The following is a 144,179-nucleotide window of genomic DNA, read 5'->3' as shown; positions in this document are numbered from 1 at the left end:
AAAACTTAATAGAAATAGAAAAAAAGAGACAGGTAACCAGGTACGAAGCTATGAGGAAGAGAAATTGCATAGCAGCTGAGAAGGTGCTGAGATTAGAGCAAGCATATTATTTAGTCACAATTGCTTTTAGTTTACAAAGTATCTACATTTTTACATTATGGTCTAAACTCTACCAATGAATTTTCCGATATTCACATTGAAATGCTCACACTAAGCTTGTATCTTTGACTTCAATAAAATTTGCCTTCCAAATGTCTATTCCATCAAATTTCCATTTAAAGACCGAGAACTAGCTTATTTTTCTACCCTCATCTGGAATTATTCAGGAGAGGGTTCAGACAGCATAGGGAGGTTTGCTGAAACTGGATCAGTTCAGTGACTAGCAAACGACTCTTTCTCAAAATAGCACCTTTCACCAGCATTTAATGAGCTGTAGCTTCACGAAGAATAATGGATCCCTTTTCACAAGTCTGTCCCCGCCGATGTATCTTCTGTCTACATGAACTGTACTATTTTTGATTATCATGCAGTGCTGGATTTGATGGGAAATGTGCTATTGTCTCCAACAACAGTAATGGCAGCCTCCAACTTTGGGAAGTCCAGACTCTGCTTTCAGTGATGTGAATCCTGTCACAGCTGACTTTAACCCTTTCTCCTCCTCCGTAAGTGAATCAAATGAGCTCAACATCATGTTGTTGATGCAACCACAAACCAAAGTTTCACAGCCATACCACCTGCCAGACATTTATACAGCTCTGGTTTAGGAACTCAATCCTATCTTAACAATGCCTCCCTGCAGCAAATTGCTGAAGACAGGTAGAAGATTTAAAAATTTGAAATAAGAGACTGATTAGAAACAAGATGGTCTGTGAGCAAAATGGCTATGAAAGAAATGTCCCATAGATGTATGCCTTGTGACTGGAGTCTCCCATGTCTAATGTGCAGGATTCAATACGAACTTTTCCTCTATAATTCATAATTGTACTGTCATATATGGATTCCCTGATGTGTAGTAATTTATTGATGCCAGTGCCATAGGCTGCAGCAGCTTTGAGCTCAGCAGGAATTCTCTCTTTACTCCAGCTACCTACTTGCACAAACATGTAGGAAGATACTATCTTTGAGACAAAAATCCCTCTGTCAAATTTGTTTTAAACCATCAAATAGGTTGAAATATTAGTAGGAGGGAACTGACAGACTGATAGATACAAAGCATGACTGTGTAAGTTTCATCTCCTCAGGTAAGCAACTAAAAGTCATTTCATGATTTTGGAGAACAAACTCAGACATTTTCATGCTTATTCATGATTTCTGAACTTCTGAAGACAGCAAAATTGCAAAAACAAGCTTAGCCAGCATGTCTAAACAATATGGCAGTAGAAGAGCTTCAAGCAGAGGATCCTGGTTTATTCCTTACAGATACCCCTGGTCATGCTGCTTTGGATCACACAGAGGGATGTTTCAGGTAGTTACCCCTTCCACTCAGCAACTTCAACGCAGTAGAACGTCACTGCCAATAAAAACAAGGCCAAAGGCAAGGGAGATACAGTATTTCTGTCCGCATTTCATTCCTTACTGGCATAAGTATATCCTCTACAAACAAGCAACCAGGTTAGGCCAGTCTGAGTCCTTGAGACATTCCCATTATCTTGCAAGAGAAAAGCCTGATTTGTGCCACCACCATGTCTGTTGCTCAGCAGCAGTGTCTGCAACTGTCAGCAACGCTGAGTGCCTCAGAGAGCCGGCAGATAAGTAAAGGGGAGAGCCTTCAGCTGATAAGGCTACAAATAATTCTATGAGATTAAAATAAAGGCCTCCTCTCTCTGGGCTTTGCTTTTAGAAACCAGCCCTTCAGTGATACTGCATGTAAGCCACTCAACACGAGAAAGATCTTGTGGTTATCCTAAATCTGGAGATTATTTCCTGAGTTTGTGCGCGCCTATGTCTATGCATGCACATTCGCGTTTCTGCTATTCAAGCTTTTACCTCAATTCTGGATCAAAAAAGCACTCTAGGTCCAATTTGGGCCTCTGTCTGTCATTTGTTACTTTTGTTTCATTATAAGTGTTACTGAAGCATCTAGAAAATTCTGTTGATACCAAAGCCCGAGCAGAGGCGGGTAGTCCAGTCCCAGTCTAAACAGCAGAGGAACAGAATATAGAAGCAGAGTAAACAATCTCATGATCTTCAAATGCCAGTTCAGTGGTGTGTGTTTCCTTTTTGCTTGTTTAGTTTTAGAGAAGGCTTTGTTGAGAGGAGCTAGAGCAGGGGAAAAAAGACAAAGCAAGGTGGACCCAAAGCAGAAGAGAAGAAACTAAGAACACAGAGCGCAGGGAGAGAACTGTCTCCACTGCATTCACCTTTCTGTATGATAAAGTTGTGCTGCAATGCTACCATTAAGGAGGGTATGAACTTTCATTATAAGCTTCTTTATCGTCACTGTTGTTCTCAACCAACTAAGCTGACATTCTGAAAACCTTATCTTTACCAAAAAGTGAATTTCCTTTTTTTGAAAATTAAAGCAAAACCTGCTGGTTTTGGGAACAAGAAGGTTGTATGTGTAGAAGAGAAAAAAGAGGAAATGCACTTTTCTGGTTCTCTTTTTTAGATGGTATTTTAGGAACCAATGTATTACCCAAGTGGTTAATAATAAAATGAGCTTTGGACTTCCTAATAAAATGATGTGCAAGTGCTGCACACTTGACAAAGATTAAATACCCAGTAAACCAGTAAGCCCAGAAGGGTGGAGGCAGAAGGTTCATTCTGTGATTTCTTATCTGTGCCTCTCTCTAGGTGCTCCTTGCCAGCCACATCTATTCAGACTATATGCCCTTGTACTAATTAGTATCTATCATGCAGGCATCTCCCTAGTTCTCAGGCATACAGACTAAGGACTAACTAAGTTTTTATCTTCCACAGTGGCACACAGGCTGGCCCCAATTAAACAATGTCAGATGCTCAGATGCTCCTGGAGCTGAGCTGCAAGGTTGTGTTTGGCTCTGCACAGGCAGGGAGTGACCAGCCCTGCCCCATGCTGCAGCAGTTCTAAAAGTCCACCCAGGGACTCCCCAATGATTAATTTTTGCAGCCTGTGCTTTCATTTGTTTTCAACACTCCACTGACCTTTGCGTAAGAGTTTAAACAAAGCTCTACAGACACTTGAGGCCATTGCCTTGATAGTATCAGTTCATCATTGTATAAATTTGTCTCAGTGGATGGTAGTCTTGTGTTTGTGCGTGTGTGTTTTTGGGAGGGGGAGGGATCCTGCTCACCTGGCTCTTCTGTGAATGCTGAAGTTTTTTTCAGTGAAATCAATGAGAAAACTTCACACTGCATCTAATGCTACTGCTCTGTGCTGTTTAATGCAAGGGCAGGACAATATACAGCAGTTCTAGATGCTGCTTGCTGGACTCTGTCTTCTTTTTAGACAATGCCCTTTCCCATGTGATTTGTAGAAACATTCCTGGGAGCAGGAGCAGAAGTCAGGCCTGCCTGTTTTTCCCCTAAACCATTAGCTGACAGAATCATATTCCTCCTGTGCTCTCCTACCGACTGATGGAATCTTAAATCTTCTGTTCAATGGAGCAACTTCACAAAGATGCTTCCTGTGGGACACTAGAGGAACAGGAAAGTGGCATTTGCTTCATCAGCTGCAATTTAGGAGAAAAGAGTGAGAACTGTTCTGGGTTTTTTGGGGCGGGAGCTTAAATCCTTATGATAGGGTTCTAGATGATGTGAAGGTAAATGCAGCCCCCCAGACGGCTGAACTGTGGTGAGACGATGGGGAGAAGCAATTTGTGGCTACTTGATTTTGTCAGCATTTCCCTCATGGCTAGGTTGCTTTCTGCTCAGCAGACAGGCTGGCCCATCGTCCCTGCAGAGCCACCAGGGCACAGGACAGAAAGGTTCAGTGTCCCACTCTGGCCTTGGGCCCCCAGGAGCTCCACACTGCAATTCACAACACCTTTGAGCACCTATATCCTTCACTGGGTCTGGCATAAAAAACTTCCCTGAGGTGACACAGGACACCATTTAGCTTCCCAGGTTATACATGTTACTAAGGCATCTAGCAGAAAGTTACTAGCAAAACCCATTTATTTCTGCTCGCTGCTTCTGTTTGCTACTGCCATAAAAACACTGCATACATACATACATATATATAAAAAGTAGCTTAGTAACGCAGACCTAGACACTGCAATCATTCTCTCCTACTATGCTCATAGAGGGCTGTCAGACTAAACAGCACTGTGAAGCTGGTGACATCTCAGTGCATACTCTACCCCAGAGGAAATACTTAAGGTTAAAGAACAACAACAACAAATACCACTTTCCCTCTTTTGAGCAACTTCATGTCATAGTGGGTGCTCGACAGGCTGCTGTTCAAAGTCTGCTTGAAGAAAAACAGTATATATTATTAGCCACTTCTGTGCATGTTACTTGTTTTTCACCATTCTGCAAAACCCTTCACAAATCCCTGTTTCAATGGAGCAACAGAATTCTACTTCCTTGGATTTGCAGGTTTCACTTAACAGGATTACGTGACAGGATTTATTTAGAAATGTGTGGTGATAAAAGTACTCAGTTCATGAGTAATGGGGGGAAAAGCTCACGATTTTGTTGTTCCTTTTTTAAATTCAAACTTCTCAGCAGGGGAAAAGTTTCAGATCAGGTGTTTGCCACCCACACTTTTCAGTACTAGAGAATGCTTAACTTTTTCTAGGAGGGAGAAGTCTGGAGTGGAATAAATAGAAAAGACTGAGTCTTGCTGTGAGATGTAAAGAATGTGAGATTCAAAATTACTTGATCTTCCCATCAAGCCCAGGGCTGACACAGAATTTGTTAAAACATCCTCCTGTGACTTTAAGTAGTCTAAAGACTTCCCTAGCTTACTTTGGGTTTTCACAAGAGGCAGATTTATTAGCCTAAGCTAGCTAGAACATGTAGCCCTCAACCATGCACTTACTGCCTGCTCTACAAGAGGGTGGTATCGGAGCTGCTTTGGTGATTCTATACTTCCCCTTTTCTTGGAAGGTCTCCCCAGTGCAGAGGACTCTCAAAAGGTGGCTAGACTGTACTCAGGACTGCCTTTGCTGCTTGTGGTAGAAGATGTTGGCACCAAATCTAAGCTGAAGATCCTGCTCAGTGGAAAAGAGCTGGAAAATGTACTTTAACAGAAAAGATCCTGGGAGCTCAATCTTTTTTACTCAAGCAAAAGTAAGTATAAGTAATTATTTGATAATAGTCTGTAAGTACGCATATGGAGAAGGGGAGACCTGAACACAGAGGAATCCTCACACCAGCAGACATAGTTGCAAAAGAGATGCTGCCCAGGAGCTACACACCTTTGGGTCAGAATTAAGTTAATGATTTTTAATGTTGAGGGCAACTAACCTCTAGATTAACATGGTGAAGTTTTCCGTAGATTCTCTGTCACAGGAAATTTTAAAAACAAGATTATATAGTTTTTATAAAAGATCTGCTTTAGCTCAATCCCAGATACCAGACTTGAATCTGCAATTAATTTGGGTTAGTCCTAGATCATGTCACACAGGAGGCTACAGTAAATGTTAACAATGTTCATTTCTACATTAAAATCTGGAAAACTGGAAAAGCAAATTATCAGTAATAGCATCTAGACTGCTCACACCCTTTTCTGGGTTGTTTATGAATATGCTGAACTGCCTATATCCCAGCACAAATCCCTAAAGAACTCTGTTGGCACTATTGTGAGGCTTGATCATTTACTTTTACCATCTGTTTCTTTTATTTACTCATCTACTTACTCATGGTAGGACCTTCCCTTATCCTCTTTGGCTGCTTAGTTTCCTCAAAAACTAGATTTGCCAAAGCCTTTTGAAAATTCAAATGGACAGTATAAATCAGATCACCCTTACTCCATTTATTGATGACTCTTCAAAGATGTCCAAGAGGTTTGTAAACTATTAGGACTCCCCTTTACAGAAGCCACGTTGACACTTCCCAAGTACACTGAACTAGATCATATTTATCCAAGTTCATGTCCTGTACAAGGTTTCTGGTCCTCCAAAGTTCCAAATTCTGGTTTTGATTATAGTGATCTATTTGATTATTAAAGATTTCCTTCTAAGCTGGGAAGAATAGCTAGCCATTCACAGATTTTGTTGTGCTGCACTTTTAACAGATTCACAGCCAAGTGTTGCATGTGTCCTTTATAACACCAGTATTATAAACCAGAAATGGATTGATCTTTCTTCCTAAGAGCTGCCAATACTATTGCCACAGTGCCCACCTGACAATGCACCTGTGTTGCAAAACTGACTCCACCTGACTTGCAATATCCCCATTCTGTCCCTGCCAGCATCTTCTGTAAACATCAACCAGTCCTCATACACATACTGCTCCATTACTTGGACTGGAAAATCTCTCTCCAGAGCAGAACTGCAGTAAGAATAGGGGTCTGAACATTCAGTTGTGTAAATCTAGTCTACACAGAAGGTGTATATCATGTAATTACTGTACTCAAAGGACGAGAATACTGAATTGTGTATTGCTTATTTGATCCAGCATAGAGACCAATGCTTACTTAATATCAAGTCTTATCCCACTTCATAGGTTTGTAAATCTGCCAAGATCTCTCTACACTCTTGTTACTGAAATCATACCATCCTCCTTACTCAGCTCTGTGTTTTGCTTACACTTCTGATAGTTCTCAGTGCCAGCTCTGGCATTCTGATTAAAATCAGCCCTGGAGGGAAATTGTCAGTCACATGTGCCTGAAGCTGAGATAATACCTTTCCTTCCTATTCCTTGATGGTACTCTTAATATGCCTACATGGAAGATGACAGTGTCATACAGCCTTTGGGTCATTATCCCCTGAGGGTTCACACACACTTCTCAGATGCTTGTGCCCACATGAAATGGGAGCACATACAGACTTTTTTTTTAATGGGCCGAGTATTGAGAGCTTCTACCAGGCTGGACCATGACAATTCCAGTTTCAATATGGACCTGCCTCAAAGGAAGACTCACAATGGGTTCTCAGGGGTCATCTCTTTGCTTCTTGCAGATATCTTGCTGGGAGCATGGCAGTGTGGCCTAATGGTGAATCCAAATTAAAACCCACAAATGGTAAACTTTGCTGGTGCATAATGTTTTCCTGTAGAAAACGAATGCAAAATAATGAGATTTCCCAGTCTGTGTAACTACTGCATGGGCTTCCAAGAGCAATGAAGTCAGCTTTAGCCTTTCATGTTTTATTAATGCCTTGTAGCTAAGTAAAATCACTAATAAATTGGCATTTTAAAGAACTGGATGGAGCCATTCTGAAGACTGAATAGTAACTAACCATTCATTTACTAAGTTCCCTCTAGCAGTTTTTCAGTATACAGAGAATGAAAATCATGGAGCTTCTGAAATAAGTTCACGCTACTTTGCACCAAAGGTGCTACTTACAGTAGGTGCACAAATTCACTTCAGCACCTTCTGTCTAGTTTCTGTGTAGGGAAAAGAAGGAAAAATTGTTACCTTGCCCAGATTACCACAACAAAGTCAATGCTGGACCCAGAATTAAAAACCTGTAACAGTCCTGATGTCACCTCCTAATCATTAGTCACCATTCTGCAGCATATTACAAAGGAAGAAAGTTAAAAAGCTAAAGATCCCCCCAAATCCAAATTAGTTTGAGGAGTTCTTTCTTTATAAATCCACTCTTTCATTCTAGTTCCTCTTTATAAAGGGACAAAAGAGAGAGCATTTCCTGAAATAGGGGAAAACTAGACCTAAACACTCTTAGATCTGTGTTTTCCCCCCGTGAGAACAGGAATTTCACACATATGAGAACTCCCATGTACACTGCTGGGACAATGCTGATAGCCACTATTTTCCTCTCTACTAAAAATTAAGAGGGAAACTATATACCCTGCTTAATTTTATAAGCAAAGCGCATTTGTACCGTATGAAACTGCTAGCCTTTGTGACTGTTTACTGAAGCAAGTTTTAATGCTACATGATATTAAATAAGTTCAGATGCTTACTACAGTGAATCTAACAGATTTCACCAAGGCCTCTCAGCAAAGCAGTGGCAGGCCAGGAACTAAAATACAGGATTACCTAATTCCTCATTCCATAATCAGTCCATTGGAACAAGCTGTTTCTCTCCACTTGTGCTTGTTCATCACTACCTCTTAAAACCCAAATCCAGCTGTTGTCTCTGAACTCCAAGCAGCTTTTGTTAAGCATTTCCCTGAATGCACTCCAAAACATGTTTGTTTTCACGAAACCTGATCTACCAGCTGCCATGACCATTGAAACTGGAACTACCTGCTTCAATCTCCATCTGATATGAATGTTCTATGTAGACATCTTTGACCAAAAAGAAATCCCGGGCTGGATCTCTATGACTAGATAGTCTCACATTTTTTTCTTTCAATGTATAAAAAAAGTGATAATAATGCCGCATACAAGAGATTGTACTGCATTATTCAGAAGGCCCGCGATTCCTGTGCTGCAGATATCATACAGTGGCAAGTATATGATTAGGAACTGGAAGTTTTCATGAGACAAATAGAGCAAGTGGAATTTTAAAAAAAAAAAAAAAAAGACAAGACTTGTAGTCAGAAAAGGTAGAAAGCACTGCTGTTTCAAGGTTGTTTTGCATTTCAGATCAGTAACAATGCACAATCTCCCACGTAAAGTCACCTAAGGTCTCTGAGCCTCCACCAACAGCCACCTGGTCTCTCTGCTCCTATCCAGCTGTATGCACCTTGGGCCACATCTGCAGATGAACATCACAGACTCTATTCTATGTAAGTTGATGTGAAAGCTGATGCGAAAACACAAAATCTGAGAGCCTTCCGAAGGTAATAAAATGGGGATCCTCAAAGCCTGTGTAGCCTGTGTAGCTGAACTGAAACGTACCACAGTCAATGGGAATCATTATGTTAGGAGACAGTTGTTATCTTTTTGCCCTTGACAGAGGTCAGTCTGGAAATGCTAGAGGTGAGCGTGTGTTTCCCAGAAGAAATGGCAGCACATGCATGACAAGGATTTATGCTTGCAATTCCAAGAATTCTGCCTTCTTGAATTCAGCCCTAATTGTAGTGTGCCTTGCTGATGATTTAGAGCATTTGATTTACAGATCTTATTTTACTCTTCCTGCAATTTCACCTCTTTGATCAGATCTTGCCAGCAGGTTTTCATTACCAAATAGCTGGTTTTTTTAAATAGCACAACTGCAAGTCATCATCACAAATATCAATCTTCATAACTCATCTGAGCACTCTGTGTTCTTGTAATGTTGTGTGTCAGGATTCTGCTGCGGAGATAAACCCCCATCTGTGTGGCTGCCAGCTTCTCATTCCTTTATGGATTCTCCCCTATTTGCTGTAATTGAGTTTTTATACTTACCTTGTTCTTCAGTATATAAATGCCTATCAGAGACAGGAAGAGAGAGACAGACCAGGGATTTCCACTTCTCATCACCTCTTAGCAGAAGAGGGTGCTGTGCAACACTGATTAAAATAGATACTTCAGCAACAGAGGCAGTTAAGCTGAGGATTGCCTATCCAGGTATCAAACCATGTACTACTCACATGTCAGCAGGTGAATGCAGGAAAAATCTTATATTCCTTATTTTGCACTGGATGGGGAAGGAAAAAGGAATAATCTGCAATTTTCCAGCACTGACCCATCTGTTCTGAATTGCCTGTGTTAAAGCAAGCCTTAAAGGAAACTTCCTGTTTATTTTATTATACAGGACTGTAGAGAGGCTCCAGTACACGTCACTGTTCCAAAATGTTTGCACGTTTAAAATCCAGATTCACCTTTAATTTAATACGGACTTAACTATATTTGTAGGTATGTGTTTGCAGGTATGTGTTTAAGGATTACATCCTTAGCTGACAGGCAGCCAATGAGCCTGTACCCTCCCTGCTATTACTACTTTTACTACATGACCCCAGTCTCAGGTGGAGTGATAGTTAACACAGATCACTCCATGCAGATCATGGTGGCTATGCCAGCATAAGGGATCACAGAGGATGTGCAATAGTGCTGATGTCCTCAGTGGACACTCGTGAGCCACAATAAATAAGGAGTTAGCCACCCCTGAGATAAGAGGCAGGGAGGTGGGTAAGGATTTGATTTCTAGTTTCGCCTCCAATTTTACTGGCTGATCCCTCAGTTTTCCAGTCTCTGAAAAGACAGTACGCACCTGCTTAGAGACCCTTGCCAGAAATCAGTTGGCTATGACTAGATACAGCACCCCTGCTCTTCCAAGGAGGAAGCTACATCTCCCTGACTTTCCATGAATTGCCAGGAGCAGCCTTCAAGATGCCCCTGGCAGACAGCTGATGACCATCTTCTGCAGCAGGCTGCCAGTTTCTTTCAGCATGCAGGGCGGCCTCACAAGCCACTGTTATTCCCTAATAAACCATGTCACAGGCGTGCTCAACTCCAGCATGAAACAGACTCTCTTGCTCACCAAGGTGCTGCTCTGCCTAATTCCAGCATGAAGTGGCAGCAAACTGGTGAGTGAGTCTGCTTACTGCTGCTGTCTACTGGCTGTAACCAAACTGAGTAACTGTGTGTTGCAGGCCATCTACTGCTAATGGCAGTGAGAAATTTTCATTCTGCAAAATCATTCCTGCAAGGACTCCTAGGAGAGCAAAAAGTTCTCACTTGAAAAGCTTCCAGAATTCAGCATAACGATTGCTCAGACACTCTTGGGTAACACTATACATATACTGGATTAAACTCTTTCTTGTCCTTTTTTGGTAGTTTAGATACTACCATTTTCCAAGTTATCAACTTGGAATTTGGCAGCCATTTTCAGGCCTGCACTGGAAGAACAAGGCATGGATGTATGAATTTGTTCTGAACAAGCAGAACATTTTTGGCTTTTTTGTGCTTCTACCACTAGAGAGCAGGAGAATGGTTCTCCCAGCTGACTCCCGCAGCTCCAGCAGGGATAGCTGCTGTGAGTCACTAAGGAAAATCACCGGGTTTCTGAGGCTGACACTCACAGTGAAGCTGAACATCCTTTCAATTCATTGATCAAACCCTCGCAGCTGCCATTTCCAGTCAGATGAAACCAGGCTAAGAATGAAGCAGAAGAGAACAGTCTGCATCCAGAATAACGTGTTGAAGTTCTAACAGCAATACAGACATACAGACAGTCACCACCCTGTTTTCACTGAGACAGCCTAGTTCTTTTTTTTTTTCTTTCAACATATGAGTCTAGCTTAGATTCCACCCAAGGAAAAGAATACTCACTATTAAGGGTTGAACTCTGCCAAAATATACCTAGAACTGGAATTAGAAGGGAAACTACATTCATGTACTCTGTGGTCTGTGATCATTACCCTCTAGATATTTTTGCATAATTAGGAGAGAGATCTCCTTGAACCATGAAATTTGATTCTAGGTTTTCAGTTTTTCCTAATGTTTAAGAAAATAATAGAATGAAACTACAGCTGTGGTTTCACACACGGATCTACCAGCTGGCAGATGCTGAAAGAGGAGAGGCTTTGTTCATCCTCCAGCTCTGCTCTCCCTTCCCCTTTCCTTGCACTCATGGGACCTTCACAAACAAACATTTGTATTCGCTAATCTAGAAAAAGTGTTATCTTTTTGTTTTACTTCTTTAGTTATCTGACACATTAGTAGCCTACATCAGTTTATTAAAGCACCTGATGAGAGGCAGAGGCAGTAAAAGCAGCAGAGCATAGGAAATAGCTGCAGAAGTAAAATTTCCCTCTTTCAGTAGCAGTAACTTTTTGATCAGGTTCACTCTGACACACAAAATAGCAAGGTAAGGTAGAGACATCAGGAAGGGATTCCTTACCAGGAAAGCTGCTGAGATGTTTTCAGAAAGAAGTGCTGGAAGCCCTGAAGAACATTCTGTACTGGGCTCTGACTGGGCAGTATCAGATAGTACCTTTGTAGGAGTCTCAGGACTCTAATTTCAGCAGCATACATAACTCCCTGTAAAAAAGGACAGAGCAACTGTGATTCACTTTCCAGGACAAGCCATCATGTGAGAAAGGATGAAGCAGCGAATGACAGACTGAAGGAAGACCTCAAACAGAAACAACTGATCCTGACTGTATTTTCCACTCCACATACTGTGTTAATTCTTCAAGTGCAAGCTCTATGTAAGATTGTCCTGCCTGCCAGTCAGCATTACCCTGCAAAACCTTCTGGAAAAAGATGCTGTAAACCCAGCTCTTACAAAAAAGTGTTGCCTGGGCCTTGAGGTTATGATTGGCTCTGACTGGACTTTGCATCCAGCAGTCCTGTCATACTGACTCAAGAGTGACACTGATACACTCAGGTAGAATTCCTGGGCTTGTTCTTCTGCTATATACTTTAGAGCAAATGCATTGGTAGGTGGGACAAAGGCAGGTAGATACCAACCGGAGTTTCTCAGCTACTCTAAAGTAGATTCAAATTCCTCTCTGCTTTGTTCCTTCACAAAAGTAGCTTTTTACACTGAAGTAATTTTCCCACCAGGCTGTATCAGCAGATTGTGCTGAAACCCAAGACACTGATTTTCTCACCTGCGATAACTAGCTAAGGTTCCACTTTACATATTGACTGACCTATTTAAGAAACAGGCAAGACCTAGGAAGCGTGCTGCGTAAATCAGATGTGGCAGGCAGGGGAGCAGAGGCTCAATTCCTACTGATAGTGAAGAATGTGCATTTGCTTATACACTTAAGTTGCAAACTTCCTTAAGTGGACTGATGCAATCAAGGAACAAATTATTGCCATTATGGCAACGTGCTCCAGACAAAAGTCCTGCCTGTGAAGCCACAGTTTCTCAGGTTTAGAATGGACAGGTCAAACTCTCTGATCTGAGCTTAGTTTATTTCACAAATTTGTTTTAGATTCTTGTTCAAGTTAACGGAATTAAATACATTGTAGAAATTAAAGCTAGAAAAGAACAGAGAAGGAATGAAGATCTGACATAGCTTTGAGAAAGGAAGATGTGGAATAGGAATCTGTCCCTAAACTTCATGACTTGCCCATGTTTTAATAACCTAATAAGCAAGCCCTATACCCTGTTACTAATGAACTTTAAAGAGGACATTATAGTTAGTACAAAAAGTCAGGTCTTTTGCCTCCAGCTTCTGTAGTGGGAAACTCTTCCAGAACATCCCTGGCTTGATGCTTAGAAAGCTCTTTTCCTATTTTTCAGACTAAATTTCACTTGCACTCAGCTTATGGCCATATATTCTTGTCCCAGTGTATCTTCATACTTGTTTTACATTACTTAAATTCCCTCTGCTGCCAGTCTTGTCCTCAGCAGATTCTGTGGGATTTAGCTGCATTGTTGTTCAAATAACTTAGTGAGGGGGTTATCACTCTGCTCTATTTCTGTAGTTTGCTCTATTGTGATGGGCTTCATTATGGTGAGTTATAGGAGAATCCTAGCTAAAACCAGGCCCTGCTGTGTTAGGCACTGAATAAAACATACCCTGACAGGCAGCTGTTGTTTCAGAGGGTTGACACTCTAGATAAAGAGTCAGAGCGCAAAGAGAGGATGAGGGTGGGAAGGTGATTTAATTATGCTCACATAGTCATTCAGTGGTGAAGGCAGGTCTAGTGCCAAGATCTCCTGAGTACCGACCCAGTTCAATGTACCAACCCAGTTCAATATACCAACAGTTTCTCTGTTATGACACTTTGATTCTTCAACTAATTTTCCATTTGCACAGTTTCACCTTGTCACTATCTATGTAATAGATAACACCTAAACAAGCTCCAATCTAAACACATCAGTTCACACAGTGCAGTCTAGAATGTGTATAACTGCTTTTGCGAATAAATTTTGCTTTCCCTCCAGGGGCTTGCAGACAACCAGCTCTGGTGTGCTTGGACACTAGATAAGCATAAATTTGTAACGGATTCTGTTTAGCTTGCCAGGGCAGTTAAAAGCAAGCAGTTTCAGATACAGGCCATTCCTCAGTCAGGAAGGTGCCTGTGTATCTGGGGTGTGAGGTCAAAGGCTGTGCAGAAAATGAGTAACCAGAGTTCCTGTCTCCTGATCTGAGCTCTGGCTATGACTCATTAGCTGAATTTAGTTCTATTTAAACCGGTATGCCTTGAGGGACTCCCATCACTGGCTCTCTATCCACCCTGATAAATAAGACCACCATCCTTCACAGACACAAAAAACAAGCAAAAGAAGCTGGATTGTTCTTACAAATAACTTAAGGCAAATAGCTTCCCCAAGTCCTACGTACTATGTGCAACCATGGGCAAGACCTGAGGCCTTAGAATAAACAGAAAATTGAAGGTAAGTTTTCATTAAAATATATCAGCAAAAAGGAATAGAAAACAAAGGAATTTTGAGGGAGAATCTGCAGCAGCATTGTATTATGAAACAAGGAAACAGTATAATGTCTTCTTTCCCACTGTGGTGAAATTGCATCTGTAACATGGTGTTTCTGTAATGGGGTCCTTATCATAAAGACACTGACAGATTTTGTAGGGAGTTCAGAAAAGAGCAACTTAAGTGAATAGGGAGCTGAAGGGATTGACTTGTGAAGGAAGATTAAATTAATAAATTTAAATATGTATAGCTTGGCTCAGCAATGACTGGGGGCCCATGATCGCCACCTACCAATAGCTGAAGGGTTTGAATAAAAGGAGGGAAGGAAATTTAGTTGTTATGAAGTGCTGTAATGAGAAGGAAGGGAAAGTGAATGGAGTAAAGGCAGCATAGGCTAAAGCCCCAAAGAGCTTCCTGACAGTAAGATGTTGCTGATACATGAACAGTGCAACTGATAAGAGAGAAATGTTCAAAACTTGTGGAAATGAAGGTCTTGAGCACAAATGCCTAAACGGCTCTGACATACAGAACTGGAGTGCACAAAGGGAAAGCACGGTTGCCCTGGAAAACACTCTGAAGTCACTGTAGAAGTACACTTCACCTACTTCAGGTTCCTGGACAACTCTTTTGAGTCCTTAGTTGCAAACAGGCAACAATGGGCTACGAAGAAAAAGGAAGCACCGGACTCTGTGTGCTTGGGCAGTGTAACATAACAAATGTGTTAGCATCAGCAGGAGGCTTGTTCATGCACTGAAAGACAGTATCTGTTATGTAAGATGATGTCAGTCATGGCGACAGTGATGATAAGGTATCTGTATGAAAAGGCACTTGAATGAGTCCCACTATTCTTAGTTTCCATGCACCTGTCCTTGAATGCAGCTGAGGAGCAGAGTCAAAACTGGGGGAGGCAACTTCTACACAAGTGTAGCCTTCAACCTCACGCCTCAGTTTTCTTCCACCCACATAAGTTAGGGCAAATTGAAATTGGCCCAACACTTGTTAATTGCCAGATATCCCCCCAGAGCTCTCACAAAAACAGAGACCAATCAGAGAACCTAGCAAGGCAGCACGTGTGTCTGTGCGTATGTGTGTGAAGCATAGCTACACCTGTTAAGTTCCTGCAGGCAGTCTTCACAACTCTGCTATAAAGCATAATGTTGCCCTAATTCAGGAAAGAATTTCACCTTATATCTGTAAAAGAGGGAGAATTACATCCCCCTACTTCCTCACAATATTACAAACCTGATAAAATATTTGTAAAAAAACTCAAGAGGTCTCTGGATGAAAGCACAAACAGTTCATGTTTGCAGAATTCAGAGAAGACTCTCTGACAGCTCTGCAGGGAGTTACCATTACGTTATGGACAAAGGCTAAAACTTTGCAGCTTTCTACAAATTATTCCACTGCCATTAACTGGTATCTCCCAGACCAAGAACAATCAATCTAGTTATTCCAAAATCCAGCTATTTGTTTACCCTTGGGTAGTAAAGATATATATCTAGTCATACTGTACAAGAGGCCTGTAGACACTCCAGGAGGTACAAGGGCCGAAGTGTCAGGGACAACTGTTTTTTCCAAAATCTCATTAGACAGTCCTTTTCAGCAGATGTTGATTTGCAATGCTGCTGCTCTGGCCCTGAGGAGATCAGCTCAGGATATCTTTAGAAATTACAAAGTATTGAGTGCACACCTTAGAGAAAAAGCAACACAGATAAAATCGGGATATCAGTTTCTGCTAAAACATTGGCATTGTGCTTCAAAGAAATAAAATGCCTTCAAATTACCAAGCTTATCTCTGGCCTTGTGTTTTTCCTGTGCCTTGAAGATGTCTGTGCTGAAAGCTTTTCCCTTTCTTTGAACAATAGGGGATGCAAAGGAGCCTTTTCAGTGTGTCAGGTCAATAGTCCAAAAACTGAGAAGGATTTATGCTATAGATAGTAACAGCATCAAAGAGGCCATTACTTCTTCAGCACCAGTAATCCCCATTTTAAAAACTCCATTATCTGACTGGTTCTTCATTTGCTTGTCACGTAATCCTTGTTGTTGTGGTAACTCAGAAACTAATACTGTAAGCTCAATGGAGACAATGACAGATTTGCCTGTCCCTGGATTCAGTCAGGACAGTTATGGGCAAGACAGAAAGAAATCACAGACTAATAAGGAATTTAAAGATGTTAACCAAACAACAAGAACAGAGTCTGCGAGGATGCTGCTGCAACTGAGAAATACTTACCAGACTGCTTGGGGATCGACTATTTTCTGATTTTCATGAATCATTCAAGATCAAATCCCTGACTCTCTAGTTTTTTAGAAAACCTTTCAGTGTAGGTCATAAATAGTGAACACATCTGTTCTCTGGGTCGGAGATTGCTGGATTTCTACAGAAATCAATGTCTGCTCCTGGGACGATGGAAAATGGGTTCCTTTATTAACCAGAACACCAATTATTTGTTAATATTTATATCCTCTTCTATGAAATTAGAGGTCTTGGTGGATCGAAAACATGCAGCACCTCTCTGCTCTTGGGCTACCAGGTGTAGTCTAGTTCAAACTGGTACAAGACTCAATGTATTGACCTACACAGGAATGTTTGGCTTCTTTTGGAGGATGTGAGCTGTAACTCAGGCAGCTGCCTTCTCTTTGATCAGTAAACTGAAGATAGAAGTGGGGCTCACTTCGCATCAAAAAGGAAAAGGGAGACCACTAGGCTTGTAAGTCAATCATAGCTTATCTGTGGAAGAATCCCTTGCTTTCAAAGACTCTTCTTAGTAGCCAAAAATAAGAGTCAAAAAGAAGAGGCTGACAATCAGAGTGATCATTCCTAGGAAGACCTCATCAGATGTAAGAAAGACCATGCTCCTGAGTGCATCTGTATCCCAAATCTGACCTCTACAGATCACAGCCCTTGGCAGCCTAGTAAAAATCAGGTTTCTGCAGGATTAGGCAGAGATTATCACAAAGCTCTCTTACTAAGAATGTGCTAAAATAGTGAACACAAAGATGACCAGTTATGGCACTAAATGTTGCCAGATCATCTTTAACTCTCAAGAATCTGATGCAAAGTATGTTTTAAAACAGCTTTTTTAGATGCAATGCCTCAGGCAGGCCCAAGGCACAGGGCTCATGACTAAACAGCACCTCACAACAGTGACACCAAATGAGAAAACATGGCTCCTACCTTAATGAGCAACTTCTGTAGTACTTCTCCTGTATGGGACTGAAAGGACTCATCACTCAGCTGTAGCATCTGGACTTTCTCTTTTGGGGAATAGCCTAATAATTTAGTCTTGAATTGGAGCAAAGTATCCTGTGGAGCAGAAGCCAAGGTGCAATGTCTAAAAGGACAGGTCAGCAGCAGCCCATGTTAAAGCCTGGAAGATATGATGACACTAGAGTGGTTAGGAGTAAGTCACCTATTTTGTTACCTCAAAAATAAATAGTTTGGAATTAAGGAAGAAAAGATAGCCCTGCCTCAAGCTGCTGTATGTATAAAGGAGGGTATAAAGGAGGGTAGAAACAAGTTATTCCCTTTAGAAAAAGTTCCCAGTTGTTGGTTAGTAAATCATATGTGGTAGGAATGGATGCAAATTCTGTACTCCTGCTTAGTGAGTGGCAGCTGGCATACATTATGGACTAAAGAGATATCTGAATTTTCACCACTAGAGTTAAGGGTGGGGGAAGGATCATTCTTCATTGACTTCACTGTCACCATAACAATGATGTGACATCTCTTTCTGTCTGTAGCGTTTTGGACACCAAGCAGCCTCAACAAGAGTAATTTATTACTATGTGCTCTTCATTTATTCTATCGTGTGAATTTGCAGGAAACAGCAGTTAAAGAAATGGGAAGATAAACCCAGATTTCAAATTGTCTTGTGATGACACTTTGGAAAACAACGGAATTGCTTTACCATAAATTGCTTGCAATGGTCAGGTGGCGACTGGCTTTAGTACCTTCATTTCACTCGAATGAAGGAAGCAGCGACTCTGCATTCACAATGCCATCCAGCACTGTGTGAGGAGACAGGAAAGCAAGCACTTACCTTTAAAGACAGATCACTATTCAACTTGTAGTGTCAGGGTCCTCAGTGGCACCAGTAGGCCTTAATTGCCCTACCAGCCCTACCCAAATAACGTCTGCTCTTTGCTCCACGAGCTCCATTCAAGCTCAGGCCTGGCACCCAGTCCTGGCCTGAGCTGTGTTGTAGGTGTACCTGTTTCCATGCTTGTTCCTGAGTTGTTATTTGGCTTTCCTGGACTGACCTTGGATCTCACTTGTTCTTTGCCTGAGGATGGCTGGACTGTTGATGGAACCTGTTACCATCACCAGCCCTGTCCTGCTTGCCCAGCTGAGGTACTGTGGGACTGTGCCCTGCTGGTGAGGATGCTGCCCCTGCCCGTGCTGTGGTCTCCCTCAGCTGCTGGCTTGCCTTTCCTTGTGGAACAGCCCTGCTCTTGCTGGTCCCTGAAACTTAGTAATTTCATCTACAACCTCTTCATGAGGGCAAGATGTGTATGGATGAGAGGGACAGGGATGCTTGTGGGTGGAATTAAAGAAGCAATTCTTCCACAATTACTTTCTCATTCATAGTTCGCTCCTTTTGCACACATTCATCATGTAATTCATTGCCAGTAACAAAATGAAATTACAGTCTCAGGACTAACTAGGATGGTGGATATGATAAAGAGTGTCTTATGAATTTGAGACATGGTTAGAAAGAAGACAGAGTGACTAGAGAATGGCACTGGTAACCAGAGCCTCAAGAGCAAATCTAGCTCAAATTGCTCACATCAGTAGAGAGCCAGAATCAATGTCTTCTCTTGATTACTGGACAGAGAGCATTAAAAGATTTCAGTTCTGTTCCCAGACAAAAACTGGCTCGCCTATTGGGAACTGGATGAGCCATGGAAAGCAAACTTTCTCCCTTTTTAAAGTGGCACAAGCAAGGACAGGACAAGTTTTTCTGCTTCAATTATTTGATAGATGTGTAAAAGTCCGGAGTTCTTCAGGGCTGCTAAATACTTACCATTATGAAAATCACACATATTCAATGGAAGTGTTGTAGCTTGAAAAAAGGGACAGGCTTTTGGGCAGGTGAGTAATCTGAAGGATCTGTGTGCCTCAATTTCCCATATTAAGCTTTTCACAATATAGGCATGAACTACTTCCAATGGGGTGTACCCCTGTCTGAAGATATTAAAAAGGATGAGTGTATGCACTGAAGTATGCTTCCATTCCATAGGTTGATATGCCTTCATGTTATATTGATTTTAAAGTAATAGAATTCTAAAATCTCAGTACAACAGAATGAAGAAAATACTGCTAATGCTGCAGAGCTCACAGCAAACTGTAATCATGTCTCACTGAAGCATGTGAATTGCAATGATGATCACTTTCCCAGCAGTCTTCCTCCTAGGAAACTTAATATACATCTTTTGCCTTTCTTCATGAAGAGGATTAATATCCCAGATGTGCACATAGGGTCATATGCAATGTCATGACTTCCCCATGGTTACACTATCTTAGTTTCCAGTCTAAACACTAGACAGTTACTAAGCAAAGTAAATACCAAGTGTAACTATCACATTGGAAAAGATGTCCAGAAACAAAACTGCCTTAAAGCCAGAGCAGATGTAACTCTGTAAGGATTATTTGTCACACATACTTATAAGCCATTTGCTTCCCTTGCTCTTAAGTTTACCTAGACAGAAGGAAGGTCAGGACTCGTGCACTGAACTCCAGTGACTTCCAGCTTCTAGAACTATTTGATGGACAATATAGACTAGACCAAACTTCATGCTGTTCAAACTCCCTCACACCTTGCCCCTAAAACATGGAGCCTTAAGACTGGCCAAAAGCCTTAGCAGATGTGTGTGGTACACAGATTGGGGCTTTTGGCCCTTAAAGTACTTAAATTCTTCACTGCAGTTAGAAATAAATGACACTTTTCCCTGCAGTTAAAAAAGGCACTATATGCATCTGTGCTTTTCAACAGAGTTCATCTTCCTTCCTGCTGTCAGTGACAGCAATATACAGCAGAGGGACCCAAAGTCTTCTGCAGCTGTGCTTGAGCATTGTGTTACACACAGCAGGAACATTGTGAGGACAGCCTCTCACAGCAGTGCAGGAACTGGGACAGAGACTGACAAGGAAAAAGTCTCTTGAGTTCAGTCACCTAACACACCAATTAAACAGGAGCAAGACACACTTATATTTCCAAAGGCTTTCTTTCCTGCCATAGTTACAGGGTTTTGAAAGGTAGATGGATGGATCAGACCAGTGAATAAGTGGGACAGTGAAAATGCTTCTAAAATAGCATCCCCTACCACTAATAGATCCTTTTCTCTGTACCTGAAGGGTAAGATGTTGGTATTCTTTGCCCTTCTTCTTCTTCTTGTTGCTACTACATATAGCTCTGAAAATAGATTTTTTTACAGTAAACAGCTCTGGGGGGAAAAGGTGTAATTGATGATGATGTCTTAGACAAAAAAGCACCCTGTTGATAATCAAACTGGGATAAAAAGCCATTTTCTACACCATATATTTTCACTTTTTTCTCCTCACTGAAGTGAAGGTTTTGGGGTTCTTCTGAGTTTGTTTGAGGTCTATATTATCCTTGAAGTATGTGCAATAACACTGTCCAGCTTTGATGTGCAATAATGATGTCCAGCTTTGACAATATTTTTGTACACCCCATCACAATCCAAACTGGGCTGCCCAGAGAGGATCATGGAGGTTCTGTGATTCCCTTGGGCTAAATTAAAGACAAAACAACACCAAACGATCGATTAAACACTTTATTGATGTCAAAACAGCAACCTGAACCAGGAAAGCACAACGATAGGCAACATGGGTTCTAACTGAAATACTTGTAAGAGGAAAGGAAAAAGAAGAAAAGAAAAGGGGGGCCGGGGGAGGGGGGTTGGAGAGAGAGGGAAATCACCACCCTTGGATCCTGCGATATCGATGGTAAACGTGGCGAACCTCTGGCACTGGGCACGCTGCTCTTGGAGCGCAGGACCTCTGGCTGTGCCGGCAGTGGGCAGGGGAGGCCAGTGCGGAGCAGCAGCGTGGGGTCCACCAGTGGTGGGGGCATGCACGTGGCTCCTCAGAGTTGTGTCTTTGATAGGCCTCGGCCCCCCTGAGGCTTGTTCCAGAATGTTCTCCATCTTCTGCGCAGGCGCCACTGTGGGGGGGGATGGTGACGAGGGGTCTTTTGGGTGGTCGTGAGCCCCTTCCTCAAACGAACTCCGCATAACCTTCGGCCATCAGCAGGCAGAACTGTGCATCCTCCCACTCGCCTCCGGGCTCTGCGCCAATTAGGTTCCCATCTGTGGCTCAGTGGTGCCATGCAGACCCTAATTTATCGATGTGGAGACCTTAACTTGTCTCTGTGCAGACCTTAACTTGGCCTGTCACAGTGTTTGAGACATTAATTCTTTCAGTCTCTCACAACCCCGCTGGTCTGAGTATCATAGACACTTCCTTTTGTGCTCCTTTACTAGCAAGTATTTGTTTTTCTAATGTGGTCTTTCAGCTCAAGCTGAACTTAAGAGTGGTGGTTCAGTATTTTATCTCAGGTCAAAACCAAGATGGGGCTACGGAAGCAGCATTCTCAAAGCAGTCCAAAGCATGATGTTCATTAAACAGCAAATGTATGAATGACATGAAACCTTCCCTTGCAGTTCAGGCACCTACTGACTTGGGATACAGTAAAGCAAGTCCCCTCACTAGTACTAACAATGAGCAATCTCAAGCTGCTGAACAACACATCTCACCCTAACTGCACTCTTAGACTGTGGGTCAGACATAATCCAAGAAGCAATACTGAACTACACAAATTCATGGAACAGATCCTCCTAGAAGCTACGCTAAAGCACATGGAGGACAGGGAGGTGATTCAAGAGAGCCAGCACAGATTCACCAAGGGCAAGTCCTGCCTGACCAACCTAGTGGCTTTCTACAGAGGAGTGACTGCATCAGTGGACAAGGGAAAAGCAATGGATGTCATCTATTTGGACTTCTGTAAAGCCTTCAACACAGTCCCCCACAACATCCTTCTCTCTAAATTGGGGAGATATGGATTTGATGGGTGGACTGTTCGGTGGATAAGGATTTGGTTGGATGGTTGCATCCAGAGGTTCATGGTCAACAGCTCAATGTCCACATGGAGACCGGTGACAAGCGGTGTCCCTCAGGGGTCCGTACTGGGACCAGTGCTGTTTAATATCTTCATCAATGACATAGACAGTGGGATTGAGTGCACCCTCAGCAAATTTGCGGACAACACCAAGCTGAGTGGTGCAACTGACACACCAGAAGGACGAGGTGTCATCCAGAGAGACCTGGACAAGCTGGAGAGATGGGCCTCTGTGAACCTCATGAGGTTCAACAAGGCCAAGTGCCACGTCCTGCACCTGGGGTAGGCAACCCCCGATATCAATACAGGCTGGGGGATGAAGGAATTGAGAGCAGCCCTGTGGAGAAGGACTTGGGGGTACTGGTGGATGAAAAGCAGGACATGAGCCGGCAATGTGCGCTTGCAGCCCAGAAAGCCAACCGTATCCTGGGCTGCATCAAAAGAAGCGTGGCCAGCAGGTTGAGGGAGGTGATTCTGCCCCTCTGCTCTGCTCTGGTGAGACCTCACCTGGAGTACTGCGTCCAGCTCTGGAAACCTCAGCACAAGAAGGACATGGACCTGTTGGAGCGGGTCCAGAAGAGGGCCACAAAAATTATCTGAGGGCTGGAGCACCTCTCTCCTATGAGACCAGGCTGAGAGAGTTGGGGTTGTTCAGCCTGGAGAAGAGAAGGCTGCGGGGAGACCTGATTGTGGCCTTTCAGTAAAGGGGGCCTACAGGAAAGATGGGGACAATCTTTTTAGCAAGGCCTGTTGTGACAGGACAAGGAGTAATTGTTTTAAACTAAAGGAGGGTAGATTTAGACTGGACATAAGAAAGAAATTTTTTACAATGAGGGTGGTGAAGCACTGGAACAGGTTGCCCAGAGAGGTAGTGGAGGCCCCATCCCTAGCAACATTCAAGGTCAGGTTGGATGGGGCTCTGAGCAACCTGATCCAGTTAAAGCTGTCCCTGCTCGCTGCAGGGGGGTTGGGCCAGATGACCTCTAAAGGTCCCTTCCCACTCAAAGCATTCTATGATTCTAAGAAATTGCAGCATTCAGAAAATAGAATGATCCATCTCTGGCAGTAATCTGAAGTCTCAGCCATACTATCTTCTAATCATATAGGCAGATTGGCAACCAAGGCACAAGCTCAAAACTGAGGTTTTATTTCCACAGTCTATACAGATATGCATGTATATGTGTACATTTACATAAATGTATATAGAATTATAGAATCATAGAATCGTTTAGGTTGGAAAAGACCTTTAAGATCATCCAGTCCAACCATTAGCCTAACATTACCAAGTCCACCACTAAACCAGTTAAGGGTATAGTAGCAATTTCATGTTTCCTGGCTTGGTGGCTGGATTATTTTTAATGAAAGTAAAAACTAGGAATCATTAAGATTGGAAAGGACCTCTAAGATCATCAGTCCAATCATCAACCCAACACCACCATGCCCACTAAACCATGTCCCACTGTGCCACATCTAACTGTTTTTTTGAACACTTCCAGGGATGGTGACTCCACCACCTCTCTGGGCAGCCCGTTCCAATGCTTGACTACTCTTTCTGTGAAGAAGTTTATCCTGATATCCAATGTAAACCTCCCTTGATGCAGCTTGAGCCCATTTCTTCTTGTCCTATCGCCAGCTACTTGGCAGAAGAGACCAACACCCACCTCACTACAACCTCCTTTCAGGTAGTTGTAGAGAGCAATAAGGTCCCCCCTCAGCCTCCTCTTCTCCAGACTAAACAACCCCAGTTCCCTTAGCCGCTCCTCATAGGACCTGTGCTCCAGACCCTTCACCAGCTTCGTTGCCCTTCTCTGGACATGCTCCAGCACCTCAATGTCTTTCTTGTAGTGAGGGGCCCAAAACTGGACACAGTATTCCAGGCGCGGCCTCACCAGTGCCGAGTACAGGGGGACAATCACCTCACTGCTCCTGCTGGCCACACTATTCCTGACACAAGCCAGGATGCTGTTGGCGTTCTTGGCCACCTGGGCACACTGCTGGCTCATGTTCAGGCGGCTGTCTACCAACACCCCCAGGTCCTTTTCTGCCAGGCAGCTTTCCAGCCACTCTTCCCCAAGCCTGTAGCGTTGCACGGGGTTGTTGTGACCCAAGTGCAGGACCCAGCACCTGGCCTTGTTGAACCTCATACAGTTGGCCTCGGCCCATCGGTCCAGCCTGTCCAGGTCCCTCTGCAGGGCCTTCCCACCCTCGAGCAGATCGACACTCCCACCCAACTTGGTGTCATCTGCAAACTTACTGAGGGCACACTCAATCTCCTCCTCCAGATCGTTGATAAAGATATTAAACAAGATTGGCCCCAAAACAGAGTCCTGGGGAACACCGCTCATGACCAGCCGCCAACTGGAGTTAACTCCATTCACCACAACTCTCTGGACTCGGCCACCCAGCCAGTTTTTTACCCAGCAAAGGGTATGCCCGTCCAAGCCATGAGTTGCCAGCTTCCCAAGGCTAGGCAATTAACAAAGTAATACACATCAGTGGCAGGGTTTCTTATCCAATATATGCCCAATCTGAATAGTGCACTTTTAAAAAAACCCTTCACTTAGATACTCATACACCACATCCACTGCTATTCAGATTAGACGGACAGGTGCAACAAAGCTGCATACAGCCTCCATGTACCCACTCCTTGGATCTAGAATACCAGGAATTTGCTTATTTTTGGAATCTGTAATAAGGATTTAGTCTTTCTACAGACTCCACAGCTATCATAAAAAATTACTTCTTGCAGCTACAGAAAGAAACCTTCTAAAGTGAAACTAGGAATTTCACAACACAGCAGAAATCTACCTGCTTCTTCCCCCAACCCATGTGGATCTAACATGTAGCATAAGACAAGTGATGCTGAGCAACGTGGACTAGAAATATGCTGGAGTCAGTACAAAATGAATAGTTTCGTTCCTTGACTGTCAATGGCATCTCAAAATCTTTAACTGTCCTACCTCGTTTTTCCAAAAGAAAGCAAGTTAATGTTATTAAGGAGTATCTTTCCTTCACCTGATCATCTTATTCTCTCTTCTCCTTCTATCACACTTCTCTACCACCTACTACATGTGTACAAGGATGCCCTCACAGCCTTGCTCAGGTTCAGATGGACTTTTGCACAATTCTTTTCTTTTCAGAAAGAAGTTCTACTTTAGCATTACCGCTTCAAGTGTTCTAAACCAGGCCCCACTTCGAGTGTTTTAAACTAGGCCTTCAAAATCAAGAGAACTATTTTACAATAATGACTGCCTAACAATTCACTTGATGTTTTTCTACATCTACAAATGTTATCTTCCACCACCACCCCAAAAAATAAATAACAACATGAATCTGTGATGTTTGCCTTGTATGTCTTAATTTGGAAGCTGCTGCATTTGAGAAGAACCAAATATTTTGAGACTCGGAAGAAAAAAAAAACAAGATCTAACTATATTGTTGAAGAAACTGTATTTAAACTGCTGCAGCTGACAAGCTCAGTCAGAGAGGCAAACTTAAAATGTATCAGATTTCTGCCAGTGGGCTGATCACTTACATTGGAAAAATGAGCCAACTGTCCTCTCCAGATAGTAAAGGCAATCTGAATTCCTTATGCCACCACAGCAGGTAGAACAATGAATTTTTAAAAAATCTGATTTAATATAAGAAACTCTAGAGTAACTCCACTGATGACATTGGGATGAATTCCTGTGTATTTACTCAGTGAGACTGAGAGCAGAGTTGAAGCCCATATATTCAGACCAAAAATTGACCATGCTTTAGAAAAGATTTACTGCAAATAAGCAGCCATTGAGTCACCAACACCTTTCTGTTGAAGACAGGTTGACTGCTTAAGTGAGAACTTGCCTTGCAGACATCAGGAAGGTTTGAAGGGTAAATTCTTTTATTTCAAAGAAGTTGTGCCAGTGAGAAAGGCTTATTTTGATATCCAAGTTGATGAAAAAGTATCAGACTAGCATCTAGGCTTAGCATTACAAATGTGCTTAAGTATCACTTAAGCCAATGTTTAAAGCTATACATTCCAAAATCATTATATCAGTCACTATGCTTCTGAGAACGTACAGGTTCTTTAGACCTGGGGCATTTTCTTACACATGCACAGGGCAAAACACAAGTGGGTCTAAAAATTGCTAAGAGCAGGAAAAGAACCTTAACCAATTCCAAATCCCACAATGACAATAAAAATAGCAAAAGCACTGATTAATTAAGCTGTAAAGTTTCCACCTCCAGACCTCAGGAGCAGAAGGAATGACATAACCAATTACTATACAAAAGAAGAACTAAACAGATCAGGCAACTACCTGGAATCCCATGAAATTCTAAAATAAGTACAATGCTGAAAATAACACTTAATTTTATTAACTTTTTAAACACTTAAGGACTAAACTCACTGCTTTTAAAGGTCTGCTTACAGCCCAAATTACACTGTTTTGTGTTCCTGCTATGCCTTGTAACTGTGCAGTGCTGTGACCAATACAGGTTTGCTCATTTATTTATTCTTTGTAACAAAGACTGAAATGTACTTGGAATTTATATTTTACTTGGAATTTATATTTTACTTGGAAAAAAATCTTACTTGATCAGTAAGATCTGTCCAAGTAAAAAGATGATTCTTGGATTTCACACTAAAAACAACATAAATAATAACTTCATTTAGTTGATTTATGTACTTACAGGGTTTAATATAGTAGTTGCTACTGAAGAATTTGGAACCTGTAGGTTATATCTAGCACTTATGTATATGAAATATTAGTTAGTACTTGAAGTTCAAAAACCCCATAGCCTAATCCTTGACTTCTGGAGGACAGAAAACATTCTGAACTGGTTCCTTTCCCATGCTCTATGCACTGAGTTTTTGAGCTTGTATTAACAGTGAGATTCCTAACATAATTCTTCCACTCACCGTGAGACTCCTAATAGCATCCAGTATCTTAATGGATAATCTCCTAAGGGGCTTGATGCTCCTAGAAAGCTGTGGCAGGGACTCGGAGAGTTAATCAATAAATTCCAAAACCTACCATATGCCTAACACATCTTCTGGCAAGAAAATGTACAAAATGTCTTGATTCTTCAGAGTCCTCTTTATATTCTAGTTAGAAGGTGTCCAATATATGAATGAGATGGAAGAAATAATCAATTTTTTTTCTTGTTTGTTTTGAGATTTTGTGCTCCGTCAAGCACTCTCTTGTATTATGACCATGATAAGCAGTAAACTCTTCCAAGGGAATCTATACAACCAGACAGTAAAGAGGGCCCCTGCGATCACACCAATCCTGTTAACTGCTGTAATACTTTGTGCTGATGTATCTAGTCCTCTTGTGGCACCAGAAAAATATCAAATGGTATACACAGCTATCTATACCTTCCAGAAGGACACACCACTCTGTCCACCAAAATGTACGTGCCAGAAACGGTCATAAAAAAAGAGAAGCTTTTATGAGTCATGGGCAGAGCTTTTCAACAGTTGCTAAAGGAGGATTTTAGAACTTCACAGAGAGGTAACTTTTAATAGCTGCAAGTCTTTCCACTGACTTTAGTGAGCTTAATAGAGCAGCAGAAAGGCAACTGCTGTCTAAGGGGAGCTTACCTTAGTCGGTGCAGCACTCCAGCAGTTTTAATGCACACTTAAATCTTAGTGAATTCAATGGCAATTCTACACATCTATACTACATCCGTTACCTTGCATCAAAATATCTTTCAACAGTGCTTAGAGCACCATGAGTAATATCTGTCACTTCCTTGTTCTTACATCTTCTCAGTAGGGGGAAAAGTATATGCAGGTCAGTTGTTACCCACCTACATGTGCACAGATTTGTTGTCAAATGTCAAGATGATGTACACCTTGTATTTGAAGCAAAAAGTGATCAGATTTGTCAAGGTCCTTAGTTTCTTTCTAGAGGATAATAGTGATGAATGCATCACTCAGATGTATGATTTGTTTGACCAAACATGGATGTCTGCGGTGTAGATCTAAGTAATTTACTCATCTCTCTTCATAATTAATGGAGGCAGAATTCCTCACTCTAAATGCATATATCTCTATCTATAATGGGCTGGACACTTTGGTAGTGTGTCCTTCTCTCTGGTAGCTATAAAGTGAGCTATGTTGTGACCAGCCTTGATGTGAACATCTGACATGCAAAAATTTTACACTAAGGGAAATAAATCCTACCCTTGCTGCCAGGAAAGGTTCCTCCAGTCTCGTGACTCACTAAGTTGTCAAGTGTAGGCATGTGTCTTCAAACAGCAGAGGCTACAAGCACGGAGGAAGACATCTCTCTACCTGACAGCATCATGGCTGCCTCATTCAGCTTTAACTTTCTTCCCTTATGGGCTGATCTCATTCCAGACAGTACAGAAGTTGTGTCTGGAGGAGGCTGGACTGAGCCAGTGACCTGTTAAGTCGCTTAAAATGTGGAATGTGATTATATACTGCCTTGAGTGGGAACCAGAGTCTCTGGACACATAGGAGCATGAACCAAAATCCCAGAGTTTTAGAGACTAATGGATGGTTGCTGTTGAAAACACAGAGACAGAGACTGAGGAGACACAGGGATGCTGCAGAGCTAACCTTTTTCTTCAAGAAAATGAGTCTTCTCCATATTGTTTTGTAGCTACATAGTACTGCAAAATGCACAACTTTGTAGATGCTTCTCTGTAACTTTTAATTGCACACACCCTGAGCTGTTTTTATGCAACCTTGGTGTGGGTTTTCAGAATACAGTGGGAGTATGTTTGACATCTCTGTAATGGTTTTCTGCTGGGAATGGATTTGCCCATTCACAAGGAAATCCTATTCAGTAACCTTCTTGTGTCAACACAGTCAGAATTAATCATGTCCTCTGTTACACAGGGGAGAAGTTTCCATACCCCACAGGAACATGCTGCAGCCTTGGTAGATATCCTCTCCCTGAGTTACTGATTGTTTTGACAAGTAGGGTCAAAGTTTGTACCACAATTACCCTGGATTTCTGAACAGCTACAGTGTTTGCTGAGTTGAGGTATAGTAGCAGAATCTGACTGACTAGAACCATTTGCTATATTATCTGGAAACAGACATTCTAATGGGAATGAAACAATATACAGTTGGTAGATTCCTGACTTTTCCTATAGTCACAATAAGCAATACCATTAGAGCTGGATTCCTTTATAATTAATAGGGATCAAATAAAATAGTTTAGCATTACTTAGGAAGCAGCTTTAATCTATCGAACCACACCGCTCTCCATCCCTTGTAGGAATGCATGACAACCGTGAATTCATTTTAGCGTTACTTGTCTCTCTTCACAACCATAAAGCAGAGTAATATCATTCCCATTTTCTAACTGGAGGACAGAGGTATGACACAGACTGAGGAATATACATAATCTTTTCAGTGCAAAGAATGCTTGGGGGCAAACCAGAAAATGACCCCCAGTTTTGTACATCTCTGTGTTCTAGGATCCTCATTCATTCATTTGCACAGCTACATGAAGAACACTTGGCCATAGACATCCAAAAAGGAAAAGCAAAGACTACCACTATGTTCTGCCTAGCAACCAGTTATCAACAAATAGATTTTATCATCTTCTCTCTTGCCCTTGTACCAGTAACGCCAGAGAAATTATTACCCTGTAATTTCCCTCCACATCATAAGAACAGTCCTGTCCTTCAGCAAAAATGAAGTGCCTCATGCTACCTATTTTCTAGATCTGATTGCACATCTGGGGCATATACATTAGTTCAACAAAAAGTCTAAGACCAAACAGACCAGTATTCGATTGACTTACTCACCTTGGTACTGCTACAGATATATATTACAGAAGAAAACTACTACAGTCAGTTCAAATTGCCGGATAATACACTGGTCTGCCAGACTTCTGAACACAAAACTAAGTGGAAATCATTTTAAACTCAATGAATGCATGTTTTTAGAAGGAGGATATGGATTACTGAGATTTTGACAGTATTTCAGAGCAAAGAAAGACTGCTGCAAATTGGCTGAGTGGAATCAAAGTACTCCCTTGTTCACAATTTAACAAAAACTAGCAACTAAACTGCATCCATTTGTACAAGTGATGCACAAACCCAGCAAATGTAGGTGTTACTGCTTTCCTGGGAATGCACAGGTTTTCCATTTGGCAAAGCTTCACCACGTGGCTTCTTGCAGAGCTAGAATTAGACTTCCCTGTTCTTAAAACACAACAGGAACAAAAACAGGAAATCAGATTTCCAAGCAAATCTCTCTTGGTAGAGTTGTTGTCAAAGTTGATCCAGGAAAAAGCGACCAGAAATAATAGCTCTGGATCCAACATTTAACAGCGATAACAAAGCAAACACAAATGGGCATCTGCACACACACACAAATACACACAGAAACACATTCAAACTAACTTCCTGAGGATCCACATACAAGCAAAGTCTTTGCCGATCCCTTTCGTGAATGAAACAAAGATTGGCAAAGTGGTAAGTAACGATTTATCTGTCAGCACAACACAGAGAGGACTTTGGTAAACTGAGATGATTTAACAAAGTGTTTTAATACAGCAATATGCCAGGTCATACATGTAGAAACAAAATACAAGTATCTACAGATTAGGGGATTGTACCCCAACAAAGCAGTAGCCCTGAAAAGGACTGCCTGCATGAGCTCTCAGGGCTTTGGTGACCATGGACTATAAACAGCTGTGTAGTGAGGAACAAGTGTGAAGATCTGGGAAAAAATGCCTTGAAGTAAGAGAAGAGTTCAATATGTTTAATCTGTCATAAAAGGGGATCAAGAGGTGATACACTTACTTACAAAAAGGCATTACACTAACACCTAAAGAACTTTGTAAGTGAGCACAGAAAGACATAAAGATAACAAATGTCTCAAATTAAGTGGGAGATAAACAATACATTTTAAAAGCAAGCTGACTAACTATCAGAACAAACTGCCAAAGGAGATGGTGAATTTTCAGTCATTTAATAACTTTGTATCAGGACTGGATGCTCTCCTGGAAGGCTTGCCTTGGCCAGATATGACTTCTCACCCTTCAGTGAGGAATAGAAGGATGAAATGGTCCCTCTGCTTTTCCCTTTGGTGAATCTAGGACAGTTGTAGAATGCATATTATCTTTATGGGAGAAACACTATAGGCCAACACCCACTCTTTTCTGAACTAACACATGTACATATAGGCATGTGTACATATAGGCAGAAGTCTATCACCATGTATAAAATAGCAACTGCAATAAGTCATCCATATGACCCGATCAGTGAAGTACAGGCTGCCCACAGAGGTGTGGAGTCACCATCCCTGGAAGTATTCAAAAAACGGGTAGATGTGGCACTTTGGGACATGGTTTAGTGGGCATGGTGGCGTTGGGTTGATGATTGGACTGATGATCTTAGAGGTCCTTTCCAATCTTAATGATTCCTAGTTTTTACTTTCATTAAAAATAATCCAGCCACCAAGCCAGGAAACATGAAATTGCTACTATACCCTTAATTGGTTTAGTGGTGGACTTGGTAATGTTAGGTTAATGGTTGGACTGGATGATCTTAAAGGTCTTTTCCAACTTAAACGATTCTATGATTCTATGATTCTATACATACAGGTAGCAGACATACGTACAAAATGTTGTGCGGTTTAAGATACATTCATTCCCAATCAAGTTCACATAAACTGTGTGAACACGCTGAAGAAAGAATTTCACTATTAAATATATTCATAATGGCTCTTGGTACTACTTTTGTTAAATTCTTTAAAAAAATAACAATGTAACATTAGCCAAAACGGCATACATGCTGTGTACAGATTAGGCTTTAGGTATCTAACTTAAACAGTGTACTTCAGGCTACAGTCACTTGTGTCTGCCTCACATATCAACTGGTAACTGACAGTCTGAACTCTTCCCAGACAGAAAAACTATGTGTCCTTCATCCGTTTGCTCTCTTTGAATAACTGACTTGTTAAGACTGCTCAGCTCTGGCTGTTGAAAGCAAGTCCTATACTAGCTAAACTTCTATATTTGTTTTCCTGCTTGGAAAAAGCAAACTGGCTCTCACTAGGGCCCCTGTTTCTAGTGCCATTAACAATCAACAACGTGCATGGTTCTAGAGGTATTACTGCCCAGTGTGCCATGCATTTAGCTAACAATATGTCAATTCAAATTACAACTGGTCTGAAGAAAGAGCCTAAAAATAGAGGCCTTCCAGGTGGCTCAGCAGATGGATCCATTTGCCATACATGGTAGAACAAGTTAGCCTTTTCAGACTATGCTTTTAGAGTAAAAATATCCCATTAAATTATGTCAGGAGTCAGTGCTGATCTTAGACCAGAGGAGGACTAAGCAAGTACATAACTGTGTCTTAGGTGATTGGCTGCGAGCAAACACTGAAGGTTCAGTGTTGTATGCTCACAACTGGGTAGATGTAATGGGCAGACAAGCAAACTGGTTACTAGACAAAATTAAAGAATCCAGAGGAGTGTAGCTGTCAACTCTTTAAGACACCCTTTATCCCCCGGTCACAATTTCAGATTCAGTCAGGAATCATAGAATCAGAATGCTTTGGGTTGGAAGGGACCTTTAGAGGTCATCTAGCCCAACCCCCCTGCAGTGAGCAGGGACATCTCTAACTAGAGCAGGTTGCTCAGAGCCCCATCCAACCTGACCTTGAGTGTTTCTAGGGATGGGACCTCCACTACCTCTCTGGGCAACCTGTTCCAGTGCTTCACCACCCTCATTGTAAAAAATTTCTTTCTTATATCCAGTCTAAATCTACCCTCCTTTAGTTTAAAACCATTACTCCTTGTTCTGTCACAACAGGCCTTGCTAAAAAGATTGTCCCCATCCTTCCTGTAGGCCCCCTTTAAGTACTGGGAGGCTGCAATAAGGTCTCCTTGCAGCCTCCTCTTCTCCAGGCTGAACAATCCCAACTCTCTCACCCTGGCCTCATAGGAGAGGTGCTCCAGCCCTCAGATCATTTTGGTGGCCCTCTTCTGGACCCGCTCCAACAGGTCCATGTCCTTCTTGTGCTGAGGTTTCCAGAGCTGGATGCAGTACTCCAGGTGAGGTCTCATCAGAGCAGAGCAGAGGGGCAGAATCACCTCCCTCAACCTGCTGGCCACGCTTCTTTTGATGCAGCCCAGGATACGGTTGGCTTTCTGGGCTGCAAGCGCACATTGCCGGCTCATGTCCTGCTTTTCATCCACCAGTACCCCCAAGTCCTTCTCCACAGGGCTGCTCTCAATTCCTTCATCCCCCAGCCTGTATTGATATCGGGGGTTGCCCACCCCAGGTGCAGGACGTGGCACTTGGCCTTGTTGAACCTCATGAGGTTCACAGAGGCCCATCTCTCCAGCTTGTCCAGGTCCCTTTGGATGGCATCTCGTCCTCAAGGATGTCCTCAGGACACGGCATTGGTTGCAGGTTTCTGTGTTTGAATGACTGCACAGTGGCTGTGCTCCTGCGGCATCTCATGCCAAGGCCTCCTGGAGGAATGAACACCTTCTCCTCCCACCTGCCCTTCTGCAGATAGTTGTAATGGAGTCCATGGCTGCCAGACTAAACGGAGAGGTGAATTCAGAAACAGACTACAGTCCCAAACAGTTGGAGTCAGTGTATTAATTCCCTCCAGAGCTGGGTTGAACACGTGTGGATGAGAGAGATTTATGTTGCTATACCTTCACTTGTACCTGCTCTGCAGGATAAATACAGCCCATCAGTTTACTCTGCTGTTAGGTATCTTATATTCTCTACCATCTGTTTTGTTTTTTTTTTAAATATGGCAGGTAAGCACGGACTTGGTTAGGCAATAGCAATGTCTGTCATGGTATACATACACTCACCTAGATACCTTTCACAACATGGAGGAAGATTCTACCACCTTTCTCCATCAGCCAGCACAGTAACAAACCACACAAGGGAAGAAAGCAGCCAGCAGGAAGAATCATTCCTACCCAAATCTAACTCAAAGGGACTTCGAGACACTGCAGTTTCTTCTTTGAATTTCCTCTTAGACTCATGTCTTCCTTTTTTAACCCCAGCACCTGCCACTTGCATGAAACCCAGCAGGAATATTTTTCACTGGCCACAGTAATGACTGACAGGGAAACTGCTCCATCTATCCTACTCTGTATGTCATAAGCCAGGGCTTCTCTAGACTCAGAGCAAGAAGCACACTTGTCTTTATTCAAGAACTTCAACATCATCTTCAAATGCTTCCATGCTCAACCCTTGATAAGGAATGAAACAACTCTAACTGCTGGGATAGGTCTGAGAATATTAAGCCCAAAGAAGGAAATATGGGGTGCGATATCAAAGGAGGTACATTAAGAATAAGATACTTCTAAACTTGTACCTGGAAAAGCAGTCACAGTGCTAATACCACCTATGGAGGGCAAGGAGCAGTACTGAGAGGGACAGCATGAAATGTGCAACTTGACAGAAAGTGAATAGCCAGTGACAGTAACAGGCCTACTCAGGATCACCCTCTTTCTGAGTTTGTACAGAAAGCATTATGATCACCAGCTCATGCGTTGCCTACTCCTCCCAGAGTGGTGAAGAAGAGGTACTACTGTTTTTACAAGGCGATTTTTAAAAAAACATTTCTCTTCCTAATTGAGTTGATTAAATTGAAATGGTACAGCATCATTTAGTGGCTTTAAAACAAGATTGAATCACTGTTTCTGAGGGAAATGCTCTAGTTCATCTACAAGCTGCAGCAAGAAGCACTGGGTTAAATTCTACTGCTTATGGTATACAAGTCAGGCTACATGTTCCCAACGAGGTCTCTGATTCTCAAGAAACTGTACCCTGAACTGTAGTGTAGCATTCCTTAGTGCAGTGCACAGGTGTGTGATATAGATTCCTCTACTGCTTTCCTCACTGTATCTGACTCTATCCAGCTGTACGCTAAGCAACGGGACCACATGAAGTTTGTTCTTTTCCCTACTTTTTTCTTGAGGTCTGAATTCTGTGGTGTATGAACAAAAGGGCTGACCAAGAACAGCTTCTTAGTATAGTGAGAAGATTCCAACTAAATGGTTCATCTGATAGCATCCACAAAATATCTCAGTACAATTGTAAAAAGAAATTGTGTCCTTTCACTGTGCAAAAGGAAGAAGAAAAATGAATATTGAACAGCCACAGGCCCAACCAGACATAGCTCCTCTCTGTCTCTGAGCCAAATTTATAATTACTTTTTCTATTTTATCAAGTTTCAAGCAATGCACTTCAACGGAGAAAGTTAGCAAGAACAATTCTGAAGTTAACGTGAGTGTAATAGAATTTGTAAACTTTCATATAAGAAAAGTCATCAACTGGAACCTGAAGTCCCTGACTTGTTCTCTTTAATCAGCAATGACTTGCCAATGTCTTCTGGATCTTCACACTGTTTCAGAGAGCATTTTTAAGTGCCTGGATAGAGGTATTTTGCCTTCTATTTATTTGACTTTAACTCCTTTTTGGACATTTCTTTCTTGACAGTTCTTCTATACCTTTGCAATCACACTTCAATAATAATAGTATCATGATCCCTCTGGCACATGACCCAGATTAAGCTTTAGAAGCTATAATGTATGCTGAGGTCCTCAGTTCTTAGTGTCACATCATTAACAGATTCTCTCACCTTTCTTGTAAAAAAAGTTTTATTTCTAGCCCTTATACTTGGAAACTAGAGCTTGGAAAATATTACGCACACACTATGAGTGTCTAAACCTATTGTCATCCTAGAACAAAAGAGGCGATGAGCTGGCTCATGAACTAATGCTGAGGCTAAAAATTGTCCATCACTTTATAAAATGCAAGCAAGATGGCCTTAATGCTGTAAGGGGGTAGCTGCTTGCTGGTGCTAATTCCATGTGAACTTATGGCAAGGCTGAGACTTTTCATCTCGTTACTTCATAACTAAAGTATCCTGTAGTGCTCATGGAATGAGCAAACAAGTTGTTTGCTCAGGCTTTACAAATTGCATAGTTCATTGCAACAGTACACCCTTAACTCTCACCTATCAAGTCTTGATTATAATTTTTTCAGATAGATTTTTAGGGAGAAAATATTATTCATTTACATATTTAGGAGCAGATGATAGAACTTTTAAAAACTGATTGCAGATATTGTGTCATGAAAAGATTGTTTTATAGGTGCTTTGATGGGAGAAAATTCCTGACAATTTAAGTCCATGAACTTGCATATGAGGCTGACCAGTTAGCATTCTGAATGTAAGTGGCCATTATTCTTGTATTTCCTATTACAGCAATACAGAGTTACATTTATATTTCATATTACAGGCAAAGATACCCTGTATTCTGAATCAGGTCAAAGTTGCCTGTTGTATGCACTTCTTACCCAATTCCTTCTTTGGCCCACAGGTACAGGCTATGGGGGATGGTTACCCAAAACACTGCTGTTGTGTGATGTGCAACTATCAGATTAGCTTGTGCCTACAGTGTGATAAGCAGTAAAACCAGGTAGAACTGCAAAAGAATCCCTTCTGATCTACAGAAAACTGCCATCTGTTGTACACTTTTTCCCCATCCTACTGTCCATGCTGAACACTGCAAGCAGTGTCTCCCCATGCCTGGCACCACTAGTTGGCCCTCTGATTCTGAAGGTTATTCTCACAAATTTACAACCATTTTAAGGCAAGACAAAAATCTGAGTTTAAAGCATATGACAGTGTGAGTCTAATGGTTGTCTCCCAGCATATTTCACATAGCTATTTTGTCTTGTTTGCATTCTGACAACAGGGAATAATTTGGAAATCCTTCTTCATAGAAATAACTCTGTGAAGAAAGTTGTATGAGACGAGCTAAGTTCAGAGCTAAGTATCTGAAAATTGAGTAGCACTTCATGGTATATATTAAACACTGATGAGTAGTGCCTGTGCTTAAGTGATTTGGCAAATCTAGAAAAGGTTACTTAGCAATTAAGTAACTGACAGAAGTTGTTTCAGGACACATGTTCTTGCTTCTTGAAGGCTTATTATTAAAGCAGGTAAGAGACAGAGGATGAACGTATGCGTGCTGGTGGAATGAATAATGTGTGTGCATGTGTGCAAAATTCACAAAATTCTAGTTCCCCATCTGCTGTATAAAATATGCTGAGAGTTTCTTTTAGTTTGGGTTGTCTGAACTTTTTTAAAGAATGAATAAAGGGATTTTATTCATCCATTTTAAAAGGATGAATAAAATAGCATTTTTTCAAAACTGTAATATTGATAAAGATTGGTGCCTGGATTTTATGCCTGAAATTACTTCCTGCATATTATTCATGGCTAATATAGCACATATTTCTGTATGGTTTATGTTCTTCAAAGAAGTAACTAGAAAAGCATGATTTTGAACTAAGAAAAGGATCATATGGTAGAAGAACAGACATAGAGGTGAAGACTAAAGATTTATTTAGCTAGAGCCCAGTCTCCAACAACAGCCAGCAGGCATGTTCATGATGCAGTTCATAGGCTCTTGTGACTCACATTTCCTCTGAGAAAGAGGGAAATATCACATGCATACATTCAGCGTGCCAGGCTGCATTCTTTCAGCTCTGTTTTTACCCTCACTTTTTTACTTATATTCACCCCCATTCAAAGCTGCACTAAGTTTCAAGTCTTCCTTGTCAGCCTCTTGATCTTAGCCAAGCTTGCTTGTCTTCCATAACACCAGGAAGTGACTATGAAAACTCTCTCAGCATCCACCATCTCGCTGGATACCTTGATGGAGCAGTGGGCAGTGTTGGGAGTGTTTTTCTCAGTGTCCCCATCTGTTTTCTTGTCCCTGTATTTTTCACTCCTTAACCCTCACCACCTTCTCTTCTGTTCATTTGTTGTTCCCTGAACTCATTTGGGTTTGTACTTCTTCCTGGTCTCCGTTTCCTGTACCGCTCTCCCTGCTTTTTGGAGGGAAGGAGGGAGAAACAAGGTGCTTACTTCCACTAGGGAAAGGCCACTGCCTATTCTTAAGGGAGGGAATCATAAGAAGAGTGAATAATAGTGGATCTCTGGGGAAAAGTATAAGAACAGGAAAATCCTATAAAAACATTTCCCTGCTATACTCTCAAAGCTTCTAGCAAGCTATGGCTCAAGGACTTCTGGTTATAAGGGCTATCTCTATGTTTAACAGCCCATCATAGATTTTCTTCTCTTGCATTTGTCTAATTACTTTTCAGACCCATGTAAACTTTTGGCATCCACAATACCCTATGGCAAAGATGCCCATAGATAAATTGTGTGCTGCTGTACAGTCAGGTATGTGTTCTGTATTTTCATACATTTTTCTTAAAAAGAATAAAACCTTTAAACACAGGAAATAATGTATTTTTCTTTGTTTTACAAGAAGCTTTCAGATTAATGCAGCCTACTCTTCTTTGCCTTTCAAAACCTTAAGAAACTACAGTCTTACAAAACACACCTGCTGAAGGAGAAAAGCTACAGATTGCATCATCTTGCCATGCTGCTTTGAATGTAAATGAAAAGCCCAGACAGATTTAAAGATTCATTTCTTCTAAATGTGGAGAGTGCTTAGCTTTACTTGCAAGCCCATGAGTCTGCACTTACACCAAAAAGCAAAGTTTTCTCTGCTGTGCACTGTCCAATAATACCTTTAAAATTGCCAGATACTCTCAAATTGCTTCTATGTTACTATTTTAAGTACTGAGCTTCTTTGGTATGATGGGTTTTACTCCACTAGTGAGATATCTGTAAGTGGAAAGGACAGCACTCACAATGATATAAGCAGGGTCATCTTGCCCAGTACCTTCTATAAGGCATTAAACTATCCTTAGTACATACAGCTAGACTGGACCTTTGTGGCCAGAAGTACAAATCCTGAAAACAACTTTCAGGCTGTTACTACCAAGAGAAATAGGCAAAGTTCACCATCATGCCAGCAAGCTTCATTTTGTTTTGAAGGTAATTTAATGCAGTAGCCTTTATGATACCTTACTTCTAACAGGTTTGCCTGACCACCCAGGGAGCATGAAGAAATCCATGGTGAAGGACATGTGGAAATCACACCAAAATCATCTTTTTTTGGGAAGAAATGCCAGAGTGGTAGAATGTTTAGGTGATTTGCAGATTCCCTACAGCAGTGGCTTTCAATCAGAGAGTCACACTACACAGAATATGGAACAGACTCTGAGGCACTGGAAATATTAGCACAATATAAAACCATTCCCTTCCAGCCCTTCACCCTTCAAGTTAAAATATTCTCTCTCAGCCTCTTGAAGCACAGACACAAACCAATTATTTGACATTAGCAGTGTTGTAATTAAGACATTTTTACATCGATCTTTCTAATGAATGCAGTGGAGTCATGAAGATGTTTTTTGGAAAGGGACTGTTTTTGAAAAACATTGCTTAGCAGCACATGAGGAGAAAAAAGCAGCTTGAGAATGCTCTCCAACCTTCCACTGTGATCCTAAGCCTCACTTCTGTTCAGGTAGCAGAAATGTCTCTTAAAAATTACATTTTTCTTGATTAATGTGAGAGCTTATGTCAAATGACATCTTAGTTTTCCATTGACATCAGGCCACTGTTAAATGTTAGCAAATACCCTATCTCTGGAATGCTAAGATAGGAAAACAAAGTATCTTCTATCACAAATGGCATTCCATCTATCACACTTGAGTTTTTTGCTGAGAATAACAACTAAGATTGTGTTTATTTGCATCCCTGTCTATTCAGGTCTTGTGTAACAACAACAAATAAGACTGAGAGAGGCTCTCACTCTTACCTTCTGTCAAACAATATCAAGAAGAAATCAGCTGAAGCTGGCAAAACTGTTCTGCTGTGAATTTGCTGGACAATCAGAATCATATGCAGGTTCCACAAAGAATGACAATAAATACCTCAGTTTTCATGCGGCAACTAAATTAGACTGAACTAAGCAGTTGCCTACTGTATTAAAATTAACAAAAATGCAACTTAGAGTACAGAGCAGGCATTCCATATTTATGGAAAGGTGATACTATGCTTGGCTCTATAAAAACATGGGAAAACAAAACCAGCTCTTGTCCAAGAGGTACTAAAGCAGCCTCAGAGATGAAAATGGGTTATTATAAAACTGTGTCTTGAAGAAACATCCAAAGCATAATCATGCTTGCCAATTTGGCAAATGTCCCCCGTGACACTGGGGACAATGGAGGAGAGTTATGTTTGGCCACCTGTATCATATGGGAGCATGCGAGATTGATATTTGCACTTATCACAACTTAACAGATTAATTTCTTATAATATACAGGAAGATAGCACTCAAGAACAGGGAGATATCATATGCCTGATACTGATTCAGAAAAGATAATCTCATAGAATATTCCCTTACATTGAATGTCTCTGAGTCAGTCAAATGCTGAGAGACTGTAACGCTGTTTCAGTCTACTATTACCAGTGAGATTTCATCAATGTAGGCTAAAGGGAACCTGACCCAAAGTGCTGACAGGAAAAAATGATGAATCTCGCATATCTTAATTAACAAGAAAACAATACTGTACATTACAGTATAGCATAGTTTCTACACTGCACCATATGCAATCCAGTATCAAAGCAGGAGTCTTTGAGGGCTGGAGGAGGAACAGGTCTTTAATTTTTCTTTTAGGCTATTAAAGCAAACAAAGATTTCCTATGTAACACTGCATGCTTCTGATCAATATTCTTCTTCTACACATACTGATTCTGTCATCTTTCTGTCATCTTTGGTGAGATGGGAATGTCTCCAGTATCTAATATTACAGGAAACTACAAATACTTCATATCCCATTCCCTGGCTCAGGGACTCCTGACATAGAATGCAACTAACTCTCATGGAAGTTACTTGTATCCTGCTGCAGGAGATTAAGACCTCCATTTTACGTGTGGTAAATATGAGTAACTACATTAACTTTAAGCTGAAGGAGAACATTTTGTTATATACGCACACCCCTGCTCCTATACTGCTATTCATACTAAATACAAAACACAGGGGGGATTAAACTAGTAAATTAAATTTATTAGCATTCTGCTGCTTGCTTCCTAAACAGTGTGGGATTCAGAGGACTAGAGGCTCCTTCTCGTGTGGCACATATTCCAGGTTATGTGTCAGAGGGACAGCCAAACGTGGCAAGGTGGGTTTAAGTGTACCACATAGTATACATTTCATTGGAAGGCATAGCCACTGTTCAGTTGCATGTCAAAATCTCATGTCATTAACAGCTAGAAAAGATTTTTCTCTACTTTAAATGGCTGTATATTTGGAACAGGATACTTTGAGACTTTGACCTATCTATCATTAAACTCTAAGTGGTTCTAATGTGGGTTGTTCCAACTGAAATATTCTATTCTATTCTATTCTATTCTATTCTATTCTATTCTATTCTATTCTATTCTATTCTATTCTATTCTATTCTATTCTATTCTATTCTATTCTATCCTATTCTATTCTATTCTATTCAGGCACGGAGAAAGAGGCACAGATATATTACACTAGCCAGACATATTTAGAGTCCTCTATTCACCTCCTCCACTAAGTCCTAGGCTGAACACATGATAGTCTAGTAGACTAGATAGAGAATTCAGAATTAAGGTGGCTGGTGGGGAGAGAATATCCTTCTTTGAGAATGCACAAAAGTTCAAGACATATTTTCTTCCTTCTCTATGCACACGTAACTCTCACTGACATCAGCTTTGAGGTTGAGACTTAAAGAAAGAATCAAAGAGGTATTCCCCTACAAGCTCACTGCAAGAACTGCTAAAACCAGTTAAATGCAGCCTGAGGGAATTTTTTTTTTTTTACAAAATCTCTTAATGCTCTGGTATATGGACAGAGTTGGGTACAAGTCAGAAGTCTCTTCCTTTATTGCTGTGTGTATAGCAGTATATACACAGGCTTACATTAGGGAACATCCAGAGTTAACCAGTGCAAGAGTTAAAAACGTGGAGAAAAATACAGCTCCTGTCCATATCCAAGACTGTCAGGAATTCAGTTTACAATAATTACTCTAAGTCCAGACTCTTCTCTTCCTGCTAGGGTCACTAGTTTACCAGTGGTTAAATGAAAAACACAGCTGATTGGGATGGGAAATCTTGGCAATGGAGAGGACTATTTCTCGTTCTACAATCCTCATCAAGTAAGGGGCATAAAACAAATTGCTTATCTCCAATCTGCAATTCTCCCCTCCACCCATCTGCAAATTTGAATTAATTAATAAACACCCTTATGTTTTCAAGGTCATGGAAAACGAAAGGCAGTCAGCAAAATGGATGCACTGACAGTGAAGGGTGTTTGTGTGTGGCTTTTTTTTTATGTAAACAGAAAATTGGTGAGGCAGAAGCTCCTTCATCTGTGCAATGAGTGCTAAAGTTAGAAAACTTAAAAGGAAAAAAAGGGAACGCAAAAAAATTATGCTTTCAATAAATGTGACCTTCCCTAGAAAAAGTCTAAGGCTTTATGGAACAGAGTCTCAAAACACACAACAAGGCCAAAGACATCATTAAGTCAGGGGTCTTCATGCAAATCAGTTGTGCTGTCTTTTGTTTGTCCCTGCTGACTGTGGACAAGCTCTGCTTTCTGTTGACACTGGCTGTTCACAAAAGAACTGGCATAGGGCTCTTCTGCTTTTTGCACACCAGCCACAGAAACCTTGTGTAGGTAGACTTTTTTGACATCTATATCCACCTACCTGTTTAAAGATTCTGACTCAGTTTGAAATACTCCAGCAAATCCCGTGGCAGTCACAATTAAGATATGCAAACCATGGAACTACATGGCTACTTTTTTGTCATATAGCTGTATATAGCTGTATCTGTTTCCACAGTTTCCTTGTAAAACTCAAGCACCCTCACAAATAATGTAATTTAGGGAGTTAGATGAAGGTGTCATTCAGGTATACAACACTTGACAAGTTAGGAATGTCACCATTAGATAAACAGAAACAATATATGAACTTATGGAATCAGTTTCTGGAGACACACTACAACTGAGTAACTTCTGAAAAAAAGAGGTGATTGAAGGCTTCACTGGAGAAAATGTTTTGACTTTGGAAAATGAGAAGGATCAGCTGCTTAAAATTCTGGAAGACTCTGAGCTGCAAGGACCCTTTAATTCTTGTGGTGCTTAAATGGTGGATTCTCAATCCAGTCTTAATCTTGATATGGCCATTGAAGAGAAAAGAGAGGCTATGAAGTATAACTGCAAATTACAATTCGAGCCTGATGCCTAATACAAGTCACCAGACATCACTCCTACCTTACAAAAATACCTGAAATACACTCAGTCAGAAATGCACTGATTCGGTTTCTGTTTTTTACTTAAAAATGTAAAGGTCATTGCAAGGGGTAGATTTTGGCAAGGAAAAAAGTAAACCAGGATAAAAGTGATGAGTAAAATTCAATGACTCCAGTTCAACAGCTGGGGAATGATGTCTCCTAATAGGTATGTGAACCTCTGACACTCCTCAGAATCATCGTACCTGAGACCAGAACACCACATGGACCTTGGCTTCAAATTTCTCTGTAAGAAAACTCTTAGGCTCTCTCAGTGCTGACATAGTTGACAGAACTGGATGAAGATATTTTTGTGATGGGTACAGAACTGCTATGCAATAATCAAATACTAAGATACTGTAATTTCATTAGCATTGAGAGATCCGGGCAGTGAGGTTGCTGACTATCAGATGGCATTCAGATGAAAGTAGGTACAACTAACTACGTGAAACGTTGATTAATGGAATGAATCTGTCAGTTACTGAGGAAGTCTCACAACTACTAACAAACCAATTAAAGCATAAAGTAACACTGTTTATTATAACAATCAAAGCAATAAATCAAGTATTCTGAATAGAACATTTTCACTAGCCTGTTATTTATGCCACTGTGAGTAATCCTATTTATCCCTTTAACACAGGTGGGTAGAAGCAGATGGTAAGTGTCAGTACCACAGGGAAACCTCCAGAATTTCTAAAATGCACCTTTTGTTGCTTATTTTACCCATTTCATGCATCTGGTAGCCTCTATTTTGTTAATACATTATTTGTCCAACTTGTTTAAGTTACTCCAGTCCATCTTTTGCACTTGTGGCAAATCTACGCTCACACTTGACAATAAAGTTACGGTAACATGATTTTATTATTGCTATTATCACCATCATTATTATTACAAATCAATAATGTCGATGGCTCAGCAAAATACCTAGTACCAAACCAAATGTCATACATATAGTCTATATAATCCAGGCTAGTAAATTCCTGCATCATTTTGCTTCACTCCCAAATAATAACAAATCCCTTCTCATCTTCTCTACGGAAAAACCCCAATTATTAGCACATTATCAAATCCATATTGTGCAGGAACAAAATGGATTTCTCTTCCTGCATGGATATCTCTGCTTCTGGCAGAGTTTCTCTAACTTATTAACAGGGTTTTTGCAGTGAGAGAATTAACTTTTATCACTGCAGTGTGCAAAGTCTTGAGCAAAAATGAAGTATACCACAGTGATAAACCCTCAGCACATACATGGGATTTGGTATCTCATCTCTGATGAAACACATTTTAATCTGTCAGGCTCACCTACCACTCCTTCTTCTACATTCTAGTCTGTAATTCAAAAAAACCGGTAACCTCTGTAGCCTCTTACAAAAAAGCATTATAATCATCTTCTTACATGTCTACTCACTGTATACAGAATACTCATTTCTCCTGGTTCAAACCTTACTTTATACACATGTAAAAACGTAATGTATTCACGTCCAAAATCTAAAAGCAAACTAGTAGACCCTAGTCAAGCAAAAACCTATGATCAGATAATTAAAGGGTGCTAGACTCATGTTTAAGGTTCAGCATCCAAACTAAACATGGCTATGATCGGTATGTCTAGGTGAGAGTAGCAGAGAATCTGCCCAATCACGGTTGAGTTGCATTGGCTGAGCTTCAGGTCTAAATAAACTGCAGGTACTGTATACACTACTGAGGTACCCTAACAAAGCTGTGAAGGAAAGAATTTGTATAGCCTTTTACACATGGTGACTGGCTTTATGTCCCCCTAATAATTCCTTCTTTTCATATGCCATTTCAATAATACATTATTTTTAAAGGATTTGATGGGAGTATCCCATGCTCTTGGTTTACTTCTGGCCCTTTCAAAACCACATTTTGAAACTTATGCTTTGATAAAAGACTGAGCTTTTGTTTTCCTCCTACAGAAGCCTTTAGCACATCTGTCAGAAATCACTCTTGGAAAAGAGACGCTAGAAGATACTGCAAACAAACCATTTTCCACACAACCTCAGCTGTATTAGGGGAAAATAGATTCAATATATGTATTCATACTACCTTTCTCTGACAACAATATTTAGCTGCTTCTGTAGTTTCCAAGAAAGTCCCAAGTCTACAGGCCAATTCTGAATGTTTGACAAGCGCAATTTGAGAAATCCTCCTGGGGAAGCAGTGATTAGAGAAGGCAACTGGCAGCTAGGAGGCCCACACTATAGTGCCTGTTTCATTACTGATTTTTCTGGATGACCTCGTCAAGTCATTTAATGCCTCTCCGCCTGTGTTTTCTTATCTGCAAAACATTCAAATAAATACCTTCCTTCTGAAAACACTGTAAAATTGTTTATTACGGAAATAGTTCCTCAGATCTTAATCTGGCTCTTGGCATGTAACATCAGATAAAAAACACAACAGCCACATGACATAAATGTCAATCTAATACTTCCCAACAGATTAAACCATTGCAGTTTAAGTAGTAGGAGACAGTAGTTACTCATTCCATTTTAACTTTATTCATATCAGCCAAGCCAGCATCACAAATACAAACCATAAAGGTAACAAAAAGCAAAAAAATTGGCATAAACTTCTTTGTTCTGCTTAATTTAAGAAGTATGACTATTCAGCCAAGCTTCCTCTCGGTCAAGTATGTGCTGCTGGAAGTAAGCAATGCTCGCAACTGTGATTAAAGCCACTGCCATAGTACCCTCAAGCTGCAGATGGTTTAACAGCGGCTAGTGGTGACTGGCATCCTGAAGCCAGTTCAGGTCAGTAGACTCTCATGCTCATCTTCCTGAATGGTAACTGGCTCTTTCATGCCCCCTTAATAACCTTGACTGGCTAATGCACGTTTTTATTGTTAATGGGCCAAGATATGTACTATAAATGGAATACCTAAGTGCAGTCTTATTATGAGTCATTTCACCATCACTCTTTTTCTAGAGAAAGTATAGTATTACATAATTCTAGGAGCAACCTAATAGCAGAGAGGAAGCAGAATGGAAAGGGAAAGAAGTGTAATTTAGATTTACTAATCCAGCTGTACAAACTTGGGCTGGCTAACAACAGGCAACGCACACTGAAAAGAGAGCTGCTTTTCGACATTTAACACAGCTCCCACTTCAGGTACCACAAAAGTGCTGCTGAAGGTCTGTGAAGTGAGCGCAGCACCTTGCATCAACACCTGAAAAGGCAATTTAGGACATTTCTACAGGGACTTGGATGGATTTCACCTGAGAAAGGATGCACACTGACATCGTGGCCAGCTTCCACATGCATTTTACTGAGCGCAGTAACTGACCACGGGCAGCTACACCGCCGCCTCTTCCCCGCCGCGCAGCCCCGACCGCGCTGCCTCAGCCCCCACAAAATGGCGATCGCATGTGCCCCGCGGTGCGCGCTGCTTTTTCGCTCGGCACCGCCGGGCGATCCCGCCACATCGGTACACCCGAAGGCTGTTGGGAGAAGGGGGAGGCAGTAGCCGCGCTCCCCTTGGAGAAGTGGCACCCTCGAAAGGAGACGGAGACGGCGACAGCGACAGCACAGCACCGAGCACCGCTGAGGAAAGGGGAGCAACGGCCCCGGGGCTCGTGCTACCGACCGCTAGACCAAGACCAGGGCGAGCCCGAGAGCGCTACCTCATTGGCTCTCGTTTCTCTGCCGCCCGCTGATTGGTGAACAATTCCCCCAACGCGCTTTCTCTTCCCTCCTATTGGCTGCTGCTTCCCGCTCAACTCCTGGTTGCCAGCCGCCAGCGCGATGTTTCTCCCTGTTGTGCGCTGCGGTCCCCTCAGTGCAGGGATGGCGGTGGCAGGCGGGGGTCGCAGCTCCGAGCCGGGGCAGGCCTCGGCGCCGGGCAGCGACACCTGCCTCCTCGGCAACGCCACAACGTGGCCCTTGAAGCGCTACGGCCGCTTCCTACCCCCGACGGACGGCGACGATGAAGGGCAAAGCACCTCCTCTTGGAAGGTGACAGGCGGGGCGGGGCGGGGAGGCTGGCTGCTTGGTTTTGCTGTATCTGGCTACACTGGGGTCTAGGAGGCCGCTGTGTAGCAGGCAGTAATAAATGAGGCCTTTGCAGGTATCTTTTTGCAAGTCCAGAGCTAATGCAGGAATCAGGAGAGATTTTGCTTCATTAGTGGTCCACTTTTTTTTTATTCCTTCCTTCAGCAGTGACCCGTGGTATTGAAAACTATAGATCAAGTTAGAAGAGTCCAGATGGTTGTTTAGAGTGGTTAAATCTATATATGGAGTTATAATTAGTAAAAAATTCTTAAATGTGCCTCCTGTCTGTGGGAGTGGAGGGCAAGTTGCATTACTGAGAGGTAAATTAGACACCTGACTTATAGCACTGACCTTTGAAACCTCTTTATTTTGCACTAGAAATGGAAAATGTAGATTCTGTGCTTACAGGGCTAGACTTTTATTTTGTCTATCTTCTTTTTTTACAGGTTTTTGAATCAAATGAAGAATCAGGCTATCTTATCCTTACCATTGTTGTATCTGGCCATTTCTTTATTTCCCAAGGGCGAACGGTACTGGTAAGTTTCTCATCTATAAAGAACATTTCTCCACTCATGTTAGCATCATTATTAACTTTGTTTCCCTTCTCAGCTTCATGTACTCTCCCACTGAAAGGAAACTGCCAATTTTATTTTGCTCGTAGTAATTCTCATGTGCTGCTTTCTCTCTATGTTTATCAGCATAACACTAAATGCATTGTTTCATACTGAGAAACAGTGTTTCTTCTGTGGCTCTAAAAATCTAGATTAAGACATAATACTAAGCCCTGCTGGTGTTGAAGTGTATGCATTTGGTTTTTTCACAATTCTGCCTAAGAAAACAGAGAAAATACACTGTTAAGAAATAGATAATACTATAACTGTTAGTCCCTATAAGATTTGCTGTATAATCTAGCTAGTTTCTTGCCAATGACCTGTTAGTGTTTTCGTTTTCATAATTTGGTTCGTCAAAGGGTATGGGGTTTTTTTCTATGTTGGGTAATGTGACCTAACATACATGTTATATTCATGGAGACAAAATAACTTCAGAGTTGTGTCAACTGATTTTCCTGTAGCCTGTACTTAAGCATGACCAGCTACTAAACTGTAAAGATTTCACAATGACACTGAAGAGGTTAATAGAAACACTCCATCTAGAAGGACTTGGTTTGACGCTCATGACAGAGAAGGCCTGTGCTGGAAAGTGGAATTGAGTGTATTCAGTGCATATCGCTGATACTCAGTGATGATAACAAGTAGGAATTGGCTGATAAATATATTACAAAGCTATTACAAGCCAGTGGAAGATGCTGCAGTATTAAGATAACAAAGGCTTTTTTTTTTTAATACAGAATATATAAGAGAGTATGTTGTAGCTTTAAATATGTAGCAGCTTATAAATTAGTTTTTGCTGTGCCTCTTAAAAGGTCTTAAACTTACAGAAATATCTTGTCAGTATAGGGGAAGAACCAAGGATACCCTTGAATTTTTTTGGCCTGTGAGTGTGTTAAGAGTATTGAATAGATAATGAAGGAGCTAAAAGAGAGCTGTGAGCTGTCAGCCTGGATACCCCTCATGCAAGACATGGTATTTGGCTCACATATTTAGTGAGGAGAAGTTGAATGTTCTTGGACAAGGTAAAAATGGAAGACGGAAAGTATTTCAGCAGTTGAAAAAGGGATGGAGTAATTGAAAGTCCAGGTAGTTAAAAGAAACGCAACTGAAATGAGACTTGCTGCTACCTCTTGCCAAATTCTGCTTGGAATGAATCAATGCAGAATGCACCTTGCTGGGGCTGGTCCTGTTTTCAGTATCCCAATCAGATGGCTGTAACTGTTTAGTAACTAGTAGACTTACATTACTGTGTAGAATGTCCTTGAAATAACCATATAAAGGCTAACTGAAAGTAAGTTTTAACAACTAACTGAAGAGCAAAAAAGGCATAGACAAAAGCTATAGCCCTTCAGAGACTGCATCTGGCAAAGACTGAATTTGGCAAGTAACAATGGGCAGATAAAAGTGTGCTGTCGTAAGGGATGAATGCAGGAAATATAAGAAAAGCTTTTTAAAGACTTGGCTGAGAAAAGCACTTCCTTGCAGCTCTTGGGTTCAGTGGCTAGTGAAGCTTTCAGGCAGCTGCCTTGCTTGAAATGCCAGATGAGGAATTTCTGAGATCTATCAGGTCTGTTTCTGCTTCTAAGAGACAGTAAGATACTCCAGTAACGATCACAGCCCAAGAATAGTACAGAATAAAGGTGGAACAGACATGCTTGGTAAATGCGACCGATATCTAATACTGAGAGTTTAAAAGAAAAAAAAAGTGTGTTTTGTTTTTTTTAAAAACTATTTATTTTGGCAATGCTTCTGTACCAACCTTAAGGCCAACACCAACAACATTTTACTAAGTGTTAGAGAAAAGGTATACAAAACTGGTGTCATATGCATTTTAAAACCTGACTGTCAATTCCTTTGTGTGTATTTCTTCAAGCACATGTAATTGAGATCATGCTGCAGGTGTGTTCTGTGCATACAGAACTAAACTAGGGTGAAGTGCACTGGTACAACACGCCCTGTGCCTATTTATATTTCTTGGTGATTGGAGCAGTTGCAGTCTGCTCCATTAAACATTCTTGACTCTTAAACATTCTTGACTCGCTGAAAAACCTAGCAAATACCCAATCTGCTAGTTATGAACATGAGCGGACATTTTCAGAACTATGTTAGGTTTCTTGTTTACAAGGGATTTGGTCCAGCACGTCTGGCTTAGGTTTACTGCTTAGGCTTGTTCCTTAAGCACGTACCCTCCCAGAAATGCATCTGTTTTTCCCAACACTATGCAAGACTGATATGCAGTGATAAAATTCTTCTTCCTGGGACAATCCCAATCAACAGATATCTTTTCAGGCTTTGAAGAACAGTCTGTGGAATCTCTTTAGTAAAGCAGCCAGCATCATCAAACAGAAAGGTGATGCACAGGGATTGTGCTGAAAAAGAGCACAGGCAGTGTTGGCCAGTAGCTGATAACAGCATTCATATCAAAGTAAATATGACCATTACTGGATCTCTGAATGGTTTTCCTCAATTAGCAGGCAGGGACACTAGAAACTCAGTAGCATTGTCCAAGGACAGTTTACACCATGGTTTTTGGACAGAAGTCTCCTAAGGCCTGTTGACAACAGTATCTGGACAGCAGGAGCAGCTTAGAATGCAGCAGACTCAAAGCTAGCCAGAACTGCACAGGCCACTGGTGAAATTTTGCAAACTCCTTGAGATGCCATATAACAAAAAAGTTGCAATACTGTGCAGTCTGTGTTATTGCAGTAGGAATAACCAGACTGTAGAAATGGTTAATCTCGCTAGTTCTATCTCCCTCTAGTCTCCAGCTCTCAGGAGTTGTCAGAAACCTGTCACAATATTTAAACAAGCTTTGCATGACTAAGAACCTATAGTTCTTTTGAATCTGTCACAGACCAAAGCCTCTCACTGGGGGTCCATTATAATGGACATTTTGTCACAGAGGATAATGTGAAAGTTTCTGCTCCAGAGGGAATGTATCAAGTTTGATAGAATGCTGCAATTGTTGGAATGATTCAACTCATGTTTTTGCTGTGTATGTTAGTTTCTACTTGCTGGCCTGGGCTACTGAGTATTTCCTTTTTATTGCCAAGGTGTTCTCCAACACGTATGTGCTGCCTCACTCACTTGCATTGAAATTCCCCCTTGCTATGTAGTAACTGCATCATTTAAGTTGTTGATGTCTAGTCTTTTGATCTGTCTTCTAATCCCTACTTTTCAGGCCTTTTGATGTACTACAGGCTCCTGATTTTGAGGGAACTAGATGACAATTACCATAGCTTTGTACCTTGTACCTCTGCATAGGAACACAGTGAGGCATAAGATCTGTGTCATAGGCACATCATTTCCTTCTAAACCTGAATAACTATATTGTATTTTTGTAAAACTTCTGTGGATGAGTAATAAAGGGATTTTTTTCCCCTCTAGCAGTAATCCAAGAATGAACTGAACCACTAACTAAATCCAAGAATTCGTTCAGTGGTGAATGTTCCTAACTTTTTTTTTCGACTGCAGCAGTAACGATAGAGCAGGAACCCTCCTTGCCCCACCCCAACATGATCATCCTAAGTAATAGTTTAAAAAAAAAGAAAGTTTTCATCCAGCATCTGTAACAAAGAAAATTTATTAATCTGATGCTTTAAAAATGGGTAATACAGTGGTATGATATATTCTTATCTCTTCAGTTTAAAATTGGGATAGGATGTAGTAAAATCAGTGCCTTAATAGATGCAAACTATCTTGGTTTATACCTTGTATTTTCTTTAGGAAGATAAAAGTCAAAGTGCATCTGTTCTTCAGTGGTGTGTACATTTTACAAAAGCCAAAATGAACCTTTTTAGCTGCCAGCCAGCTCTGCCTTATGCTGATAATACTGTGGGTGGATGCTTTTTAAGAAGTCCAGAACAAAATCAGTGTCACATACTGAAAAGTGTGAACTTCCCAACTTTGGCTGTTTTGTATTTCACATAGAACTTTTCTTTGTTCATTCTTCTGCAGTGAACAGTGATGTTAACTGAACTAATGCTTGCCTGAGCTCGGTGCTAATCAGTTTCATAGTTTTCTGCTAAACTAATCTCAGTTGGCCAACGTGCTAGTGATAGCTCCCAACGTTTGATCTCTTAGTGAGCATGGGCCCTACAAATGCCTTTTTTTGGATAAAAGCATAATTTTGTTCTTTTGCTTAGTGATTCTTTCATCAAACTTTTTTCATGTCAAGTGATTATTTATGAAATAGTAAAATACATAAACTATTTTCTGTAACATATTCTCCTGTCAGTGCGAAAACAAAAGGAGATAGCTTTTGTGTAAATTATTTACTTAGTGAATCCTCTTTGGTGTCTACCTTTCATCTACATACAACTTTCACTACAACTCCATTTGCACAAAACTGAGGTTGTGCAGAAATGGAAATCCTTATTTCATTGATAGCTGTATTAACATGACCCATTCTAGGAAGAATATTCAGTGTTCCTGACTTGATATAAAAATATTTTATCTATAATGGATGTATTTATATGTTTTCTTAGTCCTTTTAATTTTCTTAAAGCAGGAGTGTTAAGAAACCTTTTCTTTTTCTTAAAGAATTCTAGCTATTTAGAGCCAAATGAGACTATGACTCTTCTGTGATCCATTTGTAAGAAGAACATTTATAAAATAGTAATAAAATATTCATATATCCTAACAATGGATTTTTTTAAATACATACGGTAGACTACAGAATTATTTTCATGAGCCATAAAATAGTGGAGTATTTAATGAATTCCCTTCTAGCAGTCTTTTCACTAATGGCAGTTGAAATACTGTTTTCTTGCCAAACAGAATGCTACAATGTATGCACTGAGTCTCAGCACTTCTAAACTAGGCGCATTAGTTAATACCTTGTGCTGCATACCCTGTATGTGGTGAGGTGCCGTAGGTTTGGAACAATGATTACAGTATCTGAGAATGCTCCAGAACCAGTCATTAAAGCACTTCCATGCTACTATAACAAATGATTTGTGGACATGTTCAGTGTTTCCATCAGTTGCTCAAAGAAAACAAATTTTTTATTTCAATGGGTAAACATTTGGGTAATGGGTATGAGTTCAAGATCACTTTAAACATTTAATGATGCTGCCAGAGACATACTTGAAACTATCTTAACAAGGAAACAACTGCTTTCCTTTTCAAATACAATCTACATCTTGTGATCAGCCAAATCAAATGAAGAGGAGGGTAAATGGAGCTTCAGAGTGTGGAACATAAAAGTCTTTAATGTGTAATGCAAATCAAAGGGTGTTTTGGTTTGTTGTTTTTGTTGGGTTTTTTTAAAAAAACTAAGTTCTTCCTTTGGAATTAAATTACATAACATTTTTAGGACCTGTTTTTGTTGCAGTGTTGCCTAACAGACTGTATATTTTACAGTAGAAAAATCTCATTCTTGCATACGGTAGATAATGTAATTTTAACAGGAATATCTCAACAGCATCTCTGTCAGTTTCTGGCCATACTCTCAAGATACATCATGTTCTGTTTACCACAACTCTTACTTCCTTTCCCTCCTTTGAATCAGCAAATAATGAAAATTATGTTTTGGCATTTTATTCAATGCAATTAATTCCAGTGCTAGAATCCTTAATATCCTACAAATTAAACAAATTGAAATTGTGAAGAGGACTTATTTAATAGGATAAAATTAATCCAGAGTAATTGATTTGTGACCCGATCTTTTGAAGTGTAGACTAAATGTTCTTAGTGCCCTCCTGGTCCCCTCATGACTTCTAATAAGCTAACAGTGCTTAGGATACAGTACATCCTAACCTCATTAATTAGGCAAGCATTCAGCAGACATTCTGGTGTTCTTGATGCTCTCTTTGCAGTACCTGAAACTTACACACCGAATTTTTGAGATGATATTCACAACAGTGCCATGGGTAGGTAAAGGTCCCTGTACAATAAATGAGGACATTTGATGGAAACCTAGGGAAGTGAGCAGGTTGCTAATACTGCTTAGTGGTAGTACATTGCAAAGCTAGAGGAAAGGGATTTTTTTATTAAAGGTCCTATGATTGCTATTTGAAAGAGTAGAAGGAATCTTAGTTTTATTGACTTACTCAGTACCACAATCATAGTTCAAAAATTTCAATTTTAGTTTGTTTATTTCAATATGTGGTGTTGATATGATTGTTTTGGAGAAGCTGAATATCTTTCTGCATTAGCTTCCCCATTTATGTTTGATATAATGATACATTCCTGTTGCATAATGGTTATGTATTCCTGATTGGCAGCAGTAAAGAGTTTTAAGGGATTCTGATCTTTACTTTTCTCTTGCCTCAATTCTTCTAAACCCAACTATTAGAATAGTTTTTAAAGAGTAGTAATGTCTATTAATGAAATGTATTTACCCTAAAGTTATAGAGTTTAATGTATGGTATTGATCTAGGGAAGTATATATTTCATATCAGGCATTAAAGAAGAAATTGCTTAACTTGACTTATTAATGGGATGCCCTGAAGAGCTTTAGCCAGCTAAACCCATGAGCATCTAGTTCACCTCTTCTAGGTCCCTGGTGAAGTGTCACTGTTCTAAAGTGCAGTTTTGGAAAAAGAAAAAAAAAATCAGGCTCTCACTATGAAATGTCAAGGTTTGCCCTGGGATGGAGGCTTATCTTTGCTATTCACTCCTTCAAGAGGCTGTAGTTTGTACCCATCTGGGAGCTCTTTCTAGAAAGCTGACACCTGGCAGCACATTCTCCTGCACCCAACACTTACAGTTTGGCAAAAGACATTCATCAGTTGCTGAGTCCCCTGGGTATGGCTATCTCAAGGGTGGCTGTGCGTGTCCTGCATTTGCTACTTCATTTAGCTTTCCTGCCTATGTAGAGACAGAGCACTCTGTTTAATGAGTTCAACCCTGATGTGTTCTTTTCCACAACCAAACAAGCTTAATAGCAAGATTTAAAATCTGGCTTCTAACAGATTGGAGGTTAAAAAAAAAATGCATGCAAAAAGATAAGGCAGACCTTAACATCCTTTTTTTCCTTATTCCAGTTAGCTTGCTGTCTGTCTGCCTTGGGTTTGGGGGTGGTTTGGGGTTTTTTTGGCCTTTTACCTCTTTCCACTTCCTACTCTATAGTCTTCTGTTTGAGATGGCTAATGCTTACACTAAGATCTAAGTTACATACAGCACGCGGTTTCTGCTGTGCTCTTATCTCCGCAATGATGCTATACACAACACATTTGGATACTGACACATAGCTTGGAAATTTTTGCAGGGAGAACTTTCTGCTTCCCCCACTCTACAAGTTGTCATGTTTGGGGTTTATTTTTTTTGTCATGCTGACACTCCTACTCTTGACTCAGTTTTCAAGACAGCTCCTACTGCAGGAATAAACACTAATGTATTTGGCCTTATTTAGATCTTGAAGAAAGATACAGGTAAGGAAAATTTCTACTTCTATAGGTGTGTTACAAGGTAATAATGAAGATTTGATAGGAATTATGTTCACAGTTTTCACAACTTCTAACTTTAAGCTGGAATTACATTTTTATTCTCCAGTCATTAATGAAAGGAAAACTTTTCAATTTTTTATAGAATAAGCAGTTTTATAATTTAAAAAGTGTAAAATGGCAACTCACATTCTCTTTTGGGAAGGCAACAAATTAAAAATCAGTATTTTTCAGATATATGCAAGCATTTGATTTATAATCTATATGTCAAGTTTCAAGCAAACACTTGTGAACAACATGTTTTCTCATTTTGCTTAGCATTCTGAAAGCATCTCAATTTTGCCTCTACTTTGGTATAATACTTCAGTATAATACTTGAAGATAATTTACAAGCTTTTACGGACTGTCTACTCTCATGTCCTTATTTTTACTGTCTCTTGAGATAATGGTTAGTAACAGTCTTCTCAACTATAATATCTCTGTTCTTGCAGGCCTTTACTAGATGTATTGACCACCTCGTGTAGATACCTGGAAATAATACTATCATTCCTTTGTTTCCAAGTTAGTCACTTCTAAGAATAAACAAGATGTTCTTCAGCATAAATGTTAAGTATTAATCATACCTAGAATATTAGAGGTCAAAAAATGTTGGTATTTGTAACTTAACAAATCACACTTAAAACCTAGATAGTGAATATTATTTCTGAAAAGATTTCTCACTGTACCTTACATCCTCAGAATGGTGAGCAGACCCCTGGAGCGAGGTTCTGGATAGGATGACACAGTAACTGGGCAGTATCTCTCTGTCTGGGGAAAATGGCAGGTTGTTGAAGCCATCCCTACTGGTTTCGTGCAGTGTTGCACAAGTTTGCAGGTGGGGTGCTCAAAGCAGCAGAGCATCTTACCCTTCCCCAGAAAAGTGCTTTTCCAAATCTCTTCTTGTTGCCCTGCAAAGGCATCATGAGGCGTACCATGCTAGTTTTGCTCCTCAATTGTGTCTTGGTAGCTTACCATGGGAAATGATTGGATTAAGGAACTGTCACAGGTGCCTCCCTGGAAACTGAGCATGGCCTTTGCAAGTAGAAGATTGCTTTGTTTTCTGGGGAGTTGTGTACTGTGGTGCTGCCCAGCCTGAGTCAGAATGGTGCAAGCGGGATACTGTCTGAGGTTCTGCCATCTTGCTTCAGTTACCAGACAGGACCACTCTAGCACCTGTGCTCTGGGATATTAATTAATACAATAAAATTCCTTTGATCTCTTGTTGAACTTGTCATTTCTTGCAAATGCACATTCCCAGTCTGTGGGATACCCAGCTGACTCATTAATCCGTTACATTATACAATGCATACATTCATTCTGAACTGTGAACTCTGAGAACAAACTGTTTAATTTGCATTTCATGAGCCTATTATAAGTGGCAGCTAGAACTGGAGAATGTGTGTCTTTGTGTGTGGCATTCTGGGGTTTGTTTGTCTTTTTTAATATAGGTTGTAATTTAAGGGCAGAGTATATACTGTTTGTGGCAAAAAGAAAGTTTTCCTTCCTAAGCTATTGTTTTCAGTTTCATTTGAAAACATCTGTCTCTTGAAACAGTAAATCCAAACTAAATGACATAAGGTAGCATAGCTGAACTGTTACACAAATAACACTTCTTAAATATCTATTAATTTTTAGTTAAGGTTGAGTTGCCTAAAGGCCTTGCAGTCTAACATAAAACAGATAATCTGTTCCTGTGTTCATACGTTGCTTAGCACCATGGGGTTTCTAGATGATACAATAATAAAAATATTCATAAATAATATGCAATACCTTCCAACATAGATCATAAGTGTCATTATCCAGCAGCTTTTTGAATGCTGAAATGTAAAATCAGAACATAAGTATTCTGCAATTAATGACAGACTAGATTGCTGTAAGGCTGGACCGGCATGATTGGCTTCTCTGCCTCCTGTAAGGTGTGGTTGCATCTTGCCTGCTTCCAAAATATTTGCTTTGTTTTCTGCTTCAGCTTAATTCTTCTCAGGGTCCTCCCTCCCAGAGACTTAAGTTTTTGTCAGAGATATATGAAACTGTTTTCCTTCAATACAGTGTTCTTGCACGTATGATCCTGGAGAATGACATAAGGACTATATGCATGATTGAAGGTTAATGATCCAACTTAGAAAAGCACTGCCATTTATATCTTCAATTTGTAAACATTTGAGGTCTTATGTTCCTGCCCAGTTCTAGGTTGCCTGTTTGTCTGTATTCCTGATAAATCTTATACAGCCATCTGTCTTTGCTCATGCCCAATACTGCTCAGCAATGCCCAACTCTGAAGGTAAAGCAGGTATGGGTTGTGCCTGCTCAAGGGGAACAGCAACCACAGCTGCTTTGTTCTCTGTATTTCTCTCAGTGTGGTGGCAGTAGTCTGGAGGGACTACTACTTTTTTCTTTGTCAGTGCATATGCCCAAAACAGATTTAGAGTCAATTTGTTATCCTAGAAAGGCACAAATGGACTATAATCTCAAAATATTGCCATGCAGTTTCCAGGACCTACCCCATGCTAGCTCCTGGACATTGGCAGAGATCCTCTTGACTTTGAGTGATGGAATAAGGGACAGATCTATTGTGGTGTTCCTTCTTGTTGTTCTGAATTCATTTACCTAACTTCATATGCAGATTCATAACCATTTCATTGTTGACAAGAGAGAATTGTTCAGAAGAATCTTAGTTTGTCTTCATTCAGACAGCCTCAAATACGGTCTATGCTGACTGAGGTAGCATGGAAAAGTCATGAGGAACAGAATAGACCTTCTTAACATGGTACAAAATCGGGGTTATTTGTTGCTTAGAACTGAGGAAAATCGAGAGGATCCTGACTGTAATGACAATTACTAATTGTCCTGGTTTCGGCTGGGATAGAGTTAATTTTCTTCCTAGTAGCAGGCATAGTGCTGTGTTTTGGATTTAGTAGGAGAAGAATGTTGATAACACACTGATGTTTTAGTTGTTGCTAAGTACTGCTTATGCTAGTCAAGGACTTTTCATCTTCCCATGCTCTGCCAGGTACACAAGAAACTGGGAGGGGGCACAGCCAGAATAGTTGATCCAAACTGACCAAAGGGCTATTCCATACCATATGACGTCATGCTCAGTATATAAACTGCGGGGGGGTTGGCTGGGGAGCAGCGATCGCTGCTTGGGAACTGGCTGGGTATTGGTCGGCAGGTGGTGAGCAATTGCATTGTGCATCACTTGCTTTGTATATTATTATTATTATATTGTTATTATTATCATTACTATTTTACCTTATTTCAATTATTAAACTGTTCTTATCTCAACCCAGGAGTGTTTCTCACTCTTACTCCTCCAATTCTCTCCCCCATCCCATCGGGGTAGGGGGAGTGAGTGAGCAGCTGCATGGTGCTTAGTTGCTGGCTGGGGCTAAACCACGACACTAATGTAAACAATTTAACGACAGAGTTCAGTCTGAGTAGTTCTGCAGACCTGAGTTTGTCTAAAACATTCCCTCTCCTTTTTCAGGTAGCTTGCTTGTGCCAAATCGGCTCTGTTGTATTGCACAAGTACTGCAGTATATTTTCCTGTTTGGTTTAACTATTCTTAGTGATTTGTTTCTGCTTGGCAACATACAATCAACCAGTGGTGCAAGAGGAAAGGAAAGACTTTCTGCTTTGTTCTTCAGTTAATTAAACTTAAGTAAATTAGATTTCAGTTAATTAATTTTTTTGGTTTGGAGTTGAATAATTAGGAATATATAAGTAAAAATTCCAAATGCTGTTTTTCCCCAGCATTCTTCACCTCAGAAACAGGACATATAAAAGGATGACAACCTGAGAAACACCAATAAAATAGTTGGTAGGAAAGTTAAATATTGGCTGCCTTTTATGATTTTGTTGAAAACAGTTATTATTTTAAGGAGACAACGTTTGTTGTACCTACCTCTTACAGTGAAAGGAAAACCACTATAAAAATAGAGTTGATATGGAAACAGCTATATTTAAATAAACACAGTTGGTGCGTATCAAAACCAGTAACTATTTTAAATGAACAGAGTAAGCACGAGTGGCTGCAAGTTAAAATGGCCTAGTGAAAGAGTAGGATATTAGAATTGCTTCACTAACAGTGTTTTGGGGCTTGGTAGTAGAATCGGAGGAAGACCAAGTGCCAATGGAGAAATGCCCTATGGCAGGAAGCACTAAGCATGTAAGCATGAGCAGCCGTCATACTCCAGCACAATTTCCTAGGCTGGTTGGTTGTCCAGGACTCAGCCTGGCTGCTTATCCAGTGAGCAGTTCTGAACTGGCCAGTGTGTTTTGAGAAGGTATGGATGTTCCCCTCAATATAAGTAAGTTAAAAGATGTTCAGCATTAATGGCTTTAAATGAGGGAATTAAGTCCTTGTGCTGATAGGGAATTCACCTTATGTTAGTTTGTGTTTATTCCACAAAAATAAATATAAGTGCACTTGGTCTACTGTATTCCGAACAGTGAGAGTTTTACTTTCAGATTATTTGCATAAACATCAAGAATATACCCTTTCTGGAAGGGACAGTTTAAAATATTTTTTCTGCTTTATATATTCTAGTTCTACATATCCCATTTTCTCTCTATTCTGACTTGAGAGCCTATCTCCTGCCCCATTCAAACTCTTCTGCACTCTGTTTTCTGCCACCAGATGCTTCCCTTCATCAATGCAGTCAGCTGTACCTTACTCCTCTAACTTGAATTGTTTTCCTTACTTGCTTCTGTAGATCCCTTCTAGCAACTATGGCAGCATGAGCACAGCACAAGTTAATAAGCATTGTAGATGGATGTCACTCCACATCTCCTCTAAAGTACTTCTCATGTACACAGAACAAATCTTCATGTTTGTATTTTGTACAGCCATGTACTAAGACCTTTTTGCAATGCATATGCACAATGAATGCCGATTTTTTACTGTTTCAGATGCTGCTATTTCCATGATGTTGGTATGACTGAAATTCTTTACTTTTGATATAACTTTCTGCTGTGCACAGTCGCTGGCTTAACTTGCTGATGCCTGTCCATTTTCAGCATTAAACAATATTGGGGCTAAACTCTGCACAGCCATGAATGTCGTTAGCCAAATTTCAAAGTAATATATTCTGTGGTGCAATTGAAAATATGACATATGACGTGCTACTGATTATTCTAGAAGTGTTCTACCAGTGCTGTGCTCTTTTCTGCGCCTACTAATCCCACTTCATTCCTCAGGCATTCTGCTCCGTATCTTCTCCCCTCCCATCCTGCCCCAAGTTTAGTGTCCGTATACCAAGCTCTCATTGGGCAGGTCTATCACAAGAGGTTAAAACTGCACCTCCCGAAGCCAGGTGTGCTAAAATGCCAGGTGTGCAGAGGAGTGAGGGTATTTCACAGGCTTCCTTTACTGTGTCAGGCATAAATTCAGACTACATAACAAACCAGCCTTCTTCAGAGACTTTCTACTATTCGACATCAGAGGGGATTTTGTCTGTATGTGGAAGGAGGGTGCCCTCAGCGTGCTGGACATGGCCTCCTGCTCCACTGCTTCAGCAGTCTAATTGCATCATGTAGTATGGCTGGAGAACACTGACTTACCAAGAAAGATGCTCTTTTCTGTTGCAAGGTCTATCATTTGCAGTTTGTCCCACTTTGGATCCAGATTCCTTTACTAATTCCTGTAAGAGTAGAGGACAGCTTCGTATTTCCCATCGGTCACAAAGCGAGGTCTTCCTGTTTTGACCTTGAGGCCTTTCACACCTTAGCAAGTCCTACTTTGAGACATTTTGAGAGCACTCAGCGCAAACTGACATGCTGCAAGTGACTGGTCCATCTTACCTGCTGTCAGCACCTGTTTTTACAGTGCAGAGGAAAATTCTTTTATCCCTCTGACCTCTGATCTTTTGGGAATGATACTTGCATGCCGTCTTACATTCTGGAGTGTATCATAGCAGGTGTCTGACCAGCTGTGTGTCTCTGATCCAGTTTGCCTTTTGTTCAACTCTTTGATGCTTGCTAGACGTTTCTCTTGTAAAAGTTCAGTTAAAAATCTACATGCAATTGCTGCATGAGACTCTAAAGCCACTGCCAGCACATTAAAAGAGCAGTGTCTTACCGAGGTGACTTCTTGTACCAAAATAGAATGGCAGGTGGTTTCCCAGCCTGGACCTGCGTAAGATGGATAGTACCTCTGGCAAAAACACACTGCTGGTGGTCCAGGATGGACGTGACTTGTGGTTCTTGACCCTTAGGACACCTATGAAAAGCAGCCTATGTGAAAAGCCATGGTCATTGAAAGCACCATGAGTTCAGATAGAACAGGTAGGTAATTTCCTCCCTGCCCTTAAATTTGTTTGGGGTTTTTTTCCCCCCTAAACTTTGGTAACTAATGACTTATGTGGCAGTCTGTGGAGTACCTTGGGAGACACAGTCCATTGCCTTGCAATTTTTATATGACGTTTTCAGCTTCCTGGGGTATTTTTACAGAATGCTGAGCAGCCTGTCTTGTTTGAAGAGACTGACAGTTAACGCAACTGGAGTATAAAAACATCTTTATCAAGTTATCAAAGCTGCTTCTTGTTTACCTGAATTCCATCTGGAAAAAATGCCTCTCTGGGCCTTAGATAAGCCAACTGCTGTCCCATTCTTCAGGTTTGCCTGCCCTCTGCTGCCCTCTCCAGCAACTTTATGGGATGCAAAGGAATTTAAAGCTCTCTGTTGCAGCTGGTTTATTATGCATTTCACGGGGACTTTCACAACATGCACAAATATAAACATAAAATATATGTGGAAATTAGAATGTGCCTTGACATAGTGGTGTTACTGGAGCTACAGATTCATATTTAATTCCTAGTGTGGTAAAAATTACATATTGGCAATTGTTTGACAAGTACAAAAGTTGCATGTATGCAGATGACTAATCTTCATTAGGGATTAAATTACATCACATAACTTAAGTGTGTACTTCTGAGTGTTGCATGTTTGCTGTGCAAGTAGTTTGTGTTCTGCTTTATTGCAGGAAGGCTTTTCATTAATTGATTCCCACAAGTGGCTAAATATAGTAAGAAGAGCAGACTGCCTGCTGCTTCGTGCACAGTCAAAGGTAAGTCAAGTTGCTTTTAATATTTTTAATAGCTAACACAGTTCTGTATAAGATTTCTTAACATGGGATAAATTAAACCACAAGTTCTGAGATACTGTAAATTGTCTATATAGAAGATTTTTTTTTTACTCTATATATTAAAGAAGAATGGATTGAATCATCTTAATGTCTTTTGTAACTGCTAATATTCTGACCTTTTAGACTGCTTTCTGAGAGTTAGCTACTAAAACAGCTAGACAGGTATTTATTTTAGAATCTATCTGCCATGACTAACAATTAAAAAGATGAAGCGATTCAGAAGCATGCTACCTGTGAGTCATACTTAACTTTGGCAAACAAAGTATCTAAACGAACAATTATTTAGCCATTCTGTGGCCCCTGACACCTGGCACAATAGTGGCAGGCTGGCGATTCAGGCATTTGGTATTCAAGGCAATGAAAAGGAGCTAGGTTTCTGGTCTTCCCCTCAGATGTCATGAAAAGCAGTTGGTAGCCTTTAAATAACTAAATAGCACTTGCTTGTTACTAACTTAGGTATACATCTTAGTTTTTAGATGAACTCAGAAGTCTCTTATTCATGTACACTGAGCACTCACCAGGTTTTTCAGAAACAAAGCCTGTTTCAAAATGAGAAGAGCTCTCCCTTCTCCCTTGATAGTTTCTAGGCTTTGTTGTTTCAGCAGAAATAGCTGCCTCCAGTTTAACTATCTCTACTTGACAAGAGAATTCATCTCTAAGTTAGAAACAGGACTTCTGGAAAAAGATGATGAGCCCCTTGTTCAGTAGCTGCTAGAGAGCAGTTTTAACTCTTTGTCCCATTCACAGAACTATTAAGGCATAAAAACCATCTCAAGTATTCTGAGATGTTCTGGCATTCTCCCTTGACAGGAACTCCGGTACAGACTGGATTATTGTAATTGCAGATAATAGCAATATCCAGAATAGCTGAAAACTGTAAAAATTCCTCTTTAGTTGTATTTCAATCTTCTATCTGATTTCCTTTATGAAAGATGCATAAATATTTCTTCATAGGATATTACAAACCAAACAATATAGTTTTGCAGAGGGGAGAATGCCTTGCTAATTGCAATATAAAAGCAGATAAGAGGCATAATAAACATTGTTTAAATGTAAGAACTTACCTTGTTTCAGAATAAGCCTAGTCTAATGGTGGCACTAGGAACTGCATAAATAAGTATCTTAAACTGTTCTATAAATTCATTGGTTATGCTTGCCTGAAACCAAAACACCTTTCTTTGCTCTCTGATTTTTGTCAGATTCTTACAAAATGTGGAGTATCATTGAAGAAGACTATTGAGCTGTTGCAGTAATTGATTCTGATCAATCAGTAGATCATCAGTCTCCTTTACAGTTGATAGAACCAGTTCCCTAACAGAGTGTTAAGGGATTCTGCTGTGTCTCACAAGAAACACAAAATCAACATCACAGTCACTTTAAGGCTTGAACAAAACTCTGAGGAACAGTTCAGAAAAGGAGGAATATTAACATAGCCTAAATGACCGTGGTGCATCTAAATGTTTACTTACTATAAATTCACATGACTTAAACTGGATGTAGTGGCACTGCAGTGGTCCTATCGTACAGTTTCTCTATATCCTAAATTGTAGCTGAAGTGATTCCTTAAATGCTGTCAGTGTATATAGCTTCCGTGCTCATCTTCAGAAATATTTTTAAAAAATGCAGGAAGCCAGCTACACTGTGTAAGGGGTTATGTCTCAACCCTGCTAGACCTAAGTAAGGAAAGAGTCAAACAGAAGCCATTTAAGCAGAGGAAAGCAAGCTACGTTTTCAAAAACCGGTTCCTGTATCTGAGTGCACAGGGCAACTAAGGAGCACGGGCAACTAAATATTACACTATCACTTCTGATTTATCTTGTACTCCTTGTTTTTTTGTAAGTCATTAATATTGCATTTATAGTGCAACTTATTTCTTAAGAAATATGATTTTAATAGGGCACTGTGGACTCTTAGCTAGCAGAATGAGTTTCTAAACTGTATTTTAAGCAGCTTACTGTTAATATAGTTGAAGGAACAAGATGCGTAGAGAAGAGACCTGTTGTAGGTCACTATTGAAACTCAGGTGTACTAGTGGAAATCTTATTCAGTGAAGCACACGAGTGTCTAATTTAGAAGCTGCGGTCTTACACCGCTAAAGGAAACAGCTGCATGGCTGTGACTGCCCTTTATACAGCTCCATCTCTAGTAATCACTTATCTCACATTAGTCTTTGATGTGCCTTTATGTATAAAAACTTTTTAATATGAAACAATCTGTAAATAGTAGCAAGACAAACATTCTTAATATTCTGGTAGTAAGTCATTTCCCTTCATACTGTCTTCATTGAGCTTGCCCCCACCCCCACACACACCCCAGCGTGTTAAGAGGTATAAATCTGATGATCCAAGGTTCTTTAATAGTTCAGCTCTTGTATGGTTCAGGTGGCCCTGCCCTGTACTCAGTCGGTGCTAAAACTTGACATCATCTTAGCTGAGTTTGAGCACACTCTCTCTTTCCCTAAAGGAAAAATGTTTAATTTACAAAGTCTGTTGTTGTTTAGAAACTGCAGTCTTAAGAATTTAACAGTCCTTGTGAAAAAGCGGAGAGCAATACAAATAGCTCAGACTGAAAATTGATTTGGGGATTGTAGGGGTAAACTAAAACAAGTGTTCTTTAAAAGTCTCCAAAAGGAATTAAATATAAGATGCAAGTTACCTTTCTGTCATTTTAGTGAGAACTCACCTGTCTGGCATATCCACAGATCAGTTCTCAGTTATGTGAAGCTGACCCAGTTGATATCTTAGTTAATTAGAGGAAACGTAACTGGGCACTGGTAAAATCAGTTCTACAGTTTTAATTAATTTGCCATTTTTTCCTTTTAAAAGGCACTGAGACAAGCTTTTATGCTTACAATGCTCTAAAAACCATTTTATGCAATACAAGCATTTTAAAATAACATGCATGTAAACATACAGGCTGTCATGAAGAGCTGGCTCATCTCTGAGACAAAAATATTTAAAGTGAAAGATGTCCTTGTATTCGTATAATCAGCAGTCTAGCAGCATGTCTAGTCATTAAAAAATGGTTTTGACGTTGAAACCTCAGAAAGATGAAGACTCAAATAAGCTAGGTCGGCGCAAGGAAAACTTCTTTTCTAGTACTGTAAATGTGTTTTAAATTTGAAATTTCATGATCAGACTGAAAGTCCCGTTAATTCACTCCCTAAACAAGAGCATTCAATATGTATGTGCCTTACATCAGTTGAATGTGCTTAGGACAAGCTTATCATGCATTGCAGACTCTTCAGTCCTCCATTTTCAGTGCAGTTTGCTGGACCTCACGTACTTAAAGTATCTGTTTTGATACAACATGACGACCTATACTGGGGGTCAGTTCTATCAATTTTTTTGTATTTTTAGTTTTATTTCACTGTTTAAAGTAATGCATTTGTCTTGCACTCCTAATCAACTGTGTTAGCATCTACTCAAGGAACAGCAGCATTCAGTTGCAGTGCCAAACTGAATTTGTATGTTTAGCTTACACAGGCACACCAGGTAGGTAGGAAAGGCTGGGTTTGATGCAGAAAGTAACATAAATTCTACATGGAACGTATGGTTCCCAGAACTTTCAGTTTAGATTCCAAAGTTAACTTCTACTTACTTTTGTGTCATTTCATTTTTTGTCACAAGTAACTGTTCAGAGTTGGCACATCCTTACAGAATACTACTTGCAGCAACAATAAGAACTTAATTTCCCTGCTATACTTGTAAAAACTGTCATTGTGGCAAGGTTTATTCACTTGGCTAGATCTTTAATTAGTTGACAAGCAGCCCTGCTCACTTACTGTTTTCTTGGGTTTTTTAAACTGATTTTCAAACTGGGAATCATAGTATTCTGGTTCAGTTGCTGGGATAAATGAAGATACAGCAGGAAAAACTTGTTTCTTTTTATTTAAGTTGGTGCAGTGATCCAAAAATTTGTCATAGTTAGGAAGAAGGCGATAAATAGGAATTTAATTAAATCAAAATAGTTTGAGGGGTTTCACAGTTAATTTAATTTCTCTTTGTTTTTTGAGCAGAATGAATGCCGCATGTTTCGTGTTCAGTTCGGTGGAGATTCAAAAGAACAGATGCTGGAACACTGCTACAGTTGCGTTCAGAAACTTGCAGAGTATGTACCGGTTCAAGCAGCTGATGAACAAAGCCAGAAGCTCTATCACAGTCTCAATCAGCTGGCTAATGGTGAAAATCAAGTGAAGGACACGGAACAAAATGCATCAGTACTACATGTAGTAAGTATGCAAGAACATACAGACAGAAAAATAGAAGAATATTCAACCATTAGTGTTAGATCTGTAAATGATAAATTTACTTCTGAAGAAAGTTTTTTGCAACTATGAGACCATTTATATGAAATACAATTTGGGAAACCCAAAAGTCAGTTTACATGCAGGGAAACCTAGTTAGTGAACAGGGCTAGAGTTATTCAGCAAGTCAGCTGCTGAGGCTGGCTATCATCTCCCTGTGTTCTTAGTGTGCCTGAAAAAAAACCTGACAGAACGATGTGCAAAAAAGGGGTTCTAGCTCCTCAAGCTTATTGTAATGTACCTCAGAGCAATCAGATGCCTTTGTTTTGGCCTCCAAAAGGTCACTAATAACTGAGATTAATATACACATTTCATGTTATCATAGGAAGAATATTAGCAAGCATATGGAATGAGATTTATAGGTGGAAAAAGCTTTGCTCTGGGTTTTGAACTTTTCCTTAACTAAGGACCCTGGAAATAAACAATTTATGCAGGGCTCAGGCAACAATAGGAAGTTACTAACCATTAAAAGAAATGGCAGTGAAGGCTACAGCCAAGCGTTACTTACCAATTCCCAATCAGATGGTGGTATGGTTTGGTGGAAGACTTAGATGCTTTCTGCCAAGGTTAATAAACAAGAAGAGGGGGCAGACGATGAGAGCTGAATAGTTGCCAACAAAACACATCTACAATTTCATCAGTGTGGTTTTCAGCTAAGGCTGCTGGGAACCACCTGGCAGTCTTTCAAATAAATTACACAGGGTAACAAAAATGATCAGAGCCATTTAAGTAACCATGAAGTGTGTTCTGCTTTTTGCATTTACCTACTGTTTTGCAGTGTTAATAATTGTAAATATAGCAATTGTATCAATTTCAGCTTAACCTGACACATTTAAAAGCGATTTCAGGGTAGGAACAGAAAGTTTCCCTTCTCCAAGACAAAGACCTAAGGTAATTGGAAAAGGTAGTCAGACAGTATTTCTGAGGGTGCCTAATTCTTAAATGTATGCTTTCTTGGGTATCCAGAGGATCACATTTACCAGCTCTACAAAAGATCCCTGCAGCTAACTTAGACAGGGTAGCTCCTGGGTACGTGACAAAAATACCAGGACCAAGACTGAGCCCTGAAAAAGGAATGTCAAAGCTTTCAGCTACATAATTTTGATGATATTTCCTATCATATCATACTTCATATCATTTTCATTATATAATCTAGGAATGTCCTACGCCACTGGACAGTGGAATCATATTTGGTAGAGAAAGCGCGGAGAAAAAAATATATTGCTAATTTGACTCCAGGAAGGCATATGGGAGACCTTCAACAGCTGACACTCAAGATTTATTGTTTGTTCTTTAAGCAGATTATCTATACTTTCGGCTTTGCTCATTTCCTGATAAACTAAAGCAAAGAATGAAAGGTAAAGAAAGTATTTCATGGCAGAATGCTATTGAACACCAACAGTCATACTATTGGTATTAATAATGCTCTTTCTCCAGAAGTTAAGACTAAAAACCTTGCTCAGAAAATAGAATTGACAACTTAAACCATCTTTTCTGTGATGTGACCCATGGGAAGGAAAAAAGCATGCTCCTGGTGAGCATTCATACACAGCATTTTTTAAAGTTTCTTCCAGTAAGTAGTTTAAAAGTTATCTTAGTTTAGACATGACAGTTTAACTATGGGCCCATTATTTAATGTCTTTCATTTTCAAGGACTTGAGCAGATGTGCATTCAGGTTCCATAAAAAGATGCCTTTTTTTCTGCATAAGGTAGCTGAGCACATTCTCTTCCCGTTATCTCTAAAAATGGAACTACTTCCCTTCTTGCACATACCCACAGTCTGCTTGGTAACAAGCCCTTATTTGCATTTGATTTTCTAGCCAGATGAGCCTCTACCAGATTCCTGCCTTGGAGAAAGAAGATCTGTAACACAGCTAGCACAGGTAAAAAAAAAAAAAAAAAAAAAAAATTTCTAATACTTGGATCCTGTAACTGAATCTCTCGGGCACAGAGAGAGCGAGCAAGCTATCTCATATGCTGTAAACATCTGGTAAACGTCTTTGCTGAACATCAGGCTGCCATCAGCTATACCAACAGAAACACAGGATCACGTGTAATGACCTGGAGCTAGGAAGTAAGCTGCAAAACCAGGTATTTTCATGGTGTAATTAATTACTGCATTTGCCTAAGAAGCCACCACAAACCACCACACTGAGAGCAAACAAATGCCCAGAGGTCACATCCAAGTAAAAGGCTTTGTTGCTCTTTGGCTCTGCAGAAACACCTCTGCAGTCATAGCTTAAGTCTGAAAATATCAAGCATCCTTGACACACCACAAAAGATCCCTTAATTCAATTGACGCCTTCACTGAGAAGTCCAGGGTAAGGCCATGTTTAAGAATAACTGGAAGTTAACTCTTGCTTGTTTACTGTGTGAGTTTGGGACAGTACAGAATCAGACGATTGAGGAGAAAACTCTCCAACCTCTCTGGTTTTGTGCAGTCGCTTCTATGGGTCTTTCTTACCCTTTTTCCATGTTGATAGGATGATCAAGTCAATGTTGCTTCACATCAGTGGTTTAAGGGACAACTCCTATGCTCCCTATTACAAATCTGTCCTCTCAAACCCAAAAAAGCCTTTTAAACACCTCTGTTTTCAGACAGCAGAGTTCCCTGTACTCTCATCTCGGTGGCGAGAGCTGTATTACATGCCCTGCTGTTTTGTTCCCAACAGCTTTGTTACTGTCCTTGTACAATGCAGCACGAGTGCATCAACAAGTGAGAGTGACCAAACACGGCAGTCTGCCTTTAGCACCGTATTTTTCATGACCAATCTCTCCTTTAAGAGTCAATACTAGGAAGTGTAAATTAATACCAACAGTATAAAGAACAACTTCGCTTCCAAGAACTGCTATTCTGTGGTCCCTGTATAAGACGGGAGCATGATACCTGCTTCAAACAAAGCTTTCTGCCAGTGAGGCCTGTATTTGCTGTACACATTCATCCATCTCTCGCTTGAATTAGTAACAAATTCCCTGGCACAAAAAGACTCCTTGCTCTAGTAGTTTCCTGCATCTTCCTCTACTTGCCCCTCTACTTCTTAGTCAGTTTAACACAACTGAGCTCTGAGCTAGGATCTCCCACACCCTGACCCACAGGCTTGCCATCACAGTTTGCTCAGGGCTGTTCCCCACTTGAACTTCAGAAACACACCCTTTCAACTGGTGGTCTGGAACACTCTGGACTTAAATTTCTCCATTTCCACCACTTCAGGAACCTAGCAGAAGCACTGGTTTTAAGCATTTTCTTGCAGTTGTGGGGCTGTTTGGGTTTTTGGTGTTTTGTTTTGTTGTTTTTTTTTTTAAAAACAAAAAGATATTCAACAGTCTTCAATTTGTGTTTAAAGATATTTTTCTCCAGCCAAGACTATGGCGTGACCCAGGAAAAGAGCAATACTACAATGTAAACCAATAAGATTAGCAAAAATATTAATGGTTGGGTTCCCCCCCCCCCCCCCCAAGTCACACAGTGATGCTCCAGCTGCCCAGCCCATCTGCCAGTTGTCCTGCACTCTTTCAGGTTCAAGCAGCAGAAGCTAGGGCCTGACTGAACTTAGCAGCAATTCTGACTTTCCCAGATGGAAAGACTTGGTTTAGCCTGTGCCTCTCACATCAGCATATCAAAAAAAAGAGGCCAAACTAGGCATGTGAAGTTTTTTAAAGCCACATACAGACTAACTAGCATTAGGCATTCCCCTTGTAATAACACCATTCACCTTGGATTGGCTCTGCACATCACACCTACCTCATCATGAAAGGAGCACTTCAGTGATTTTCTTTGCTTCTGCTCTCCCCTTCAAAAGTATCCAAAAAGCATCCATAACTGATGCTGCAGCTTTAATGACTTCAGCACAGACGGGTAAAGAAAGTTAAAGGCTGAGTGGGTGGTGAGGTCTACAGAACATTCACAGCCCAAATGATGGAAAAAATTTTGGTGCAAACACTCAGTCATTAACACATAGTATGAGTAACACAGTTTACAACGAGCAGCAGCCCTGGCTGCAGTAGGGCCTTTGAACTGTGAAGTTGCTATTTCTTTAACATGGCTTACATCCAGCAGGAAAGCTGGCAGCCCGCCACAATAAAGTTTTAGTCTAGCTGCTTCAGCCTGTTGTCATAGGAACAGCAGCGCAGAAAGTGCTCAGGGGTTGCCCAATAACCTACCGGTCCATTAGACTTGTGCATTTCTCTGTGTATCTAATGGCTGAGAGTGGCATCGCCTATGGATGCTAGGAGATGGTCATGGCTTCCTCAAACTCAGTGCATGATGTTGTACATCTTCCACTCTGCTGCCACTAGTTTTACACTGTAAAGTGACACGATGCATGTAGTTTGCCCACCACCAAGCTGGGGGAGAAGCTTAAATGGGCATGAAAAGGATGTTTTAACTCTTAAAAAAGCCCCATAATTTACTTCTAGAAGACAATCTTGCTAAATTAAGAGCTTAGAACTGCATACTTGGTTCTCCTTACACAATTCAAGTGGCAGTACATACGCTTCGTATGGGATCCTTTTCTCTTACACAGAATGGATATTCACAATGAAACCATTTTAACCAGGAAACTGGCATTTCTGATTTAAACAACTGCAAAGGAATTCAAAGTTGTGTAAAAGCTATACTGGAATTGAAGCTAGGTATCAGAGAAAAACTCACACACCAAAATCATATCTGACTGAAAGTATTCAGACAGCATTAACAACAAGGCAGGTGCGTCTTTATTAAATACCGAAGGAAAACTTTGATGTAGCTGCATTGTTACAAAAAAAATGTACCATTACCTTTTATGTCTAAGATTAGTGCAACACCTTTGGTTTTTTTACTTTTGCAGTCTGTGCTGAAAAAGAAGTTTGAGCTCCCCCTTGTGTATCGGCATTCAGTATGGCGTGCACAAGAGCTGGGGCCATTCATTCGCTTATGTCTTATGGATCAGAATTTCCCAGCTTTTGTGGAAGATGTGGAGAAGGAGCTGAAAAAACTCACAGAAGGTTGAGAAATACCAGCGTATTACCACTGGAATGCATGCTCCAGGATACCCAGCACTCAGGATACGCAAGCTTAAGTGCAATTAAATATCTGAAAAAGTCTCACGCATTTTTTTTTGGTCAGTGTTTTATTTTTAAAAACAGGTGAATCCACTTTTTATACATCATTGCACTTCAACAAATACACAGAACACAAGTTCATGCATCTACAGTTACGCACATCATGAGAACCCTGTTAGGTCTATTTCTACAATCTTTAAATCATGAGAAATTACAGTGTCAAACTAAAGAGTATAACTAGTTGCATAGAATATCACCATGCTGTAACATTTCATCATTTAAACAAACAAACAAAAAAAGAAAATTATAAAAGTTTGCCTGAATTGAATGTACAAGAATATGTTGAACACGTCAGTGCAAAAGGATTTGAGAATTTACATGAGTTAACAAAAAAAAAAAATCACTTAAAAAGCAATCATATATATATATTTATAAACTGAAGTTTTGTTTTCAACTGCACTCCACCACCACCACGTCGAACCATTCCAGGTTTTGAAGTCTGATATAGGACACCCAAGTCTCTCTATATAGGTTAAGCCCTTAAGATAATTTCAAATTTATATTACTTCTCTAAGTACCAGAACAGTATAATTCTCTCATCTTTCAGACATACAGTAAGGAATGAGTATCAGCAGCTTAAAAATGAAACACAATTACTGTATTTTGGTTTTCCCCCTCCCCCAAAATATAAATATATACTGTATATATTTTTAAGTTTTGCTGTACTTTACAAAAAGTATCACTAGATGGCAGCAGTGCGTTTTAGAGCTTTGCCAATTTTAACAGCTACAGGAAGTAAAAAATGGCGCATGCGTGAACTGACTTACTACTTCTAATGTTTAAATAGATTAAGGGGAAAAAAAAAAAAAAGCAACATTCACAGCACATCAAGCCCAAAATAGTTTACACCTTCTACACTGAAGCATTATTAAAATTTATCTGGCTAGGTCATCCTTACAGGAGAGGCTAAATAAGGCATGCTTTAGACAGTCATATTGTTGCTCACTTGAAAAGGAAAGGAAAAAAAAAAAAAAACAAATCAGACAGAACTGGAGTTCTAGAACCAAGAGTTCCAACCCTTAAATTTAGCAGGTCATATTGCCATCAGTCTCTCAGAAACTTAAAGCTCTAAAAAAGAAATGAGAAAAGGTGCTAGTCAATGCCTGACAGCATTTTCAACATCACGTGCCATAACAGCGTGCAATCAAAGTGCTTAACATCCATTTCAGTCTTAAATGAAGATGAAGGCTTCCCAACCAAGGTTAGCTTCCAGATTTTTAAGATTCAACGAGGAGGGATTTGGGGTTTTTTTTTATTAGCAATAGTAGTGATTATGTAGAGTTTGACAGCTACTGGATCATTAAACTACCTGCATACTTTATGAAAGAAATCTTTTGATAACCCCCAGTGCTCTTTGAAGCGCAGCAGGAAGGCTAGCGCCACCCTCTGAGCAGCCGGTAACTTTTTAATACATGGAACAAGTTATGTTTACGCACCCCAACCACTACAGAAAAAGGAGGACTTTAGCCTGACCGTTTCTGAGATGTGTGCGAGTCATACTTACATGATAAGCATTTTTAATTTGTGTTTCTCTGGCGTAAGTTTTTATCTTTATGATTGTTTGTAGAATTGGTTTTCCTGGAGAAATAAGAAAAAAAAAAAAAACCAAAAAAATCCATGCACCAAAAATCAATCATAGCTGTAGGAAAAAATGTCTTTGTACATACTAAGTTAAACAGCATTTCATTCTTTCTCCTGTTAAGTGGCTAAAGACAACATGACTTTTAGACTGTGTGTTGCCACCTTCCTGCCCTGTGCAATTCACCTCCTACATCTGTCATTCTGCTTCCTAGTCTTACTGCTTCCTTTTTTTACAACTGAAGCTCCCCCCGCCCCCCTACTTTGCCAATTACTTGAGATATTTGTAAAAAAAAATATCAAATCTGCTACACCATGCAGTCAGGGAGACCACAGGTGGCTTCAGCACAAATATTTGTTTCTAACTCCTTCAGCAATATTTGTTTTTCTAGCAAGAACCTCGCAGCTATCACTTTTCTTTACTCCAACACTAACAAATGAAAGGGTCCATTACCATCAGTAATGTCACACCTAATATCAATCTTTGGTACTGTAAACTCCCATAAACCCTCAGATTAAGCTCAGTAATGTTTTTTTCTTAAAATGCACTTACATTGGCCCAGCTGGTTCATCATCTGCAGCAAGAATTCCAATGCAATCCAGGGGAAGACAAGGAAAGGAAAGAAAAAGAGAGTCAGTCTTTGCAGTGTAACACCAGCCGAACTGCAAACAGCAAACCGATCTATCTACAGCGTTAAAGGCCATTCCACTCGGTAGTGCAAAGATTCATGGAGTTATTTTTCTGGATTCAAGTTTTAATGGCAGGTATGTTGCTTCAATGGTTTTAGTTAACACTTTGAATGCTTGTCATGAAGAACTGCAACTGTAGCGGACAGATTGTTGCAATATGGTCAGACTCATCTTGTCCCCAAGTTCCAGTGGTTCAATCTCATAAAAAATAGATGAGAAGACAAACCAACATTTCAGTTGTAAAATCCTGCTGGTTATTTTCTTGCATTGATTTTTTTTTTTAATTATTTTTTTTAAGCCATTCTTCAACTGCTGATGGGTAATTGTTGGTGTATACACAACAGGGTATATACACCATATGCTCATCTTCCCCCATGGATGATACAACCTCTACATACTCCGTTTTTCTCAATGTCTACTTAGAACGGACCAGGTTAGGAGGAGGTTGAAGGTGCAGTACTTGATTTGAGTATCCAAACGTAGTCCTTGGATAGCAGCAGGCATTGTGCATGTGTCCGATAGAGCACTGGGCTCAAAACGCCAGGAAAAGTTAGGGGTGTTGTAATACCTCCAGACACAACAGACTTCAGCTACAGAAGACTGACAGCATTGTTCTGCCCGTGTCTCTTGGCAAAAATACTCTCTTTTAAGAATTGGAAAAAGATCTGCCAATGAGTAAATGTTTCGCATTAGCTCTTTCATGACCAATTGAACATTGTTTTGAATTCAAAACACCTTATTTTGCCCCCAAGCTGCAGTACAGAAGACAGAAGTGCATTTAAACATCAGTACAAAAATCAATCCAGAAAGTTAACGCTCCTGTAAAAGTATTTTGAGGGGACCAATTCAGGACCTGCTGGTTTTGGCACTCCAACAGTTGCCGTTCCCACCTCATGCTAGAGGGATTTTTCACTGAAGTCTTTAAGAAACTCTCAGCAGGATTCCACAAGGGTGCTTAGTGCACATGAAGCAGTTATGGAAACTACAGTCTTAACAGTGTAGGCATCCGCATGAGCACACGCTAGGAGTAATGTCGGTCAAAGGGGACATTACTCCACCTGTACCTTCAAGGCAACGGATAGGCAAAGCCACTGCTAGCACAGACAGTGACCGGAACAAAAAAATATTTCAAAAAAATAAAGAACTAACCACAAACCAAGAGTTTTACAGCCAAAATAACATACTAGCGACACACCAGTGTCCACAGAAGTCCATTACCAGCAACAGTACACTACTGGACAAGATACAGAGAGAACTAGGACTAGTAAGGACAACCAGACATCAATGTGCTGTTGTATATACAGTGGAGATATACAGAGACACATCAGGTACTGAAACACAAAGCACAGCAGAGCAAATCTAGAACTTCCCTCCACAAACATCTTTTGATTCACAAAAGATCTTAAAGCAGGCTGCCCTACGTACTCCGCACGCAGGCTGGGAAGAGCCTCGGACAGACAGCAAGTCCTTAGTTCCCCCCACCCGCAGATCAGTTCTGCTACTGATGCCATTCTGCTTTCAGACTCGGTTATCTCAGCTTTCTAACAAGCATAATCAACATCTTTGAGAGTTTGTTTGGCTGGACTTCAGAAATATCAAACTGCACCATTAAGATCCAAGCTCTCTCTTGCTATAAAACAATCATTTTTCCTTCTCTGTTAAAATATTTAGATGCTTATTTCATATAAGTAGTTTTGTGCACTTAAAAAAAAGAAAAAAGCTTCACATTTATAAAGGCTGCCATTGGGTGTTTTCCTAACAAAGATCCAACAAAAATGCCTATTAGAATACTTCAGATTATATGGTGGATCAGCACCACTCATCCCTTTCCCATCTATAACCTAACAGAGAAAAAAATAAGACCGAGGAAAATTTCTCTGTGCATTACAATCCTGGTCAGTCATTTAACTGCTGGAAAAGCATCCCCAGTACAGTACAGACAAAGACCAAAACCTTAGCAAAATCAGGGGGCAACAGAACAACAGAAAAATAAGTACAAAATTAGACTAAATAAAGATTAAAAACAGCAAACTGAAATCCAAATTAGTTGTGAACGTGAATGAAGAAGTTGTAAGAAAAAGTGTTAACATTATGACTTGTGCATTGTATAGACTGAAGCGGAGATTAAACAAACTCCAAAGCATGCAGATCTCTCACTTACCACCATTTTTTTAAGGGTATGATGCAATTGAAGGGGGGGGAAAAAAAAAAAGTCATAGTAACCGACAAATATCAATATAACTCAAAACCTTTATGCCAGAAGACCTGCTCTAGTAACCAATAGTCTCTAATAGTATGTAAAACCGATGGCCATAGAGAATGTCTTCCCAGTATGCTGCTTCATTCCATTCCACACCCGCAGGGCTCCTGAAATGCTGCCAGGTGAGCTGTAATTTTATAATTGACCACACTAAACCCCTCCTTTGGCAGGAATTTCCTTTTGAATTTGGAGGGGATCTGCAGGCTCCAAAACCCCCATTGTTTATATAATACAAGATTAAAAAAAAAAAAAAGAAAAACAGCAACCCAAGCTTTTCTTGCGGGTATAGTGATTATCTGGTTAGTGTTGCCCTGAAATAGCACATTCCTGAACTGAAAGGTTAAAGTTGCTGCTGTCTTTAATGTATGGTGTAACGTGTGTAATCAATCCTTCCAGGCAAAAATATCTGGACATTAAAATTGCAAGATGACGACAAATAGATTTTCTTTAGCTCCTCTGCTTGTATTAACTGTCTGGGAATGTAACTCATGCTTCAGCAGTCTGAGAAGGGGTCTGTGTTTTGTCTTCCCCCACCCCCCTTTAATTTTAGCCTGAATTTATAAGGCTTTTTAGACATTACTCAGTTTCTTTTACCTCCTTTGGAAAGCTACACAATTTTTTTTTTTACTCTCAAATTAACCTTGTGTAGCCTCTTATGACCTGTGGAAGTTAAAAATGAAACACTAATGGGTACTTCCAGCACTAAGATCCACATTTTGGCATCCAAAGGGACTCTACGTTTCTGCTCATGCTTTAAAACTTGCAAAGAAGTCTACACAAAGAGGAGTTGAGACCAGCAGCTTCAGCAATGGTTCTTATACTGGCATGTGGCAACCCTCAGACCTGCCTTTACAGATCAATAGTGAACTGGAACACTATTAAAATGAAAATTTCTGTTCAAATGCTCAAAAGGAAAAGCCAGCGTCTGTGGCAGCTTTGGGGTCCTGTGTTACAATACAACTTCTATGGTCTGCAAAACAATTTGTCGGAACTATTACAGAGACACTGGGGAATTTTTGTATTTTAAATTTAAAGCTTTTAAAGCTAGCTTAAGACTTTGCTTTCTGGGAAGAGAAAGCTTGACAGTGGCTTGAAAACTTTTGAGAAAAACATTTAGATGTGTTTGCCCAAGTTGGAAAAATTAAAATTTTTTATAAATTTTTCAGTTCTTAACTTGTAAAACATCTGGAAGGCTCCACATTGAGCATTCAAAGCAGTCCACAGCCATGCAGGACTGTGATGCTTTCTCACAAGGTAGCTGTTCACAGGGACACAAGCGTTACAACCTGCATTACCCATTTAGGGCTTTAGCTGCACGCAAAGATTCAAAGGTGGCATTTACCACCACTATGTACATTGGATTGGGAGCAATGCTCTTCTCTTTGGCTTCATTAACAGGAATATTTTGGAGGACAGGGAAGAAGAGGAGAATGGAGACACTCATTTTGCTCCATAAAGCAAACCAATAAAAATAAAGCAGTTGCTCTGAAATGGAATGAAGGCACAAGCTATCGGCAATGGAAACTCTCTGGCCAAGATTACTTACGTTAGACTGGAGGAATTCTGATCCTATAATAGCATCTAACAAGTTAGTATATAAAGGCCCAGAGGAGCCAGACTATTCGATTACCACTGTGACACAACGATGCTCGCTGTTAGCTGGAGTCAGTAGCTACAGTCTTGCAGTGTGCCTGTCTGACAATTTTGTCCCCTTGACAAATTTTAAGTGTGGGAGAGAAAGGTGCGGGTAATAGGAAAAAAACCCCAAAATTAACTTGTTACAAGGTAAACAGATTCAGTGAAAACATTTTGTTCTTTAAATTACTTACAGTAATAGCAGGAACAGAGAAAGTCAAGGAAAAAAATGAGTATTAGAAAGAATGTGGGGATATGGATGGAGCTTCTGCAGAGCCGGAGCAGAAAAACATTTATGGAAAGTCTTTGTATTAAGCTGAGAAATGAGAAGGGAAGAATGAAAAAGGACATGTTATAACCCAGTCACCTCATGGCTTTGAACTAAAGATCATGTAGAATATGGATTTTAAAGTAAAAACTGTTTACATTCCTATGGGGGAATGTAGCCAAGAAGTTTTTACTTTCTACTTACCCCAGAACACACCCTTTAAACCAGCACCTTTGCTAATTTTAGGCTATTTGATCCAATGATACAACAACAACAGAAAAAGCGCTTTCTTTAGGAATCCTTGATATACTACATTCAGGACACAATGGCTGATCGCTAGCTACATCTATCAAAAATAAGGAGCTTCAGCTATACCACAGAGGAATAAAAAGCTGTTTGCTTCCTTCTATTGTCAAGGGAAGTCCAAGCAGCTTGCATTCTGAGCAAAATGCATCAGCAATCCCCTGCTGAAACTGTTTCCCATTGTACATGCAGCGATGTGCCAGCATCTCTGGCCTCAACATGCCACGTTCATGCAGCTTTCATCACCAAATGCCACTGGAAGCTGCACATTATTCGCCTGCTCTTGATGTTACAAAACCTAGCCACTCTCTGGAAAATGTATGTGAGCCGTATATTGCTTTACCATGTGTAAAGCAAGTCAAAACTCTCATTTTGAAAGGATGCAGAAACTCAAGCGCAATCTGCCCTCCCTTCCTCCTTTCAGCACATAATTTGGATGCAAGGGAGCTCGCACCTGCAGGCAGGTTACTGGAGGTACTCACTGCAGTCACCTCCCCTCCCAGGAGGGCAAGAATGCCCCTAATCCACAGGCACGACAGCAAGAACCTGCACTGGATATCCGCTAATGCCATCATTGCACCATTTCTGGTGGAAATACGGATTTTACAGGTGCAAAGTTCCTTTTTCTGCTATACAGCAGCAGAATTAAAAATAAACTGAATTATGTGAAGGAGGAAATATTAGCAAAGGAGCTACTGAGCAGCCCTGTTCCATGGCATAAAAAGCAAATAAACTGAAGACAAAAAGCAAGGTCCATGCAAAAAAACCCGCAGTCAGGAAATGCCAAAGTTAAAGTGTCCTCACCCTTCCAGCACAGCAGTGCTTCTAGATGGAGGTAACACCTTTCATCAGGCCAGCAAATAGATTGGGAAAGTGTCTTGTAACACACAGCCCTTTATCCCCCCAAACTCTGAAACCTAAGTGGCCTCACTCTGCAGCTAAACAGCAAACTGAGAAAAATTGTTCCAAATTTCATAGAATCATAGAATGCTTTGGGTTGGAAGGGACCTTTAGAGGTCATCTAGCCCAACCCCCCTGCAGTGAGCAGGGACAGCTTTAACCAGATCAGGTTGCTCAGAGCCCCATCCAACCTGACCTTGAATGTTGCCAGGGATGGGGCCTCCACTACCTCTCTGGGCAACCTGTTCCAGTGCTTCACCAGCCTCATTGTAAAAAATTTAACCAGATTATCTGTCACTCCACCCATCCGCCAAGAGACGACGTAGTTGGTATGCTAACACAGCTAATTTTTAGCCTGTGGAACATGGAGATGAGAGAAAGGGAAAGGGAATTAATTCAATTGGCTTTATTTCGGCTGGCCAGGTAGAGTTCCCAAGTGCTCTGGAAAGCATCCCAGACACCTTCCAGGATAGAGATAATGTTTCTCTCCAAACAGTCACATCCCCCACTAGCAACTGGGTGCTTCTGTTTAGCATCAGTTATTAAAAGTCCTTTCTGCCACTTCTTTGTTTAGACTCGACAAAAAGGTACAGCCCTCAAGCCTTGCATTCTTTTTTTCAGCCTGATGCAGCTGTAAGACCAGTCACTTTTCTATGAAGTTCTTACAAACATCCTCTTGTGTGCATACAAGTGCACTGCAAATACAAACACTGAAATTACTGATCTGGTTTGTCAAAGGGTTATACAGTTCTGTGGTTTGCCAGAGAAACATCGTATTCCTCTAAAAACAGTTGTTCACCAGTCAGGGGGAGTGGGGGAACCCTCAGGATTTGCCATCTCACTACCTTTTGCTACACTGAATGGGAGGATTCTTTGGACATGTGGAAATGCTAAGTAGTTCAATACAGTTCTCAAAAAAGAGCAGCAAGATGTGCAGTTTCTGGAAGGTGGCACCTCAGTGAAGGCGGGTTAGTCAGCTAAGAAAGGGGAAAGGACTCAAATTAAGTGTGCCTATTATTAGTGGAGTCTGGAGTAATCCTGCTCCAGCTTTCAGCTTGGTCTGGTTTTGTCTGAGAGAACGAACACAGCACACTCTGAAGGGCTGCCTGTAACTTGTGTAGGCTTAACCAAGCCAGACCTAGAAACAACATCACCTGAATACTGCATGAGGTGAGAGCTCAGCGTGGGCACCAGCATCTCCCAGCAAGACCCAAGATAAATGCAACTCAGCTGCATTTCATCCTACACTATCATCAATCAGGCTCTACATGGGTTGCAGGGGTACTTGCAGACTGTCGAATTAACAGTACCTTCAGCTCCAGAAAGGCTTTGATTTTTCTGTATATAGGGGAAGTTACCACGTTTAACATCACTGTTTTTCTCCAAAACTTTTTAAGAAATCCTTAGTGTCCTGAATAAGTCATCTTTGCACTAGGTCTATGCAGAAATCCTCACTCCTGAGATCCTCTCAACAGGACAGATATGAGCCAGGATATCAGAGGATTCTCATGGGGGGGAAAAAAGCCTGACTGAACATGGGAGACATCCCCCTCCTCTCCCTAAGATGGGATCTCCAGCACCCCATGGGCCACCACAAAGCATTGCAGAGGGGTGAGACTACAGGTACAAGGCTTGCACCCCAACATTTAGGCTGCTTACTGGTAGCAGACACCTTATCTGCAGGAACAAACAGCCTGCAGCAGGAGGACGTGCCAAGCCGAATGATAATGATCCACTAGGCAGTGGTCCAAAGTAAGATGCAGAATGGCCATCCATCCTTAAACGTGGCTGGGGTTTTTTGGCTGCTTCTACCTGCTACTCCAGAGCAAAGGAAGAACTTCAGAGAAATCTGGTAACTGAGGAAGGTCCAGAGTTATTTCACTATTGGGAAGACAGGGAGAGGGGTGATGGTGGGGAGTATGAAGGAATCTCAGTGTCTAAAGAAAAATTTGGAGTGGTCCAAGGACAAAATTCACATCTCAGCAAGAAGGGCCATCAGTGAGGTTAATCTGCTGATGAGGCTGCCAGTTTTTTCCCCTGTTAGCAAGGAGGCACTAACAGCTCAATCATTATTGCTGCAGCAGCTTCATATGAAGGTCTGGCACAACCACAACCGTTGTCCTTAAAGCTTAACACATCAAAACCAATACTAAAAAAAAAAAAAAAAAAAAAAAAAACCAAAAAACCAAAACATTCAGAAAAACAGCTGACAGTTGAGAGATCACAGCTGTTGCCAAATAATATTTATATTAAGTAATACAGTGTTTAGACTAGTATCTGCACAAATTGCTGGCTCAGCTATAGGCTCACTGATGTTACCCACTACAGCTCACTGCAGCATACGGAGGCGGATGTATGATTTTGGAAACACAGAGTTTAAATTCCAAATGATAAGCACGCCACTGCATTAAAACATTAACTTTGGCATTTCATAACAATGTATTTAAAATAATAAAATTAAGAATAACCTAAGTAAAACATCCAAGTGTGGAAATCAGCAGACTATCAACGATTTCTCACATATGCATTTGTAAAATGCCCCTGCTTCTATGGTGTTTCCCACCACAATATCACAGAAAGCTTCAAATGCCATTACAGAAAGTGCAAGAGTATCCAAGGGAATGTAGGACTCAAGTCGGCCTTCAGTTGATGCCGATTTGGTCTCTTCATCCAGGCAAACCTAATACACAGATATTGACCATGATACTCAGTACTGGATTTTGTCCTCCAAGAAAGAGGACAGAGAAAACCTTTGTCCACCACAGAGGTACATCACTCTCCAGGACTCAAGCTTATCTGCCTTTAAAATAATAGCAGACCAAGCAAGCAAATTTAGTAACCTCAGTTACTTTGCTCATCATCTTGGACACCTCCATCAGAGATGATGAGCCTGGATCCCTCAAGCATCTGAAGAGCGGCCAGACCAGCCAGGAAAACTTCAGCCTTTGAAACAAACAGGTAGTGAACTATTCACCTGTGCTTAATCGTGCTGATGCGAGGGCTGCATTGCAACCTGGTCAAGTCAAAGCCAATTTCTATTGGATTAAGTCCACCTGAGGCTGCTTGCAATGAATATTTACATATCAAATTACAACCTGATATCTTGTTTCAGTCATTGACAAATTTCATCAAGTGAAAGTCTGAAATGCAGGGAATGATGAACAGCCACCAACATAGAGGTGAGATTCTCTCTGGCCATCCCAACATCAAAGTTAGGCCAACGTGGCATAGCAATATGGGAGAAGCGCAAGAGAGCATTTAAATTGTCTTTTTCAAAGTTTTCTGGGCTGGTTGAGAGCCACTTTGAGGACAAACTGCTGGCAGTATAAACCCCTTAGCAACTGTGAAGCTGTTAGTTATGCAAAGGAACATGCACTACACAGTTTAAATTTTGCTGGATACACACCTAGAAAAGGAACATGCACTACACAGTTTAAATTTTGCTGGATACACACCTAGACCAGTCTCCATGCATGCTCTATAAGCAGTTAGTAGGTGCTACTCAAGTGGTTAAGACCAAAAGCTAGTTTCCTCTAGGTACGCACTACTTAAGACAGTTTTCATCTGGTATGGAAGTGATCCAAGCCTCAGCCATTCTCATAGTATTAACATTTATTATCTGTTTTTTAAGATTATTTTTTTCATTCTCTGAAACATAGGTCAGGAATCGTGAAGTTGTTTTTGCCCAAACTTCACAAGCAGATCAGTGTTTCAGCACCTACATTTTCATCCCAAAAGGTAAATGTCTTGCTGTGTTGTCACTGATCCCTTGTGCAGCTTGACAACAACCAGTCATTGCTGCACAAGGTGCAACACAGCTGCCTTGTGAAGTTATCTGCCATGCTACAGGGCTCATCCAACCCAGGAAGACACTAATGATTCAGTGCTTCCCATACTGATTCAGCATGTTGCCCTCCACGTACTCTAAAGCACCTGCTCCATTACTTGGACACGCCATGTTCCTACAGCACAATGGCATACCAGCTGCTTCTCACAAGGATTCTTTGGATAGGTTTTCTTGATAAACACTGTAGTAATCAGCTAGGTGTCACATTAAAGCCTGTTTCTTGATGTGGTTCTTTCAAATACTCATTTTAGCCTCAAACTGCCCTTCCCCCATCTTTTAAAGAGGAAGGTATGCAAAAGAAGCTCAAAGATGAAACAGTAACTACTTTGTGTACCAAACACAATTTAACTAATTAGTGCTACCATCAAACCTGATGATAAATACCTAATCTTTAGAAAATATAACTCAGTGGCTACTACAATTAGATCTAGTTTCCAGAGCATTCCTTAAATAAAAATTCAGTTATAGATCAAAATAAAGAGTCCTACCCCCACCCTTTTAACATTGAAAATGTGTTTTATTTCTGAAGCATATCTGCAGTCCCAATCCCTTTAAGCATAATGCTTCCTTACAAAACCTGCCCAGTGTCCAATCCAGACAGAGGGAGTGCCATCAGGGATTAGCGTGTTTCCAGCTCTCCCCTTGTGCTGCTCTATGCTCCTCAGGCCTGGCGTGCAGGATTTCTCAGGGCTACTACAGCAGGAAAGAGACGGGAGCGCTAGACCCACTCTGCGTAACAAAAGCTTTAAAGATAATGAAATAACCGCCCTCCCACCCCATAGTCCGAGATCTTGGGGAAATCCAGCTTTAGGACTTTGCACAGCACTTGGACCCTCTGCACTTGCTGGGCTTAATGTTTGGAGAGGGAACAGAAGAAAAAGCAAAGAGCTCAGCTGAAAGAACTGTGCTGCTGATCCTTCCTGCCACAAAGCCCCGCTCTGTTCTGCTTCCACAAGTTCACTTTGCCTTTTTTTTTCCTCTCTCCTCCTTACAAGTGGCTTTGAGCACACTTACCATCTGGGACTTCATCTGGCCGCTTCCTTTTCTCATAAACAACTATGATGACAACGAGGATAACGATTTCTGCCAAAATCCCCAAAAAGGGCCAGAGGGGAGCCAAGTGGCTGCGGACACGGAGGATGGTTGTGACCGAGACAGAGCCGACCTGGTTGGTTGCGTTGCATTGGTACTCGCCAGGATCCTCGTTTATCTGTAGATTTGTGATGCTGAGCTCAGTGTAGTTGTCTTTATTTGAAATAAAGAATCGTCCAGAGGAGTTGTTGATGTCCTGATAAAAGGAGGAAGGTGGAAGAGGAAAAGAGCAAGAGCTTTAGTAAGTTCTCGTTCCTTTTCTTTTCTATGTCATGGAAACTAGAAGATTTGAGGGATTCTTCAAAGAGGCTGGTTCCTTAACACAACAGAAAAGCCCACTGTCAGTGTTCATTCTGTATCTCTCACTAAAGTGAATTGTGCTTCAAAACAACAAAAAAAATGCCAGCTTGACTGACAAGCTGTATTTTTTCCTACTTTAGCAGTATCAGCCATGAAATACGCCAGTGGTTGTGATCAGGTAAGCTACCATTTTCTCAGCCTTTTGCTTCAAGAGAAACTGTTACACTCCACTCACCAGTTTACAGCAATAAAATGAAACAGGTCAACCTGAACAGATGAGACAAGTAACAAGAGAGAGGATACATTCCCTAGTAGGGGACAACACTATTTCAGTGTAGAGGGGAAAACAGAAAAAGCAGTACCAGTTAAGATTATTCTACACTGCATTAGATAGCATTTTCTAACTATTTAAGGTATGATGGCCCTAATAAATTTTTGCCTTTGCTATGTTTTAAGAAGAAACACACCCTGCTCACAGATATGTGGTCAGGACAGCCTAAGCCACTGACTTCAGGAATATTTAGAGAAGCTGAAATTCGAGGCACCATATTCTTTCTACATTTGAAAAAAAGATTTCCAGAGTTGCTTATGTGTAAAGAATTAAAAATAGGCAAAACTTGGACAAAGTATGGATGTTTGATCTTCCTGAAAGTTAACCTTGGATGAATTTATCAGATAAATTCACCAGACAGACAGTGTAAAGAGAGATCTGCAGAACACCATACAGGACTCTGAAGACTCACAGCACTTGGTAAGTCACTCATACAACTCATACAGCACTGTCCCTTAAAAACTTAAGCTTGCACTTAACAGTGAACAATCAACCCATACTATTAGTTGCTTAACATTTTTTCTTCATCTATCGATCAAATTGCTACCTCTCTGGCAGATCATACAGCAACGTAAAAATAGGTGGGCTGAGGATTTAGCAACCTCCAGCTTCTCTTCTGCTATTCCAATTGCTGGTCAAGTTTTTTGCTCACCAATCAGCTGCCACATGGAAAAAATATGATCACTTAAACACTAATAGGTATGACTGCCACATCCTCATATTAAGTCTTGTGAGTTCAAACAGTAAAACTGGAAAACTGTTTGAGAAATTTATAATCAAATGCATTTTTAAATCACATTTCATAATTCATGTTCTGCAATTTATCGCAAATACCCTGAACATCTTTCTGGACAGTTCATAACTTTGCCCAGCAACACAATGAGCAATTCTGTTAACACAGCAACAATATAAATATCCATTTTATACTCACTGCTGCTGAAAAGTTTCAGCTTCACTCACTAACGTATCAGATTTTTGAGGAACTGCATTTTGAGAAGTTATAAGGCACCCTAAATAATAAATCCCTAAAACCAAGGTGCTCATTTCTTTCCTTACTGGGGGTTTTGGCAAGTTAATACATGTCTAACACCCCAGTTTTCTTACCTCAAATACTCCATTGATCTTCTTGCGCCACACCCACTCAGGATGTGGGAAGCCCACAGACTTGCAGTACATGAGTGCCTCCTGCCCCTCATTTTTATTTTCACTTCGCTTGTGGCCAGTGATGTCAGGAGTAGCTATGAAACAAAACAAAAAACTCTGTTTACAAGCTGCTCATTAAAGAGAGAGTTATTTCAAGCTCTGAGAATTTGAACAGGAAATTAGTGACAAGTTCCCTGGAAGCTGTTGCCTTTCCCACACTGAGCCCATCTTACAGAAGAAAAATTGCGATTCCCATGTTTCTCCAAGCAGCATCTCAACTGAAGATCTGCAATGTCCTTCAGGCTTGGTTTGCCAGGCAAATTGAGGGACAAGGAAGAAATCTCAACATCAAACTTGAGCTATCTACCAGAAATCTACAAAACTAAGATGGCCCAACCATTCCCCAGTGCAGGAAGCTGGGAAACATCCACGTCTCCCTCCCCACCGCTCAGGAAGTCCCTGCGGCTCTGCAGTACCTTCAGCTTTGAAATAGAGCTGTCAGAGATTCTGGTTACAACTTGCTCATCATGTCAGGACTCTGAACTGATACTGTCTTAACACGAATTTCTGAAAGCTGAATCAAGGTATTCTTCCTTGCAGCAACATTTTAGATTTGGTCCACAAACATGCTGTGACTTGTTACACTTTATGCTTGTTATACCTTACAGCGACACTACTCCTGGGTACCACTGGGTATCTGTAATGCAGCAGAAGTCAAAATCCCTCCAACAAAGGGCGTTTCATTCAGCCTACCCACAAATTCGTATATTCTAAGGAAGGTTGCAGGGGAAGCTGGGCAACCACAAGCAAAACACAGCCCTGAATATCAGCAGAGGGTCTTCTGAATTAATTTCTCTATAAATAATGTCACTGCTGTTTGCCACATTTGTCACAGCAACCCGTTGCAGCCTAATACCTCATGAGAGATTACAATGGATCAATGGACTGCCTGAGCTGAACCTTTGCTTAAGCAGATGGCTTTGGTGCCGTAGCGACTACCTTTAAAGCCCGTTTGCTTTCTAGCTTGCTAATTATGTCACACGTGGCCTGCTGTGTGATCGCAGGACACTGATCTGTTAATCCAGTCAAAGTCCAATCTGAGTGCTGCAGGAAAAGACCCCCAGGCACTGGAATTTATCCTAAGAGTCTATTCAAGGAGAGTTCCCTTTACCACTAGCAACCCCTACAGATAGGTATAGAGATGGAGCACAGGTTTGTGTCAGCTTATCTGCAGCTGAAGCTAAAAGAATTAAGCAAATTTCACAGTTGTCATCAGACACAGCAAACAAGAACAAGCAAAATACCTTGCACAACAGGACAACATCAGCTGAACCTGCTCTTCCCAAAAATTACATCACAACTCTTTGGGAAAATGTTCAGCAAGTTTAAGTGCTAAAGGAATTACCATATTTCAAGGCAAGGGCTTTTCAAATGCAGAAAGCATCCCACGCCTTATTCCTGCAAGATTCTTTTCTGACAGTAATGCAGCTGGTTGACAATATTGTTAGAGGCAGAATTAAAATAAGCTTCTGAACAACAGAAAAATCACAGTTGTAAGAATACTTAAGCTACAGCATTCCTTAGTATGTGTGTATTCACCTGAACAGACACCACCAGGAGAAGCTGATCAACCCAGGCTTTTCTCAAAACACCTATGTAAATTCAAACAGGATTTCCAACACATGTGAACTTTGCAGAAGGTCTGGCCATTTGCCATGTAAAGAAACATTCACTTGCTGCTTACAGAATTATTAACTCTTAGCTGCATTTTCTAATGGATGACTTGCTCCAACTCAGCAACAGCCAGAGCACTGACAAGCTGAACAGATCCTCCACACTGGACGCTGCTGCAGAGGATGCAGAGGCCAGGTGCTTAGCAGATATTGCCCACCAGCCATTAAAACTAACTCCAGGACTTCTGGTAGAACCCTTAAGGAAGTTATGCCATTTTAAAATATTTTAATATGCTAAGCATGTTCTCTTTTTTCCCTGATTTTTAAGTAAACACCTTTTCAGCAGGGAGCTGAAAAAGAGCTCATTACTTAAGAAAAATACTATGATTGTATCATTCCGTAAGGAAGTACTTGATCAAAGTCTGCAAGTACCCACACAAGCAAATAATGGCTTTGCTAACAATATTCAATATACATGATCGCATAGCAAGACCAATGGATGAAACTAGACAAATGCCGACTAGTTGCAAGATGATGTTAACCATAACCATGACATGTAAGAACAAGGCACTAGGGATTTTATTTCTCTTTAAGAAAACTGACGTCTAAAATCCATCTTTACACATGTCGTGGTTTAGCCCCAGCCAGCAACTAAGCACCACGCAGCCGCTCGCTCACTCCCCCTACCCTGATGGGATGGGGGAGAGAATTGGAGGAGTAAGAGTGAGAAACACTCCTGGGCTGAGATAAGAACAGTTCAATAATTGAAATAAAGTAAAATAGTAATGATAATAATAACAATATAATAATGATAATAATAATAATATACAACGCAAGTGATGCACAATGCAATTGCTCACCACCCGACGACCGATACCCAGACAGCTCCCGAGCAGCGATCGCTGCTCCCCAGCCACCCCCCCCCCCCCAGTTTCTATACTGAGCATGACATCACATGGTATGGAATAGCCCTTTGGTCAGTTTGGATCAACTATTCTGGCTGTGCCCCCTCCCAGTTTCTTGTGTACCTGGCAGAGCATGGGAAGATGAAAAGTCCTTGACTAGCTTAAGCAGTACTTAGCAACAACTAAAAACATCAGCGTGTTATCAACATTCTTCTACTAAATCCAAAACACAGCACTATGCCTGCTACTAGGAAGAAAACTAACTCTATCCCAGCCGAAACCAGGACAACACATCAAACATGAAAATACTTTGAGACACAAAAACATGAACTGAATGAAAAGACCAGATCATAACAATTCTCCAGTCTTGTGCAAAAAGAAGCTTCCAGGTACAGAAACTGAAGCAAGCTGGAAAGGAAAGAACACTCCATACTTGCTAAGTGATCACACACTACCTGTGCCTACAAGGGGCAATAATATTTTGAAGAAATTAAGTTTTCAAGCTGAAGGTCTCCAAGCAGAAAATAGATCAGCTTTAGGGTTGAGTATGCTGCATTACATCTTCAGGATACTAAGCACCAACATGCACCTGCAACATCCTTTCAAACCACTGTCTGCAGCCTCAAAGAGGAACATAACATTAATTCCAAAAGATGGTGGTTCAACAAAAAGTGAATTTCATCTTGTGATCTACTGAAAGGCATCATCTCTTCCTTGCTAGGCTTGCAAAGTTCTCTTTTAGGCAGGAGCTAAGTAAGCCCAGTGACTTCCCTGTGGTTTTTACATATTTGAGAATAATATGCAGAGATCACAACCAACCTGATGAAAATGAAAGGCCAGCAGAAGCAGAACACAAGAGACAGACTTAAGGTGGTGATGCAATGGTCCCAAAACTGGCACTGATGAGCTGTCAAAAGCGATTGCAAATTACCCCCATTAAGAACAGAAGAAATAGGATTCATCAGCTTAAGTTGAAGCCCCACACAGTCTCCATCTGTCAGCACTTCATTTTTCACTGCCATCTACCAGCAGACAGCAAGTCAAAGCAGAACCTTGCATGGGAAAAGGGTACAGTAAGTCAGCACTCTGCAGCTGGCCCACTTTTTCTGTAAGGTTGCTGATAGAGAAAGAAAGAAAAAAAGGAAGGAAGAAAGAAAGAAAAAAAAGAAAGGAAGAAAGAAAAAGGGAATGCTTTCTAGGACACCTTAACTTCTACTGCAGGGTGACCTAGCATTCTCCTACAGCCAAGAGATAATTATATTTCTTTAAGAAGAGGACATCTTCACCAGGTTATCCCAATGAGAGCATAAGTGACAAGAATACATTCTGCTCTTTCCTTGCTGGGCACAGTTACACAGCATCCATTTCCAGCTCTACTAGGACAGGGGCTATTTTAGTACACAGTCTGAGGGGAGCACCACATGGAATATTAATATTTCAGGGCATGATGAAGCCAGTTTCAAGCTCTAAATTGGGGACATACCGATTTGATGGGTGGACTGTTCAGTGGATAAGGAATTGGCTGGATGGTCACATCCAGAGGGTCATGGTCAACAGCTCAATGTCCAAATGGAGACCGGTGACAAGTGGAGTCCCTCAGGGGTCCGTACTGGGACCAGTGCTGTTTAATATCTTCATCAATGACATAGACAGTGGGATTGAGTGCACCCTCAGCAAGTCTGCAGATGACACCAAGCTGGGTGGTGCAGCTGACATGCCAGAAGGACGAGGTGTCATCCAAAGGGACCTGGACAAGCTGGAGAGGTGGGCCTCTGTGAACCTCATGAGGTTCAACAAGGCCAAGTGCCACGTCCTGCACCTGGGATGGGGCAACCCCCAACATCAAAACAGGCTGGGGGATGAAGGGATTGAGAGCAGCCCTGTGGAGAAGGACTTGGGGGTACTGGTGGATAAAAAGCTGGACATGAGCCGGCAATGTGCGCTTGCAGCCCAGAAAGCCAACCGTATCCTGGGCTGCATCAAAAGAAGCGTGGCCAGCAGGTTGAGGGAGGTGATTCTGCCCCTCTGCTCTGCTCTGGTGAGACCTCACCTGGAGTACTGCATCCAGCTCTGGAAACCTCAGCGCAAGAAGGACATGGACCTGTTGGAGCGGGTCCAGAAGAGGGCCACCAAAATGATCCGAGGGCTGGAGCACCTCTCCTATGAGGCCAGGGTGAGAGAGTTGGGATTGTTCAGCCTGGAGAAGAGGAGGCTGCAAGGAGACCTTATTGCAGCCTCCCAGTACTTAAAGGGGGCCTACAGGAAGGATGGGGACAATCTTTTTAGCAAGGCCTGTTGTGACAGAACAAGGAGTAATGGTTTTAAACTAAAGGAGGGTAGATTTAGACTGGATATGAGAAAGAAATTTTTTACAATGATGGTGGTAAAGCACTGGAACAGGTTGCCCAGAGAGGTGGTAGAGGCCCCATCCCTGGCAACATTCAAGGTCAGGTTGGATGGGGCTCTGAGCAACCTGATCTAGTTCAAGCTGTCCCTGCTCACTGCAGGGGGGTTGGGCTAGATGACCTCTAAAGGTCCCCTCCAACCCAAAGCATTCTATGATTCTATGGCTGAGACATGAATCCAGTACTTATTCTACCAAACTGTTTGGCTAATCGTGTTCTGCTGTACAAACTACAGTTAAAATATTGCTGCAACTGACCTCAGTCACAGATTTAGCAACAGAACGATGTTTTCCTGTGAAGCTTTTCAAGTCAAGATTTTTCTTAAACCATTCTGCTCTACTGCCAGTAACAGATAAAGCACAGAATGAAGCAGGTTTTGATCAGAAAGGATTTAGACTTCACTTCAGCTTTTAAGCAGCAGAATCCACATCTCTGTTAACATACAGTTGGCTGTGGAGACGTGGGCACAACATGCTATGTCAGCTCCTACATTATTGAAACGAAGATAATGCCCCTGATAAAAGAAAGTAAGTTTTTCATTCTTACAGTGTGAATCAGGAAAACTAAATAATGAACGTTCGTTTGAAACAGCATATGGAAAAGCAAAAAGAGGGAGGGCTAGTTTAAATTAATTGCTACCAAAAAGAAAAAAAAAAAAAAACAACCCAGATTTAGTCTTTGTTGACACAAGCGTAAATGTCTGATAAGCACCATTCTTCTGCTAGTTTTAAACTGAATCACAACAGAAAGGGGGTTTGTGCCAGAGTAAACACTGGACCTCCATGCTTCAAGTACCCAATAGGCACAAAGTAAGTGAAAGATAAGAAAGTGCAGCAACTTTCAGAATGTATGCTTTTAATACAGCCCTGAAAAGAGGGGTTTTTTTTCTTCTTGTTACAGGGCATGCAATGTCATTTCTTGATATATGAGGTATTCAGCCCTTAATTTCCAGGTATTTTCAAGATATTTTACGAGCATTACTAAAAAGGAGAGGAGAAATAATATGCATAACACCTCCAAACCGTGTCCCAGTTAACAAAACCCCTTCAAGTTTTACCATTAACAGACAAAATTAAAGCAAGGGCAAAGGCACCTAAAAATATTCTTGCATGTAAAAACTATTATGTCTTATGGGTGACCTAGTAAAAGGGCTCTGGAAGATTTTATTTTTCTGCATTGTAATTCTAATACATGTCTACCTTTATAGCCTGGGTGGAGAGCTAAGACACGAAAGGTACTGCGAGAAGGGAGAACGTGACGTGCATTTTCTGTGTATTGCTTAGGATCACTCTAAGATGCAGTTGTGAGACTGCATGATTTCTTAATTTCTGGTACAGCATTAAGAAACCTCTGCTGCAGTTTCACAAGACAGCCAGGGGTCAATATCTTCCAAGGCTGCTGAAATAACCATTAATTTTCCAGCATGGAAAATGGGCTGGAGCCAGAGCGAAAGTTTAAGAGTAACATTCTAAGTGCAGGTATTGCGTGTGAAACAAGAGCCTCTGGTTCAACTGAAGTTTTAGAGAGCACAATAAGCATTTTTCAAAAGTGGTAAGTTTTATGTCTCTCAGAAGCAGCAAACAGGACTGGTCTGAGCACTTGCTATTGGGAAATCAATAGCAATTGGGAAGGATAGAAGAGAAAGGTGCAGAATGAGCGAGGGACGAGGAGAGAAGTCAGAAGAATCCCCTTGATGAGACAATGGCAGAAAGGCCTTATAGGAAGAGGCATTAAAAAGCTCTACCTGTCCAGGTGCACGGAAAGAAAGCAACCTTTGGGAAGGCAGGGCAGAGAGAACAGATGCCCTCCATCAGTCATACTACATACATCAGTATCTTTCTTGATGCTTGCACTACTTCTGGGCAGCCAGAGGGAACTGGAAGTATATTCTTCCCCATCTGTTTCTCACTGCTCTGCTCTGTACCAGACGATGGTTTGGACTATCAGAAGACAGAAAGACAAACTTGTTTCCTCCTCCTTCTCCCAAGATCTTGATAAGACTAGAAAGATTGCAGAGGCAGAATTCTTCAGGGTTGTGTTTCGGGGTTTTTTTTAGTTTCTTTTAATCTTCAAGTTTTCAGAGCTCCAGCAGGTATTTCTACTGTGTGGCAGCAGAGCAATTAAAAAAAGCCTACTTCCAGATCGTGAGTAGATAGCACACTGCATCCTGGCTAGTGCTTGGCAGGATCATCTTCACTGTTCCTGCTGAAAATAACCACATCACGGCCTGGCTACCTGCAAGGCTCTCAGCCAGCTGGCTTCACTGCAAAACCAAAGCGTGGGAGAAGATCCCTATTTCAAGGCAGAATCTTCCTAATACCAGCATTTGCTCAGCCTATTGTTTCAGGCTTAGAGCTGCACTCACACAATGCCCCTAACAGCTCTGAGAACTTGAGCAAGAATACTCAAAGTCTCCAACAGACACTTCATGCAAAAGCTGACTCTATGAGGGAAACCAGACTTAGTGCCATTCCAGCGAATTCCGAGAGACTGACATTAAACCCCAGTATTTTCAACTGCTGTTATACTAGTACTGCCCTAGTAATTTTTTTACCGAGAAAATCTGCTTTAAATATGCAAGCACACCTAACAATTCTAACACCAATGCTCATGTTTCTGCATTTTTATCTTCCTACATATCGCATGTAGAGATTCAGGAAGAAAATAGGCAACATTACGTAAAAGGCACATGGCACTGGTATATCCTGGATTACATCTGCTGCAAGGCATTTGTTGAAGTTGTGAACAAGTTGTCAGGAAGTCACTATTTTGATCCACAAGCACTTTTGTGTTCAGAACCATCTTTTCTACGTGCATCAGCAGTTAAAAATTGCAATATAATTACAATTAGCAATTAAATTTGTGTACAATTGCTTAACCACAAATACTGTGACAGGCCACATGTGCAGGTAAGCATTAAATTACGGCATCTGCATGGTCAAACAAGATTCATGCATCACTCATACATCACATATGCCTTGATTAACAACTAGGTAACATCTCCACACGAAGTAGTATCAAAAATCTGTTTGCTTTGAGAACTAGAGCTGTTTTGGCAGAACGTGCAGAATATTTACACCAAACTACAGGAATCAGAGAATGCCTTCCTTTGCAAAGTTAAAAAAAAAAAAAAAAAGCCTGTGTATTTGCAACTAGCATGGATATTATTCAGAGACGTTTACATCCAAGAAAATACATGTGATACCATACAAGTTTAGCTGTATGGCTCTTCCAGGAGCAGTAACTCAAATAAGTACTCTCTGATCAGAAATGAATTTATGTACAGTGCTAGGACTGCAAGGAGGCTGTAAAGTTCTCTAACTTGTGCTTTAAATGCAGTCCCAATTCATTACTATGCAAGTTTCCAAATAACAGGAGTTAGGAAAGTGTCTTTTCAGTTTAAAAGTATACATGCATTCCAATTTCCAATTTGCTTTGCAGAAGACTTGTCAAGGTACTTCCCACTCTAAACAACGCCTGGTACTTCTCTCTGCCAAGGAGTAATTCGATGCCCATCAGCCACTCTTGTGATGCTGTAAGGAGGAGCTGGAGAATACGGTTACCGAGTCCTGGAATTGCGACTGCTGAGCAAGCTGCAGGTGTAATACCTCCCAAGTGTGGTGCTGGAGTCATTAACTTTTAACTGATGACTACTTATTTGTATTTATATATAAATTACCTGTGAAAAGTTGTTAGTAGGATTAGTGGTTATTCTCCCTCTGACCTTTGTGCCAATACTTCTATCAGATATACTGGCTTTTCTTTCTACAATGTTAAATCCTATGTCCCTGTAAACCTCTCTGCCAAGTTCTCTTGGTGTCCCTGCCTGGCACCAGACAGCAGAGAAGCCAAATATTTCTAAAAGGTCTTTTGAGAGATTATACAAAGCCGAAAAAGATCTTACTCAATCTATTACCAAAGTTAAATTTCCTGTCTCTAGAAGTGGTTTGTCACCCAAGGCAGCCTAGAGAAGGCAGAAAGGACTTAAGATCTTAATTAAGATAATATTAGAAGATTTAGTAGTTAGAGCATAAGAGCAGAATACAAAACAATAGCCCAAAAAGAAGAAAAACAAACCCCTACACCTATGTACCTTGAACACCCAGAAGACAAGCTCACCAGAAGTACAATATAAGTTTGAATTCAACTTGCTGTAAGAAAGGCAATAATTATTTTTAGAGGTGCCGTCAGATTTTTAATCAATAACAGTCTATTTCTCATGTGTTCACATGCCATACACCTCTTAGCTGGGCCAACAGGAACTTGTGGTGCATTCGCATGAGCACATATTTTACATTTCCTTTTTCCTTGCAGAGATAGCTTCTGCACCAGATTTGGTTAAACACTGGGTATATTTTGATAGGCTGTTTTATGCAAGATCATTAGAAAAAACTTTTAAAATCAACACAGGAAATCAGCAAGCTTTTCTTGGTACAATATGTAAATATTGTAATATGTAATAAGTCAGAATGCTTATTTATATGGCAATATTTCTCTTCCCCAGGAAACTGTTTATATGGTTCAAAAGACGCTGTTCTCTGGAGAGGAAAGATGACATTCAGAATAATACTGTGCATTTGTCATTTCACACAGACTGCTGAACTATTCCCACTTCCTCACTTCAGATTCAGGAACCTGACCATGCAGTGAGGCACCAGAAATTCCCAGGAAAGAGGTCAGCTTTCAGCTCTTGCTACAGATCTGTGGCACCTAATTTAAACAGCAATGATCACAGTATCAGGACAGGCCACATCACTGGTGCAGGGATGCTAAGAAAGAGCGTGAAGCATCCTCCTTCCCATTTGCTTTTTCAAACAGCAGCAGAGGAAGCTCTACATTTAAGCTAGGGGTGCAAGGAAGATGGCAAGTAATGCTAACTTAGGTTTCAAACAAGTTTACAGTACACCTTCATAAAACAAGCATCAGTATAATCCCAGACGTGCATAGACTGGCTGCAAGACTTTTTAACACATTTTTGCGTAAACTCATCTGCCTTTGACTAACAAAGCGGCCAGAATGCATCAATTCCATCTTGCTGCAGCACTAAGGGGCAAACCACAGCTACTGCAGAGCAGTGGGCCAGTAATTTCCACAGTTAGTCAATGAACAAACAACCGTACTGTAGCAGCAGTTTAACACTGTATAAAACACCATCATCTCCATGTTACCTCTACGTTGTATGTCCAACAGAAACACTATTATTTTGTTCAAAACTACGGTAAAGCTTGGTGCAAACCCTTCACATTTTGCAGTTTCCATCCACAATTTTAGGGTCCTAAAGATGTCAGAACACTACTAACACGCACAAGACAGAAAAAAAGGTGCATCATAGTAGAAATCCCCAATCTGGTACAGGGCATCTGTCCTAACCAGAATCCAGGCCTTCCCAGCAACTGAAGTAGTCTCAGCAGACAAAAAAACAGTTCCAAGCTGCCACACGCTAGATGCTGGTTCATACTTTTTTCCTATTCAGAACAGACATTCAGATGGCCTCATTTACTGTGAAACAGGAAGGAAACAACAGCTGTCCTTGCATGAGAACAGACATATTCTACAGCAATCTTTATCCTGCTGGACAGACGTTTTCTTGTGATAGCCAGATTTACCAAAGGGGTGCAGAAGTTTGTGCTAGAAGGTATTTTAGTATCCCCTATGTGGACCACAAATGCAATGGTCATGTTCTCATATCCATAAGATCTTCCCCCTATGACTGCGTGCAAGAGTTTCCCTTGAAATTATAACAAAGGGTTGGACACAGGCTCTGTATCACAACAAAAGGCCTCTTGAGTTAGCTCTCTTGTATGGACACTGAGCAAGATGGCTGAGGCAGTGAAAGTACTTCACTTTCAGGGAGAGGAAACAAAACAAAACAAAAGAGTACCTCTCACTTCTATAGTGGCGTTGGCTATAGGAGAGTTTGAAAACACAAACACGCACAAGTATTCCCCTGACTCTTCTGCTCTGGGCTTCAAAATCCTGCAGACAGGGAGAGAACACATGAGCCGCGTTAAGTACTGTGTTAGCAACCAAAAATGAGCAGGCTAGGAAATTATTTCCTCCCCCCTCCCCCCCCCCCTTTAATCTTTTAACTGAATTTCACAGCTATTACTTGTTAATTCAAGGTGTGTTGTGCAGATGTACCTACTTGAAATAAAGGATGTTGTTTGCCTAGAGGAAGGGTGAGCTCTAGTCTGGAAAGTCAGTACCAATTTAACTGGAGAAGCTGCATTTAGTTTTAAGGCAAAGAAGGAGCCTGACACCTGTTAATTATGCACTAGAGTTAGTTTGATGCAAGTCATCCTCAAGTCACTAGCCTACTAGGCAGATATCACCTCCTATTGAGGGAAAAACGTGATTTGTATGTACTATCTGCACTGAAAAAAATCATACACGGCCAATTAGAAAGTGACAGTCTACAAATACAATCAAGGCTGATGCTGTCATCTCATGAGCTGTTTTCTTTTTTTTCCATAACAGATATGAGATTGGTCCATTAATAGTTTGCTCTGATTCAGACTGGATGTGGAAAAACTGCAAAAGCTGGTCAACTCATGAAGGAAGACACCACACAGGAATCTGCTGCCACTTAAAATTAGGAAAGACTAATGCAATAACAACTAGTAGAGGGAAAGACAGATGCAAGCCCAGCCAGAAGAAAATTGGAGCTGCAACAAATGCAAAAATCAAGATGAATTTACACTCGAGACAGTGCTAACTTCAAGTCCACCAGCTTTTGCTGTCCTTCGAAAAGCTTCTGGATACAAATGACTTAAAAGCTCTACATATATGTTCTTCAGGTATTTACCTACAAAAGAAATCTTACACTAGAGAAGCATATGACGACGTGACACAGAATTTACATTTCCACACAGCACAGAATAAGGCAGAGTTCTCCTGATCTCTCCATCCCTTTACTGAAAGGCTTCCTTGCTTTCTTTTTTCATTATTAATTTTCTAAAACACATTAAGTAAATAGCATGCAGATGAACAGCAACCCTGCAGAAGAGCCCCGTAATAAAATAATTTAATTGCACATGGAAACTGCTTAGACACATGGAAAAAGTTGCTCAGTTTAACACAATACTTTGACTCAAGTCTTCACTGTATTTACAGCACTTACTTCCCAGAGTCGCTGGTGAAAGTCTAAAGTTAGTTATAAAGTTAGTATGTCTTTCAGATAAACAATAATATACCTGCTTTCCACAGAGTTAAAATTAAAGATTATCTTAATGACAGAAAAAATTATCATTTAGTAGCAAACATCAAAGCAATAACTGTGTTTAAACTGTAGGCAGGTAAAGTATCCTTAGGAAGAGTGCAGCAACCCTGAACATTAGTGCCTGCTGACACTGCTGGCAAAGGTGCAGTCCTCGCCTAGCTGCAATGGGACAACTCAACCCAACTATTTCCATTACTAAGCTATCCTAAGACTCTGCAACAGTGAGGGAAGGCAGAGAATACCCAGCTTTCTGTAATAGCATTTAGGACTTTAATATCTAATCATACTGACTACTGCTTTTTATCCACTATAGTTAATGCTTAAGGCCGGGTGGGGGAAGAAAGTAAGATGATGTATTCTTTCAGTTCTACATAAGCTTTTTACAGTGTGAAACTATGGCAGCCTCTACTAGAGTATTATTACCATAAATCATTAAAGCAACTGTAAGTCGATATAGCTGCAAAGTTTTATAGACAAATAAGTACCTGAAACAAGTTTGCTTAGCCAACAGCTTCCCTCAGTCCTCTGGTTTTAGGAAGAGCCCAGCTTTTCGTAGATGTAGATTTTTCAGCAGATGTAAAAACACCCAAAAAACCCATTTTCTACTATTTAACTCAGTAACCTGCTACTCAACTCTGAATTAACTGATGAGGAATTTGGAAAGAAATCACTACTTTTCTCCTCCAAACTATGAATGTAGACTAGGGGATGGGTCTCCGGAATGAAAGCACAGGATGGCCAGAACCACTTCCAGGCACCTTCTGCTTGTAAAAGAATACACTACAAATAATTCTTGCCCATTTTTAATTAAAATGGTGAATTAAAAAGCTATACTTAACTCTGAGCTTTCTGACTATAGCTGCCCTCCAGCAAGAGCAGCTGCATCAAGTTTGAATGAAGAATTAGGAAAGATGTGTTCAATTTCTAATGTTGTATGAAGCAGGATTTTTAAGGTATGTAGTTTAGCTTACAAATTCTGAAGCTTTCTGAATGGTAAACACCACTGAACTTCAATGAACTAACTACATTTCATAGCAGAACAACACATCTTAATGACTGAAACACCAAGAACCTGAAACTTTTTTTTTTTTTTTAAGGAAAATATGTAGAATGCAAAATACTAATCAATCGTGTAAAAAAATTGCTGATGTTAAATAACCTCTTTTAACTACAACTATGTTGACATTGCTTGCATGAATATGGCATTTCTGGATCTACAAAAAATAAGTAACCAAATCAAGCTAGAAGTTAACAAACAGATCAAATGCAGTGTGACCACATGCAACGAAGAAATGCAACAGAAAGCCTCAAACCACAACATACAGCAAAGCAGCTTATAAGTGAGCAGGAATTTGAGGTCTATATTGCAAGTTTTCGCAAATTCTCAAGCTGTCCTATGACTGCAGCATGCTCTACCAACACTTTATTCAACAGGAACAAAGTGACTGTCTTACAGTCTGCCCACCTTACTTCTTCCTTCTCCAGGACGTTAAAATCGAAAGCAAGTTTAATTTGTCCTTTACTGAGGAATCTGAAAGCAAAAATCCACCCTAGCTTGGAACAGATTATAGAGAAGTCAGCCTCGACACTTAGTTTCCTGAATAATAATGTGCGATTTTCAGTAATCTTGATGCAACATACCTTTTGTACCACTCAAGCTGGTGCTTTTGGACAAGACTGCTCATCAAGTTAATTGCTAGATAAGGAAGCAGAGCCTTTAAAACTCAGACCCAGTGTTAAACATTGTACTGAGAAAATAACAGGATGTAATTACAGAACTAAATGACACTTTTTTTTTTAACTGCAAAGCTGAACAGATAATGTGAAGTGAGCTAAAGTGGAAAACAAAAGGAAAAAAACTTGAACACATCTTTATCAGAATCAAACACAACTTCCATAATCCTGTGGATGAAATGCTGCTTTGCTAAGGCAATGAAAACCTTGAGTATTTCTTAATCCTGTGCCAGTAAGCAACATTAGTGTGGTGAAGAGCCCACAGTGCTAGAGACAGAAAAAAGCCAGTGAGTGTGTAGGCATGTTTCCTCACTTTAGTGCGGCGACAAGGCACAGTAAACCAGATGTACTATAATATAGCAGGCCTTACACAGACATAAGTGCCTCCTTCTGACATAACAGCTGAGTAAGAGGGTCAGAAGTGGTCTAATGTCTCCAAAGAGTAAGTTACCACCAGTGGTTAAAACATGCCTTAAGTAATCTTCATCTTAGCTTAACACTGAACAGAAATTGTATTTGCTATCCATGCCGGCATCAAGTGAAGAAGACGGAAGGGGAGTGGGGGGTGGAGGCAAGAAAATCACACATACAGAACAGATCCCTGATGGCATCACTGAGCAAGCTTCATATGCTCCAATCGACTCCACAGCAAGAAAGCCCCATTTCAGGAATACAGAAACTGTCAAAGGATTTCTGCTCGACGCAAGCTACAGTGAAACAAAAGAGGTGGCTGTATGCATTCTGTTCTCCTTCACACCCTTAGATGGAAGGCAGAGACAAAGCCAGAGCATGCACACATGGAATAGATGAATGCTGAAAATGTGGATGTACTGACAAATAAGAAGCACAAGTGATACAGTTGTACTGGTTTAATCAAGATTTGGTATCATTTTGTAGTAGTGGTCTAACAACTCATCAGTAACAACGCGGACAACGCTGTCTTTCATCTCCCAAAGCCAGAAAATTACTAAACCAGCCAATTTCAGCAGTGATTTATGTGTTGCGTTTCTCTGCATGATAAAAATGCACAGCTGCAGATTCATCTTTATGTAGAAATAAGCAAGACAGAGACTGCACAATATACTCAGAGGAAAAGAAAACTAGACTGCGTGTCTGTGCCTAGGTTTACACATCATGTATACTCTAAAGAAGAACTATATGAGTTTAAATTGAAAAGAGAGGTTTACAATATGTTTTTGACAACATTATGTTTACATGAGCTAGTTGGGACAGCTGTAGCCAACAATTTTTCCAGAATTGTTCTTCTAATGCTATTCAGAGAAGTTGGGACAGCTGTAGCCAACAATTTTTCCAGAATTGTTCTTCTAATGCTATTCACAGATGTACTTTTTGTGGAGCCTCTTGTCTGACCACTGTCAAGCTGAACCAGGGAACCAGGGGCCTTGGAGTCCCAACATCCCATCACCTATCCCAAAGCCATATGTCTACCAGGTTTGTCATTCTCCAGTGTAACATGAAGATTATCCCAGAGAGACTTACTTGTATTCTGTAGTGTTTGAAGATTTTCTAGTGCCAGGGATCTCCTCTCCATTCTTGACCCAGTAACTGAAAGAAAGGGGGCTGGGACTTGTGGTGAGGTTACACTGCAATGTGACAGCCGGACCATACAGATGAATGACTACATCCTCACTAGCGTTGATCCTGGGCTCTGAAACAAAGGACATATTAAATAGCAACAAATCTTCACTGGCAATTGTGCCATGCTAGTCTAAAATTCAAAGGGGAGTTGGGAAGGGAAAAAGACTACACAAGGAATGTCACTGCACTAATTTGGGAGACATCAAGAAAGTCACAATAAAACAGCTGACTACTAGAGTAAAGGCAACACCTTATGGATCAGCATCCCTATATGGAAAAAAGAGATTTATTTTACATTATTTATTTTCACATTTAACATCACTCCAGATTTGTATGTAACAACATTAATCATTTTTCACACACTGCTGACCATAACATGGGAAAACGCTTGTCCTGTTACATAAGAGATCAGCTGGTCTGTCAGAAAAAACTTCTTTCTGGCTACTACTTGGTTCCTCTACTTATTCTGAGGTTTAAAACAAACCCATTTTCTATATAGAATAGCCCTCAAAGTTAGACAGTCTTCTGAATAATATTTCTGGACTTCCCCCTACAAAATACTAATGTCTACCTAATGAAAATATCCTGTGCACACAAGATATTTCAAATAGCACAACTTTTCTGATGTCTGAAATTCAAGCAAGCACCCAGTGTGAAGAAAGCACAAGTCTGATGAAGAATGGCTGAAAGCAGCCCTTAATGCTTAACAATAAAAAGTAAGAATACACACCATGTTTAAAATTAGAGTCGGGAACTATTTCATTTTGTAAAGAAACCTTAAACATAAACTTGGGGGGAGGGAGTGGGGAGTGAGCCTCATTGCATAAACAGACCACAGGAGTTATATACTTTGCTGGATGCATTAGGAACAGAACCCAGGCTGTTTCACATTACAATCTTACCTGGTAACATCAAATTCACATTTTTTAGGGGAAAGCTTTTCATAAATTGTAAGATTAGTATGAGGACACTGTCCTTACATTTGATAACCACATTTTCTTAAGATCATGCAGATGGCTGTTAACTCTCTAACAAATAAGGCTGATGAATTTTTAGAATAGTCAGAGACAAGTTTCTTCCTAAACTTGGAAAAAAGACCTTTCCGTTGAAGGTCTCATGGTTCACAGCTGGTTTCAAATATTCTGTAAAAAAAGAAAAAAAAAAAGACCCTGAACACAGGATGACATTGCTTAAAAGAAATTTAAAAATTCTCACTATTAGTCTTCCAAAAACATCTAGATTTAGTATGGGCTGTAGTTTCAGCTTGAACTAAAGGCCACTGCTGTAGCAGTCTTTACCATGTAGATGCTACTGTGTCCTCTGTCTTTGATGTATTTCCTTACTTTAAAGGCTGAAATGAATTCCAAAGAGATAGCTGTTGCCAGCTACTCGTTTCACTGACCACGCTCCCGCAGTGCCAACTTCTCTGAATGCAATGGCTGCCTCCTCTGCATTCTGGTTGGCAGCAAAGTGCAGGAGGGTGAGGATGTCAGTCAGTAATAAACGTCCTCATGATTTTTGCAAGTCAGCAAAGGATTTTTAATCCTGTACATTTTGTTATGCCTTGTGGTAACATATTTGGAATACAAATTGAGTCATACCCATGCAGTCTTTTGGATATTCATCTGCAAAGCACTTGGAAAACAAATTATGAAACAGAACAAGTGGAAAACACCAGTACTGTCAGAAACGCTGCATTTTTCATCACATAAAACATTCATCTATCCAATAGTACAGTACTTAGATTATTGCCCAGAGAGGCAGGGAGAAAAGATATCTACCTGCTAATAACCTGACAAAGCCATTTGACATCTGTATATCCTTTCCCGCTTTCTTCAGCAGGATGGCTTCTTTTCACAGCTATTTAAAACTAGGACTATCATTTAATTGCAGAAAAACTGGCAGGTACTGTAGTAATGCACGGTTTTCTGACACTTCTCTTAGACACTTTGCTATTATCACACATTTTCAACTATGTTTCTGCCTCATTGTTCCCATACTGGGAATTGTAACCAGGCAAGGATCTGTTTGGGTCCTATGGGGCATAAAATTGTTTTGTTAAAGCCATATCATTTCATTACTGGACTGCCCAGTATGCTTTTCCATCTCCCACAAAAATCTTGTGTGCATACTCAGAAAAATACTAACAGAGCTCTGGAAACATTCTTAGCAATGCGTTTGAAATAGTAACGCAGCGTCAGAACATCTATATGAAGAAATAAAGTTTTGCTAGAATTCACTGATCATACTGGTTTTGGTTTTAAATGTTTTTCTTTGATGATGAAAGCAGTGTCTTCAAGACTGTAGCCTGAGAAATAAATGCAATGTTTTCCTTTTAGGAGGAGGATGCTGGCAGGACAGGCTTCAGGCCGCTGTAACAGGGACTGCAATGCATCTAGCGAGTGCTGTTGTAACAGATGCTGATGCTGTCTCTGCTGTGCTGAGATGCAACCTAAAGCAGTGATCAGCCGGCAGCAATCCTGGAAATGGAAAGCATACATGCTGCCATCAGAAAGCATTACACAAATGCTAGCAACAGGGAAAAGTCACAAAAAAATTTGAATCTAGTCCCTACAGAAACCAGAAAGTTAAAGACTTAATCCAGAAGGGTTTTGACAGTGGTAATCTTCTGGCTTTCGTATTCTGTTGATAATTGACTCTTCAGCCTCTAACACTGATGAACCAGAACATACAAAAAAAACCTGCCTGGAGCTTCAGTGACAACTACTGCTAATTCACACCTATTCCTACCCACGGCTCTGCTAAGATGCCATGTCCAGAAAACATTTACAGCTGTCTCAAGCTTGCTTTGCTGAAGTTTGCTGGGGCCTTTTGTGTCTGACTTGCAAATTTGTGAAGTTTTAGGATTTAAAAAAAAAAAAAAAAATTAAAAATCCAAAGAAGGATTTCTACTTGAAAGAGCACGATGCTGAAGAGTCTCTTTTTCACATCACTTAAACTGCCCTTTTTATGTAGGATCAGATTTTTAAATAAAAAAAATACATCTATAATTGAAGTTCTTTATCCAAACTAGAAATGAGATAGAAGCTAGATGTTAGTTCTTGGGTGCTAACTTTTAAAACTCAAGTCACACTTGACCTCTTTGCATTCAAGTTTTGGTATTTGAGACAAGCTGTGATCTAAAGGACCGTGAAAAGAGGTTGTGCTCTTCTGATACATTTGATGGTTCTCTTTCAGTGATGCTGATGTCAAATAAGGCCAGCAGCAAAACAGCCACCATCAGCTGGAAACTCCAACACTGTTCAGTCAGAAAACTCTCGTTTCAAAGACAAACTGTGTTCACGCACACAATGCGGCATCTAAGACATTTTGGGCAGCTTCAGATAAGATGGTCCCCATCTTCCAGGGACGGCTTGGAAACCTGCTTCACCCCTTATCTCCATTTCCAGCCTAGCCACGCAGCAGTTTGATGTCCAAGCAGTCTGTTTCCCAAGCAGCAGGCGGTCAGATTGCTTAACATACACAGGATCACAGAGTAAAAGCATTAAAGTATTCTGTTCGACAGCCCGCCGCCCCCCCCCCTCCACCCCACTATGAATAAAATGCAAAAGCAGAAGAATTATCCCAGGCACAAGGCACTTAGCAATGAAGTCACGATACACACTGCGGTATTAGTAGCATCAGATGCAACAAGACGATGTTAACTGGGGAGGAAGACGAAACGTTAAACTTTAATACCCGGAGCAGGTTAGTATCAGGAAAAAACCATTTTCCATATGGAGACATCTTCACAGTAATTCATTCCCAAATGGTGACTTTTCATATGAAAAGGATTTTGTCCCTCAGTAGGTTACTAAAACTGACTAGACACAAAGAGAGGAGCACAGGACCACCACAGACTTGCCACACTCGAGAAAAACTAAAGGTCTTAATAGGGGCAGTGGGGATTTCCCAGAGACATTACTTCCTACAAGACAAACATTTTAGCTCTGTCTTAAGGTAGTATTTCCTAAAATTACATGGTTCTTGCTGTTGTAGGTCATGCAAGCAATCTACCAATCTGAGTCCTTTGGGACCTCAAAGGACAAAGGAGGGATCAGGCATTAGGACTGAAAGTTGAGCAGGTTTGAGCTGAACAGCCCAATGCCACTCAAATTTTCAAGTCAATCCACATCATGGGGTTCACTGTCTATTTTTCCATGTGTATCAATGCTGTTTCCATTTTCCAGAGGGAAGGTCTCTGATCCAGCAGTGCTGACTGCAGCACCACACTTTAAGGAGGTTTTGGGTTTTTTTTTTTTTTCAAGTATCCAAAAACATAACTGAGACATAATTACAGAGTTGGACATTTTTGTACCCAGACAAAACTCAAAGTGGTACATAAAAGGTTTATTTATGCACAGAGCACAACAGCAAGACAACACCTATGCTCTACTCTTTGCCACCTTAGGACATTGAGAAATCACCAAGAAAGCAAGTTCTCCTGTACCTCCATGCAGCAGGCTCATGTTGCAGATTTAATTCACTCTACCTATAACTTGTTAGACATTTGCTTCACCTTGTTAGCAAACGCAAGAGTTTTGCATCTTAACAAAATGAAACAGGGTTCTTCTCTACTGACTCTGATGATACAAATTTCCAAACTTGTCTGGGACTGCTTTAAAAGCGAGCTGAACGCAGGAAAGTCTTGTAACAACAGAGAACAAAAAGCAATTCTGGGTCAACCATATTCTCTGCTTTTGAAAGCTTTGCTGCTGCCAAAAGTTGCATTCTCAGATGAAAGTCATTTAGCTAAAGTTATTAGTTCAACACTGGGGGAGGATATTCCCCCCCGCCCTTTCATAGGCTGGATTAAGAATAGCTGCATCAGTTCAGTGCTGCTGCATCAGAGAACTCATTAGGAACACACTGCTGTTCAAGAAAGGAAAAGAAACACCACGACTTCATAGAAAAATCTAAACATTAAAGGTCGTATGTAACTGAAAGGGAAGGATTTGTACAGAAGCATACATGCAACCAAAACCATGTGAAAAGGCATTCAGGGAACTTCCAAGAGACCAGAAGAAATAAAAATAAAATGGTTAGACCAGGGAAGAACACAGAAATCAAATATAAAGGCACTCATGGAGAAGCCAGCATTAGGGTGGCTGGAAACCTACTACAAAACTAAAAGGAGGTAGGGAAGAAACACAAATTCAACACTGGGCTTGTTTTCACACAGAAGGTATAAAACAGATCCACAGATTTTCCCAAGTCTTTTGATCCTAAGGAGAAGAAACACAGATGGCAGACAATGTCAGCACTACAGGCAGAGGAGCAGTCTTGGGTTCAAAACAATAGGAAAAGGTAGCAGAGGGCTTTATCGGGGTAACGGGAGGGGGTAAGGGTCACTAGACTGTCTCTAGATACTACAGTACCACTACTGTAGGGTGCCAGACTCACTCTGAAGGACGCTTATAGTAGCCTGGGCTCGAATCCACGTTATGGAGGGATTTTGCCTCAAGTCATTCCTCCTGGGATCGTTGCTGGCCCTGCACTCGTAAGTCCCAGAGTCTTCCAAGGTAAGGCGGGTTATTCTCAGCACACTCACCCCATTCGCCCCGTAGGCAGTGTTAATGGTGACACGGCGCTTCCGAGCGCCATCCCACAGCTGTTTGAAAGACTCAGCCCGGTTGACTTCAGCATACCACCACTGGATCTCTGGAGTGGGGTTCCCAACCACATCACAGTACAGTTCAAAGGCGTCCCCCGTGAGTTTAGTTTCTGACATGGGCGACTTGACAAACCCAGCTAGAGGGAGGGGCAGCAGAAACGCAGTGACAGAGCAGCAGAAAACAAAAGATCTTATAAAGAACAAAGCAATGAGGTGCAGAAAACACAAGAGTTAGATAAGACATTAGCATCTACAATAACACAACTTTCATAGAAAAAGCACAACACGGAGCACTCATGGATGGAGGTTGATAGTTTGAGAGCAGTGCACCCCCACTCAACAGAGTATTCAACGGGAGGCACAGCTTCACGGCACCAAGTGCTTATCCTCGCCACTCCAGGGGATCCAACCGTGGCAGCTGTACTTGGGAAGCCACAGGCTGCAACACACAGCATCTAGGAGGTACCTCCAAGCCACAGAGCAGACTGATGGGTTTTCAAGGTTTTTTCAGTTGTATGGACCTTTTAATTGGCAAGTGTTAAGTGTTCATGGCCAGATGTCTTTTCTCTGAAGAGTTTTCTTGCTTTATATGACCTATCTACCAGGGTCGGGGGGAAGGAAGGGCAAAACCCTAACCTTCTGCCCTATGCAGCTAGCAATTGTGAGCCATCTGCTTTGGCCTTTTCTTCCATCCATTTTGGACATCCTAGGCAGGGAATTCCCCAAGATACAAATGACCTACTTTCCTGAAGTAGCTGGATCACCACAGCTGCAGGAATCTCACAACCTTCTAAGGTAAAGGGAATTTCAGTGGTATATGCACACACAGGCCAAAAGACTGTCGTTAGTTAGGAAACAGACAGCAAAGGTGCTTCAACAGACCACACCATTTTTGCCTTCTGAAACGAGATGCCATGCTGACATTCAGATCAGGCCAAAATATCCTTATTATGGCATGAAATCCTTCAATACTTACCGGCTTCAGAGCTGTGTTAAGAGGACAGACATACTAAGTTGTCCTTCAATCCTGTTTTCAAAGGTATCTATTGAAAAGTGTTGCCTTAAAGCTAGTCTCTTCCCCCATCACGCCCCCCCCAAACGAAAAGATTACAATACAGCTGGCCAGACAGATTATGCAGCAAAACCCGTCATATTGCTGTGTTCCCTGGGCAGCACGACTTCTCATCAGCATGCAGAGTTAAGAGTGCCACACGGCTGATAAAACTCAGATTGTTTCATCCCTCTCCTCAAATTCACGGCTTGTTTTCAGGAAGAGGACTGAAAGACAAGTCAACAGATTTTAGAAGAGGGAAAGGTGGACTTAAAGCCCTAGTAAAATTTCTGATACACACTCATTCAATAGCATTCCCCCTGCCCACTGTTTGACCACATTCATGAAAACAGTGAAACAAACAGTTGTACACTGACAGACAATTACATGGGAAGTTTGCACTATAGGTGCATCTCTAAAGAATCATTTGGGCAAGAAAACAAGACCAAGAGTCTCTAGAGCACACGCAGAAACTGTCCCTTGCCAGCACAGTCCTGTTTGAAGAGCAACCATGCAGTAGCTGCAAACAACACCTACAAGAGCAAACGCTCAAAAATAAAATAACCTCAGAAACTGTTTCAATTACAAACTCATTTGACAAGGATTCTCCAGCCTTGTACTCCAGCACTAAAGGAGGCGAGCTCTATGCTCAGTAGAAATACCACAGCAAATAATCCATGGCTGCAGGGAGAGGAAAAAGCTATTGCACTAGAAGTGCCCTAATTACTAGCAGTTACAAACTGCACTAAGACCACCGTCATTGTTTCTTGAGGTTAAGAAGGACTTTCACGCTGTTTTCACACTGCTGCTTGAGGTAACACAGGAGACCGGGTTATGATCTTGCTCTGCTGGACTGTCCACGTTTCAAGCAATGCTGAACAAGGAAGACTTTATATTCCCACAGAGGCATACACTAAACAGCGAGACCAGCACCTACCTATCTCAATGTGGTTTACTAGACACAAAAGGCTAAAGCAGTAGCATATGGCATAGGCTAGCTTCTTTCCAAATCTTAGTGGTTCTCTCTCCTATACTACAGCCTTTTTTTCCTACCTTCCACCATAATATTGAAATGCCACTCACAGCAGAAGAGACAACAGTAGCTCAGGGAAGACTGCTCAGAAGGCGATCCCATTTCTACAGGTTCCCAGTTTCCACTAAATACTGATGCACAAAGATGATGAACTCCCCTGTCATGAAATGCATCCCTGAAGTCAAAGGCCACAATTCAATCCTACTTCTCCAGCTCTCCTGGCTACTAAGCAACCATTTCTGCAAGAAAGTCTTCTTACCTAGCCTTTGTGGCAGGGATGAAGGGGTGTAACTGCATTATTTTAAAACAGCTGTTAGCTGCACTACTGCTGGAGCTACACAATAGCATATGTGATATGAAAGAGTACTGTAAATCATGTTATTAAAAGGAGTACCAGCAATTTGAATAAAACAAGCTGTCAAAAGCTTTTGGTTTTGAATCTGATTCTGCATTCACTAAGCTGTTACAAGTATTATAACTTTCGCACAAAGCCTAAAAATAATTTTAAAAGATTAAACTAGACAACTGCATCAAAAGGTCTCTAGTAAATATTCTCTGGGTTTAAGTTTTAAACCCTACATTTCCATCAGTTTGAAATCCTCTTGAAAAACATTGTCTTAGATTATGATAAATTTCAATGCAACACACTATCTTCATCTGAGTAACCACGTCATCAGCACAGATAACTCCATAATGATGGCAAAGAAAAAACACAAACTGGATTTGGTGACCCTCCCCGCCCCACCAAGAGATAAAAGTGATCTTTAAAAAGGCATTCCAGGTTAGAATAAAATCCTGGAAGGACAAATAGGAACGAAGGTGGTAGAAAAGCCTCCATATGGAAATGAATAAAAACTTAGCATTACAAAGGACTGGCAGTGCTATTAAACTCTACACAAGAGTCTGGGGTTGATGTTTTGCATCTTCAGTCATTCAGAAACAGCAAAGGCAATACATCAAACAGCATCAGTAAGTTGAGGCGATGCTTCCAGCTACTGTACAACTGCCAGAGGGCCATTTCTGACTAAGATATCCAGCCAGAAGCTACAAAAAGGGCTGAAATCTGCCAGTACCAAGTAGACATGTTTAAAAAAAAAAAAAAAAAAAGGAAAAAAAGCTAAACATTACAGAGAATGCTCCCTGAAATACAACAGGAGTCTGGAAACTGGTAGTGCTTTTTGGCAATTGTCAGCGATTTCCATAATTGTTCAAAACCAAACAGAAAATGACACTATACAGATTTCGTTGCTTACATAAGAGGCTTTCGGAGCCCAACAGTTCCCTTACTTGGTCTTCTCCAAGCACAGTACTCACTCCTTTGTTATTACCATGTTCTTTTCTGCACAATTCTCGAGACAGGAGCATCAAAAGAACAAATACATACCAAAATACAAACAGATCAAGTCAAGAGGTCAAGGTTTTGTTAAAGGATTATACTATATCTGTTTAAAACTGAAAACCTGCCCTTATTTGTAATTTAGAGCTGTCTTATTTCCAAAGTGTAAACCATAGGAAGCACTGGTTTGCAAGAATAATTTTCAGCTTCAGCTTGCAAGTGTCAGCTCCGTACAGAATAGCAGAGCAAAACTGTGGCCAACATTCAAAAGCTCACAAAGGTCAGGGCTCTTGGTAGGATGGAGGAAGGAGGCAATAATCCATAAATCATAACTTAAGATCACATAGACCCATGGGAAGTAGCAGAACAGCCCAAGTCTTAAGTGAATCTTTAATGTCCAGTACAATAGGAATAAGCACCTTCAAGTGCTTTCAAGAAAATATTCTTAAGAATATTGTAATTTATGTTATTTTCATAGTATTGCCAGCTGTATTTATTTAATTACAGGCATCAGTAAGTTACCCTGTTACACAGTGGGTTCTCCTCATTAAAATAAAAAGTGTTGTTTTGTGAGGGTTTTTTTAAAGATTAATTGCTATCATGCATAAAAGAACAAGGGAATATCTATTGTTAAATATCCCTCACAAGGTCTTTACAATTTTTCATGATGTACCAGAATGCGAGAAAAAGAATACATCACAGTTCAGAAGGTGTAGCTATTCAAGCACACTATTATGTTTCCAACCAGGATTTTTTTTAATAATTGATGGTTGTCTGCCTGAAGGACAGAACGAAGAGCAAGTGGCAATAATATTAAATCATTTCTGAAGTTGTATTTATTTATTGAAGATTTGATGTCATCCACCAATTGTGAGGATAAAGGTGAGGAAAGCAATGGACTAATGCTCTAAAATTAGAGAAGCAAATCAGTCTCTACATAAAACTCTGCCAAAGATGAATGAAATCCAGTGCACAGCAGGGCTCTTCACATTTGCAAAATCTGTATGTTAAAATTTTAAAATTTGTACTAAAGAACCACTAAATCCAGATTTAAAAAAGAAAAAAAAGAAAAAAAAAAGAAAAAAGCATTTTGAAAGACAGGTGCACTTGAACTGGGAGTGGGGGAGAAGCTAAGAGCTATTCAAAAGGGCAGCCAAAAATTTCCATATGCAGTAAGAGAAACATGTACAGCAGACTCCCTGAGCCAGAAAGCTGGAAAAGCTCCACATTAAACAAATCTAGAGTTCAGAAGAGGAGAGAGGACAAGAAGCCTAAAGATGGAGAGTTTAAATGAGCGTAAAGCTTAGCTTTGCCGCTCCTGAGCAACCTGTTTTCATTAATGAGGCTTTATCAATGAAAGACAGCCTTTCAGATTAATTTTTCTTCTGCCAATATTTATAAGCTACCTGTTGGCTAAAAGCAAGGAAGGCCAAGCCAAGCTACATTCCAGCTTTGGCATATAAATGAATTGGAGCTTTACATACTAGCAACACCCCTTCCAACTTCACATGGCAGCAGCACCCTTTCCAACTGCAGCTATTGCCCTCATTGACAGAGTCGGCAACCAGGTACCTCTGGGAGAAGGGGCAAGGCTTATCCTTTTGCTGACGTGATCATGTAACTGTAGGATTAAATATAGCATACAACTAGAAATTCAGACATATTAGAAGCACATGGAAATATTTAACTGTAATTTTGACCAGCTTCTGAAGCCTGTAGAGCAGCTTGTGTTCTACCTTGGCTGAAGCCCAAATGAAAAAGTGACACAAAACACAATTCCCTAATAGCTTAAAACCAGTATCACAATGACCAGAGCTTCCCAACTTCCTCACCTGCTAGAATGAACACACAAAAAAGGATCTTGATAGAGAGATCAACAATTCTTATAAAACGTGCTAGCAGTGAACTGCCAGTCTAAGAATATACAGAAAGCAGTACCTGACAAAAATCATCCCTGAGTTGCAGAAATGACCACACTATTTATTTAAATATCTTTTTGTTACTAAAATTTACACAAGATGCACTAAGTTGCAAAAGAATCAATGCAAATGGCACTGGAGAAGCAAAGCAGGGAGAATATCTTCCCAAGTTAAAGTCTGGTCTAAAGAAAGGGGTTTAAGAAATAAACCTAGATTTTGCCTTAAGAAAAATGTAGGTAAGTGCTAGTTGAGGAAAAGAAAGGTTAAACCAGTCCTGGTAGAAAGACAGAAGCAGCCAGGTTTAAATGAAATACCGGTTTTGCAAAAAGCCCTACCAATGTAGAACAAACTAATTTCTCTAGGTTTTATTTGTACCAAGCATGAAGATTAAAGCTGAAAACAAGCACAAGACCATCAACATCAAAGAGCAAGAGGAGACCGCCCCGAAAACGGAATCTGCAAAGATTGGGAAACAAAAGCTATGAAGCCCAAGAGGACAAAGGGCTGATCAGAGCAGTTCAAAGCAGAACATGCACACAAGAACATACAAAGGTGACCCAAACGAAGGAAATGCAATGTATTTCCAAGGACGTTTTCAACCACAAGGAATATAGCTGTAACAAAGCAATTTTACAGTCAGGGCAAAGCAGTGCACATCTCTGTCAAGCAAGATAATGCTCCTATTCTATCCTGATCCTATCTTTATCTTGTGGTGAATTCCACTTACATGAAGAAAGCAAACACGGTTCAAAGCTCAAAGAAAGAGAGTTTGCAAAGCTAACACAAAAATAAACTCCATTTTCAGTATGAACCCACAATACACAGATAAAATGTAGACTGCTTAGGGACTGAATGCTTCACAGATTGTCTATATTTACAATGAAAACCATAATGTAAACAACAAGAGGCTGATGTTTCCTATTTGTCCTGTTAGCGCACCATATGTCTGTATTTCACTGCTTCCCCACTGCTCTCAGGCCTTTAGCACAGTTCTGGAGATTTTATTTCGGTGCATTGGTTGAGAGCTTGCCTGCAATTCCACTTATTTATAAACTGAATACAGTAGAGCTAAGCTATCTCTTTTTTTGCTTGCCTTTGTATCTGAAAACCCATGAAAAAAAATTTCCTTAGTAATATAGTGTAATTAATTTTTGTAAATACATGTCTTCAGGAATGCCCTTCCTAAATGGAGTAACAAAAAGCCAACTATCTCTGCCAAAGTGAAGCTTTATATGTTCTATAGACCAGTGTTATCCAAAATGTTCCAGATGAGATATTTATATGTTATTCTAGCAAATGCCATCACCCTTGGTATCTAAGTTCTGCCACCAAAAATAGGCATTACGGTTGAAGCTTTCCATGAGGTCGCATCATCAAACTGTTTTCACACCTTTTTCATAGGTGGTGTTCTGGATTATGCAGTCTTATTTTTTAATTTTTTTTTTTTTAAAGTCTTCCAGCTTTTCCAAGTACCCTAGGCTCTGCACAGGTAAAATGAAGCAAAGCTTTACCACCACTGGCACATGCTTCAGAGCGACTAGATAAAATCGCTTGATCTTCTGTAGTGGAATTAAGAAAAAACTGCAGTTATGTGTATTCAAAAGGGAAGAATATAATATAATCAGATGCAAACACTTCACATGCTCCTGAAATGCTGCATTTGTACCGTCTCAGAAACAATCACCTTCTTCTAAGTCTGGTCGTGACACCAGGACTCAGGGGTACACAGTGTGGTTGGAACACCAGGGAATGAATGGTCAGGCAGACTGCAGTTTCAGGAAAGGGGATAAAGCTAAATGCTAGCTGTAAAAGACTTCATTAAAATATGAAGGCACAGATGATCTTGGGCAGCCCACAAAGTGCTTCTCAGCTGGCTTTGCTCTGCCCTCACTTTAGCTTATTTTCACCTTTTTTATTACATGGCAACAGTCTCACTTTAACTCTCATCAGAATATCAAACTACAATAAGCAGCTGCCCTCCTCCTCTCCCCCCCTCCATTTTCTCACTGTACCTACCATCTGGGCTTTGAAAACCTGAGCACCAAGTGTCTGCTGCTTAAACTGGTACTTTGTCTAATTAACACCTTTTTCTCCTTCACTGAAAGTTGTTAATTAAGTGATAAATTTTTTGAGGGCAGAAAAAAACCACCATAACTTTATCAAAGTATTGCATTTTTACTTCATTTAGGTTAGAAAAAAGGCAGCCTAAATAATGTTTAGTTTCTTTCCAATGCTCACCTTTACTAAACCAAAATATTAGAAATTAGTCAAATCGACAAAAGTGACAGCCGGCATGCCAGCTGGAGAAGAAGGGTGAAGGCAACTCAATTCCATGGAAAGCACTAAGGCATCCTGCCTGTTTTCACCCATCATCTAGCAGGTTTGATGGTTTCCCATTCTTTTATCACTAGAGAGCATGGTTTTTAATCATACCACTGATAAGAAATGGGTTTGGTCTTAATCACTTCCCTGGTTTAAGTTTTAGAGTTTTTAAGAGATGGGTTTAAGTTTTACAGTGCACTCCCTGTCCTCTTTACTGAGTATGACTCACCAGCTGTTGTAGCACCGGTAACCATCACGTACCGCATCAGACAACCTTTGGCTGTAGTCTCCTAAATGCACTGCACCAGTTCCACGAACTAAAAAATTGGCATTAATTTTCTTGGTCTGCTTTGCCCTATTCTTTAGCCAACTACAGAAGCAGCTTTAAAAGCAGCACTTTGACATTTGTACCAGATATCCAGATGAGCCTATACTGTCTATAAGCATACTCAGGACCAGAGCAATATGTGAAATTAATTCCTGCAATCTCACCTTGCAGCTTTATATAGCTGAAGGTAGGTTATGACTTGCTAAAGAGGAAAACATTACCCAGAGAGCATCATATAAAATGCATGAGCCCATGATGTAGCATTAGATTCATTTCACAGAGAGGAAAACCTGAGGATTACTTTCTCCAGGTCCACAGACATGAGGATTAACATTTTCTGGATTCAGACCAACATTCCTCATTTCTCTATGCATTAGAAAACCTTGCTTAGTTTGACATGCAAAAAGATTTATGGACAAACTAATTTCATTTGTTTGCTGAAGTAAAATTCACAGAGTCCTTAAGTAAACGCTTTCAGAGCCTTCGCTGTTGCGAGACCATCCTGGTGATGACTGATTGTTGAAGGAATGTACTAAAGATAACAGGCACCAGGACATCTATAATGAGGAGCAGAAGGCCAAGAGATCTCTCAAAACAATGAACAGGTATCCTTGAGTGTCAAAACTCCCCTTTACTCCTCTTTTACTGTTCAGCAAGATCCACTAATTAGTGTCCCCTAAGTGAACCAGCTAATTGTAATATGAAAACCACACCTCTGTTGGAAGAGCTACCCACCTCCAAAGGGACACCTCTACCCACTCAGTATGTGTAGTGATTTTAAAGGGAGCTATGTCTTTAAATCGAAGCAAAAGTAGAAATAACCAATGACTAACAAGTAGGTGTTAACAGTAGGCCTAGTGACTTTGTTTAATTGTATAAATATGTGATGCAAGGATAATGGGGTGTGCTGGCTTTGTGGAATTACGACCTAGCACCCATCTCTGCACAGAAATTAAATAAAGCAAGTATCTTGACACAGTGTGTGAATTGGTTCTTGCACACCAGGTCAAAGAACCCATCTTTGTGGCAACATTGGGAATATGCCCCATGTAGCCAAGAGACACTTCTCTGCACAGATAGATGGAGAAAGGACACTCTGATCAGCTTCTGGGTTATAAATCAGAGAATTCAGACTGGAAAGGATTTCTGAAGGTCCATCTGCCTCCCCTCTAAAGCAACCCTTAGATCATGTTGAGGCCCTCGACCCTCAAGCCCCCATTCACACCATGGATGCTTTTATTCAAGAGCTTCCTCTGAATAAAAAAGCAATGCTTAACTTCACACCACAATGACTTTCAAGTGCAACTATTATTGTATGGTCACTTCTATTGGCAAACACTGATCTTTGTAACCATAATTCACTGAAAAAACACATCAAAGCATGGTTCATAAAAACATTACTGGATAGAAAAAGACACAAGTGTGTTGTAACAATTACAGCTACACACTTCCTATTTCAGGAAACTACTCTCACCCCAAATATATTCTCATTATAGAAACTGGGTTCAGAAACCTTCTCCAGGCATATTCCTCATCCACACATGGTTTCATGAGTTGTGGACAGTGTTTACAATTCTACTTTTGCAACCAACAACCCTATACCTGTATGTTTGATACCATAAGGTAGAACACATGAGAATAGATTCAAGTCTGGAATATCCGGCAACAGAACAATAGTCAGAACAAGAAATTAATACCTACTCCCTCGTTTTGACTGATGTCAGCCTGCTGGCTATAGTCACCTTTTTTAGTGTAGGAGTTCGCAGACCTTTTTTCCTAGTTCTTTAGCTGGAAAGAAGAAAGTTCTTCTAGTTCTTTGGTATTTAGTCTGAAAAAGTAAGTGGAACACTGACCTAGGTCTTTTACAAACAACTGGGAAACTTGGTATTTCACTTAGTTACTGGAACAGAACTGAAATACATTCCACTTTAAAACAGTAAGCAAACCTTGATACCAACATTTAATTGCTCACTTTGTTAAGGATGTATAACTCACTGACTCATATATTTTTCTGCAAAGGACTTAAAAGTGCTGATAATTAAAGCAGTGTTTTACATGTATAAACTAACTATTCAGATGACACATGAGGAGCAGACATGGGGTAAAAAGATGCTACGTTTTTACACAGGCTTGTCCCTAAAGTGTGTTGTGCAGTCCCTATCATAGCTCATTTTCCACTGAGTGCAAGTTCTATTTTCAATTTATAGCTTCTTCATTATGAAAGTCTACTTTTTGTTTTAAGCCCATCTGCTTAGAGACATTGAAAGAGTACAAACTAGAAAGCTTCAAGCCTCTCCACCCTGTGAGTTTATTTATTGAAGTGATTCTCTCTGCTTTGGACATCCTGGTTGGAGAGACATTTTTAAATATCACTGCAGACATGAGACTAAAGCATTCTCTTCTATAGGAAGTGCAGAAAATCCTTCATTTGCTTATAATGCTCAGACCAACACTCTTCAAATAGACAATAGATCGACAGAGACATTATGAAGCCAGCTCTGATCAGTCTGAAGCATGGATCAACTTGCCTGTGAAACAATTAATGGTATCCAGATCAACAGCAAGTGCATCCATTTGTTCAGCACCTTAAAAAGCACATTTCTTCATATTTCAAAGAAACCATTAAAGGATATCAGTCAAGAACTACCCCTAGCTCTCTTTAGAGTAGCTCACGTACACAGCAGGTAGCACAGAAGACAACATCCTAAATAGATTTATATTTAGCTATGTGGCATTTCAATCACATCCTGTTGGGAGTCTGCTATAGACCACCCAACCAGGATGTAGAGGTAGATGAAGCATTCAATAAGCGGCTGGCAGAAGTCTCACAATTGCTAGCCCTTGTTCTCGTGGGGGTCTTCAACTTCCCAGACATCTGCTGGAAATACAACACAGCAGAGAAGCAACAGTCTAGGAAGTTCCTAGATTGTGTGGAAGATAAGTTCCTGACCCAGCTGGTGAGTGAGCCTACCAGGGGAGGTGCCTCACTTGACTTGCTGTTTACAGAGAAGGACTCATGGGAGATGTCATGGTTGGAGACCACCTTGGGCTTAGCAACCATGATATGATAGAGTTTTCAATTCTTGGCGACGTAAGGAGGAGGGGCAGCAAAACCGTTACCATGGACTTCCAGAGGGCAGACTTTGGCCTGTTCAGGACACTGGTTGGGAAAGTCCCTTGGGAGGCAGTCCTGAAGGACAAAGGGGTCCAGGAAGGCTGGGCGTTCTTCAAGAAGGAAGTCTTAAGGGCACAGGAGCGGGCTGTCCCCATGTGCCGTAAGACAAACCGGCGGGGAAGATGACCGGTCTGGCTGAACAGGGAGCTTTTGCTGGGACTCAGGGAAAAAAGGAGTCTACCACCTTTGGAAGAAGGGGCAGGCAACTCAGGAAGAGTACAGGGATCTTGTTAGGTCATGCAGAGAGGAAATTAGAAAGGCAACAGCCCAGCTAGAACTCAATCTGCCCACTGTTGTAAGAGAGAATAAAAAAATGTTTCTACAAATACATCAACAACAAAAAGAGAGCCAAGGAGAATCTCCATCCTTTGCTGGATGCAGGGGGAACATTGTCACCAAGGATGAGGAAAAGGCTGAGGTACTTAATGCCTTCATTGCCTCTGTCTTTAATAGCCAGACCAGTTATCCCAGGGTTTTCAGCCCACTGAGCTGGAAGACAGGGACGGGGAGCAGAATGGAGCCCCCATAATCCAGGAGGAAGCAGTTAATGACATGTTACGCCACCTGGACGCTCACAAGTCTATGGGACCGATGGGATCCGCCCGAGAGTATTGAGGGAGCTGGCGGAGGAGCTCGCCAAGCCACTTTCCATCATCTATCAGCAGTCCTGGTTAACAGGGGAGGTCCCTGATGACTGGAGGCTTGTCAATGTGATGCCCATCTACAAGAAGGGCCGTAAGGAGGACCCAGGGAACTACAGGCCTGTCAGCTTGACCTCGGTGTCAGGAAAGATTATGGAGCAGTTCATATTGAGTGTGCTCAACAGGCATGTGCAGGCCAACTGGGGGATCGGGCCCAGCCAGCATGGGTTCATGAAAGGCAGGTCCTGCTTGACCAACCTGATCTCCTTTATGACCTGGTGACCCGCCTGGTGGATGAAGGAAAGGCTGTGGATGTCATCTACCTGGACTTCACTAAAGCCTTTGACACCATCTCCCATACCATTCTCCTAAGGAAGCTGGCGGCTCACGGCTTGGACGGGCATACTCTTCGCTGGGTAAAAAACTGGCTGGATGGCCGAGCCCAGAGAGTTGTGGTGAATGGAGTTAAGTCCAGTTGGCAGCCAGTCACGAGCGGTGTTCCCCAGGACTCTGTTTTGGGGCCAGTCTTGTTTAATATCTTTATCAACGATCTGGAGGAGGGGATTGAGTGCGCCCTCAGTAAGTTTGCAGATGACACCAAGTTGGGTGGGAGTGTCGATCTGCTGGAGGGTAGGAAGGCCCTGCAGAGGGATCTGGACGGGCTGGATTGATGGGCCGAGGCCAACTGTATGAGGTTCAACAAGGCCAAGTGCCGGGTCCTGCACTTGGGTCACAACAACCCCATGCAACGCTACAGGCTTGTGGAAGAGTGGCTAGAAAGCTGCCTAGCCAAAAAGGACCTGGAGGTGTTGGTTGACAGCCGCCTGAACATGAGCCAGCAGTGTGCCCAGGTGGCCAAGAAGGCCAACAGCATCCTGGCTTGTATCAGGAATAATGTGGCCAGCAGGAGCAGGGAGGTGATTATCCCCCTGTACTCGGCACTGGTGAGGCCGCATCTGGAATACTGTGTCCAGTTTTGGGCCCCTCACTACAAGAAGGACATTGAGGTGCTGGAGCATGTCCAGAGAAGGGCAACGAAGCTGGTGAAGGGTCTGGAGCACAGGCCTTATGAGGAGCGGCTGAGGGAACTGGGATTGTTTAGCCTAGAGAAGAGGAGGCTGAGGGGAGACCTTATCGCTCTCTACAACTACCTGAAAGGAGGTTGTAGTGAGGTGGGTGTTGGTCTCTTCTCCCAAGTAGTTAACGATAGGACGAGAGGAAATGGGCTCAAGCTGCACCAGGGGAGGTTTAGGTTGGATATTAGGAAAAATTTCTTCATGGAAAGGGTATTCAAGCATTGGAACAGGCTGCCCAAAGAGGTGGTGGAGTCACCATCCCTGGAAGTGTTAAAAAAACGGGTAGACGTGGCACTTTTGGGACATGGTGGCGTTGGGTTGATGGTTGGACTGATGATCTTAGAGATCCTTTCCAATCTTAATGATTCCTAGTTTTTACTTTCATTAAAAATAATCCAGCCACCAAGCCAGGAAACACGAAATTGGTACTCTACCCTTAATTGTTTTAGTGGTGGACTTGGTAGTGTTAGGTTAATGGTTGGACTGGATAATCTTAAAGGTCTTTTCCAACCTAAACGATTCTATGGTTTTATTCTATGATTTAAAAAAGCCAAGTCTAGGTAACTTCATTTGGCAGTACCTGTAGACCAACAACTTACATTAACACCACTTAAAAAAATTTGGATGACAAAGCCTTTTGAGGGATTCCAGGAAAACAGCAAGTCATTCCTCACAAAGGACATGCATCTCAACTCAGGGCAACAACAGCAGAACGCAAGCCAGTCTTAATATTAACATATCTTAAAATCCCAAAGAGGTTTGTTATCATCACGTTCCTGAATGCTACATGCATGGCTAGAAAACGTTCCTGTGGGCTGACTACAAACTGAAGGGCTCGGCATTGCAGGATTGATGCAATAGTCAAGCGACTTAAGGCAGTCTTCATTCTTTAGTCAACTGATTAGGGATTCAAAGCAGACATATAAGTGGTAATCAGGTTCACTAAGTAGCCATGGTCTCCCTCTAGTAAGACCTTGAGCTATAAACTATTCTAATCTGAAGGCAAAAAAATCCCCTTATCTACAGACACTTACAGAACACATATTCAAACTGGCTGTTGGTATCAGGCACCCAACCTAATCACCTGAACGAGCTGGGACCGTTGTTTGCCTGATGCTGGTATAGTGCAGGATGCTACACCAAACCTTTTTAAAACTATGTAATTGTGTAGCAAATGCTGGTTTTGCATGCCTCGTTCAAAGGAGTGCACACTGTCAGGAAGCTGATTTGAATGCATCAAGAAGCACTTAATCACAACAGACTTCCTTCCATGGAGAATTTGTAGACTAGTTTCTCTAAGGTTTTTTCCAAAGATTAAGCTTGCATCATGCTCAGAAAATGCAGACCTTATTCTCCTGTTCTTTCTGTTTATGCTTCTCCCTGGCATAACTTAGGGACAAAAGACTTACAATCATCCATGCAGGGAGAAAAAAAAAAAATAAGCAAGCCAACATTTATTAGTTTTAACTCCTTTTTTTAGGTCACTACAGAAATATTACTGTTGTAGCTAAGGAACATATAAGAATTTCTCTAAAGCAAAACCACACAGAAGCAGAAAAGCTCCTGTATATTGCCAAAACGTAATTGTTAACTAGGAACCCACTCCCTAGAAATAAGCAGGAAGGAACTCAGCTTCACAACACTGAAAAGCTGAGTTACAGCAGACAGCAATTGAAATTGTCCAGTGTTCACATGTAACACAGCAACTGAAGCCCGCACACTAAAGATCTCAAAAATTTTTAAGACCACCAGATTTGCACCCTAAAGCTAATGAAAACACTACAAAATGTTGGTGAAGATAATAAAAAAATATCTTGTGTTCAGATTAGTTATTTAAAATCCTCAGATTACACCATTAGAGAGCTAAAGGTTCAAAGTACTCCTCAATTTTGCTTTGACCTTTCCTGATCCTACAAATGTATGTTTGAAAAGAGACTGCTTACATTTCTCTTTAGCATAAAGGAAGCACATACTGAATAGCAAACTTCTATTTTCCCCTTTTATGCATTTTGCAGAAGTACGAGTTGCTCCATGCCATCCGTGATGAAGAAGCAGGACATTTCAATACACTGACCTTTTAAAAGAAACGCCCTTTTACAGAACTGTTGGATTATATAAGAGGTCACGCAATCCCAGGCAGGGCTGAGAACAAGTCATTCAGAAAAAAAAAAAAAAAAAATCCTTCTATATGCACAAGAAATGTTATTAGCAGGAGGTACAATACCTTTTAGGTACAATACATTTTTAAATGTAAATCAGAGTTCAACTTTTAACAGAGCAAGATCTGCCTAATAACAATATGTAAAATACTGGCCCCACTGCAGGAGATGGGGTGTTGTGGTTTAACCCCAGTTGGCAACTAAGCACCACAGAGCCACTCGCTCACCCTCCCCCACCCCAGTAGGATGGGGGAGAGAATCGAAAAAAAAAAAAAAAAAAAAAGAAAAAAGTAGTAAAACCCGTAGGTTGAGATAAAGGCAGTTTAATAGGACAGCAGAGGAGAAAATAATAATAACGATAATAAAAGAATATACAAAGCAAGTGATGTACAACGCAATTGCTCACCACCCACTGACTGATGCCCAGCCAGTCCCCAAGCAGCGATCACTGGCCCCTGGCCCACTCCCCCCAGCATGACACCATATGGTACAGAATAGCCCTTTGGCCAGTTTGGGTCAGCTGTCTTGGCTCTGCCGCCTTCCAGCTTCTTGTGCACCTGGCACAGCATGGGAAGCTGAAAAAGTCCTTAACTAATGTAAGCACTACTTAGCAACAACTAAAAACATCAGTGTGTTATCAACATTATTCTCATACTAAATCCAAAACACAGCACTATGCCAGCTACTAGGAAGAAAATTAACTCTATCCCAGCCAAAACCAGGACATCAGGTTAGAGGAGAGATGCTTTATTTACTTCAAAAGTCTACGCTCTCCATAGCTGGAGAGAATGACTGCCTACTAACTGCTAACTTCAGAGTAAACACACCTCTAGCAGCTCAGTTCTCGATCTCCCTGGTCAGATGAGCTATGCAGTGTATACAAGCAGCACCACACAGCCCAAAGACAGGCTATTCTTCAGGAGAACAGCATGTTATATTCCAGTTACAGGGAAAAGGAAGGCAAGCAGGAGACCTATTCAAATGTAGCAGGGATGCCACAATTTGCCAGATTTACACTCCTTTGCAAATTGGGAGATGCTTGTTCCAAGTTGCATTTTTGAATAGTATTTTTCCCCAAGCCATTTCTACAGCACAGTTCAGCTTCTCCCTGTTTTGATGCGTCTCTTACTCTTAAGAGCATGCCTTTGACCACAGGAAGGCTTTGCTAACTCAGACATCCACATCAAGCTGCCTACCAACACTTACTGCTTGTATATGGGACATGCCAATAGAAATAGCCTTGTCCTTCACACCACTTCGTGCCAGTACACGCAGCTGCATCAGGGTTACATCATAAATCGTATCCTTCCTTGGACTGGGGGTTTGATCTCACATGGCCTACCAACACCACTTAGATTATTAGTACAAAAATAAACTTGAGGGCAGCTCCTCCCAGCATCAAATATCGCTATTTATGAGATGAGATGAAACTCAAGTTCAGTATCAGCCAAGATTAATGCAAGCCTAACTGGTGATTACCCACACTGTGCATCCTAATCCACATGCAGAAATCACCTTCCTGCAGCCAAAGGCTCCTCATCACAGGGAACTGAGCCACTGAGATCTCCCGACTTTATCCCCACACCTCACACAAATCACATGCTGAAAGGCAACAAAACCCCAAAAATGCCAGTTGTGGTTAAAGGGGTCCATTTTGGAGCTTCTGCGTTTTCTAGCTAAGAGAGTCAGCCTTGTAGCTTTGAACACAACTTGGAGCCCTACTGCACTGACTGCCCAAAGGCTCCCCTACTCCTATTTCTTTTGCAGCAAAAGCAGCAACCCAGTTAAGGGCCAAGCTGATTTGGACTCTTTAAGTAGGCAGCATAAAAGGGAGCAGACATAAAATACTGAGACAAACCTGTTCCTTTGTTCAGTATAAAGCAGAAAATTTAGAAAACACCACCACCGTGCTGCCAATGCTACTTATGGGGGGGGGGGGGGGGGGGAACCCAAACTGTATGTGCTATAAGGCTTCTGCAAGAATGAAAGAAGCAAAGCCCCCTAACAGTTCACTAAGCAGTGTTTAAACATTAATTTGGTAATTCTTCCGATTTTAACTCGGCAACAGTACCACCACATTACCAATACAATGCATTTACACAGATAGCTTGATGAGAGTAAAAACTAGAAGCTTTAAAGGCAAGGGTTTGAGATGACTTCACTATAAGACTGACCAGATATGAAAGAAAAAAAGTACTACACAGAAGTCAGTGGCAAGATCAGGCACGTCTGAACCATTAGGAGAACTCAAGTCCAGCCTAATCAAGATACCAGGGAATCCCAACCCACAGCTGAGATCTATTTTAAAGAGTGTTTAACTCCATTTCACAGATTTTTTTGGTGTTTGAGTATAAATGGTGACCTAAACAATTTGGTTAAAATCTAATTTGAATCATATCCCTAAACTCACATAAAAAAGGTCCTACTTCTATTTTGTATCACAGGACTCAAAGAGCTGTTGTACTCAACAACATGGTGACAACACTAAGAAGCTTTTCACATGCTCTTGAACCAAAGACCACATTCAATTGTGCAATTTTACAACAGCATTAAAAGATACTTTTTAAATACCTTACCAGAGACCAGACAAAAGCACTGACAGAATTTATCCTGTAGCAGGCCTTTAACAGTGGTGGCCATGGAAAGAATGTAAGAACAGGGCAAACACGGAGTCATCTTCTGCCAGCCTTCAAGAGTTTGCTGCTGAGGGTTTTCCTAAACCAAAGATGATGTTTTCACTGCCATCTTAGAGCAAGTTTACATTTCCACAAAGAAATGGAAAAGCTGTATTTAGTAATTTTCCATCTTTGAGAGGCAAGAGCTCTGGTTCAGTTTGCAGAGAGAGGACAACAGTGTAGTATTTGGAAAGCCCTTTGGGAACTATAAATCCACTTTTTTGTCACCCTGAGGGCCCCAAAATAAGAAAGCAGCAATGCAGGACAAGGCACACTCATACTGGTAGTGACTGGACAGCCAACGCCAGGTTAACATTTGGTAGGTGCTGTTAAAAGGATAAATCATCTCTGCAGTTAATTTGCTGCCTAGAAGAGGCATAAATAAAGGGACATCAAAAAAGGATGTGATAATGCTTCACTGAAAAATGTGAATGTAGGCCACTGACAAACAACTATAACTCATGGACACTTACCGTATACTAAGAAGCCACACACCCTACTGTACCTACTTAAAGCAAGATTTGAGAAGATGGAGGCATGCACAGAAAGAGAATACTCTAAGCAGTACTGCATTCATCCATGCCCTTTTACAGTTCCTGCCTTGGCTGTTATTTATAGCTCCTTAAAAGCCATTTCTCTCTGTCCTGCCACTTTTGCTCCATTCTCCCAACTAGTTCCCTTCCTAGAAACCAAAACTGACTTTTTTCCCTTACTCCATATGGCTCAAGATTGGGGTCACTAAATTGATCCTGGTATTGCTAAAAATAGCAGCTTCGGGGGTTGAGAGCCAAAACACACAGCTGTGCTTAAAACTATCTTGTACCCTTAAGTGAGACCATACGTTGCTACTGAGCAGTACCGAACTTGCAGCAAAGTGCTAAAAAAACCTGTCAGTTAAAACTTTAACAAATTAAATCTGAAAGCAAATCATCAATACTGTATATCTAAGTCTCATATTAGGTTCAGTACCCTCAAAACCGGGGAGAGATGCAAACTGCCCTCTGCACTCAAGCAGTTTGTTTCTGGAAGCAAATAGCCAGGAAGGGAACACTGCATTACCACATGCTGCCCTCCCTGTCAAAGTTACAGGGGAAAAAAACAGGGAGACTTGCACCCTAACCAATCTAAACACAAATAACACAATAGGAGGAAAGGAAAACATTTAGACTACCTTCATGTTTGACAACAAGCAGGAAACCTTTCACAGTACTGAATGGTTACAGCCAGGTACTCAAGCATCATTCCCAACCCTTTTGTATAAAGAAATAATTGGTACAAATAGGATAAAGCTCAAATGTTTCCAAAAGTACAAGAGTCAGAGGTGTCAGCACTTACATTGTGGGGGGAAATCCAAAAGTGAACACAATCTAAAGCATTATATGATGGGTGCCAGTCATCAACAGAAACACAAGCCCAAATACAGTAGAAGGGAGAGAAGACAATTTTGTGAAATGCAACTTTTCTTTGGCAGTTCTGAAAACACTGGTGCCAGACCAGAGACCAATGGTCATCCCTAGGCCTGCACAAAGGGATGAAGCTTGTAAGAGCAAAAAGGCAAGTACCCTGAATGAAATAAGATAGACAGAAATAACTGGCAGTGTCAGTTTTTAGATTATGGTGACCAAACAGGCACCAAATATAGCACTTCTTAAAGCAAAATGAAGCACAAAGAGAGTGGCAACCTGAATGTATTTCTCTCTTAGTGCAGATTTAGCGCAATTGCGCAGAAGAAAAGCTCTCCAAGTATAACTAAAATGTCTATTTGTTCAAATAACTGCCAAAGACAGCTCTTTCACCTGCCCTTTGGAAGTATCTGCACCAAGTCCTCCCGTATGCCTGAGACATACTCAGATTTTACCATTAAGTTAAATAAAAATAATTTGTTTCTAATGGTATGGGTCCTATAAAGCACAGCAGCCAGTAACAGCTCTGTTCACTTTGTCAAGAGTTTTTTTGCCCAGCATGAAAATGCACAGGGAGGGGGGAACAAAAACAAAAAAAAAAGCCAGACCAGGCAAGCCCTAGCTTCCCAATATACATAAATATGGAAGAGTCCATCCAGAGGAGACTTCCAAAGACCAGGTGCATACTGGCTCTAAGTCATAAAACCTCGATGTTCAGCTGCTTCAGGATTTTGAAAACACTTCCCCAAGGCAAGTCTCTTCTAGTGAAGTGGTAAGCCTCAACAGCAACTAACTGCTGAACCCACTGTTTATGTAGCCTGGCAGTCATAACAAGAGGAAGAAGTTTGCTGAAGAACTTGTTTTACTATATGCAAACACTGAATAAAATAACATCGCCAAATTCTGATCTTCCTATTTATTTCCTAGAGTCATTAAGGTAAGATATCACAAGTGTAAACTAAGCTGTCCGATAGAGCTACAAACTTGAGAAACACAGGATAATGCATCACGCTCAGAATAAGCATTTGCTTATTTGGTGACTATCTGGCTTAAAACTGCAATTTGTATATCCTGTTACCATATTTCTTACCATACTAAATTCAGCAGACTTACTCTCTACATATCTATATACACACACACATTATATATTTATTCCCTCCATGTCATTTATTCATGGCTTTGTTTGATCTCAAGCCCTTAACTCCCTCCTCAAACCTCATTAGAATAGTTTTCAATCTTTTTCTGCTCTACCACCCCCTTTCTAAATAAACATTACACAGGACCGCACAGAGTAAAAATCAGTGGTATGGGGTGTCAATCTGAAGTGGCAGAGGACAACATCTGCTGAGGTCTCAGAAACTTTAGGCATCCACACCAGTAAGTATCCAAAAGTTAAAGACTTCCTCCTTCTCTTACACAACACAGCAGCATGCACTTTATTATTAAGACCCAACTACAAACTTTTGCTGTGATATGAGTTTTGTCCACTTGTAAAAATCTTAATTTTGGAAGAGATCGATTCTCCTGCAAAGCTCAATATCTGAAGAATTGCATAAATAGATTTTGCTTCTAGAACAGAATTTTTACAAGTTTTCTAGTTTGATATGCAGAACTAAGAAGTATTTCAAGTTACATACTGTAATGTAAGTTTTTCTCATTTCAAATTAGACCGCAAAATGGGAATTAATGTCATCACACTTCTAGAAAATGGGATTGTAGTAGTATAAAATGTTAGAGTGGGAGTCAGCTGCTTGCAAGCTTGGATGCTTAAAGCAAAGTTCCCTGTGAAAGGTTGCTTAGCAAACTATCTGTACATACAGGTTAGAATACCTCAAGCAGAAATTAACAATCAAAAGTACAACAAACAGAAATTTGCTGTCCTTGCTTGAAGATATATAGAATACAAGATCAACAACACACTGTAAAACCATGTTACGGATCTTCTAATTCTTTGCTCCATCAGCCTGCATTACCTCCTGGTAACAATGACTGTAACCTGCTCAAACAGGGAATTAAAATCAGTCCGTCTTCTGTAACACTACGGATTTTTACCACCAGGCTACCCTCACCCCACAAATAATTCAGGGGAAAAATTAATCCTTGCACACACAGTAGCCTGGCTAATCTTGCCAGTGTTGTGCCCAAGACAAGAGACCAGCTTTCACAGTGGCATGGAAAGCTGTGTATCACAGATCAAAATGAAAGGGATAACCTCTGATAGTTTTAGTTACTGGAGACCACCAGAGGACCCCTGAAAACCACCAAAGAGGGTGATTATGCATGCGGATTGGACATTTGCATATGATAATGATCTCATGTTTATGTAGATGAATTCTTAGAAATCCTATGAATATGTACAACTTGATAGTATAAAATTTCTGGAAGTTTGCCAGTCGTTGGAGCACTCATGGTGGAACGATCCCCAGTGCTGCCCAGAGCTGCAATAAAGAATGTCTGCTTAATAGTAACTTTGTTGCTATTGAGTTTTATTTCGGGAACTTTCTGAAGACTCCGTTTCCTCTTACGGAGAGGTTTGGACTTTGAGGAATAGTATCTGCGAATTTTTGTATCAAAAGTAATCCCCACATAGCATTTATTTTGTCCTTCTCAACTATTAATTATTATTAAAACTATTATTATTAATTATTAAGTTCTATTAATTATCCTTTACTGTACTGAGATTTAAAAAAAAAAAAAAAAAAAAAAAAGCACACACACAAAAACCAAACAGCAACAACAACAAAAAAACCCCAGAAAACAAAACCACCCATATCCAATTCTCATGACATCTTTCACAATATCAGATCCTGTATCAAGGCACCTTCCTTTCCTTTCTAAGCCAAGCAAGCCTAACTTACAGCTCCAGAGATGGTTGTATCTTCATTGCTCTTTTAAGCTCTGGACTGTAACATTAACTTCAGATTTTCCTCAAGCAAGAAGGTATCATGTAATATTTTGAACACTTATGTCAGTAATTACATACTATGTTTAGCATCACGGAAAGACAAAAGCCTCAACATTAAAATATTTGCATGAATTTAACAAGACTAACAGAAACAGTGCAGCTGAACTCCAATTTATAACTGCATTTAAACCAGTTTAGCATCACTTAATTCATTATTAGGAGTTCTGAATGAATATGATAGGAATTAAAATACTTCTACATTTACAACTTGAACCTGCTAAGATAGATTATCCTAGTTAACTATCACAAAGCTTTTCTAACAAACTAGGCAAAAAAAAAAAATCCAACCGTGATCAGTCAATATGGTATCTACTCATTTTTTAAAAATGCACTCAAGCATCTGTTTTTTTCAAACTCCTGCTGTATGCCTTCACCGAATTATTTCGGTCTGCCTTTGGTCTGCCATGATGTCTGTTGGGAGCCTACCGCATTGCCAAAAATCCTTGTCAAGCTCTTTTAAGTTCAATTTTCTCTTTTTAAATTCAAAATACATTCTTTGTCAGTTTTATCAATTTCCCAGAATTAAATCCTTTTCTCACCCACTTCTACTGCTTTAGTTTTGGACTGATTGCATCTTTTCACACCTTCCCTTTTCTAGTCCGTTACATTCCCTTTCCTCTTATTTTCTCATGTTTTCAATATGCCTGTTAGAAAATGCATTTATAGTTCAGGTTTCCAAACAAATGCACAAGCTCTACGGAGAGCCACTATGACCTCTAAGTGCGCTCAAAGCTAGCAACAATTCACAAAATGTGGGAAGTAGTAACTAGCTACACTCAGAAACACTTTGGCTCAATAGATTCATTAATGTGGCATTTTAAAACATGTAATGTAAAACAAGCCTATATGAATTAGAGCAATCTAAGACCTTCTTTTTTTTCTTTATTCAAACCAGAACAGGACATTATGATCTAATTTTCCTCTACAAAAAGGTCTCACAATGCAAATCCATTTAGCTAGTGACCTACTGTCTTGGGCACTTTACTCCTCCTCATCTGGAAAATTTGTTCTTTCAGAACATCCCTGCCCCTGCTTTTTCTTTGATATATCAAAAGGTTTCCAACCTGATATCAAAAGCTAACACAGTTGATATAAACATTGCGTCCCTGAGACTCCATCTTACATCCTGAAGTTCCACCTACACTTCCAAAGAGTGGAAGACAGACACAATGCCTCGTCCTCCCTCCTTCAAAAGCAGCTGCAAAGCAGAGATGTCTGCCATCCCACCCCACTTCAACATCAAAGCCATTAAGAAAAGCAGAAAGTCTCTCCTACCCTACAGCTCTGCAACAGTGTGCTATTTGGGGTCATATTTACTCAATATCTGCTTCCCAGGATCAGAGCCCACTGTTCACGCTTTCCCCCATGTGTACACACCTTCCAGCAGCCAAAATACTACGGTAACATGATGGTGCTGTTTTCCACTGCATTCTGAACAGGAAAAGTGGGAAGAAAAAGCATCATCTTGCTCTCAATCTCTCATTCTTAATTATAACAGAGATCTATAGTTTCTGACAACATATGATGATCACAGCTTCAAAACTTAATTGTCTTTTTTCTTGAATGAGTTTGCGTCAGTGCGTTAAGTGGTGACTTCAACCACACAGATGACCCAAATAAGCTTCAAGCTTATCAACAGGGCATGAATTTTTAAAAGTCTGCAGTAGTTATCTTACTAGGGGATAAATAATTCCAAGTTTTGACACAGATATAGACATTCAATTCAGGTTGAAATTATGTTTAGTTTAGACAATCTCCTTCAACACCAAAAAAAGACCATGTAGTACAAGACATCAAAAAAGCATTTAACTTGGAGTGAAAATAAATTTAACATATCAAGTAAGATTTTTAAAGGCATGCAAATAACATTTCAGATAATTATCACGATTTAAACAACTGGATATTATATTTGATATGGAGCTTTGTTAACTCCTGAGTTATGTTTTAATAGCCATTCTCCCTCCTCCAACTTTGTACAAGTCAGGTTTCTAATATTCTAGCATTAACTGAAAAAAAATCACAAGTCACTACAATCATTATTAAATACACATAAGCAGCTTGTTTTAAGAAGTTTGACTGAACACACAAAGGCTGTCCTCAAGCATCTATGTGCAGTATCAGTAAATCTGCACATTCAGCCCCTGGCTCCAGCAGCAGGAGCAGCACCTTAACCACTGGTGGGTTTCTGCAAGCAACCTCAGCACAACTTTGGCATGGGCAGAAAGCTCAGGTGCATGGAAAAGACTGGAGGGAGCTCCTGCCATCACATATGCCATTAAAAAAAAAAAAAAAAAAAAAGAAAAAGATGATCATAGCAATAAACTGTCTCAGGGAAGAGCTCTAAAACCAGACTACAGGTTGCTTCGGAACATTTGGGGGTGTAAAGCTGCTGGGTTTAATTCAACTCCTGCAGTACTTGTAGAAGATGGGTAAATGGAAAAGGGCAGTGCCTATGTTTAAAACGGAAACACAATGGAATAGCAGACCAGTCAGTCTAATTTCAGTGTCCAGGAAGAACAGAAGAAATCTGTTGGGAAGTGCTCAAAAACAGAGAAGGGCTTGGGGGAGGAAAGAACAGAGCTGTATCACCTACCCATGGTTCGATATAGCTTGCCTATGACAATCTGACCTCCTACTATAAAGTTAAAAACCAAAGGTGACTCCAGAGGAGAAAGAACAGACACAGGTTTCCTAATTTTAGTAAAGCTTTTAATACTGCCCTATACAAGAGCCTCATAACCAAAAATAAAATCTCATTAACATAGCTTGGGGTACCATGTGTGTGTTTTTTATGAGATACAGTACATGAACAAGTGGATGGAAAATTGAATGAAATAAGACCGATGATGGGCTAGAGGGTCTTTTAAGCTAAAAAGTAAGGGTGGGTGCTTGAGAAGATAAAATAGTACTTTTGACTACTGGGGGAAGATATCGGAAGTAGGTGACATACCACTTAATAAGAACATCTAAGAACTACAAGGTTTAAGCAGTAAAGCAATAGAAAGCAGCAGTCCTGCAACGTAAGATCTGACCACCATAAAGGATCCCACTGGACATAAGTCAAAAATGTTTTACTGCAAGAAACCATTTGCCTTGTGATATAAACGGGAATGCCATATGCAAGACACATTGAGTGATCCTTCCACTTCACTGAACCTTGGTCTGGTCCCAACTGGAAGTGTGTCCAGTTTTATACATCACACTCCAGAAAACGTGACTGAAGAAAACCCACAGAAAAGCATCAGGAACAGCCAGGAAAATGCAACTTATCCAGAATGACCCTGACAACCTGGAGAAGTACACAAAGTAGTTGCTGATGAGAAGGTAACACCCTCCTCCCCACTCTAAATTGCATGGATAAAAAGAATAAAAAGCCTAAAAGGATAGAAGAGCAGGTTTAGGTTAGATTTACAGAAGATCTTTCCAGCTAATAGATAAGCAGAAACAGCTTATCTAACTTTCAATCTCAACAGGTTCATCAGTGGAAGCTGCAGCACCTCCAGCACTTCAAGTTAAGAAGAGTTTGAATTATTTGGCTTTACTACCTAAGGATGAATCACAGGCTAGCATTGTCCTTTACAATGCAAGTTTTTACAATTACCTTCTCTAAAGTAGTACTTACAGCAAAAGAAACAGATCATTGTGTAGGGGAGAATGCACCTCATTCATGAATTTAACAAGAAGTACTCATCACAGAGTAGTAGTTGTAAGGACAGTTAAGGTTCTCAGTGTATTTCATCATTGAAAAGTAGTTCCACCGAGTCCCTCACTTTGAACTGTTTCTCAACATAATGAAAACTATTGTTTGAAATGTCAGTACTAGCAGTTATTGCCTCTTTACCTGTTAGCTGAGATCTGTCAGAATTCGGTGCAGTTTTCGAGTGTATACACGTTAGTCATACAGCTTGTATTTAAGTTTCCTGTGTGGCAGTTGTAGGAGGACTAATAACAACGGCGGGAAACAGAACAGAACTTCGAACATTTTCCTCTACACTCAGCCCACACTCATGCTCCATAAATGCTGTATGAAATTTTTTCTTAGTTTTATCTAGGGACCATTAAAGCCATGTCAGAATACAATCAGTGCAAAATGGATGAGAATCAGCAGTCAGAAATAGCATTACAAGGATAAAAGGAAGGTTTTTCACTTGCTCTTTCAAGAAGAAACTCATTTTAAGACGTTACTCTTTCCTGATTTTATGATCATTTCTATACTGGTTTCTGCCAACAGAAAAAAACACATCCTGTTTTTAGCCAGCTAGTTAGTTTCTTCTCATTCATCCAAACAGAGGATGAAGAGAGCAGAGCTAAATAAGTACCACCTAACTTAATTTGTTTGTATTTCCACTTATGTCTAGCTTTGAATAACCCAAATAATTTTATGAAGTCAGCATTCACAGTTTTAAAAATGTGATGTTTAAGAATGCCCTCCTCTACACAATACATGACAAAGTCTGGTTTTAGGTGCACTTTATCAGACCAAAGCTCTGAAAAGGGAAGAACTTGAAAAATTGCTAGCAATTCAACTCACATTTTGGTATGCTGAAGAAACACTGCAGATTTCATGGGGGCAGTCCAAGCATCTATTTTAGACAACAGTAAAAACACAGCCATGCTCCTTTAAATCCAAACACTCTAAGGTGAAAGTATTAGTACACTGAAGTCTTTGTTTTTAAACAAGCAGCTGGAGAAACAGAGACATGCAAAGGTTAAAAAACAGCAACTGGAAAACTGGCATGTTATTCATCACCAAACAGCAAGTCAAGCACCATTCCATAAGGAGCATGCTGTCTGTTTTGAAGTGCTAAAGTGATTTTCCAACAAGTACCAGTTGGAAACTACAGGTTTAACACAGATGATCTTGACAGACTGGCTTTTTCCAGCTGTTCCTCCTCATGCTTCCTCTTCTCTCTTCTAACCCTCCTTTCTGTCACTTCATCTAAACTATGCTCTGGGTACAAGTGACGAGCTAGTGCACGTCAGAAATGCAGTTTCTAAGAATATGACAAGTTTCTCAGAAGAATACTCAGGAAAAGCTAAATTTCTGACATGCAAATTTTTCTGTGATCTTTAGGTGTTTATGCAAGAGCTTTAAAAATAATCCATACAAGTGTCAAAAAACCTGCTTCCAGTTTTAGTAAGCTTAAATCTATAGGTGAGTCTGATTCAAAATATTCTGAATCACATTAATTCTGGAAAAATCACAGTGCTGTCCTGTCAGAAGCAGAAAAAAGGCTGCTTTCCACAGACACTCAAGATTCCACAAGATCTTCTGTGCCAGGCAAGTGGTGACCTGCTCTGCAGTTTCAACAAGTACAGCACCATTCCTTTATCATCGTCAACTCACGTGGTGTTACAGCTCTTGTTCAACAGCTCTTGGACTATCACCTTTCAGTACAGTGGCAGCTCCATATCAATAATAACTAACACAAGTCTCGCACATACACTTTGGGATCCTTCCATATACCTTCAAAGCACACACCTGTGTGTTAGATATGTTTTGGTTTTGAAGCAGTTATCACTGACATACTTGCACATGCCTGTTCAAACCACAACATCATTTTTCTAATGACTTACAAGGAGCATACACAATTCAGGAAATGTCTGTACCCATTTTTCATGCCAAAGCAAAAGAATTGTTCTGTTTCATTAAGTGTCTCATTGGCCATTATTTGCCGAAAGAAAACCGTTCCTCTGTGGCTGGGCCTACAATCTTCAAATTCATTTCCCTCTATTACAACAGCATTCAAATTGGAGTAAAAATCCAACAGCAGCAATGAACCTTATTCAGAAGGACCTCCACCTTTTACTTGGCTTGAAAGTCTTCTTACTCCTTTCCAGGCAGGTTTTCACTCACCTGTGTAAACTCCTACAGCAGCACAGATACTCAGAGTCTCCCTTACCACTTAATTGCTTGGATAACCCTAGTTAACCAAATAAAAATTGAGCTTTCAGGACACACCTGGGGTCTGCAGTCTTACTTCATGCCAAGATTGCTACTGCTTGGTTAGCTTCATGTCAGGAATGGAAGTCATGATTAGACACAGAAAGGCTAAACCCTTCCATCTAGCCCCAAAATGTATTTCATTGTTGACCTCCAGACATATAACTACTGTCAAACACCAAGTGTTTGCACCGCCTACCAACCAGCTATTTGGAATTGTTATACCAGCTGCCGGCATTTGACACCTTGCCTGCTAACTCTGCACAGGAACAGCTTCAGGCACATGACCCATTTAACTTGCATGTCAGAAGACTGCTCACCTCACTTCACCCAAGTACAAGAGAAACACAGCACAGGCAGATTAAGCCTGCCAAGATGATGCTCAGATGGCACAGGTATCACAGGAAGCAGACAGCATCTCTACAACAGAGAACCAGAATTTGCCCAGACTATTTTAGGCTCCACAAAAAGTCCCTTATATTGCAGAAAGCCTACAGTTTTCATTCATATAGTGTGAATGCCAAAGCTGCTTCTGTTTGGTTAACAGACATGAGGCTCAGTTCTGGTTTCAGACTGCAAAATCCACACATACTAAGGCAATAATTCTGATCGGGGATATTTGGGACATTATTTCTTTCATATGCATCTCTCCTATCATTGTCAAATATGCTGAAAGCCTCAATGTTTCTTCTAGAGCAAACAGCCAATGAAGCTGAAGCAAGGCAAAATTCACCTCAACAGAAGGAAAACGCTAGGACTGAATGATGATATCTGCAGAGCAGAAAGGAAGGAGAGAGAAAGAAGGATGAAACGATGAAACCTTGTGCGGGATTGGTGTATTGGTAAGGCATCCCTTCCTTCTAGGTAAATTTTCCCAACGCACATAAACCAGAGTCTCTTGTGAGCCGCCAAGATCCCTGCCCTTCACAGCATTTATGGGCCAAAGCATCCCCGGTATTAGTTTCACCATGATGCTGCATAAGAAGCCGCTCCAGAAAGACTGTGCTCAGGCACTTCTGAGGTGGATGAAACCTGCCTTCAAGGCTCACTCTCTCCTTCGGATGGCACGATAAGGCATGCATTTTTATCAGCGCTGCAGGACCTTCCTTCAGGCAGGAGGCTCGCACTCTGTTAGGCCAGCCTCTTGGCCCCGCTTCGTTCTGCCACTAATTGTCATGCACTTGGCTGCAAACTCATCAGGGAGGAGGCATGCCGCGCTAGATTTAGCTCATGCTATCCTACAAGGAAGAAAGAAGGGTTTTTTTTCTTCTTCTACGCTCCTATCAGAGGACCTCTTTAGTTGCTAAGGAACTACCGTTTTATTGCATTATAAATGATTTAAGGCAGCCCGGCAGATGCAGGTTTAGTAGGCGGGAGGAGATGTTCCATTTTACCGGCAGCACGAGACGCCTCAGGAGAAGCGGGGGGAGAAGCCGCCGCAGCGCAGCCCTGTCAGGCCCCCCTTCCCCTGAGGGATCCGAAAACACGGGGTATTCCTCCCCAAAACCGGGGTCGTCGCCCCCCCCCCGGCCCAGGAGCGGCCGCGGATCCCAGGGCCCACCCCCACTTGACCCTCGTCCCCCGCCGTAGCCGCCCCCGTAGCAACCACCCGCCCCCGTAGCAACGCGCCCCCCCCCCGCCCCGCCCCACCGCCCTCACCGTTCTGCGCCGCGGCGGGTCCCGGCAGGAGCGCGGCCGTCGCCAGCAGCAGCGAGAGGGCGGCGGGGAGCGGCCCGGAGCGCGGCATCCTCCTGTCCGCGGCCGGGGAGGGGAAGCAGGAGGAGGAAGGGGGCCGCGGGGTGAGGCGGCAGGAGCGAAGCGGCTCCGGCTCCGTCCTTCTCCGCCGACCTCCTACCGCAGCGCAGCGCCCGCTCTCGCGACGCCACCGCCACCTCTCGCGAGATTTGGCGGGGGCGGCGGCGCGGCACCGCGCGGGGCGGGGGGCGACGCGCGCGCGGCACCGGGTGGGTGTGTGTGGGGGGGGGTGTCACGCGTCACGCCGCCCGCCCCCCTCAGCCGCCATGTTGCCGCCGTCGCCCTCTTGCCCCGCCACGGGCATCCCGGCCTCCAGCCCGCAGCTTCCCCTCCTGAGGTGCCGAGCTCCCGTTCCTCGCACCGGCGCTCGGGGCCCCGCCTGAGGCCGCGTCCTCCTCAGGAGCGCTGCGGGCGGGACAGGGGAAGGCCCTCCTGAAGCTGCGGCCTGAGGAGCACCACAGTCCTCGTTTTTGTTCTCCGTGGGCTTAAAATGCCGGCAGATACAGGGTTAGGCAGGCCAACAGCCGGTAGTTTGCCTCCGGTCTTAATTGCAGGGGTGATTTAGGGGTTTTATATGCCATTCTGCAGGGGCCATGAGGTGTCAGAGGGACACAAAATCCATCCCAATAAACACCATTATATCAATCACCGCATACCAGCATTTTTCCCCCCAGCAGGCTTCTGTATGGAGTTTGCTCTGTGAAAGTGCTGCGCTTTTTATAAAAATACAACACGGCCAAATGGAATTTTGCAGTAAGTAATGAAGGGGGTAAGACATGCAGTCACATTGTTGAGAAACCTCAGGACAAGGGCTGCTTCGTCCTGCGTGTCTGCCTGATGGCTGGGGCAAAAAGCCAGGTCATGGTTAGGGCCCACAGACTGCCAGCACATAAGATTGCTCATTCATATGAAAAAATAAAAGTTACGTGTTTTTTGAAGTACAGGGTGGGCTCTGTCCTTGTTGCACGGGTAGGAAACTGAGGCCGCAAGAAGCAAAGATCTTTGCCCCAGGTTAGTGGCAGAAAGCACAAAAGCTCACTCCTGGTTTACCGGACCTGCCAAGCATCCCAAAAAAGTCACTGTGGTTCCACCTCAAGGCTTACCTGACAAGTTTTTGGCAGGTTTTCTCTTCAGGTATCAGGTCAGATGTACTCCTTATGCTCTGGTTGCTTTGTACCGCGCTGGTGACCCCAGCTGATGGTAAGCCTGATGTCTGGTAAGCCAGATTTCTGACTGCTCTCCCTCGCGGAATGAATGGCACAAATGGCTGGAGCCTGCTGCTGAATGTGAACTCGTCATTCTAAAATACACCCGAAGTGGGGAGGAACAAGAGTTGCAGGAGACTGTGGGACAGACCAGCAGAGAAGGATGTTGGAAAAGAAAAGCAGAAAATCACTCAAAACCAGATTTTCTGCTTTTTGCAGGGTCCTCTGTTTCCAATCCAGAGGTCTCTGCAGGCACCGGTGTACCCACAACACAATGGACTGGGGGAGCGGGTGCAGCACCTGCTCGCCTTGTGGTAGTAACCTCCAAACCAGTTGTAATTCCTCACACCAATCTACCGCAGCAGCGAGAGCTTGTTTGACCAGGACACAGCCTGCAGCAGCTGCACAGATCGCACCCTTTGCTCCCCCTCTTCCCTCAAAGCAGCTGGTTGACTTTGCATCCCTCATCCTTTACCCTGGCCTGGTTATTCTCAGCTGATGGTTAGCAAACAGACTCCCTGTCCTTTTATTGTTGGTGTGACTCAAAGACTGAAAAGGAGGAGGATCAGCCACACCTTTTTCATGAAAACCCTGCTGCCCTCTTGAAGCCAGTGAAATCGCTACTCCAGTGCTTCAGGACTTGCTGACAATCATTGTGGGCTTAAAGACTGCAGCTTCACGGGGTTGAGGTCACATGCGAGAATCATTTGGGCATGTGCTAGTGCTGTACGTAATCCTGGCTGCTCCTAACTCTCCAAGCATGCCATGGCACTAGATTTGATGTGCATCAGATATTCCAGTGTGCTGTGCATCCTGCGCTGGAGAATTTCCATGGTGCATTTCCATGACTCACTTTTCATGCCAGCTGAATCATCTGTGACACTACTATTTGTTTTCTTGCCATGGTGCAGAAACATCCTCTTTTTCACTCTCTGTGGAACAGTTCTAACTAGCCCTTGCAAACCAGAAGGAATAGGCAAAAAAATCCAGAAATCAAGGTTTCACACAGTGGTGTCCTTCTTTCTGCTCTTTGCATGCTGTTTTGCCTAGAATACTAGCTCCAGAGGATTTTGCTGTAACTCTCCTTTTTGCAAACACCCACTCGGTATTAGGCCTTACCTACACTCGACTGTTTTCCAAGTTTGGAACTAGTTAGCAATGTACTTGCCTCTGAGCATGGTTTGTATCTGCACAGTAATACTTGTTTCGTAACCATGGCAGCTCCATGACTCATGCTGCCAGAGGCCTGGGCCGAAGTTAGCAGAAGGCTGGGGTTTTTTTCCCCCCTCTGTAGCCAGCTCAGCACACTGTTGTTTTGCTAGATCTTCTGCCCACAGTTGCATAACTCACCCATCACGTTCACATTCCTCTGGCTCTGTCCTGGGGACAACCCCGGGACACGCTGCCCCGCTTACCGCTGGTTTCACCCTCGTGCATGCTTTCACTGGGAGCACAGAGCCATGGTTTCCCTTGGAGGCTGTGATCAGAGATGGTTACCCAGAGCGGTTAACGAAGGTGCTGCACAGACTGAGCTAACCTGTGGGTTTGTGGTTGATGCAGAGTTGCTATGAGCAAACACCACAAGAAACCAAAGCAGAAGATTGCCACGGCCGGGACTGTGCTGACAGACCTGATCTGAAGGTTGTTGTTGCCTTCAAGAGTCTTTTGGGGAAAATAAACAGGGTTCCTACAGATCCCTAATATATATAGCAGGATCTGTTCCTGCCATACTCATGTATCCAGCCATGGCTAGTATAGAGTAAAAACCTGTTGTTCTACCATGCAGGAGTATATCCTCTTACAACAGGTTGCTCTTATAGTGGAGTTGTGGAGAAAAATAGGATTTACCAGCACTGGATTCAACACAGTGGCTTGATAGTGAGGAAAGAGGTTTCTTATGAAGGCAGATTGAGTCTTGTGTAGGGTGCTTGTGCAAGTACAGCAATTCCTTACCTCGTGAGTGGCAGGGGCAACTCAGACATATCAAAGTTTCCAAATACAGTAATTCAAAATCCCTACATTTTCCCTTTCAATCCAGATCCGACTTCTTTTCACCTGAGATGTCTTAATTTTGATTATTCTCTGATTATTCATAAGGACTTTGGCAAAATCAGGACAGAAAATCTTGGATTTGAAACAAGCAAAGAGGAAGAAAAAAAAACCCATCAGCAGCAGCAAATTCAGGAGAGTATCAATTCTTCTCACATTGCAGAAGAACAAAGAGGCATCATCCTTTTTTTTCCTGTATAATCTTTGAGCCTGTCTTCTTGCAACTGGAAGTGTTTAAGAGATCCCTGTTATTTCAATGTATTTATTAATACACTTTGGCACTTGAAGACAGCTTTGCCTCTAGAAGTCTCACTTGCAGTCACCTTCTTTTGAATCTATTATTGGCAAGTTGAAAATGTAGGGTAAAGCATGAAACACTCGCTGACGTCTAGCAGTGAAACTCAGCTATTGCAACTGTTCTCAGGGCTAAGAAATGCTGAATAACATCAGTTAATACTTTGAGGGCAACATGCTAGGGAAAACACAGATCCATATCCAACAGGCTCAAATCAGCTTGTAGACGGACACATGCATGCAGTGTACTTGCAAACCAGAATGCCTTGGCACTGTAAGACTGCATTGTTAAATGCACGGTCGAGATAACACATGTGTTTGTTTTGTGCATGCGGGGCAAGGATGAATGAGCAAACACAATGCAATACATGTGTGCATGTATATACATTATATAAGGCCAGTCAGACAAACTCCAGCTGCTGGCCCTCGGCAGTCCTTGCCTGCCTTGCAGCATGGCAGAAGTGTGCAGCTCTGCAGCAAGAAGTACTGCTGGAGGCAAAGCATCCCAGGAAGTAGCTCTGGCCTTTGGGTTATACATAGGATTAATGTATATTAATCTCCCCAAAGGCACAATGGCAGGCAGGGAACACCATTAACCTAATCAGATAACAGAATGGAGCCACCAGGGGTGACACCCATCACAGTGAGTCACCAGAAAGGCTCTTTGGCTCCTCTTACAGATGGGTGTGCTGCACAGGGGACTCCTTACAAGCTTTCATCCTAAACAGGCAGAGGATGGTTGAACTGAAAAAGAAGCAGTGTTCTGAGGAATGAGAGGCAAAGGAAAAGCTCATAAAATAGAGAAGTGGGCTTTCTGAAAAAAAGAGAGGAAAGACCCTAGGGTAGTGATGAGAAGAGAATATAGATGTGCTTTTTTATTTTGCAGAAACCTGGCTTTACACTTAACCTCACTGGGTAATGGCAATTTGGTTATTTTGAGCAATCTCCCATCCTCCTACATGTTCAAATGTTCCTGTCAGAACTGGTCAAAATGTTTTAACTGATTTTTTTTTTTTTTCTGAGAAGAAATGTCTTTTCATGCAAAACAAACATTGTGACAGAAAGGGTAATTTTGGTCAGAATGATTCTTAATGTAAATAGAGTCCAATGAGAAATATCAGCATATTTGATTTCATCTCTGTTATGACAAAAATCTGAAGTTTGTCTAACCTTATTTTCTGCAGAAAAGGACCAAGGAGGACAAAAAGAAAGTGTTTTTTTCTCCTCTCTGACCCAACCCCAAAGTTATTTCTCTCAATTGCAAATTTTTCATCCAGCTGAGCCATGCAGTAATGTTTTTCTCCACCCAATTTTTTAGGGAACTGGGTCCAATAGTTTAGCTTCCAGTTACAGACACACAAAAACTATTCCCTGACCTCATTATCCCAAGGAAAGGGATAACATTATCCTCCTGCTCTTGTTGGAAGCAGCTCCATCCAGCCATGGGCAGGATGCATGGGGACAGCCATGCTGCACCCAACTTGCTCTTGCAGGCTGTGGGTCCCAGCAAGAGGCCTCCAAGAAGGCACAGAGGAAAACCTGAACATCTGGAGCGATTTGCATGATGCAAAGGTGAAGTTGTGGATGATGCCATCAGAAGTAGACGGCAGGTGGCACCCATGGATTAGCACAGGGCTTGCTCAAGGTGAGCACCAGCCAGGCTGGGCAATGCCTGCAGCTAGGGTTTAACTTCATTGCCTTGAAGAGGTAGAAGAGCAGGGAAATGGGCTCTTTTGGTTGCATGCAGGAACATCTATGTACCCTGTGTGGGGTGGCCTGGGGCTGTTCCCCACAGGCCACTCAGGTTATTCCCATCACATTTTGTTAGCCTGGGGATCAGGCTTAGCTTTGGTTAAGGGGTACCCACAGCAAGCAGGGATGTTGTTCCAGGGACCAGCAAGGGCACTGCTACTTAAGGGATAGGGAAGCAAGGGGGACACCATGGCTGGCAGGGAAGGACCAGCCCCAAGGTACCTGAGTACAGAGAGCAGGAGGCAGCCAGGGTCAGCCAAGAGTCCAATCATCAGGCATGTTCACAGCAATAAGGTGGGCTTGAGATCAAGCTGAGAAATCAATCCACAGGTCAGGATCAATCCTGGTGAGGGCAACCAGCATCAGATACAGCCAGGTGATCCCCAGGCATGTCCCAGGTGACAAAACAGACCTGAGTTTAAGCTGGGAAATCAGTCTGGATCAGGATCAACAGGATCCATAGTTAGGCACAAGTGCAGCTAGGGCTGAACTAGAGACCAGCATCCCAGGAGCACAGCTCAAACAAGGACTGAGGGCCCTGGGCTGAGCTTAAATGGGCTCTCAAGCCCATGGGCAGGTGTGGGTGGGAGTCCCAGGTGGGGCTGCTCAGGGCTGTCAGTGTCCCCAGAACTTGTCACCCAGCCTGCAGGGATAGGTTGCTCAAGAGGTAGAAGACCTTGTGCCATCCCCAAAGCACTGCACGCTATTTTTTACATCAAGGGACACCTCAGTGAGCCATGTGGTCCCTCATCTCCTCATCAGGGCTGTATTCGTCCGTGCCACCCTGGCTCTCTGCTCTTCCCTCCTGGCCTCATGGTTCCTGGTCCCAGCTCCCCCATGACATGCATCTCTTCCTAAAGGAGCACCCATATATGTGCATCACTGCGGGGGTGCTCAAGCCTGGTTTTAGGGGGCTGGAGGCAGCCCAGTGACCCAAACGTCGATGACAGCTGTGCTATCATGGCTTTGCATCGACTGCAGTCCTCTTGCTGCCTCCCCCTGGGTCCCAGCTGCACGCAGCCAACCAGGCAGAAATGCCAATACGTTTGACTAAACGCTGATGATTAAAATGAAATGAAGATGATCAGGCTTGGATCATTGGGGGGACAACAGAGTTCATTACTGAGCTGACAAAGAACAGCCTGTGGCAGCTCATGATAGCGGGCAGTGGCAGACCACATGGGTCATGTGTGCTGGTTATTGCATCGTACATGACACTTACTTTCAGCATCCCCTACAGGTCAGCGTTTACCAGCTAAATCAAAATTAAAGGCATTAGCTGGGCTTTACAGTATGGTAAATGATACAATTAGCTCAGCTCAACCTATTTCCTAATCCTGTGTGATGTAGGTT

At 41.2% G+C, this 144,179-nt stretch overlaps 2 protein-coding genes across 2 annotated transcripts; one reads left to right on the top strand and one right to left on the bottom strand.

Moving 5' to 3' along the window:
* Nucleotides 1-47,455: 47,455 nt before the first annotated feature.
* On the top strand, nt 47,456-72,136 carry REC114 (REC114 meiotic recombination protein). The gene is made up of 6 exons (XM_075714552.1): nt 47,456-47,623; nt 48,106-48,195; nt 62,680-62,763; nt 66,860-67,072; nt 68,969-69,031; nt 71,975-72,136. Exons 1-6 carry the CDS (start codon nt 47,456-47,458, stop codon nt 72,134-72,136), a joined length of 780 nt encoding a protein of 259 aa, XP_075570667.1.
* Nucleotides 72,137-72,622: 486 nt separating this feature from the next.
* NPTN (neuroplastin) lies at nt 72,623-137,518 on the bottom strand. The gene is made up of 10 exons (XM_075714211.1): nt 137,431-137,518; nt 135,685-135,751; nt 107,534-107,934; nt 102,032-102,200; nt 97,460-97,554; nt 86,557-86,690; nt 84,744-85,017; nt 74,380-74,401; nt 73,753-73,826; nt 72,623-73,316 (listed from the first exon to the last, which is right to left on the bottom strand). The coding sequence occupies exons 1-9, from the start codon at nt 137,516-137,518 to the stop codon at nt 73,766-73,768; spliced, it is 1,311 nt and encodes a 436-aa protein (XP_075570326.1). The 3' UTR covers nt 72,623-73,316; nt 73,753-73,765.
* Nucleotides 137,519-144,179: the final 6,661 nt, after the last annotated feature.

The sequence above is a fragment of the Pelecanus crispus genome, chromosome 7, assembly GCF_030463565.1.
Source record: "Pelecanus crispus isolate bPelCri1 chromosome 7, bPelCri1.pri, whole genome shotgun sequence".
NCBI lineage: Eukaryota > Metazoa > Chordata > Aves > Pelecaniformes > Pelecanidae > Pelecanus > Pelecanus crispus.
This window is presented reverse-complemented; position numbering and strand designations above follow the sequence as displayed.

Bases quoted from the DNA above. Each gene is read 5' to 3' on its own strand.
- REC114 (XM_075714552.1), top strand. From the start codon at position 47,456: ATGGCGGTGGCAGGCGGGGGTCGCAGCTCCGAGCCGGGGCAGGCCTCG. The intron at 48,196-62,679 runs GTAAGTTTCTCA...GCTTTATTGCAG, and splicing joins CCCAAGGGCGAACGGTACTG to GAAGGCTTTTCATTAATTGA. The intron at 62,764-66,859 runs GTAAGTCAAGTT...TTTTTTGAGCAG, and splicing joins TGCTTCGTGCACAGTCAAAG to AATGAATGCCGCATGTTTCG.
- NPTN (XM_075714211.1), bottom strand. From the start codon at position 137,518: ATGCCGCGCTCCGGGCCGCTCCCCGCCGCCCTCTCGCTGCTGCTGGCG. The intron at 135,752-137,430 runs GTGAGGGCGGTG...TTGGTTAACTAG, and splicing joins ACCCGCCGCGGCGCAGAACG to GGTTATCCAAGCAATTAAGT. The intron at 86,691-97,459 runs GTACTCTTTTGT...TTTGTTTCATAG, and splicing joins CGCCACTATAGAAGTGAGAG to CTACTCCTGACATCACTGGC.